The sequence below is a fragment of the Loxodonta africana genome, chromosome 24 (assembly GCF_030014295.1).
Source record: "Loxodonta africana isolate mLoxAfr1 chromosome 24, mLoxAfr1.hap2, whole genome shotgun sequence".
Classification (NCBI taxonomy): Eukaryota; Metazoa; Chordata; class Mammalia; order Proboscidea; family Elephantidae; genus Loxodonta; species Loxodonta africana.
In genome coordinates, this window is record NC_087365.1 from 15,142,376 (window position 1) to 15,265,240 (window position 122,865).

Here is a 122,865-nt window from a genome sequence, read left to right on the forward strand (position 1 = left end):
CAGCAGATATGTCTAGGGGAATGATGTCACTGAATGTGGTAAGAAAGAGATCATTATTGACCTTCGAGAGAGCAGTTTTGTAGGCGGAAAGTTTCAAAGCTGGATTTCAAGGTGTTAAAATAGAAAAAAAGTGATTAAGAAGCAGAGGGAGCATGGTACACCACATGTTTAGAAAGTGATCGTTGAAATAAAGGAAAGAAATAGAATGGAAGCTTGAGGAGTAATAAAGCCACAGCAATCTACTGAGTAAACAATTGTGTACTAAGCACCACTAGATAAGCCAGGCAGTGTTCCAGGGAGAGCAGAGGAGAGTAACCCACACACAATCCTTGCCCTCATGGAGCTACAGTCTAGTGACAGAGAGTGGACATTAATAAAATTTAATCTCACGAATACATGCAAAACTTTCTCGGAGATACAGGCTGTAAGGAAGTGGGGACATTCTATGGGAGCCTTAACATGGGGTTCAACCTAGTCAGAGGTTCAGTAACAATTCAGCTGAGATGTAAAGAATGGAAAGCCAATGAAGAGAGGGAGTGATGTGGTGGTACCTGCCCAAAATGAACGGTGTCTTACGTCTCTGAGTTTGTATTTAGATTACTTTTTACACCAAGAAATACAAGTTGTCAATGGTTTCCATAATTCATTTATTCCTGAAAATGTTAAATGCATAGATAAATACTTAGTTTACATATACTGCTGTCTGAATTTCATAAGCTTGTCCAAGTGGTTCTGGAATCCCAAGCTTCATTAGATGAACAAGGTGGGGTGAAGGCTACAAAGCCTAGCCTTGCCTCTACAGGAAATTTTGAGCCATCTGTTCCAGGAACTAGAGGGAATTTTCAGGGTGTTTTTCCCCCCTAATAATCCTCTCTAAACTGAGTGGGCAGAGGTTGTAGATTGAGATTAAAATGTATCCACAGCCTCCCTTGAGATTAATTTCATATTTTGCAAGGGCAAAATTCCTTGCCCTAGCTAATCTTTAAAAAAGAGTCAGACCTCTTCCTTAACATATCAGGAAGAGGTTAGTGAGCCAGCAGTCACCCTGGAAAAAAAAAAAGGAGGATTTGCTTATGTTATTCATCCTTCCTCAGTACAAACAAGACAGCCAGAACTGACATTTGGCATACCTTGCTTAGGAATGATGAACACAAGTTTATTATTATTCTGTACATGGAAATTATAGAAGATTCAGGATTTTATAAGGAATTTTATGAAATTTCCTAGAATGAAGGAGAAAAGCAGATGGAACAGCAGGTACTAGTAAAAGAGACTGACAGAAGCCCAGTGTGGCTGAACAAAAAGAGAGAGGGGAGTAGGATGGGAAGCTAGAGAAGTGGTAGGAGCCAGACTATGATGACATAAGAGATGGAGAGGGATGGTACATGATCAGATTTGTATTTTGAAAAGATCACTCTTCGTATTTTGAAAAAAAAACTCTCTGAGTACAGTGTAGAGAATGAATAGAAAATGAAGTAGATGTGGGTGGACTAATTAAAAGGCTATTTCAGAAGCACAAATGAAAGATGGTGAAAGCTTGGAGTAAGGTAATCAGTACCCAGGCAAGAAGGCCCCAGCTTCTACTTTAGAGGGCCCTTGTCTGGCCCCCTTGCGGCCTCACCCCTTCCCATGGAGCAAAGAGTCTGCAGAAACAAGGAGACATGCTACTCAGCCATATTGGTTCTGTACCATGTTTCCCAGCCCAAATGGCCCTGAACTCACTTCTAGGATCTCCATGGACTTCTTCTCCAGGTTAAAGTCCACCCTCCAGAAGGTTAGCTGAGCCACTGGTACACACACCCTTAAACCTGAAGCGTGGCCAAAGGGGTGGCTGTTTGTAAGGGAGCATGCTTGGGCTTGGACATGTGAGCTGGATTGTTCCCATAAATATGTGAAGCCAGTTACCGTGCATGACAGAGCTCGGGATGAGAAGAGAAAGAGGGCAGATTACAGGCTGGAAACCTGGGGCTGGCCCTTCTCGTGCTTCACGTTCTTACAAAAAGCAAGAATTCCAAAGACTGTAAATTTAACCCCGGCCTTCAGGGTTTTTATACAGATATATTCGACAAGATAAGAGGATAGAACACATTTTATTTGTGTTAGCTTGATTGATGACTTTAAAAAATTTAGACATATAGAACATGGACCTCCATTTGCTCGCTCACCCCTGGGCCTTGCAAATGTGAGGGCCAGACCTGGTGTATATAATAGGGGTGAAGGCAGAAGGAAATGGCTTTTTGACTTTTTATTGTTGTTCTTGTTCTGGATTGTTTGTTTAGATTGAGGAGACCTGCAAGTGTTTAAAGCAAAAGGAAGAATGAGAAAGTAAAGATACTGGCTAGGGAGGGGTGATGAATGGAAATAACAGTCCTTGGATATGAAGTAAGGGTAGAGATTTAGGGCAAACATGAATAGGTTAGATTTAGACAATACCAGGGCACTTCTTACCCTCTAATTGAAAGAAAATGTAAGAAGATTGACATCAAGCTACGCTAAATTAAGTATGAGAGTAATAGAAGCTGCCTTCTTCTATTACTGTAAAGAGAATTGACAGGTAATATTTTGTATACCTTAATTGCATCTCATGGTCAAAGCAAATGCATCAGTTGAAGCCTGAAATGATGCATGGAACCCCATTTTAGAGAACTGGGACAAGAGAATTGATACTTCTGTTCTAGTTACATTTGTAGAATATCGTGTGATCGTAGAGACAGAAATGGGTTTTCTTGTTTGCCTATAATCCCCTAGGTAGATTTCCCCATGAAACACAGAGGTGTTTTTTCAGAACCACAGTCAGTAAAGGAACAGTCACACTAATCAATGTCCCAGTGTCCATTCAAAGGAAGATGAACCATGTCCCAGGATAGAGAAGGTGAGGCCACATTGAGGAAATGAATGGGGAAGCCGGGAGCTAAGGTACATAAAACCTTTCATGAGAAAGTGGATCTAAATAGGGCTGCGATCAAGGCAATGTTTTGAGACAGTATTTTCTTATAATACTTTTCTCAATGCTACGAATATATTATATATGTTATATTTTAGCACAGCTTATTGGTCTAATGTAGCTTCTGAGAATTGAGAATCCTATCCAAGGAATCCTAGTAAGTTTAAGAAACAGATTTGCTTCAGTTATGAATTGCTGCATAACACAAAACTCACAACGTAGTGGTTTAAAACAACAACAATTTATTACATCTTGTAATTCTGTGAGTTGACCGGGCAGATTTCTGCTGGTCAGACCTGGGTTCATTCATGGAGCTTTACTTAGCTGGGACAGCTGGGATGGCTGCTACTCTCTCTCAACATGGTCTATTATCCCTGGATTCTTCTGGCCATGGTGGTCTCAGGATATTGTTCCAGGAGGGTAAAAGCAGAGGGTGCCAAGGCCTAAGGACTAGCCTTGGACGTTGAATGATGCCATCTGCCACATTTCTGTTGGTCAAAGCAAGTCACAGGGATAGCCCAGAAGTAAGGGGTGAGAAAAATAGTTTCCTCCTGTCGATGGGAGTAGTGAGCAGTCAGAATGCAAAGGGATATGGACATAGGTAGTTGTGATTCGTCGGGTGCCATTCTAACAGTGTACGACAGTCTACCCTTGGACTTTAATGATTCATATCTTTCCCGCATGATTCTCCCCCACCCGATATCATAGCATCACATTCAGAGTCCATGATCTCATGATCTGCATCAGATCAAGATGTTGGTAAGGCTCCTTGAGTACAGTTCTTTTATTCAAACACTTGTGAACCAAAAAGACAAATTATTCCCCATTCTCCCACAGACCCAATGTAAACTGGAGAGACAGATAAACCACACTTGACACTGCTGTCCAAAAAGGGTGAGGGTCACATGAGGAGTCATATAACAGTAGCTAGTTCAAGGCAATTCAGAAATCCAGTCAGGAAGATCATGACAGATTCCATACTCCAGGGATAGGGAATTTTCCTTGATTAGGTCCCAGTTTTATCCTCTGGGAGTGGTTCCATAAACCATTGTTCTCTTCAGCTCTTGTAAACGTTCTCTAGGCTCCTGGCTCTGCCCTCTGAGTTGTCCTTCCTTATCCCATGTTTGCAATTGAGTAGCTTGCTTACCCTGCTTCTTACTCATAGAAAGAGAGGCCCAAGCAGTTCTTTTCATTTTGAACTGTCTCAATCTCTGTTGGTCCAGCTCGGTAATACTGAATAAGTTTCAGCAGAGCTTCCAGACTAAGACAGACTAGGAGAAAAAGCCTAGTGATCTACTTCAAAAAATCAGCCAGTGAAAACCTTATGGATCAAAATGGCATGGGGTCACCATGAGTAAAGGGCCAACCCAATGGCACTAACAACAACATCAACAAAGTGGTGTTTTTCAGCACAAAACTTCTTAAAAATCTTGTAGGTTTTCTGTGAATCTGATGGGATTCACTCCATGTCCCAAAAGCCACACAGACAATTCTTTTGTAGGCTGTAATGCTAACTTCTTCCTTGTTGTTGTGTTGTTTGGTGCCTTCAACTTGATTCTGACTCATAGTGACCCTATGTACAACAGAACAAAACAGTGCCCAGTCCTGTGCTGTCCCCATAATCATTGTTATGCATGAGCCCATTGTCATAGTCACTGTGTCAAGCCATCTCATTGAGGGTCTTCCTCTTTTTTGCTGACCCTCTACTTTACCAAGCATGATGTCCTTCTCCAGGCACTGATCCCTCCTTGTAACATATCCAAAGTATGCGAGATGTAGTCTCACCATCTTTGCTTCTAAGGAGCATTCTGGTTGTACCTCTTCCAAGACAGATTTGTCTGTTCTTTTGGCAATCCCTGGTATATTCAATATTCTTTGCAAACATTATTCAAAGGTGTCAATTCTTCTTTAGTCTTCCTTATTCATTGTCCAGCTTTTGCATGCATATGAGCTGATTGAAAATACCATGGCTTGGGTAAGGCGCACCTTTGTCCTCAAGGTGACATCTTTGCTTTTTGACACTTTAAAGAGATCTGTTGCAGCATATTTGTCCAATGTAATACGTCCTTTGGTTTTTTGACTGCTGCTTCTATAAGTGTTGATTATCAATCCAAGTAAAATGAAATCTTTGACAGCTTCAATCTTCAATCCATTCATCGTGATGTTGCTTATTGGTCCAGTTGTGAGGATTTTTGTTTTCTTTATGTTGAGGTGTAATCCTTAATGAAGGCTACAGTCTTTGATCTTCATCAGTAAGTGCTTCAAGTTCTCTTCACTTTCAGCAACTTCTTCCTTTCTAACTCAAAATTCTCCTCTCTCAATACGGGGTCGTAAATTAAAACTCTATTGTACTTAAAATGATGTTTTTCACATTATGCAAATAGACATGCCTCATAAAATTTTGTGCATAATCCAAATTTTTCTAAAAGGAGCTTGCCATTTAAATTCAAAATATTATGAACCTTGGTAGAGTTTGGAGAGAATGCAATAGAAAGAGCAAGAACTCTGGAGTCAGACCTGAATCCTACTCTCCTACCTTGGACAAGTTAATCATTCTTACTTGGTGTCAGTTTCCTCATGAATAAAACGGGAATACAAATATTCCATGCTTGCTATCTTGCTGGTTTGTTGTGGAAATTGGAGATAAAGTATGTAAAGCATCTGACATATAATAAATTGGAGCAAAATGTACAATTCTAGAGCTGAATAAAACTTTAGTCCCCTTCCAAGTCTAGCCTCACATCAAACATTTTTGAGGGTACACTCCATTGTACGTATATTTATTTATTCATCATGATGATGTACTACTGATGTATTCTAATGTACATTATAAAGCATATCCCAAAAATGGAAAAAAATATTTTTTAAACCCCAGCCCTGGTGGCACAGTGGTTAAAACAGTGTCTTGTTATCAGCCATTCAAAACCACCAGTGACTCCTCAGGAGAAAGATGTGGCAGTCTGCTTCCGTACAGCCTTGGAAACCCTATGGACTTTTTTTTTTTTTGGTTTGGTTTGGTTGTTTGTTTTGTTATATAAGTGGAATGTCTAATATTTTGTTCCTGCACCGAGTGAAATGTGTTTTTCCTAGGGAGTGCTGGAATTTGCGGCAATTTCACAATTCATATATAGGGAAGTAATGAAACTGTAGGACAGTGCTCAAGCAAGCATTGAAGTTCCTCAATTGGTATAAAACAACCTGCTAGAAAGCACTGTGCAATGTACTATTTTCAGCAGAATGCTTTCCCCAGTAGTCATTCAGTATTTTTCCTTAGGTGAAAACCTAAAAGCCTGAAATTTACAAAAGAAACATGTTTTTAAAAAATAAGTTTCAAGAGTTGTTTCTGGATTGTGCAGCCTCTGTTGGCAGTAGTGACTGAGTGCCTTTATCTCCTTTAATATTTTAAGCTATTCCTTTTAATAGTTTATTCCCTCAGGTATAATCTTACATCTCCTCCCATTTCACTAATTCTTTTGTCTACGGTTACTCTGCTTTTGATAACTGCTTTCAACCCTGCAATTTTCGTGTTAGCATTTGACCACCTACAGTTTGATTTTCTGGTCCAGTGTGTATAATGGAAACTTTATTCCATTTAATATTCATAATTTTCTCCTCATTCAAATACACATGACACTTCGTAGTTCTTATTCTATGTATATTCTGTGGACACTAACTATAATTTTATTCTGTGTATTTTGAGGAATATATTAACGGGAATCTACCAAATCACACTTCTTTTTCCAGTTTACTTTTTTCTAGTAATGATGAAGTTTAAAAATTACTAGATATTTACTTTGCATATAAGATCAGTCACAGTGCCTGATTTCTAAAAACATGAATATAATGAGGCTAAGTAATTCATTTGAAAGAAAAATCTGTAATTGAAAGGAAAGTCATGTTATAGGCAAAGTGTTAATAAATTCTTATAACATTTGAAGTCTCTAGTAACACTTTGTCACTGTTCTTTTTTAAATTAAAAAAATTGTGGTTATATATATTTATATATATAATCCCACAATAAATGTTGCCATTTTAATTATTTTAAGTGTACGATTCAGTGGTATTAATTACATTCAACATGTTGTGCAACCATCATCACTACCTGTTTCCAAAGGTTTTTTTAATCACCCCAACAGAAACTCAGTGTCCCTTAAGCAAGAACTGCCATTCCCCTCCCCCCAAAAGTCCCTTTAAACTATTAATTTAAATGTATTATTATCTCAAAGGCATTTTAAATCCTTTAAAAAAGTAGGCCTAGTGCAATATATATATATATAAAACAAAACCAGTGCTGTCATATACGCACATATATATGTGTATATATATATACATGTACGGAATCCCTGGTGGCGTAGTGGTTAAAAGCTATGGCTGCTAACCAAAAGGTTTACAGTTTGAATCCACCAGATGCTTCTTGGAAACCCTATGGGCTAGCTCTACTCTGTCCTTTAGGGTCACTATAAGTCGGAATCGACTCGATGGCAATGAGTTTGGTTTTTATATATATATATATATATGTATATATACACACACATATTTATTCAGCACTGAATATGTATTAAGCACCACGCTACATAGTTTGCATAGATTATTTCATCTAATTGTCATAACAAATTAATGAATTAGGTACAAAATCAGGACTAGAACACAGGCTTGTATGATTCAAAGGCCACATAGTTATCCACAATGTTATGTTGCCTCTGATAACGAGTACCCATGGCTCAAAAATGATCACTTGGCACACTTAGGAAAGAGGAAGTTTCATTTGTAATAACATCTTATTCTTGCATAATTTATTTCACATCCTGAGCCTAAGGACCAATCCTAATTTATTAAATTGTATCATATATTTATACTCTTTTAAAAGAATTTAATATGCCTTATATTAATGCATTTGTCACCATGCAATTATCGCATTTTTTTTTTTTTTTTTTTTTAGAATTCACCATTTTTTTCTTTAATTTGATGGAGAACTAAATAGCAAACAATGTGGGACCAATTTCTACAAGGTCTTGCTTATAAAGTAAACAGAACTGACAAAGAATTATGAGGCTGCTGCCAATGTCAGGGATAACATTAGAAAAATTCATAACCTGCATTTAAAATACAAGCTTATGACTTTTTGGAAAATAGAAAATTTTAACTACCCCATATTTATCCTGAATCCAATTCTTCTGACTGTAAAATGCTAATCTATCACATAAAAGCATGTAGACTCATTTTGAGCATGCATCAAATCAGTTTATAGTAATCGAAAACTATCAATCCCAACAATATAGTAAAATTAATATGACCTGACCGACATGACATGACATGATGTGTCACCCCACCATATAAATTTGTCAAAGACTTTATTTTATTTTAATTTTTGGTGAAAATGTACACTGCAAAAGATACACCATTTCAACAATTTCTACACGTTCAATTCAGTGATAATGATTTCATTCTTCAAGTTGCGCAATCATTCTCACTATCCTTTTCCAAATTATTCCACCTCCATTAACATGAAATTATTGCCACTCTAAGTTTCTTATCTAACCTTTCGAGCTGCTGTTGTCAGTTTGATCCCACATATATAATTCTTTAAAATAGCACAAGGCTGAAGGCAAACACACTTTACAAATTAAGCTAAACTATTTTTTGGTTCAAAGAAGACTTTAGAGAATAGTTCTGGCGTGAGGTTTAAGGTTTATAGATTACCTCAGAGACATAGCTTTTGGGATTCATCCATCCTCACTGGTTCCAGAAAATCTGGATTCCACTGAGATTTTGAAAATCTGTTCCACATTTTTGCCCCTTTCTGTCATGACTCTTCAAAGGCTTTTCTTCTATATATGTAAGTTGAGAAATTTCAAGCACCATGCAAGAATTAAATTTTACCAGTTACTGTATTTGTATTTTATATAGTATATATGGTCTATGCTTACTTCATAATAGATAGAGATAAATAGATTACTAGATAGCCATTGAGTCAAGTCTGACTTATGGCTACCTTATATACAACAGAACAAAACGTTGCCCAGTTCTTTATCATCCTCACGATTGCTGGCATGTTCAAGTCTATCACTGCAGCTATTGTCCTAGTCCATCACACCAAGGATCTTCCTCACCCTCGCTGGCCCTCTACTTCACCAAACATGATGTCTTCTTCCAGCAATTGATTCCTCCTGAGGACATGTCTAAAGCAAACGAGTCAGACAGTGTTCTGTTGTGATCCATAAGGTTTTCGTTGGCTAATTTTTGAACATAGATTGCCTAACCCTTCTTCCTAGTCTGTCTTAGACTGGAAGCTCTGCTGAAACCTGTCCATCCTGGGTGACCCCGCTGGTGTTTGAAATACAAGTGGCATAACTTTTAGCATCAGGCAATAAGTGCATCACAGTATGACAAACTGAGACTGGTGGTGGTACTTCATAATAAGATTAATTAAATATTGCTTGTGAAAATTCGTTTCTCAAAGTTCAAAGCCTGATGCAGTCATAACTAATCACTCATATATATTTCAATTATATTAATGTTTGATATCTGTGACTAGTCTATAAAAATGTAAAAGATTGTATTCCTTCTTTTATGTTTTAATATTGTCTGTCAATAGATACCATTTATTTACACAGAAACCATTTAATTAAATTCTAACCCAGGAAGTTTTAATTAGCTCTATTTTAGAATTCTTTCTTGCAATTTTAAAACGCTTAATCAAAGTATTAATCAAAGTATTTGGCTCTGGTGCCAAGGTACATCTTTAAAACTGTCAGTGAGGAATTATTTTGTAACACATTATTGAAAAAATCAAACCAAACCCATTGCCGTCGAGTCAACTTCGACTTATAGCAACCATATAGGACAGGGTAGAACTGCCCCATAGGAGAGGCCTGTGGATTTGAACTGCGAACCTTTTGGTTAGCACCCTGAGCTCTTAACCACTACACTACCAGGGTTCTGACACATTATTAGTAACTCTAAATTATAATTTATTTTCATCTATTATTCTTAGAGTTTAAAAAGTTATCTAGAAAGTTTTTAAACTGTATTTAGTAAAATTTTAAAAAGAAAGTGTTTTCAAATTTTATGAAAATGTTCTGCTTATTGCAGATACCGAAGCAGAAAAACATCATAAAAAGCAAAAAGAAAGAAATGTCACCACACAGGTAAATATTTTGCTAAATCATTTTATTTTTTTGTTAGCAATTTAGGCTATGGGCACTATTAGTAGCATTTATTTAGCATATTCAGAATTTCTTAAACAAACAAATATTTACTGTTGTTTTTGCTCTTTAAAAAAATATATATCAATATCATTCATTCACCAGACATTTACTGAGTCCACGATGACAGTCCAGTCACACTTGTGAGCCATGGCCTGCCTGAGGTCCAAAATTAAGACAGAAAAGACAATCTGGCTTTTAGAGTCACAGGTGCTTACTAAACTTTATTGATCTCATAATATTCTGGCATCATACTAGGTGATTGAAGATTTTCGGCCTATTCTCAACTCAACACCCAGCACAATCCTATAAGCATAAGTCATTCAAGTCACTCCTGTACTGAAAACCTTCAATGGCTTCCCATCTCACTGACAGTAAAACCAAAGTGGCTACAATGGTCTGACTATTCCACTCTGTGGCCTGGACCCATTCCTTTTTTTTCTGTGACATCATTCTCCTACTCTGTCTTCCTTACTCACACCATTCTAGACACAGGGGGCTCCTTGCTGTTCCGCAGACACCCCAGGCAGGTTCCCATCTTTCTGTTCTCTCTGATTGGAATGTCCTTTCCTCAGATATCCCCATTGCTCCCGCCCTCACCTCCTTCAGATCTGTGTTCAAATGGCATCTTTTCAGAGGGTCCTTTCCTAGCACTCTCTCAGTTTGCAATCACTCTATCTAAAATTGCAAACCCTACCCCAACACTTTCAATCTCCCTGTCCTGCCGTATTTTTCCTCTTAGAATGATCAACCTCATAGAGTACAGGAGTGAAAAGACTGAAGGCTACAAATGGCTATAATGTAAAGTTCCCTTACATCTGCACTATATTATAGTCAGAATACAATAACCTCAGTTCACAGAACTTGCCATATTGTTTCATAACTCCTTTGCAATGAATAAGATACTACCTGGCCAAAAAATACCCTTCCGTACCTCTCCTCACACTGTTTACCTGACGAATTCTGTTTCTGTTCATAATTACCATTTTCATTATAGTTTTTTTAAAACACCAACTTCAGTAGAGCTGCTCTTGTCCTAATTTGTCTTTCTGGCTTTAAAACTCTACAGTTCACAAAAGAACACCTTGTCCTCCACTCCCCCAACACACACTTTTACAAAATACATATACACACTTAAAAGAACAAACAACGATGGCAAAAAAAAAACAAAACTGTGCAATAACACTTTGTCCTGTGTCAAGGATCTAATTTTTTCCGGAGTTCAGTGTAGTATTTCTTTCAGTATTAGAGAATGATGGTGATCACAGAGGTAGCAAATCCCTCAGGTATCTAACATACTTCCAGGGAGTAACCGAGGCTCCCTAAGGAGTACGTATGATGCTGGAAGCTATGCCATGGGTATTTCAAATACCAGCAGAGTCACCCATAGGTGAATGGGTTTCAGCAGAGCTTCCAGACTAAGACAGAATGGGAAGAAAAGCCTGGCAATCTAATTCCAAAATTAGCTGTGAAAACCCAATGGATCACAAAAGAAAGTTGTGTGATAAAGTGCTGGAACATGAGCCCCAGGTTGGAAGGCACTCAAAATACACAGTGGCTGCAACAACGGATTCGAACATACCAAAGATCCTGAAGATAATGTAGGGCCTGGCACCATTTCGTTTTGTTGTCCATGGGATTGCCATGAATTGGAGCCAACTGGATGACAAACAACAACAACAAGGGAGATACAGGTGTATGTCTGAGGGACATCATGACAACCATACCACTGAGAGCAACAATTGAAACTTTGAGGAAAAAGAACCCTAGCTCTCAGCACTGAGCAGTTTTACTGAGTGCTTAGTTCCGCACTCTACTTCATCTAAACAGATGCATTATTGTTGTATTCAGACTAATATCTTGTTCCAATATTCCAATAGATAGATTTTTTTAATACATTTTGCTACCTTAACTTATATTCAGAATTTATATTCAGAGTCATGTCCTCACAGTTAAGTAAAACTTTAAATTTTATAAAACCGTTTCACATATACTATTGTCTTCCTAACAACTATGCAAAGAATGTTAATTGACCATTTAAATGGTTAATTATTATCTCCATTTTGCAGATTAGAGTATGTAATCAATCAGGCCCATTCATTCAACGTAGTGCCTACTATGTGCCAAACACAGTTATTGGAATTTCCAAAAGTTCTAATTTTTTTTGAACTTTATAAAACCTCTATTTGATTTTGCCTGAACTTGATTGTAAGCTCCTGAAAAGCATGAGTGTCTTTTCATCTATTTTACTGTAGTATTTGGTACGTGGTAGATACTGGTGGTACAGTAGTTAAGAGCTTGGCTGCTAACAAAAGGTCAGCAGTTTGAATTCACCAGCTGCTCCTTGGAGACCCTTTGGGGCAGCTCTACTCTGTCCTACAGGTTTGCTATGAGTTGGAATTGACTCAACGGGAACGGGTTTTTGTTTTGTTTTGTTTAAATACAATAAAGATTTACAGATTTAATTCAATATGTTAGTACTACTTATGCAACACTTACTTACAAGTGTGTGTATTCTCCATCTCCTGGGCATTTATTTTCTTTACAAGCACTTATCTTGGGACCATACTTCTCCAAATGGTACCTTTACCTTCATTTTAACTGACCTAGTTGTCTTCTGACGGCACTGGGGTTTTTAGTTCCCTGCAGCCCTCCCAAGCACTTTCTACCACACCCCACTTACATTGGTCCTGGATGGGTTGGAAAGTATCTGTTATGGGTTGAATCATGTCCCCCCAAAATATGTTTTTTAAATCATAAGATCTATGCCTATGAATATGGGCTGAAAGCAGAGAATACCAGAAAGATGTTTACCTGTGTTTTACCGACTATACAAAAGCATTCAACTGTGAGGATCATAACAAATTATGAATAACATCAAGAAGAAGAGGAATTCCAGAACGCTTAATTGTGCTCACGAGAAACCTGTACACAGACCAAGAGGCACAGAACAAGAACGAGGCATACGTAGAAGAAGGGGTTACTGTGTGGTTTAAAATCAGGAAAGGTGTGAGTCAGTGTTGTATCCTTTCACCATACTTATTTAATATGCATGCTGTGCAAATAATCTGAGAAGCTAAACTATATGAAGAAGAATTGGTGAAAGACTCCAACAACCTGTGTTGCTGAGATGAGAGAGGATGAGATGACACAACCTTACTTGCTAAAGGAAAGAGGACTTGAAGCACTTACTCATGAAGATTGAAGATTACAGCCTTCAGTATGGATTACACCTCAACCTAAAGAAAACAAAAATCCTCACAACTTAATGATAAGCAACATTATGATAAATGGAGAAAATATTGACGTTGTCAAGGATTTCATTTTGCTTGGATCTGTAATCAATGCCCAAGGAAATAAAAAAAAAGGAAATAGCACTCAAAAAATCAAATGACATATCACATTGGGAAAATCTGCTGCAGAATACGTCTTTAAAGTGTTGAAAAGCAAAAATGTCAGTTTGAGGACTAAGGTGCACCTGACCCAGGACATGGTATTTTCAATCACTTCATATGCATGGGAAAGCTGGACAATGAATAAGGAAGACTGAAAAAGATTTGATGCATTTGAATTATGGTGTAGGTGAAAAATGTTGAATAAATAATGGACTGCCAGAAGAACGAACAAATCTGTCTTGAAGAAGTACAGTCAGAATGTTCCTTGGAATCTAGGATGGCAAGACCTTGTCTCACATATTTTGGACATGTTAACAAGAGGCACCAGTCCCTGGAGAAGGACATCATGCTTGATAAGGTAGAAGGTCAGCAAAAAAGAGGAAGACACTGAACAAGATGGAATGACATGGTGGCTGCAACAATGGGATCACACATTCAATGATTGTGAGGATGGCACAGACTAGGCAGTGTTTCATTCTGTCGTACATAGCATTGCTGTGAGTTGGAACCACCTGGATGGCATCTAACAACAACAACATGCCTGCGATTATAATCTCATTTGGAATGGGTTGTCTTTGTTATGTTAATGAGGCAGGATTAGTGCAGGGTGTATCTTAAGTCAATTGCTTTTAAGATATAAAAGAGATTAAACAAGCAAGCTAGGAAGCAGGGATTGGGTAAGATAGATGACAAGACACACGGAGAAATCCAAGGAACCAGGAATCAGAACCTGAAGAGCCACCCCGTAGTGCTGGCATTCTGAATTTGGACATTTAGCCTCTTAAACTGTGAGAAAATTAATTTTTTTTTTGATTAACGCCATCCACTCTCCATCTCTATTCCTGTATCATTTTTAGAGATTCCATACCCAGGTATTTTAGCCTCTGGGTTCTATTATTTAGATTTTCTTGGCTCCAATAATCTGAACTGTCCTGTCTAGTCCCATGGTCATAGTCTAGACACAATCTAATTACATCATAATCTAGTTCTTTCCAAATTAAAATTTCAGTCATTGAAGTCACCTGGTCATGCCATCAGTGCTTCAATCCCACCTGGACCTCAAATCCATTTTTCCCTTTTACAATTCATTTTTCCCCTCACAAACCCTGGTGGCGTAGTGGTTAAGTGCTACAGCTGTTAAGCAAAAGGTTGGCAGTTTGAACCCGCCAGACGCTCCTTGGAAACTCTACAGGGCAGTTCTTCTCCGTCCTATCGGGTCGCTATGAGTCGGAATCGACTTGACGGCAATGGGTTTGGTTTGGGTTTGGATCCTCACCTACGTTCTTATTTGTCTTAGATTCAGTGGTACTTCACTAAGGACCACCTTCCCTTTTCCAAAACCCTTTGAAACAGATGTATTTCAGAATTTAGGTTTGTTTATTTGTTTTGTTTTTTAATTTTGAATTCCTAGTGAATGCCCACCATAAATGCGTAGAATGAATCAATCAGTGCTTTTCATGTACCTTAAAGAACAAGGTTTGATTCATTACTTGATTATTTCACATCTTTGGCCTCTCAAAAATGAGTCAAGGAGGTGATTAAAGTCCTATTAATATTAGTCACGCTGTTTTAATTAAAATTCTATTAAAGAATAAGCATGGGATTTAAGGGCTAACTCGATGTATTCATTCAGCATTGAATGTATCACAGGCCGCAGTAGGGGCTTAAACCAAAAACTAACCAAACTTGTTGCTGTTGAGTCAACCAGGACTTGTAACAACCATGCAGAACAGCGTATAACTGCCCCATAGGGTTTCCAAGAATGCAATCTTTAGGGAAGCAGACCGCCACACATCTTTCTCCCCACAGAGTGCCTGGTGGGTTCAAACCCCTGACCTTTCAGTTAACAGCCGAGCATTTAACCACTGCACCACTAGAACTCCTTAATAGGGGCTCAGGATATGCTAAAATTACTGCTCAGTGTCTTTGATTGAAATTAGTCCATAAATATAAATATGTTCTACTAATAAAAAGGTTAAATATTCCGTTTAGGAGATAAAAAACTGTATTTCAAAAAACCAAGTACAGTAATGTTTACTAATTTCCCAGGCTCAGGATGCCTTAGTTTTCTGAAAAACAGAGCAGATTAATTAGCCAGAGTACCTGGGTCTTGGTAGTTTAGAATCGAAACAGAAAGACAGAAACATTTATCTGCACAGATAAACATGTAGTCAATTGTACATATTAATATTAATCACTAATATTTATTGAATCTTTACTATATTCAAGCTCCTTCAAATATATTAACTTATTTGACCCTCACAACAACCTAATGTGAGAGGCAATATTATTATTCCCATTTTACAGAGGAGTAAACTGAGTCAGAGGAGCCCTGGTGGCAGTGGTTAAGAGTTTGGCTGCTAACCAAAAGGTCAGTAGTCTAAATCCACCAGCTGCTCCTTGGAAACGCTATGGGGCAGTTCTACTCTGTCCTATAGGATCGCTATGAGTCAGAATTGACTCCATAGCAATGGGGTTTTTTTGGGGGTGTTTGAAACTGAGTCAGAGAAAGGCTAATTTGCCCACACTTACACACGCCTAGTAAGTGGCAAACAGAAAACGCTGTAAATGGAATGTAAACAAAATTTTAAAATTCTATAATACATTCGTTTTGGAATAAAAGCAATTAACATGGATGATTATGAGTAAGTTATCTGTTCATGTGTTAACAAGCAATCAGTTATTTTTTTTAAAGTAAAACTTCGTGTAGTTTCCAGAATAAAACTAGCTAATTATCATCCAAACAAAACATTACCCAAAACCTGAAGTCAAATTTCTTCTGTAGCAGGCTGACTTACTCTTTTAAACAGAAGTTATTAAAAAAATTTAAAAAAAAAAATTTTTTTTTTTGCATTCCAGCACTGTTTTGTTTGTTTATTTTTATCTTCAGACAAAGTACGGGGAACTGGGTCCTACCTTGGAAATATCTCTAGACATGAAATGCATGATTCAGCCACAAATAAATTAGGATTAAACGTACAAAGAGATAAATCTAAACCGTCCTTCCTCAAAGGCCATTGATCACTTAGTTTCTTTTGTAAGAGGTTGCTTCTATATTTCCTGTGCATTAAGGGAATAACGGTTTTCCCTTAAAGAAATTCACACATCCATTAAGCTCACCTCTTCTCAAGGCACTTAGTATAAATGAGAAATACACTAAAAAAAATTTACAAAGAGTTTATAATTAATTGAGTAGACACACGAAATATATGATGTAAAATTTCAGCTCTAGAGAGAGAATCTAGAGCAGTGAGCCACTGCTGACCAAAAAGAAAAGAGACCACAAATTCAGAGACAAGGAAGATCATTGAGGGTCATAGTGGCGAGGAAGGGCCTTGGAGAGAAGGAGCTTGAGTTGAGCATAGGAACAGAAGTAATATTTGGGATAATAGAAAAGAGGAGATAATGAAATCTGCATAAGCAAGGGCAAGGAAGTAGGAAAGAACCTATTATATTTGGTGACCACGAACAGGAGAGTTTGGCTGTTGCAGATGTACATGTCGGTGCAGGAGTTGGAAGAAGAAAGGTCACCACGACATATTTAGGCCAGACTGTGAAGAATCTTAAATCCTGTGTAAGGAGTTTGATTTTACCCTGTTGGCACTGAGGACTCTGAGGACTGAGGGCTTCTGAGCAGAACAGGCTATGTTCAAAGGGATGCTTGAGAAAATTTCATCCGGTATGAGTCTTCAGGACACAGGGAAGTGAAGTGGCAGGAGGGCCAGGTAAGAAATGATTGAAGTATAGTGTCTGTCTCTGATTAAGAGATATTACTAGTCTTAGGAATGGGTCTTGTAAGTTTAAAAACACACTTCCAAAGCATTGAGTTTGCCTTTTGAAATCTAATACACACATTGTAAGTCCTTCAACTGAAAATCCTGTCAGCGTTACCTCTGAAGTACATCCAGAAACCAACCACTCTCACCACTTCCACCTATGACATCTCCTTAGTTCACTGCCACCATCAGCTTTCACTGGTTTATTTCAATTCGCCTTTTTTTCCCACTCTTGCTCCAACATGTAATCTTCTCCACACAGCAGCCAGAGTGGCCCTTTTGAAATATAAGTCAGTTGATATCACTCCCCTGCTCAGAGCCCTTCAAGGGTCTCCCTTTCATACAGAACACGATTCACAAACCTGACCTTGGCCTTCACGCTGCCTCTATGCCTCCCTGTTTACCACTCTCCCCCTCACTCATTCTGCTGTAGCGGCACCCTCTTCCTTGCACCGTGGCGTGCTCTTGCTTTTGGGCCTTTATACTTATTGTTCCCTCTGCCAGAACTCTTTTTCCTGAGGTATCCTTATGGCTATCCCTCCCTTCATGCAGAGGCCAACTCAGATGTTATCAGAGAACTCATCCCTAACCATCTGATATCAAATAACATAAACGTTTATCATTTCTACCTCCTTATAATTTGTTTAAACCTCATTTTACCAGTTGACTGTTATCTCTACCTTCCAGAACATCAGCTTCATGAAGGCTGAGACTATTTATTCACTACTGTATCTTGGAATAGGGACTGCTCTAGAGAAGACATTCAATAAGTATTTGTTGCTGAATTGTACAATTGTTTTATGCTGTTGAGTCAGAGAAAGCTTCTCTGGCTGCCTAGGCTTCCTAACACTTGCTCTGCTCACTCTCACTAGCTAAGAGAGGAATCCAGAATCAGGAAACACTGCCTCTGAAGGAAGAGAAGATAGAAGCACCAGACAATCAAATGCACTTGCCCAAGTTGTTTTGCTAGCTATTTTTTAACTGAAAACTCAGTTTTTCTTTATGGCAATAATATGTGATAATCCCATTGAGCAGATAATGCTGGTGGTTTATCAAAGTTCATGTTCTCCACTTTTCCTGGTACCTGATAGATAATGTTTCCCAGCCGCCCCCAAGTGACTGAGTTCCAGCCAATGGAATATAGCTAAAACAATGAGTCCTACTGCTAGGCCTGTCCGACTAAAGAAAACAAAGTAAATCAAACAAAACAAAACCCTTTTCTGCACATGATTCTCCATGTACTTTCTCCTTCTGTTTGATAGATATTGATGCTCAGGAAGACCTTGGAATCCAATTTTGAAACTGGCACAGCCTCTATCTTCCTGGGTCCCTGAATGACAGCATGGAACAGAATTGCTACTACCTTAACCACCTGCCTATTGATTTGGAGCCATTATACATTGTGGGCCTTGTCCCTTCATGCTCTGGTACCTAGGCCACTACTGATGTCTTTGCTACCACTGCTCACCTTGTTCACTCCATACCATCCATATCAGCCTTCTTGCCTTTTCTGGAAAGAATCCAAGAACATACCCATTGCAGATGACATATATAAAACCCTGAAAAAAAAAAAAAAAGAATTGCCAACCAAGAATCTTATATCCAGCAAAATCTTCTCTCAAATACAAAGGTGAACCTAGGACATTCCCAGATAAACAGATATTAAGGGAACTTGTAAAAAACCAGACCAAGCTTACAAGAAAATATTGAAGGGAGTCCTTCAGACAAAGAACCAACAATGTCAGACAACAACCGGAGATTAAGACACACAACAGTGTCACTCAAATACCAATCCAGATTTTAAAAAATCTCAAAAGTAAAATAAAACTACAAAACTGAAAACAGGGAAACAGAGATGTCAATTTGTAAATGATGACAACTTCTAAACAAAAGGGGCAACAAATGGTACAGTTACAGAACTTCCATATGGAGAAGAAATCAAGATGATATCAATAAATACCAGACTGTTTTAAACTTAGGAAGATAAAGGTAAATTTCAGAGTAACAACAAAGAAAACTAATAAAACTACTTACCAAGATAAAAAAGAAGAAACTCATACTCACTAAACACAGAATCAACAATGAAGGAAACAAAAAGAAAATCCACAAACAAAAAGAACTCAGCACAGAAATTTAAGCAGAACAAAGAAACCATCAACACCACAAAAAAATAAAATAACTAAATGGCAACAGTAAGTTCATAGCTATCGATAATCACACTGAATGTAACTGGTTTAAATGCACCAGTCAAGAGACAAAGAGTATCAGAATGGATAAAAAAATAAGACCCATCAATATGCTGCTTAAAAGAGACACACCTTAGACACAAAGACATAAATAGGTTAAAAACCAAAGGATGGAAAAACTATATCAAGCAAACAGTAACCAAGAAAAAGCAGGAGGGGCAATACTAATCTCTGATAAAATAGACTTTAAGTCAAAATCCATCATCAGAGACAAACAGGGGAATTACATAATGATTAAAGTGTCAATCCACCAGGAGGACAAACCATAATAAATATTTATGCACCCAATAGCAGAGCTCCAAAATACATAAAATAAACTAACAATATTGAAAAAAGAAATAGTTCCACAATAATTGTAGGAGACTTTACCACACCACTTTCGATGAAGGACAGAACAACTAGAAAGAAACTCAGTGAAGATACAGAAGATCTAAATAACGCAATCAACCAACTTGATCTCATTGACATATACAGAAAACTCCACCCAGCAGCAGCATAGGACACACTCTTCAATGCACACGGATCATTCTCCAGATTAAACCATATTATAGTCCACAAAGGAAGGCTCAATAAATTCCAAAAAATCAAAATAATACAAAACATATTCTCTGATCACAGTGCTATAAGACTAGAAATTAATAAAGGAAAAACATGAAAACTGAATAACACCTTACATAAAAACCACTGGGTAATACAAGAAATAAAAAATTAAAAAGAATTCCTAGAATCAAATGAGAATGAAAACAAAACATACCAAAACTTGGGGACACAGCAAAAGCAGTGCTCAGAGGAAAATTTATAAGAATAAATATACATATCAAAAAAGAAGAAAGGGCAAAAATCAGTAGCTTAGAGAAAAGAGAACTTGAACCACTTACTAATGAAGATCAAAGACCACAGCTTTCAGTATGGGTTATACCTCAACATAAAGAAAACAAAGATCCTCACAACTGGACCAATGAGCAACATCATGATCAATGGAGAAAAGACTGAAGTTGTCAAGGATTTCATTTTACTTGGATCCACAATCAACAGCCATGGAAGCAGCAGTCAAGAAATCAAAAGACGCATTGCACTGGGTAAATCTGCTGCAAAGGACCTCTTCAAAGTGTTGAAGAGCAAAGATGTCACCCTGAAGACTAAGGTACACCTGACCCAAGCCATGGTATTTTCAATCACATCATATGCATGTAAAATCTGGACAATGAATAAGGAAGACCGAAGAATTGATGCCTTTGAATTGTGGTATTGGCGAAGAATATTGAATATACCATGGACTGCTAAAAGAACGAACAAATCTGTCTTAGAAGTACAGCCAGAATGCTCCTTAGAGGCAAGGATGGAGAGACTGCGTCTTACATACTTTGGACATGTTTTCAGGAAGTATCAGTCCCTGGAGAAGGACGTCACGCTTGTCAGAGTAAAGCGTCAGTGGAAAAGAGGAAGACCCTGAACGAGGAGGATTGACAAAGTGGCTGCAACAATGAGTTCAAGCATAACAACGATTTTAAGGATGGCTCAGGACCCGGCAATGTTTCGTTCTGTTGTGCATAGGGTCGCTATGAATCAGAACCAACTCGACGGCACCTAACAGCAACAACCCCTATAACTCAAACAGATAGAAAGAGAGCAGCAAAAAAAAAAAAAAAAGCCTACAGTCACCACAAAAAGAGGAAACAATAAAGAAGAGAGCAGAAATAAATGAAACAGAAAAACAACAGAATTAACAAAACTAGAAATTGATTCTTTGAGAGGATTGATAAGATTGAAAAACCACTGGCAAATTAACAAAGGAAAAGTGTAAGAAGTTGCAAATAACTAAAATAAGAAATGAGATGAGTGACATTACAACAGAACCAACTGAGATTAAAAAAAGATCATAACAATATTATGAAAAATTGTACTCTAAAAATTTGAAAACCTAGGAGAAATGGAGAAATTTCTAGAAACACACTACCCACCTAAAGTAACACAAACTGAACCACAAAATTTGAAAAGACCCATAACAAAAGAAGAAATTGAGGAGTTCATAAAAACACTTCAACAACAAAAAAGCTCCAGCCCAAATGGCTTCACTGGAGACTTTTACCAAACATTCAGGGAAGAGTTCACACCAATTCTGCTCAAACTATCCAAGAATATAGCAAAGGAAGGAATAGTCCCTAATTCATTCTATGAAGCCAGTATAACCCTGATACCAAAGCCAGGGAAACCAAAACAAAAAAAGAAAAATTACAGGCCAATATCCCTCATGAATATAGATGCAAAAATTCTCTACAAAATTCTAGACAACAGAATTCAACAGCATATAAAAAATAATACATCATGACCAAGTGGAATTCATACCAGGGATGCAACGATGGCTCAGCATTAGAAAATCAATCAATGCACTAAGGAAAAGAATCACAGTATCATCTCAATCAATGCAGAAAAGGCATTTGATAAAGTCCAACACCCTTTCCTGATAAAAACTCAACAAAATCGTAGTAGAAGGAAAAATTCGTCAGCATGATTAAGGGCATATTTACAAAACCAACAGGCAAAATTATTCTCAATGGAGAGAGACAAAGCATTCCCTTTGAGAAAGGGAACCACAGAAGGATGTCTTTTATCACGACTCTTGTTCAGTATTTTGCTGGAAGTCCTAGCCAGAGCAATATAGCAAGAAGGGGAAATAAAGAGCATATGAATTCTCAAGGAAGAAATAAAACTGTCCCTATTGACAGATGATGTGATCCTATACACAGAATATCCCAGAGAGTCCATAAGAAAGTTACTGGAACTAATAGAAGGGCTCAGCAAAGTGCCACGATACAAGATCAACGTACGAAAATCAGTTGGATAACTCTGCTTTAACAAAGAGAACAGTGAAAAGAAAATGAGGAAAACAATATCACTTACAAAAGCCCCCCAAAGAATAAAATACTTAGGAATAAATTTAACTAGGGATGTAAAAGATTTACATGGCAAAAATACAAAACATTACTGCAAGAAATCAAAAGTTATTACTGTTGCTAGGTGTCATCAAGTCGATTTTGACCCATAGCAGTCCTATGCACACTGCCGGATGCTGCCCATCCTCATGATGGCTGCTATGTTTGAGCCCACCATTGCAGCCATTGTGTTAATCTATCTCGTCAAGGGACTTCCTCTTTTTCACTGACCCTCTACCTTACCAAGCATGATGTTCTTCTGCAGAGACTAGTCTCTAAAGATAACATGTCCAAAGTACAGGAGGTGAAGTCTCACCATCCTCCCTTCGAAGGAGCACCCTGACTGTACTTCTTCCAAGACAGACTTGTTTGTTCTTCTGGCAGCCCATGATATATTCAGCATTCTTCCCTAATACCATAATCCAAAGCCATCAATTCTTCCTCTGTCCTCCTTATTCATCGTCCAGCTTTCAAATGCATATGAGGCAATTGAAAATATCATGGTTTCGGCCAACCACACCTCAGTCCTCAAAGTGGCACCTTTGCTTTTCAACACTTTAAAGAGGTCTTTTGCAGAAGATTTGCCAATGCAATATGTCATTTATTTCTTGACTGCTTCTTCCATGGGCATTGATTATGGATCCAAGTAAAATGAAATCCTTCCCAACTTCAGTATTTTCTTCATTTATCATGATGTTGCTTATTGCTCCAGTTGCGAGGATTTTTGTTTTCTTTATGTTGAGGCGCAATCTATACTGAAGGCTGTAGTCTTTGATCTTCATCAGTAAGTGCTTCAAGTCCTCTTCACTTTCAGCAAGTAAGGTTGTGTCACCTGCACATTGCAGATTGTTAATGAGTCTTCCAACCATCCTGATGCCACGTTCTTCTTCATATAGTCCAGCTGCTTGGATTTTCTGCTCGGCATACAGATTGAATAAGTATGGTGAAAGGATACAACAGTGATGCACACCTTTCCTGATTTTAAACCATGCAGTATCCCCTTGTTCTGCTTGAACAGCCACTTCTTGGTCTACGTACAGGTTCTGCATGAGCACAATTAAGTGTTCTGGAATTACAATTCTTCACAATGTTAACACATAATTTATGATCCATACAGTTGGATGCATTTGCATAGCCAATAAAACACACATAAACATCTTTCTGGTATTCTCTGCTTTCATCCAAGATCCATCTGACATCAGCAATGAAATCCCTCATTCCACATCATCTTCTCAATCCAGCTTGAATTTCTGGCAGCTCTCTGTCAATGTACTGCTGCAACCATTTTTTAATTATCTTCAGCAAAATGTTACTTGCATGTGATATTAATGACATTGTTCCACAATTTCTGCTTTCTGTTGGATTACTTGTTTTTGAAATGGGCACAAATATGGATTTCTTCCAGTCAGTTGCCCAGGTAGCTGTCTTCCAAATTTCTTGCCATAGCCAAATGAGCACCTCCAGCTCTGTATCCGTTTGTTGAAACATCTCAATTGGTATTCTATCAATTCACCAGTGCCTTCAGTGCAGCTTGAACTTCTTCCTTGAACTTCGGTTTTTGATTATATACTAACTCCTGAGATGGTTGAACATCCACTAATTCTTTTTGCCTGTATATTCCTTCCATCTTCTTTTGATATTTCCTGTGTTGTTCAATATTTTGCCTATAGAATCTTTCAGTATTACAACTCGAGGCTTGCATTTTTCTTCAGTTCTTTCAGCTTGAAAAATGCTGAGCGTGTTCTTCTCTTTTGTTTTTCTAACTCTAGGTCTTTGCATATTTCATTATCATACTTTACTTTGTCTTCTCGAGGTACACTTTGAAGTCTTCTCTTCAGTTTTTTCACTTTCTTCTGTCTTCCATTTGCTTTAGCTACTCTACATTCAAGACATCCATTTTGGCCTTTTCTTTCTTTTCTATCTTTTTAATGACTTCTTGCTTTCTTCATGTATGATGTCCTTGATGTCATCCCACAACTCATCTGGTTTTCAGTCATTAATGTTCAATGCGTCCAATCTATTCTTGAGATGGTCTTCTCCAAATTCAGGTTGGATATAGTCAAGGTGGTATTTTGGTTCTTGAGGTTTGTTTCAATTTTCTTCAGCTTCAACTTAAACTTGCATATGAGCAATTGATGTTCTGTTCCACAGTCAGCCCTTGGCCTTGTTCTGATTGATGATATTGAGCTTTTCCATTGTCTCTTTCCACAGATGTGGTCAATTTGACTCCAGTGTATTCCATCTGGTGAGGTCCACGTGTATACTTACTGCTTATGTTGTTTAAAAAAGATATTTGCAATGAAAAAGTCATTGGTCTTGCAAAATTCAATCATGGGATCTCCAGCATCAATTCTATCATCAAGGCCATATTTTCCTACTACAGATCCTTCTTCTTTGTTTCCAACTTTCGCATTCCAATCACCAGTAATTGTCAACGTATCTTGATTGCATGTTTGCTCAATTTCATTTCATGTCTGGGAAATCAAAAAGGACACACAAGAGTGGAAAACTGTACCGTGCTCATGAATAGGAAGGCTTAGCATTATGAAAATATTAATACTGTGTAAAGTGATCTATAGATATAACGCATTCCTGATCCAAATTCTAACAACATTCTTTAAAAAAAAAAAATGGAAAAACTAATCCTCAACTCTATATGGGAAGGAAAGGGGCCCTGGATAGCTAAAGCATTATTGAAGAAGTAGAAGAAAGTAGGAGGCTTCACACTTCTCTATCTCAGAAAGTACTATACAGCCACAGTCAAAACAGGCTGGTACTGGTACAACGACAGACACACAGACCAATGGAACAGAATTAAGAATCCAGAAATAAATCCATCTAGCTATGGACAGCTGATCTTAGACAAAGGATCAGAGTCCATTAAATGGGGAAGAGATAGTCTCTTTAACAAATAGTGTGGCAAAACTGGATGTCCATTTGCAGAAAAATGAAACTGGATCCATACGTCACAACATACACAAATACTGACTCAAAATAGATTGAAGACCTATATGTTAATCCTAAAACTTAAAGTTCATGGAAGAAAATGTAGGACAAAGCTAGGGGCTCTAATTTAGGGCATAAGTAGGCTGTCAAACGTAACAAAGAATGAATAAACAACAGAAGATAAACTAGATAACTGGGGACTTGTAAAAATTAAATGCTTATGCTCATCGAAGACGTCACCAAAAGAGTAAAATTGAACCTACAGACTGGGAAAAAATTTTGGCAGCAACATATCCAAGAAGGATCTAATCTCTAAAATACATAGAAAACTTCAACACTTCAACGACAAAAAGATAAACAATGCAAACAAAATATGAGCAATGAATATGAACAGAAATTTCACCAAAGAAGACATTCGGGCAGCTAGCAAACACAGGAGGAGATGCTCACGATCATTAGCAACTGCAGTGAAATACCATCTCAGTCCAGCAATAATGGCACTGATCAAAAAAACAGAAAAAAATGCTGGCACAGATGTACGGAGATTAGAACTATTATACGCTGCTGGTGGGGATGTAAAATAGTACAACCACTATGGAAAAAATTATGGCACATCCTTAAAAAGCTAGACATAGAAATACCATATGATCCAGCAATCACAACACTTGTAGGTATATATCCCAGAGAAATAAGAGCTGTGACATGAATAGACATATGCACGCCCATTTTCACTGCAGTATTATGCACACTAGCAAAAAGATGGAAACATCCTAAATGTCATCATCGGATGAATGGATAAACAAATTGTGGTACATGCATCAGTGAAATACTGTGCAACAATAAAGAATAATGATGAATTCACAAAACATCTCACAACATGGATGAATCTGGAGGACATTATGCTGAATGAAATAAGCCAATCACAAAAGGACAAATATTGTATGAGACCACTATTATAAAAACTCAAGAATAGGTTTACACACAGAAAGAAACATTCTTTGACGTTTACCAAGGATGGGAGGGGAAGGGAGGGAGAATCACTAAATAGACGGTAGACACATGTCAATTCTGGTGAAGGGGAAGATAACACACAGTATGGGGGAAGTCAGCACAAAGTGACCAATGCAAAGGAAGGCACAGAAAGGGAACCAAGAATAAACAGCAATTACTGTAAATACTGTAACATGTACAATCCTGTTATAAACAATAATTTGCAAATGCATACATAGGTAGATATGTATGCTGAATAGGTGTGGGAAGTGGTATAGGAGTACACCCGTGTGTGTATATAGGTATTGTTGTGGATATTTGTACATACATATTTGTATGTGCTTCAAATATATTCATATATACGTAACAGAGAACATAAGGGGGCACAGTTATGGAAACTTCTTAGATATAAACAGACACCTCGTGGCACTGAGCTACTGGGCTTAAATGCTAAAGACCATAGTCTTGGTGGACAAATAGATCAATTTGCATAACCTGGTTCATAAAGATAATGTTCTGCATGCTAAGCTGGGGTCTTAAAAGCTTGAGAGTGGCCATCTAAGATACAACTATTGGCCTCTTCCCATCTGGAGCAAAGAAGAGCGGAGAAAAGCAAAGATTCAAGGAAGCAATTAGTTCAAAGGACTAATGGCCCACATGAACTGCAGCCTTCTCTAGCCCAAGACCAGAAGAACTAGATGGTGCCCAAATACCACTACCTACCGCTCTGACCAGGAACACAATAGAAGTCCCAGTTAGAATGAGTGAAAAATGTAGAATAAAATTCAAATTCATAAAAAAAAGACCAGACTTATTGGCCTGATAGAGACTGAAGGTACACCTGAGACTGTTAACCTAAGACACTCTTCAAACTTGGAAGTGAAGCCACTCCCAGAGGCCACCTTTCAGCCAAATGATAGACTGGCTAATAAAATAATTATACCCATGAGAAATGTGCTCCATAAAACAATCAACTATAGGAGACCAAAAGGGTAACATTCGCCCAAAAGCAAAGATGAGAAGGCAGGGAGGGGCAGAGAAACAGGACGAAGGGAAATGGGGGACCCAGGGTGGAAATGGGGACAAATTTACATATTGTCAGGATTGCAGCCAATGTCACAGAATAATTTGTGTATGAGTTATTGGATGGAAAATTAATTTGCTGTGTAAACATTCACCTGAAGCACAATAAAAAAAAAAAGAAGAAGAAAAAGGACATACCCATTACTCTGCTTTTGCACTTCCTGTTCCACCTGCTTGGAAAATTCCTTCTATACAGCAGGTCTCAGCAAACTTTTTTTGTAATGGACCAGATAGTAAACATTTTTGGCTTTGTGGCCGTAGGGTCTCTGACTCGAATACTGAACTCTGCCATTGTAGCACAAAAGCAGGCATCAACAATATTTAAACAAATGGGTGTAGCTGTGTCCAACAAAATTTTGTCCACCAAAACAGGCCACAGGCTGGATTTAACTGTGGACCATAGTTGCCCATCCCTCACCTAGATCTTTGCCTGTCTCTTTCCCTTACTTCATTCAAGCATCTGCTTAAACATTACCTCCCTAGAAAATCCTTCTCCAGCCTCCTCTCTAAAATTGTATTCTTCTCACTCTGTACCCTTAATTTACTCTCTTTTTATAGCACTGACCCAACATTGTATCATTTATTTGTTTGTAAGCTCCATGAGAGCAGGGGCTTTGTCTATTTTGTTTATAACTGTATCCCTCGTAGTAAGCATTCAATAAATGAATCAAATGATAGATGAATGGATATTTTTGGTGTCTCAAACCTACCCAGAGGCACCTTGGAAGAAAGGCCTGGCAATCTACTTCCCAAAAGTCACTGCCTTGAAAGCCCTATGAAGCAGTTCTACTCTGGAACACATGGGGTTGCCAGGAGCTGGAACTGATTCTACAGCAAGTGTTTTTTTTTTTTTTTTTTTAATTCTAGGAAGGCTATATGCGTTCTGGAAAGTGACCTTGGAAAGAAGGAGTTTAAGTTGAGATACTGAAAAAAACAAGCAAACAGCAAAAACCCCTGACTTGCCTTGGAAGTAATAATTGACAAAAGAAATTCCTGATCCTCCAATATAATTTTACCCTGAAAAGCTATATATGTATGTAAATCATGAATATTTATGTTTCTAAAGCTTTTAATTATCTTTTTTAAAATCTGTATTATATATTCAAAAAAAAAATCCCTAAACCCCTCACCCTAATTAAAATAGATTAATTATATGACTTCTGAAACATACTTTGGGAAAAGATTTTTCTACATTTTCTTTTTAGCCAGTCACAAAATTTTCTATACTTTTCACTCATTATAAATTTGTTGTAACGTGTAAAGCAATACCAACATCTTCATTTTTTTTCTTTTAGCTGACACAATTGATATTACCATGACAATTACCAGTGGGACAGTAAACTTGTTAAATTCCCCTACTATTTCATCTATAACATTTAGATTTTAATGCTTGGCTCTGCAGTTAAGATGACAATGTAATATGTGCAAATGGTTTCTATTCATAAAGAAATATGGGTTCTTAAAAATAAATCTTCTGTCATTTTGATTTGAAAAAAATAGTACGTAGTTAATTGCATTAAATTAGTGTTTTTGCCATGAATAGAGTTTACTTTCCTGTTGTTTATTTTTAAAAGTTACATATGAGCAAAATGAGAAAAATATTTTTCTTTGTAGATATCAGCGAATGAAATCCAACAGCTTTTGTCACATATACTGGAACAAAGAAAATTGAGTAAGATAATCAATGAAAGAGAAAAGCTCTCAGAAAAAAAGAAAAGTCAAAGTAAAATAAGAATAAGAGGAATCCAAAATAAAAATCTGTTGAAGAGGCATAAAAATCATTGTAAGTAGAATTCTCTCTCAAATGCAAATTTACAATGACTTCATATAATCTAAAATCAAATTTTACAGCTGCTTTCTGAATAGTTTTAGGATATAATCATAAATATTTGTAACCAAGCAAACCCGCTGCCGTTGAATTGATTCCGGCTCACAGAGACCCTATAGGACAGAGTAGAACTGCCCCATTGGGTTTCCAAGGCTGTAAGTCTCCTTTTTTTTTTTTTTTAAAGTCTTTACAGGAGCCGACTTTCTCCTGCAGAGCTGCTTGTGGGTTCAAACCATCAGCCTTTCAGTTAGCAGCTGAGCACTTTAAACTACTGTGCCACCAGCATTCCGAAATATTTGTCAGATGCCTTAGATTTTCTCAAGTCCTGCCTTGGTCTTAGATTCCTAATTTGTACTGATTATAATAAGCAATGTTGATAATTGGAACTCATTGGGGAGAAAAATCTTCAACATTATGTGGATAAAACATTTATCCTGCTAACACTCTATTCTGCTAATAGAAACTCTTATACTTTAAAGGAAATCAAAATTAATACACTGTCTTTTTTTCCTAGTCTACCAATCTAAAACCCTTCCAAGTGAAAGCATACCTGATAAATTGAGAGATTTTTCTAGATGCAAGAAGTTTCTAGAAAATATAAAAAATATCTCCATGTATCCTATATGCAGGAGTCAGCTGGTGCTCAATTATAACATTTAAGAATCATTTTCATACTGGGGAAACCAGCACAGCTTGTCCAAGGCAAGGTCATGGAAGCTCCACAGACACATTCAAACTCCCTGAGGAACTGAATTGCTGGGCTGAGGGCTTGGGGACCATGGTCTTGGGGAACATCTAGCTCAACTGGCATAACATAGTTTATAAAGAAAATGTTCTATATTCTACTTTAGTGAGTAGCATCTGGGGTCTTAAAAGCTTGTAAGCAGCCATCTAAGATATTCTACTGGTCTTACCCCATTGGGAGCAAGGAAGAATGAAGAAAACCAAAGACACAAGGGAAAGATTGGTCCAAATGACTAATGAATGGACCACAACTACCACAGACTCCACCAGACTGAGTCCAGCACAACTAGATGGTGCCCAGCTACCACCACCAACTGCCCTGACAGGAATCACAAAAGAGTGTCCTGGAAGAGCTAGAGAAAAATGTAGAACAAAATTCTAACTCACAAAAAAATACCAGGCTTACTGGCCTAACAAAGACTGGAGAAACCCCAAGAGTATGGCCCCCAGACGCCCTTTCAGCTCAGTAATGAAGTCACCCCTGAGGTTTACCCTTCAGCCAAAGATTAGACAGTCCCATAAAACAAAGCAAGACTAAAGGGGCACACCAGCCCAGGGGCAAGGACTAGAAGGCAGGAGGAGACAAGGAAGCTGGTGATTGGGAACGCAAGGTCAAGAAGGGAGAGTGTTGACATGGCAGCCAATATCACAAAACAATATGTATACTAATTGTTTAACGAGAAGCTAATTTGTTCTGTAAACCTTCATCTAAAGTACAATAACAAAAAAACAAAGAGAAAAAATCATTTTCAACATTTGATTGAAGTCTGATGCATGAAAAGTTTCTCTTTTCTAACAGCATGTGTGGCTTTCCATTTTATTAACTTCTCATTTGCGATGAAGAAGTCATTGGTCTTGCAAAATTCTATCATTCAGTCTCCAGCTTTGTTTCTATCACCAAAACCATATTTTCCAACTACCTATCCTTCTTCTTTGTTTACAACTTGCGCATTCCAATCACCAGTAATTATCAATGAATCCTGATTGCATGTTCGAATTTTACAAGACTGGCTTCTTCATTGGAAATACCTTTTTTCACCAACATAAACAGTGACTATACACATGGACCTCACCAGATGGAATACACAGGAATCAAATTGACTACATCTGTGGAAAAAGATGATGGAAAAGCTCAATACTATTAGTCAGAACAAGGCCAGTGGCCAACTGTGGAACAGACCATCAATTGCTCATATGCAAACTCAAGTTGAAACTGAAGAAAATCAGAGCAAGTCCAGGAGAGCCAAAACACGACCTTGAGCCTATCCCACCTGAATTCAGAGACCATCTCAAGAACAGATTTGATGCGTTGCACACTAGTGACCAAAGACCAGACGAGTTGTGGAACGACATCAAGGACATCATACATGAAGAAAGCAAGAGTTCATTGAAAAGACAGGAAAGAAAGAAAAGACCAAGATGGATATGAGAGGAGACTCTGAAACTTGCAGCTTAAGCAAAAGGAAGAAATGCTGGTGTAAAAGAACTGAACAGAAGATTTCAAAGGGTGGCTCGAGAAGACAAAGTAAAGTATTATAATGACATGTGTAAAGAGCTGGAAATAGAAAACCAAAAGGGAAGAACATGCTTGGCGTTCCTCAAGCTGAAAGAACTAAAGAAAAAATTCAAGCCTCGAGTTGTAATAGTGAAGGATTCTATGGCAAAAATACTAAACGATGAAGGAAGCATCAAAAGAAGGTGGAAGGAATACACAGAGTCATTATACCAAAAGGAATTAGTCACCATTCAACCATTTCAAGAGGTAGCATATGACCAGGAGCTGATGGTACTGAAGGAAGAAGTCCAAGCTGCACAGAAAGCATTGGCAAAAAACAAGGCTCCAGGAATTGACAGAATATCAATTGAGATGTGTCAACAAATGGATACAACACTGGAAGTGCTCGCTCATCTATGCAAGAAATTTGGAAGACAGCTACCTGGCCAATCGACTGGAAGAGAGCCGTATTTATCCCTGTTCCCAAGAAAGGTGATACAACCAATGTGGAAATTATCAAACAATATCATTAATATCACACACAAGCAAAATTGTGCTGAAGATCATTCAAAAGCATCTGCAGCAGTATATCAACAGGGACCTGCCAGAAACTCAGGCCGGTTTCAGAAGAGGATGTGGAACCAGGGATATCACTGCTGATGTCAGGTGGGTCCTGGCTGAAAGCAGAGAATACCAGAAGGAGGTTTACCTGTGTTTTATTGACTATGCAAAGGCATTCGACTGTGTGGATCATAACAAACTACGGATAACACTGCGAAGAATGGGAATTCCAGAACACTTAATTGTGCTCATGAGGAACCTGTACATAGATCAAGAGACAGTTGTTCAAACAGAACAAGGGGATACTGATTGGTTTAAAGCCAGGAAAGATGTGTGTCAGGGTTGTATCCTTTCACCATACCTATTCAATCTATATGCTGAGCAAATAATCCGAGAAACTGGACTATATGAAGAAGAGCGAGGTATCAGGATTGGAGGAAGACTCATTAACAACCTGCATTATGCAGATGATACAACCTTGCTTGTTGAAAGTGAAGAGGACTTGAAGCACCTACTGGTGAAGATCAAAGACCACAGACTTCAGTATGGGTTACACCTCAACATAAAAAAAAAAAGAAAACAAAAATCCTCACAACCGGACTGTTAAGCAACATCATGATAAACAGAGAAAAGATTGAAGTTGTCAAGGATTTCACTTTACTTGGATCCGAAATCAACAGCCATGGAAGCACCAGTCAAGAAATCAAAAGACGCATTGCATTGCGCAAATTTGCTGCAAAGGACCTCTTTAAAGTGTTGAAAAGCAAAGATGTCACCTTAAAGACTAAGGTGCACCTGACCCGAGCCATGGCATTTTCAATCGCATCATATGCATATGAAAGCTACACAATGAATAAGGAAGATCGAAGAAGAGCTGACACCTTTGAATTGTGGCATTGGTGAAGAATATTGACTATACAATGAACTGTCAAAAGAACGAACAAATCTGTCTTAGAAGTACAACCGGAATGCTCCTTAGAAGCAAGGATGGTGAGACTGCCTCTTACATACTTCGGACATGTCAGGAAGAATCAGTCCCTGGAGAAGGACATCATGCTTGGAAAAGGACAGGGTCAGTGGAAAAGAGGAAGACCCTCAAAGAGATGGATTGACACAGTGGCTGCAACCATGGGCTCAAGCATAACAATGATTGTGAGCATGGTGCAGGACCGGGCAGTGTTTCATTCTATAGTATATAGGGTCGCTATGAGTCAGAACCAACTCAATGGTACCTAACAACAACAACTTCTCACTTAAGAGTGGAAATTTTTTGGAAAATTTGAGAATGTCAGTCAATTTTTAATGGCAACGTAAAAAATGTTATATACATATCTTAAATTTATTTTTGATCTAGATGATATACACTGAAACATTTATTTGATTTTTTTTAATATAGAGATATGGCCTGCCTTTTATTAAGCATAAATCTACCGATAGGAAATTCTAGTATAAACCACACCCACACGGCCTCATTTATGATTTACTATGTAGGTGTTTAATGGAATGAGACGCTAAGAATGTTTATGGAACAATCTGCATGCAGAGGTCCTCCAGATATTGCAGCCTTTCCCCCTAGTCCTTAATAGATACCTCACAGACAATTAAATTGGATGATAACTTTTAGTGGCTCTCCTTCATTTAGTTTTTCCGAAGTATTTCAGTTACTTTACATAGTAATGTTCACATCTTTTTTGCACTTGTATTTAATCAGTTTACATATTGTTTAATAAAATTCTGTAATTATAATAACAGTATAGCTGGTTTGGGTACAAGCACCACTGACTTTTGGTAAATGTACAAGGAGTGGGACCAGAAGCACTCAGGTGTACTAAGGAATATCCCGCTAGCTGCAAGCATTTAGTGTGCTGTGGACATTAGTAAGTAGGTTGGCTAGAGGGAATAAAAAGCATTGATTAGTTGGCAAGTGGGGCCAGTGGAGGTTGTTTAAGAGAGATTCTGCTGTTTCAAAGAGTAATGAATGTCACCCTCCAAATGAGATTTTTTTCCCTTAGCTGGAAGTGGTTATATTATACCTAATAATAATGATGATAATAGTAATAAATAATACATTAACTTTAATTGAGCATTTTCTATATTGTTTTGAGTGCTTTACACAATTTGATAGGCTACTATCTTTGAGTGACCACAGCTTATAGATGTGAAAACTGAAGCACAGAGAAATAATTTGCATAAAAAATTTTTTTTTTTTTTTGCATAGGATCATAAAACTAACATTACGTAGGGAAACCAAGATTTGAACTTAGATGGTCTGGTGTTAAAGTCCTAGCTCTTAGTGACCTTGACATATGCCTCTTATGAAAGTATGTAGACTAAACCAAACAAAAAAACCAAACCCAGTGCCGTCAAGTCGATTCCAACTCATAGCGACCCTACAGGACAGAGTAGAACCGCCCCATAGAGTTGCCAAAGAGCGCCTGGCGGATTCAAACTGCGGACCCTTTGGTTAGCAGCCATAGCAAAGCAGGCTGAGAGTATCAAGAAATTTTAATCCCATGCTTCTCAAAACAGGTTTGGGGAAATATTTAACCATATGATAGAATAAACATCCTGCAACAGCCTGGGCACCAAATTTACTCAAAGGTAATAAGGGAAAATAAGTAACAGCAAATAATTGACAATATTTTCATTTTAGAATTAACAGCTAAAACAGATTCGAAAATTCACATTTTGAATTATCAAACCTAAGACTTTCAAGAAATGGCTTGCAGTCCTCCAGACCTCACAGGGAGTGTACATGCATTCATCACTGCCTATTAAAAGTACTTCCAAGGACCTTCAAGAAGTCCTGTCTTATAATAACCATAACATTCACTCATCAAGATTTGCATAAATTAGCAAATGTGTCCTTCTGACAAGAAGTAAATATAGAAAAGTGATCACTGCTAATAAAAGCAGTAGATAGAATTTGAGAACAAAGGGATTCCAGAGGAAGGAGAAATTAGTTTTGAGGCTATACGGGCTCTTATGGATCCTGGTCTCTAATTGTTTTTTTGTTTGTTTGTTTTCTAATGGGAATCTTGCTTTGACAATTTGATTTTTTTTTAAACTAGTACTTCAAGGGTATTTTTTCACCCTTACTCCCCACCTCCCCAAAGACTAGTTCACTGCCCAGTTAAAGAGTTGACTCTAGATATGACATAGAAATGCTGACATGCTTAGTTACTTGAGTATGAGTTAGGGTCCTGGCAGAAAACACATGGTGCATATAAATTGGGCCATTTGAGAAAATTTAATAAAGGTACTATTTCTGAAGGTGTGGACAGGATGTAATGAAATTACAAAGCACCTTCCAGACTGGTAAGAGCAATCGCATTACCACCCCTAGGCCTGAAGGATCACAATGGCTACTGGAATGCAGAGAAAGAAAATGAGAGATACATGGAGAGCGCCGTCCAACAGGGGCTGTGACCTTAGGTCGAGGAAAAAAGCTAGCGTGCAGCAACTCAGTAGCAAGTGAAGGGATAAATACCCATACCTCACTCTCTTCCTACCGTTCATACCTCCTGCTGGTGCCTCTCAAACAAACCTTACCGGAAGCTGGACGGGAAGGTAGTCCATTGATGTAGTTCATATGGGTTAGTGTCCAAGGCATGGAACAGGATGGAAAAGGATGGCAAGTGGATCTGGAGGGGTAACCAGAACACATCCAGCACAGCTGGATTTTAGACAAAGGAGAATGAATGCCATAAACTAAAAAGATGAAGGACTCTATCTGGCACACATAGTGATAGTAGGGTAAGTGATAGTGAATATCAGGAGGAAGAAAAAGAAAAACTAAAAAGCCAGAACCAAAGCATAGTTATTAAAAGTAAAATCATAGAATCTTAGAGTAAAATGGGAACTTAAGAGGTCATCTAGTCTAATACATTTCACCAGGTATTCCTGGCAGATGATAACAGCTTCTACTCAAATACCTGTGATTAAGCTCACTACATCATACAAGACAGCTCCTGACATTATTTAATACTTCTCTTTCTTATAAAGGTCTTACCTTATGTTAAACCAAAATCTCCTCCCAGCAGTGATCCTAGTGTCAGTGTTAAATTATGGCAGTTGGAGCTGGACATAGCAATCGTGGTATGGATTGTCCCACGTGGAGTACAGTGAAACCGTTGCTCTGCCTCACTGAATGTTGTGACTCCTGCATATTGTGTCTAAGATTATGGTAGTTGTTTTTTGGCACCAGCTCTCAGTGGTGACACATAATGGGCTTACAGCCGATTGAAACCATTTCTCACCTAAAAGTACTCTTAGTCATTTAGTGCTGCTATAACAGAAATACCACAAGTGGATGGCTTTAACAAAGAGAAACGTATTTCCTCACGGTAAAGTAGGCTAAACGTCCAAATTCAGGACGTCAGCTCCAGGAGAAGGCGTTCTCTCTCTGTTGGCCTTCTTGGCAGTATTTCCCCGGACTAGGAGCTTCTCTGTGCAGGGACTACGGGTCCAAAGGATGTGCTCTTCTGGCACTGCTTTCTTGGTGCTTTGAGGTCCGCAACTTCTACTTGCTTCCCTTTCCTTTTATCTCTTGTAGGATAAAGGGTGGTGCAGGCCACACCCCAGGGAAACTCCCTTTACATTGGATCAGGGATGTGACCTTAGTAAGGGTGTTGAAATCCCACCTGAATCCTCTTTAACATAAAATTATAATCACAAAATGAAGGACAACTACACAATACATACATTTTTGGAGGGCATAATTCAATCCACGACAAGTTCTAAACCAGTTGTTATGAGTTTAATTGTGTCCTGATTCCAATCACCAGTAATTATCAGTGCATCTTGATTGCATGTTTGATCATGTCAATCAGCTGCTTCCATCAGCCTCTCCCACCCCTCTAGGACCATGAGTATAGTATGTCACAACCTTTCCCTCACCCCTCTGCTCCCACTCATTACTGCAAGGCTCCCAATTGTTTAAGACCTCTCATAGGCACTGTCTCGTATCACTGTGTCCAAAACAACTGGACAGGTATCCTCAGGTGTGCATAATGATGCTCTTAATCAGCAAGACAAGGTTAAACTGTGCTTATTATCTTCTGTAGGGGAAGGTAAAGGAATATATCAGAGGCTTTTTAAACATAGTTCAATCAGAAAATGGTCAAAATAAAGAGATAAGATTCATTTAATGGGAGAAATGACTTACATGAAACATTTCTCAAAAAAGGGGAATAAATGAGGCATTTATAAAAATAACCCATTGTTTAAAATACTTATAATAAATTACAATAAATTTATTTTTAAAAACCTATTTATGAACCTGTTTTTCAAAATTTCTATCAATTGATATTTAACTTTGTGTTTATCATGTGGTTGTGCATGTTGTGTATCTCTAAAAGGCAGAATCTCATCGTGGTATGAGCACAGACTCTGGACTTCCTAGTACCAACTGTATGACCTTCTGCAGGTTATTTCACCTCCTCTCTCTTACTGCATCACTGCATCTGTAAAATAGGAATGATAATAGTCCCTTCTTAGAGTCAGTGGTGTGTTGAGGAACAGCCCCAACAAGGGAAAGACCCTCGCTGTGCGTCCTGGCAGATAATCCGAAGAAGTGACACATAGCCCTTTCCAGATTCATACCTTCAGGGAAACTTACTGACACAGGCAAGCAGCTGCTTCCTCCAGTGGCGGCCGGCTGGAGTATTTTCCACAACCACCTAGCAGGGGACCCAAGCTTATATACCATTCCAGCTGGGACCAAGGCTCTTCATTTTCTCCCACGTCCTTGGGCAGCCAGTGTTCCCAGGAACTTCAGGTCCAGGCCCAGATGTTTTTCTTCTTGTTGCTAAGGCATTCCTCGGCCTTGGCCACTGGCCCAGTCACGCCACTCCTGGCCTTGTACCTTAGCCCGAGTCCATCCTGAATTCATCCCCAGCATGCTTCAGGGAAGAGCAAAGCTGACTCCATTAGGGAGGGGACGCATATAGCTGAAAGTATTACCCTACAGGTATTAATGATTAAAGCACTCAACTGCTAACCAGAAGTTTGGTGACTCAAACACACCAGCAGCTCTGGAGGAGAAAAGACCTGATGCTCTGCTCCCAAGAAGCTGAGCTATATGAAGAAGAACTCAGCATCAGGATGGAGGAAGACTCATTAACAACCTGTGACATGCAGATGACACAGTCCTGCTTGCTGGAAGTGAAGAGGACTTGAAGCACTTACTGATGAAGATCAAAGACTACAAACTTCAGCATGGATTACACCTTACCTTAAAACCAATTGCCACTGAGTGGATTCTGATTCATAGCCACCCTATACGACAAAGTAGAACTGCCCCATAGAATTTCCACAGAGTGACTTTTTGGTTAGCAGCCGAGCTCTTAACCACTGCACCACCAGGGCCCCGCTCAACATAAAGAAAACAAAAATCATCACAACTGGAGCAATAAGTAACGTAATGATAAATGGAGAAAATATTGGAGTTGTCAAGGATTTCATTTTACTTGGATCCACAATCAACATACATGGAAGCAGCAGTCAGGAAATCAAATGACATATTGCATTGGGCAAATCTGCTGCCAAAGACCTCTTTAAAGTATTAAAAAGCGAAGATGTCATTTTAAGAACTAAGGTGAGCCTGACCCAAGGCATGATATTTTCAATCACCTCATGTGCATGAGACAGCTTGACAATGATTAAGGAAGACCAGAGATGAATTGATGCCTTTAAATTACGGTGTTGGTGAAGGATATTGAATATGCGATGGACTTCTAGAAGAATGAACAAATCTGTCTTGGAAGAAGTACAGTCAGTATGTTCCTTAGATGTGAGGATAGCAAGACTTTGTCTCACTTACTTTGGACATATTATCTTTATCGTTGTTTTTAACACCTTCAAATTAGTTCTGACTCATAGTGACCCTATGTACAACAGAATGAAACTCTGCCCAGTCCTGTGTGATCCCTGTGTTATCAGAAGGGACCAATCCCTGGGGAAGGGCATCATGTTTGGTAAAATAGAGGGTCAGTGAAAAAGAGAAAAACACTCAATAAGATGGATTGACACAGTGGCTGCAACAATGAGCTCAGGCATAGCAACAATTGTGTGGATGGCACAGGACTAGGCAACATTTTGTTCTGTCATACATAGGGTTGCTATGAGTCAGGACTGACTTGATGGCACTTAACAATAATATACACACACATATAAAACGACCAAAAACCAAACCCGTTGTCATCGAGTCGATTTCAACTCATAGTGACCTTGTAGGATGGAGTAAAACCGCCCCATAGGGTTTCCAAGGAGCAGCTGATGGATTCAAACTGCCAAGGTTTCGGTTAGCAGCTGAGCTCTTAACCACTGTGCCACCAGAGCTCCAATATATATGTTATATATGTAATACTGTTTTTATTTTTCACTTGTTTTAGAAACCATAATTCTTTCTGCTAAATTGAGAGTTTAGACAGTTAATTATATCTTTGTAAATCAGATGCCTGCTATTTAATTTATTTAGTATATACTTGAAGAGGAAATATGTTTTCTACTTATAATACAATTTGTCTCTCATTTCCTAGCAATACCGCTAGAGGTATTTATGTCTGATAGCAATGATCTGGAGACAGTGAATAATCTTGATTATTTAAATATCTGTGTTTTTATTCAAGTGCATTCGAGTTGATTGAATCTTTATCCCTCTAAGCCCTTTGCTGAGTCATTCTTTCTTGGATGGAATGTTATTTTTAGTAATGGGTCGTTATTCTCCTCCCTTGTTGTCTGGAATTGTATCTTCCTGGCACACATTAAGGGCAGATGTGATGAGCTCTTCTAATGCATTATTCAGAAAAGTGGAAGCTGAAGTTGGTTTATACGAAGTACAATAGAAATTAGATATGAAAGGATGCAGCGTCTGGGTAGGCAAGATTTTCTGCAGAGGAAAGACTTTCCCATTTTTATCTCTCACATTTATAAGATAGCCACTAATCTATCGAGAAGCTGAGTTTGGGTGCATCCCCTTCACAGGGGGAAGGCGCAGCTTGTCATCGCAGTTCTGATTGAGCGTCCCAGTTACATATGGAGTAATGATGACCAGAATGAGGAAGTCACAAAATGTCATACATAAACTCTATATGAATTATGAATAAAACCCTGACAAACACTGAAATATAAATTCATTTGAACGGAGCCCTTGTGCCATTTTAAATAATAATCTGACGCGTTTACTCTGCCTTTTTTAATTCCTGAGGCTCGCGTCAGCACTTTTCTCACTTATGATAGGTCACCTATGAGGCCAGAAAAACAGGTGTCCACTGGCTGCGCATTCAGAGGACTCTGGACTCATGAAGGTCCTCTACCTTAAGTCCATGACAGCCTCTTCAAACTGTTTCCTAACTGTCCTTTCCCCTGATTTGCCAAGTGTGAAATCATAAGAACGAAATTAAAGCGTCGTCAGGATACCTTTGTCTGATGATTGAGCCCTCTTTCTAGCCCCTGGATGATGCGAACTGTTAATGCACTCGATTATTAACCCAAAGATTGGAGGTTCGAGTCCACACAGAGATAGATGCCTTGGAAAAAAGGCCTGGTGATCTACTTCCAAAATTCAGTCGTTGAAAACTCTGTGAAGCACAGTGCTACTGTAATACACATGGGGTAGCTATGAATTGGAGTTGGCAACAACTGGTTTATAGTAAAGGACATTTGTATTTCAATACTTAGGAAAGCCAAAAAAGAATTTCAAAAAAAAAAAAAGTCAGCAATAGAAATATGTGGCGATAAATCATTTCTCATATGTATATGCATGCAGAGTTAACATTTCAAAATTTATTCTCATTCTTTGAAAGCATATTAATAGAAGCAATTACTATTCCAGGCACAAGCTAGTAGGTTTTTCCTGCTATTTTTTCCTCTTTAGTCATTAGGATAGATAACATATAACTAAAAGCAGAAATTAGTGCTAAATATATAAAATTGCTTGGATAACTTGAAGCCTTCAAGATAATTGTAAATTGGCTTTTAAGTTAAATTAAAATTCTTAATTTGAAAAAGAAAATGGAAAACTCTCATAGCTTGTCAGAAAGAAGAAAAACAGGGGCCACTTAAAGTTCTTTGTGGCCTTATTAATGAGGCATCAGATCCCTTAAAGCGTCTCCTTGGAAATGGCTTCAGGTTGTTGCCTAATCAGAGGTTTCACTGAGTGCTGTCATGAACTTGGAGAGGCACTGTGATGTTGTTGTGGGGGCAGGTGTTTCTAAGGCTGACTCTCCAACCTGTAACCTACAAACTTTTGAAGACTGTAAAGTATTGTATAGATGTTTGAAAAACATAATTATTATAGCAGGTGAAATTTCATTTCTTTATTTTCTTTAAATCCTGTAAAATCTGAGCCTGCCTCCCCCAACAAGGTAAATCATTATTGGTGCTCTCTCTGTGTGTCTTCTCAAAGGTCTTTGAAAGTTTCTCAGGGAGAGAGAAGGAGCCTTGGGCAGAGCAAATTCGAGTAGATTCCCGCCTTCAACCCTAGATGCACTGTGGTCATCTCTGAGACGTCTATTGCCCATGTCCTCACGTTCTCTTGGAATCTGATGACTCTGAGGTTTATGGATCACACTTAGACTAAAGAGTCAGGGCTGAGAGCCTGGGGCCTAAGATCCTGCCTCTAGGGTGCTCTACACTTTTCTTCCTCTTCCTTCCTGTCTTTCGCTTACGGAACCTGCAAGAACCTTCCAGAACCAGCTAAATTATATCCCTTTCCCAGGCTGGGAACATCTGTCTCCCTCCTACTCTCAGGAACTCTTTTTACAGAAGATAGGAAGAGGCAACCTCTGCTTTCTGACCTAAAGAAGCCCCTAAAGCTTGGGAATAATATAAAGGTTGAGGTGCTCTTCTTGAAATACAGAGGTAAAAAAAAAAAAAAAAATAGCTTGAGCAAAATTCAAAGTATTGTATAGCTGTTGTGTAGGATTTTATCTTAGAAAATTAATAGAGAGATACTCAGGTTTGTAATACATAAGCTCTTTTAGTTTATCACAAGGTAGTCATGGTAGGGCACCCAAGTAAGACCTCATAGCATTCATTTAGAACCAGAGATCAGAATCAACAATTACAATGTTAGTTCAATGGTTAGAATTCCCATCTTTAGACTTTGGGCTTTCAACTTTAATGAGAGGTCTCAGGAGGAAGGTTTAACCACATCTCAAACTCCGTGGAGGTCCTTTGTAGCTAGGTCAGCAGTGGTGGACAGAATCTCACTTTCATCTCTGCCTTCTCTCAGTGAATGAGCAGAAATTTAGGGTTTATACATGAATTTATCACCTTGGCTCCACACAACAAGGGCCAGTGTGACGTCAAAGACTAGTATATTATGTCTTTTCTTCAGAGTTAGAGAGTAGCTGAATGACACACTTATTTCTTCAAGGTTAGAAATTAAGGAGGTTGTTTAAATTTATGTTACATTTTCTTGTATCACAGCATGCCAGGTCAAAGTGAACTTAGTTATTTATGTCCTTTACATATGCTTCTAGGTTTTTATGTCTAAGTTCAGAAGTTTTCTAAATAACTTTTTTGTGACTTACAGGTTACTAATGACTTACAGGTTACTAATGACTTACAGGTTACTAATGACTTACAGGTTACTAATGACTTACAGGTTAATGTTAGAGAGCCTCACAAAGGTAGACATATTTGTAAGTTCATATTATGAGTACACATTCATATGAATATTTTGAAAGCATAAGAGCGTCTTAAAACTTATGGGATTTGAGATCATTATAGAAATATACAGAACAATAGCTCTTTATACCAATACATCGTTTTTACATATGTTAAAACAAAAATCATATTAAGCCAATAATAGAAACTGAAGTTTATTTAATATAGTGCTATCGAGTCATTTCCGACTCATAGCGACCCTATGTTATTTAATATACGATTTGCAAATTGGGGTGACATTCTGATTAGGGAGTCAAAAATGTTCCAAAGATGAGAGAACTTCCAAAGATTCTTATACTTGATCTTATCAACATTGCCCTGTGAACAGGGCCAGAACAGTGTTTATATAATAGCAATTTACCCTAAAACACACCTTCTAGTCTAACCCTGGAATTTCTGTTTTTCTAAACTGACTGCACACAGATAATTCTTTAAATGAATACAATGCCTAAGGCAAAATAGCCTTTACTAATTTATTTAAATCATTGTTCAACTCCAGGGTTACTTTTAGAAACCAATTTCTTCAAGGCTCAGGATTCAAAAGAACATCTCATGGCATTGGCCTGGGTGGGTCACCCCACCTCTATGGACTCCAGAAATCTGGCTTCCATGAGAATAAATACCCTGTTTCTCAAGTATAAAACATAAGAATAATGTTGCTCTGTTTATTTTCCCTTGTTTATCCACTTGCAGTAAAAAGCCAAGCAAAGAAAAATTTCACAGATGAAGGAGACCACCTATTTAAGATGGGCATCAAGATTCTCCAGCAGTCTAAAAGCCAAAAACAAAAAGCAAAGTACGTCCTCATCCAGTTACCTTACCCAAGCTACATTTCCAAGATGAGTAAAAAGGATAACCCAAAATTTAGTTTGTCATTAAAAGCTCATTGCAATAACATTTTCCCATAAGCTTTTGTTTTTCAAAGGCTTGAATGGTGTTTGAAAAGAATTCTACAAATTAGCTAGCTTAAACAAGCAGAAAAACTGCATATGAAATTGTGGTTCCTATACATTAAGTGAAGAATTAAGGCACTGATCTGAGAATTCAAGCAAAAACATTCTATTTTAGCTTTATTTATGAGATATTTCAAATGAAATAAAATGTGTTTTATTTGAATTAGAGTAGTTGCTGTTTTACAATGCATTTTTCTGCCTAACTGAGCATTTGTACAGCTCTGCATAGCTTTCAAAGCACTTTCATGTATGTGATTCCATTTTACTCTACAACAGTCTTGTGAGGTAAGTAGAGCTTCATTTTTTGCCTTTAAAAGTTGGGAACAGATATTCAAAGATGTTAAAGTGAGATGACCTTAGGTATACAGCTGGTAGGTCACTGAGCTGTGGCCACATATTCTCATTCCACATCCAATGTTTCTCTTTCCACATCCAATGTTTCTCTTTCCACTTGTCTGCCTTGCCCCAAGAGGCAGAAATATCTTCTCGCCCTCATTGAGAGGCACAACTTGAGGTCACCCCTCAAGGCTCTAATTAAAACCTTGGGACCAAATCCTAGCTCTACTATTTACTAGCTGTATGATCCTGGGCAAGTTACTTAACCTCTCTGCGCCCTGAATAATACAAATCAAGTTCTTAGAACAATGCCTAACATAGTAACCAAGGTATGTTATTTTTACCTCTAGTCCTCCAATTAGTAAGTAAAAAGTGTGGGGGAGAAGAAAGCAATGGTGCCTTGCACCAATGGTAGAAACAATAGGCCTGAACCCCCAACACAATTCCTTGTGTTAGCACAGACTGGGCATGCCAGCCCTCAGAGAAGCATCCCAGGGCTGTGATAGCCAGCCCTAGACAGAGCAACAGCATAGTCTATGAAGCCTTCAAGAAGAAGGTAAGAGCACAGAGGATGAAGCGGCATTCAACTATGACCCTGGGTACAACAACATCAACAATTTCCATTTATCAAGCATCTACTTTGCGCTAGGTATGGTTCTAGGCACTTTATGTGTGTAATGTTATTCATTGCTCACATGATAGCCTGAGGCATTGCTGGTTATTGTTGTTAGGTGCCATCAAGTTGGTTCCAACTCATAGTGATACTATATACAACAGAATGAAACACTGCTTGGTTCTGCGCCATCCTCACAATCGTTGCTGTATTCGAGCCCATTGTTACAGCCACTGTATCAATGCATCTCGTTGAGGGTCTTCCTCTGTTTCTCTGACCTTCTACTTTACCAAGCATGACGTCCTTCTCCAGGGGACTGGTCTCTCTCAGGGCCAGATTTAGACATGTGAGGGCCCCAAGCATGATAATCTGTGGTGCCCCTTCCTCTGCTTACTCATGCATTCAAACAGGATATGTGAGTCATATATACATATGTGTGTGTATGTGTGTGTGTGTGTCTTAGCTATCCATGATGTAACTTCTTTTTAAATGTAACTATAATATTAGAGACTGAACACAAAAGTGGCATATTGATTTTAGTAGAATGAGATGAAATGGATTATAAAATTTTTATTGAATGCAAGGTACTGAGATTTTTACTGTGTACCACATTTTCTACAGAAAGAATATTCCACATATTCTACAACAAAGAAAATGAGTTAGTGAACTTAGTTGTTTCAACAATCAATGTAAAATTCTGTTGATCTCCCACAATGAAAATTTGACTTTTACCAGTTTTGCTTTAAACAGCCCATACTTCAATTTTGATGTTTATTTCATAATAAATACTATAATTATAAATGACCAAATGAAGTCATGAAAGAAAACTTAATGATCAGGAAACAAATAATACATCAAATTATTATATTTAATGTTAGATCTTTCATCTTTAATATAACTAAAAACATTTCTTTCTATTCTTTGCTCTTACAAATTCTTCAAGGATTTCATCAAAATTAAGCTGCCAAACAATATCTACTTCCATACAAAGTTAGAATAATGCACCGGGTCTTTCTTGAATCATTGTACCCTGAGGGTTTTTGAGTCTCCTTAGGGGTGAAAATGAGCATTCGGTTGTGCAGTTTGTGATCATTAAAGTCAGAAATATGTGTAAATGCTATACAGTTAAAAAGTAACTTCATTGAATTCATTGCAATGGACGATTTACTGAATTCTCTACCTTTTGCATGTCATCTGGGACTGGAGTTTCCATTGCTTGTTTACCAGGATGTGTGCAAGAGCATACCCTTGTGTTTGTATCATGGAAAAGAGCATTGCTGGCCCTCCTGGCTGGAGCTGCTACATCAGCAGACATGGTGGTACAAGATGGTTCTCTCAAAATGGATCAGATGCCTGTTATCTATTAATATAATCTGTCCTTGCCTAGTAACCACTTATGTTGGATCCAATTGCATATAGGGTTAATGTAGCAAGAGTTAGACTTGACTGCCCACTTCCACCTCTTGTTTATTAGACAGAAATAGTATACTCCCAAGAACCTGCCGAGATAAGAAGTTTGAGTTACACGGGAGGGGACCGTAGGAGACAGAAGTCAATGAAGGTGTTAAAGTTGTAGGGCCCTCATAGCTTAAACAACCTTGTGTGTGGGCACCTCTTGACCCTGTGTGAACTTTGTTTCTGGCCAGCACATTCTGATGGACTGTAGTTGATACCAGTTTCATTTACTGCCCTGACAGTTACCTTCCACTGCAGTGCTTACATTTCCTTGTGTCCTATCTGCGTAGCATCTATTGGTCATTGCTTTCCTGCCGCTGTTTTGTTGTTGTCCTAAGCATGTGCTTACCTTGTTTATTGGGTAATCTGTCCCTGGCCCCTCCTAATAACATGTCCAAACTACCTGAGACTAAGTCTTGACATCCCTACTGCTAAGGAGCTTTCTGGCTGTACTTCTGAGACAAATTTTTTCTTACTTCTGGCAGTCCATAGTATATTCAGTATTCTTCACCAACATCATAATTCAAAGGCATCAATTCTTCTTCAGACTTCCTCGTTCATTGTCCAGCTGTTGCATGCATATGAGGCAAATGAAAATATCATGGCTTGGGTCAGGTGCACCTCAGTATTTAAAGTGATCCCTTTGCTTTTTAACACTTTAAAGAGGTCTTTTGCAGCAGATTTTCTAAATGCAATATGTTGTTTGATTTCTTGACTGCTGCTTCCATGGGCGTTGATTGTGGATCCAAGCAAAATGAAATCTTTGACAACTTGAATATCTTCTCTGTTTATGACAGTGTTGCTTAGGATTTTTTTTTTTTTTTTTTATGTTGAGGTATAAATCCATACAGAAAGCTATAGTCTTTGGTCTTCATGAGTAAGTGCTTCAAGTCCTCTTCACTTAAAGCAAGCAAGGTTGTGTTCATCTGCACATCTCAGAATGTTGAGTCTTCCTCCAATCATGATGCCGCATTCTTCTTCATATAGTCCAGCTTCTCATATCATTTGCTCAGCATACAGATTGAATAAGTATGGTGAAAGATACAACCCTGACATACACCTTTCCTGATTTTAAAACATGCAGTATCCTCCTATCGTGCTTGAAAGATTGCCTCTTGGTCTATGTACAGGTTCCTCATGAGCACAATTGAGTGTTCTGAAATTCCTATTCTTCACAATGTTATCAATATTTTCTTATGATCCACACAGTTGAATGCCTTTGCATAGTCAATAAAACACACGTAAACATCTTTCTGGTATTCTCTGCTATCAGCCAACATCCATCTGACACCAGCAATGATATCCCTTGTTCCACGTCCTCTTCTGAATCAGGCTTGAATTCCTGGAGGTTCCCTGTCAATGTACTGCTGCAACCATTTTTTAATTATCTTTTTCAGCATAATTTTACCTGCATGTGATATTAATGATATTGTTAGACAATTGTATATTCTGTTGGACCACCTTTCTTTGGAATGGGCACAAATATGTATCTCTTCCAGTCGTTGCCCAGGCAGCTATGTTCCAAATTTCTTGGCATAGAAGAGTGAGCATTTCCAGTATTGCATCTGTTTGCTGAAAGATCTCAGTTGGTATTCTGTCAATTCCTGGAGCCTTGGTTTTTGCCAATGCCTTCACCACAGCTTAGACTTCTTCCTTCAGTACCATCAGTTCTTGATCATATGCTGCCTGCTGAAATGGTTGAACTTTGACCAATTCTTCTTGTTACAGTGACACCGTGTACTCCTTCCATCTCCTTTTGATGCTTCCTGTGTTGTTCAATATTTTGTCCATAGGATCCTTCAACATTGCAACTCGAGCCTTGAATTTCTTCCTCAGTTCTTTCAGCTTGAGAAATGTCAGGTGAGTTCTTCTCTTTTGGTTTTCTAATTCCAGGTCTTTCCATATTTCATTATAATACTTTACTTAGTCTTCTTGAGCCACCCTTTGAAATCTTCCATTCAGCTCTTTTATGTGATCATTTCTTCCATTGGCTTTAGCTACTGTACATTCAAGAGTCTCTTCTGACATCCATTTTGGTCTTTTCTTTCTTTTTAATATTTTGGTTTCTTTATGTATGATGTCCTTGATGTCATTGCCACAACTCATCTGGTCTTCGGTGTTCAGTGTTCAGTGAGTCAAATCTGTTCTTGAGCTGTCTCTAAATGCAGGTGAGATATACTCAAGGTTGCACTTTGGCTCTTGTGGACTTGTTTTAATTTTCTTTACCTTCAACTTGAACTTGCATATGAGCAATTGATGGCCTATTTCACAGTCAGCCCCTGGCCTTGTTCTCCATCATCTCTTTCCACAGATATAGTCAATTTGATTTGTGTGTATTCCATTTGGCAAAGTCTATGTGTAGTAGCTGTTTTTGTTGTAGACAAAAGATATTTCCAATGAATAGTTTGTTGGTTTTGCAAAAGTATATCGTGCAATCTCTGTTGTGGTTTCTATCACCAAGGTGTTATTGTCCAGCTATTGATCCTTCTTCTTTGTTTCCAGCTTTAACATTCCAACAACCAGTAATTATCAATGCATCTTGATTGCATGTTTGATCAATTTCAGACTTCAGAAATTGGTAAAAATCTTCAATTTTCTCACATTTGCCATTAGTGGTTGGTGTTTAAATTTGAATAACAGTTGCATTAACTGGTCTTCCTTGTAGGCATATGGATATTATCCTATTTCAAGATCTACCCTGAAAGTACAGCATTGTACTTCAGGACAGATCTTGAAATGTTCTCTTTGACAATAAATATGATGCTGCTCTTCCTTAGTTTGTTATTCTCAGCATAATAGACCATGTGATTGTCCAATTCAAAATGGCCAATACCAGTCTATTTCAGCTCACTAATGCCTAGGATCTCTATATTCAAGCATTCCATTTCATTTTTGACAACTTCCAATTTTCCTAGATTCATACATAGTACATTCCATGTTCCAATTATTAATGGATGTTTGTAGCTGTTTCTTCTCATTTTGAGTTGTGCCACTTCAGCAAATGAAGGTCTTGAGAGCTTTCCTGCATCTGTATAGTTAAGATCGACTCTAATTTGAGGAGGCAGCCCTTTCTCAGTCATATTTTGAGGGACTTCCAACATGAGAGGCTCATCTTCCAGCACTATATCAGACAATGTTCCACTGCTTTTCGTAAGGACTTCACTGGCCAATTGTTTTAGACGTCCTTCTTCCTAGCCTATCCTATTCTGAAAGCTCTGCTGAAACCTGACCACCATGGGTGACCCTGCTGGTATTTGAAATAATAGCCTCCAGTGTCATAATAACATGCAAACCCACCACAGTAAAACAAACTGATAGATGAGTGGTGGGAGACATGAATTATTATCCCCAAATTGCAGAGGAGGAAATGAAGGGTCAAACGATTCTTTACTTTTTCCGAGAAGAAAGAAGTGAGGGAGCTAGTATTCAAATCCAGAACATTCTTATTCCATAAACTAGACTATTTCCACTAAACTGTGAGGAAAAGTGGGTTGGGGGATGAGTACCCAGAGAAATTCAAACCAACTTCCTCTCTCTTGGGGAAGTGGAATTAGAAGCTCTTTATAAGAGCCAAGGAAACCAAAACAACAAAACCTGGGTCTTCTGCTGTGCATCCCTGGGGATCATCATGATGAGGCTGGGGTTAAATCAGACCTGAAAAATACAATTCAGTCTGATAGGGAGGTTGGCTCACTAAGGCACTCACTGTGTGGATGAGTACGAATAGGCATTCTCAACCAGCCTCTCTAGATTAGAGAACAATGGAGAAAAGGGGCTGGCCCCTGAGATTTCAGACTAGCTCTACCTACAACAGGGAAACTCAAGGAGATGAAGAGCCTACTGGGTGTGCCCCATCAAGTCCAGGGAATTCTGGATTCGGTCTGATGGATTGAGATCGTTCTTAAGAAGGTTCCAAGTAACTCTGCTTAAGCTGTAAAGAAAGCCTTCCTCTTTGATTCAAAAAACAGGAAGAAAACTCAGCCCGGGCAGCAGACCACTCAGCAGTACAGGTGCCCTTATGCCTACTTAGGTGTCATTCAATCCCAGGCTATTCTTGTCTAGCCTATCCTGCTGCAGTCCTTGAGGATGACAGAAGAGCACTCCTTTTTGCAGCAGCATGGATACATCAGAGGGTCCGTACAGCTGAATCTTCTGATCCTTCTGAGTTTGTAGCAACAAATCTGCTCATATCAGGAGATGCCAGGAGTTTGTGGGCAAGCTGGGCAAAGCCCCTTGTGTTATGAGGCTGGCCCATTCTACCCTTAAGCCAGGCATACCTGTAGAGCCATAGCCAAGATTCTGGTCAGGAAGAGAAAAATGAATGCACGACTTACTGACCAAAGGGAAATCATTTCATTCCCATTCATTCCTCTGTTCTACCCCTCCTTGCTCGCCACTTCCCAAGGTTGGGGTGGCATTGATAGAGGTATACTAGTCCTTTTGGCTCATCCATGCCCAGGTCCAGACCCAATTCATTCATTCATTCAGCCTCTTCTTACACATGAGTGAGAAAAATTTTTGAACAAATCAATGCTGTTAAAAGATCAGATGGAAAAAAAATAAATAAAAAGACCAGATGGTATGTAAGCGTATGTCTGGGAGATGCAAACTTGTCTGAGGGAGCCAGGAAGCCTCAGTGAAAGTCAGAACTGGTCCTCCATTAAGAATCACTTCCCTTCAGCAAAGAGGCTTTGGAGATAAGCTACTGCCCTACACCAAGTTACTGATGTGCCCAGTAGAAGCATTTAGCCCCCTTCCCACATAGCACTCACCTTAGCATCTAACGCCAGATCCTTTAGAGATGATCAAAATACCTAACTGAACTTTCTTTTTGGGATCTGTCCTTGTTGACCAGTTTCTCCAATGTTTTTCCCTCATGGGGACTGCAGCCCAGACCTTAACCCAACCTAATCTACCAGCCCCTATCTCCAGTCGCAGAACCTGTTTATAATATCCTTTATATCAGCTTAGACTTTTCTGACAGAGGATGCAGGTGCCCACCCCACATTTGAAATCAAAGACACTTAGAAGGATTTGTCTTACAGCCTGTTGCTGCCCCATGGGACCAGTGACTGGATATACTGCTTGCTCCCGCAGCCCAGCTCAAGCTTCTGTGCCTTGGTTCTTGTTGGTTCCTTTCTTGGCCCAGCAAGCTATGTAGCTGCACCAGCAGTCATGTGACAGAAGGGCTCAATGGAGCCTGTATCCTAAGGTCAGGCTCATTTCTAGATGCCTATCCCATTGAGCTTTGAGACCTTCTTTTTGTTTGCCTGTGGCCCCAACTCTGAGCTTGCTTGCTTTGACCATGGTTAATTTCTTGCTTGACCTCCTCATTTCCAGCCCTTCAATTTTTTTATTCCACCGGAGCACAGACCCTTTGTTTTGCCATCTAAGACTCTAATGCGTAATTGGATGTCTCTCAGACTGGGGCCCTTTCTTGCTCATCCTTTGTCCAAGAGCATCTTATTTTAGCTTCAGCATGCAGAGGAGGTACATAAAGCTGAGTCTCCTGACCCTTCTCAGTTGGTAGCAGTGGTAGACTTGTGTATTCTTCTCTGTATTTAAGTCAAGGTCACAGGTGGAGGTTAATGTTTTCTGGTCTTGTTGGTTCCAAAAAGGAAGTTATAAGAGTAAAAATAAATTTTTACAAAAATAATTTTTACAAAAGCACTCTCTGTCTCTGACACATGTTTTGACCTTGCGAGGCTCTCCATCACTGCTTATTATACAGATCAGGTCCAGGTGACTTCTGACTGGAAATCGGAACATGCAGTGTAAGTTACACCTACCGCATCTATTTTTGTACTCACTTAGCTTTCACACTGTTTACCACCTAACTCTATGAGAACAATTACCACACTATAAAACTTTAGAATCTATGCAACAGTCTTAAGATAATAATAATAACAGTTAATTTTATTATTTATGAAATAATAGCAGCTTATTTTATACCAGGCACTATGCCATGCACTTCAAACATGAATTATCTCATTCAGTCTTCAAAGCAATCTTGTGAAGTAGGTGCTATTATTATCCTCATTTTACACACGAGAAAGACACAGAGAAGTTAAGTAACTTGCCTGACATTTCCAAACCCGTAAGTGATGTAGTCAAGATTTGAACCCAGGCAGTCAGACTCTAGAGCCCTAACCATTATGGTTTTGTTTGGTTATCGTTTTCTCAAACAGACTTGCTTTTTGTGCTGAAGAATGTGTTCTGTTTTAGAAAACTACTTTGGATTATGAAGAGACTTTCATTTTTATGATAGTAACTTCCTGGATATGACATTACAATTGTAATTATTTCAGAATTCACTTATAAAGTGTTCGAATAAACAAATATTCATAAATAATGGGGATGCCTATGGGAGAGATCGCTATTTCAGGACAAGTACCTGAATTTTTCACTTCACTTGGTGTCTAAGCTTGAAGTGTGATGTATCCCGTATCTTTCTCCTTTTTTAATAATTTACCATGTATCAGATATATTTGAAATGATAATTTTAGACTGATCTAGGAACCAACAAAACCTACTGGTTAGAGATGTGATGAGAACTTCAGCTGACCTGTTTTGTTAGCAGCAATGACAACTGGGTTCTACTCGTCAGAGAGAGGTAGTGTGAGGGAGGGAACAGAAATGTTCATTTTTGAAAATAAAACTTCTACCTTCATGTTCTTGAAACAGAGCCTACTTATTCTTTGCCAAAGCAGCTGACATGGGAAACTTGAAAGCTATGGAGAAAATGGCTGATGCTTTGCTATTTGGAAATTTTGGCACGCAAAACATAACAGCAGCTATCCAATTATATGAGTCCTTGGCTAAAGAAGGATCATATAAAGCCCAAAACGTGAGTCTTGAAAGGAAAATGAAACCTTAAATAGTTACATCCTAAAATAACTACAGACAAATAACATGTGAAAGGAGTTAAACAATAGTATTCCCACTCTAACGTGTGACCCCAGGCCCACATAATTTCTTTCTAAACTAGTGAACATGTGCCTTATTTTTCAGTGTGTGTATCAATTTATTCATTAAGTCCACAACTGTTTCTTGGATAACTACTATGGGTTAAAAACATAATCTAGGTTGATAGGGAGAAAAATATTAATAGGTCAAAGTCCTTACAGGTAATCTGAAATGTAAACAAATCATTGCAGCACAGATTTTAGGCACAGAAGAGGGCCTAACTGGCTTTGCCTGGGGCAAGTAGGGAAGGCTTCAAGGAAGAAGTGGCATTTCCACTCAGTCTAAAATATCGGATAAAGGCAACATCAAAGATTTTATTTGTCTGTATTTAAATAAAACCCTGTGGGTCAGTTCCACTCTGTCCTATAGGGTTATTATGAATTGGAATCGACTCAACAGCAATGGGTTTTAACAGGTATTTAAATAAATCATTTGCTACAAGGTAAAAATATTACTCCCAGAAAAGAAATTCTAACATGACTGGTACATGAAACCCATGGATTTTAGAACTAAAGTAGGAGTTTTACTCCACATATTCCCATTCATGTGGTTTTATTTGCATGGCCACAGACCACCCTCTAATCCTAGTTAATGGATCATAAATTGCTAGCCACTGGTTTTAAGGAGAATCAGGTGGAGAATGTAATCCCAGTGCCGAGAGGAACAACTCTGAATGCATAACTAACCTGGTGCCATCAAGGCAATTCTGACTCATGGCAACCACGTGTGTTACAGCGTAGACCTGCTCCATAGGGTTTTCTTGGCTGTAATCTTTATGGAATCAGATCACCAGGCCTTTCTTCCATGGAGCGGCTGCATGGGTTTGAACCACCAACCCTTAGGTTAGTAGTTGAGTACAAAATGTTTGCAACATGATTACTGGTCATGTATTGGCACAGCTGTCTTGGTACAGAAAGGCAGGCATTGTTGGGACAGTTTTGATATTAAAAAATATGTATTTAACTTGGATACATGTACTTATTTGGTTACAGAGTTCAAAAATAGTTTTACTATGAATTATAAGAAAATCCTTTCTTTACGTATGTTGTTCCATCAAATCAGCTCCTACTCACGGCGACCCCATGTATAACAGAAGAAAATGTTGCCCAGTCCTACACCACCTCCATGATCGTTGGTATGTTTGAGTTCATTGTTGTGGCCATTATGTCAGTTCCCCTCATCAAGGGTTTCCCTTGCCTTTACTGGCCTTCCGCTTTACCAAACATAATGTTCTTCTCCAGCGATAGATCCCTTCTGATAATATGTCCAAAATAAGCTAGTTGAAGTCTCAGACAATATTCTGTGATCCATAGGGTTTTGATTGGCTAATTTTCAGAAATAGATGGCCAGGCTTTTTTCCTACTCTGTTTTAGTCTGAAAGCTCCACTGAAACCTGTCCACCATGGGTGACCCTGCTGATATTTGAAATACTAGTGACATAGCTTCCAGCATCATAGCAACACACAAACCATCACAGTACAACAAACTGACAAATGGGTGGTGCCTATTATATATAACTATGATCATATATAAAGGAGAAAGGATATGAGTGAGTAAATGTTTTACCATAGTTTGTGATTATAGAATAATTCTATCTCAAAACCAAAGATTCCACATAATTCTTTATTTATTTCAGATTTGAATTATAGACGCATTTCTCAGAGGGACTATAGTTATTAGCACCGAGCTACTACTGAAAAAATCATTTTTAGTAAGAACCTAGTGATCATTTTCCTAATTCTAGGGTTACCTGTGTAGAGCATTTTCTCTTGATGTGAATGTTCTTTGTATTAAGAGTACAGACGGTATCTGAGTTGTTCATTAGGGTTGATTCACACTTTGATATGCAATCTGAGCTAAAAGTAATGATCACAGATGCTTTCAAGCCTTGTACGATAATTAAAGGAGAATTGCTTAATCTTTTTTCTCCTTTAATAATAATTCCTTATATAAAAGCAAAAGGAGACTATTTAATTTTTAAATTGTTATTATGAAACCTCAGTAATTTGCTTTAAAATATAATAAAACATTGTTTACACGTAACTCTTTACATTCAAATCCTAGCTACTATTAAAAAAAAAAAAAGTTGCCATGAAGTCAATTCCAACTCATACGGATTCTGACTCATAGCAACCTTATAAGGAACTCTGGTGGCACAGTGGTTAAGCATTCAGCTACTAACCCAAAGGTCAGCAGTTCGAACCCACCAGGTGCTCCTTGGAAACTTTATGGGGCAGTTCTACTCTGTCCTATAGGGTCATCATGAGTCAGACTATATGTCAGAAAACTACTATAACACTTCCTTAAAAGCCATAGCACAATGGTTAAGTACAGAATTAAGTCTTATTAAAAAATCTAACATGCAGGGCTTGACCTTTAAAAACTACAGGCAGTATCATTGATCCCATCACTATTATGTAGTTTCTCTTTCAACTCACAGCATTTCTTTTCTGGATTAAGATTTAGTCACTCTATAATCCAACTCATTTCATCTCACCTTTATATCTGGAAGAGACCAAATACTAAAAATTGATTATTGTAAAGTTATTAGGTAGCAATGCCCAAGTGAAAAGGAATAGGACAACACTGACTAGAATCAATATATTTATTACATGACAGCCCATAATGTCTTTTGACTTCTCTAGTTCCCTGCTATGCTTTAAGCAGAGTAAACAACAAAATGGAAGTTGAGACCTCCAGAGAATTAATTCAAAATCACTCATAGTTATTTTTCTGCTAAACAGAAAGGAAGCATGCCCAAATCATGATTTTCCATTCTTACTTCCTAGAATGAGCTTTATACAGAGGAAACTTCCCCACCCCAGTCACAGAATGGAAGTTTAACAACAAATTCATGGCCTTACAAATTTCTCCAGAAGTATCGGGTCAAAAAGTGTGCTAGGCTATGCACAAAATGATACATGGTTGGTGAAAGCATCTTAAAATACAAGCCCAACTGAATAGAAGAGTATCTTCATTTTCTTATATAAATGTCAATATATTTGTTTACGGACAAAGTTTGTACATAACCAAACCAGATTCTAAATTGAGGAGAATCCAAACTTGCCAAGAGTTGCAAGACTAACAGTCTAATATTGGCTGACTTAAGCAAAACTGAATTTTTTCGGTTTATGTGGCTGTGAAGTTCAAGTTGTAGCTGCCTTTCAGGTAAGCTGGATCCAGAGGCCAAAATGTTGACATCAGCACACAATTTCCTGGTCTTTTACTTTCCTTTTTTCCTGTGATTCTTCATTTTGAGCAAACTAGCCTCATGTGAGGCAAAGATGGCCACCAAAAGCAACCCTAAATCGACTTAGCCTTACATCAGGAAGTGTCTGCAAAGAAAGCAGTTTCCTTTCCCAAGGATTTCACTAGAAGCCCTGGGTTAGATCACAAGCCCACTGTGAATCAATCACTGCATCTAAGAGAATAGTAATCTGTCTGGTTGAGTCTGGGCCATGTGACCACCTTCCCCCATTCATAAAGGAATGAGGAGTCTTACTGAACCAAATGGACTAAGAACGGATGGAGCATAGTTTTGCAAAAATATTCCAGGCAGACAAAAAAGCATACATTGTCTATATCTGCATATAAAATAAAAAATTTATATGGAAAGGCACCATAAACAAAATTAAAAAGCAAGTAAAAGACTGTAAAAAAAATTGCAAAAATTTTCAGTTATTCCATTTAGAAAAGTCTCTATTTTAAAAAATCCTACATTCTCTGAGTACTAGCAATCAACTAGATATTAATAACAAGAACATAACATCAAACTCCTTATAAAATTTCAAGAGTTTCCTAATTAAATAGCAAAGATAAACCAGAAACTGAAATGACATATTAGCAACTCAATGACAGCAATAACATTACAAACCAGAAGTTATGAAATATGGGCTAAAGCCATTTTTTTTTTAAAAAAAAAAGCCATAAGCAGAGAAAATTTAGAGTTTTAAATGCTGTTTTAATAAAACAGAAACTTGAGTGTACATAACAAAAAACTTGTAAAAAAGAACAGCAAAATATAATATAGGACATAAAATATAAAAACAGAAATTAAAGAATTAGAGAACAAAAATAATTAATTTGGTAAATAAGATCAACAGGTAGTTCTTTAAAAAACCAGATAAAAAGGAAAAAAACTTTTTTTTTTTTTTTTAGTTCTTGAAAAAACCAGATGATGATGACAAAACTCTGGCTAGTCTGACCAAGAAAAAAAGAAATAGCAAGTGCACAAAATTAGAATAAAAACTATGACCAGAGAAAGTTAAACAATTATGAGACAATACCATAATCAACATTGTATGAATACATTATAATCTAGGTGAAATAAAGAATTTTCCAAGAAAATATAAATCAGTTGATTCTCCAGGGTATTTTCAGTCACACTTATATACCAATGAGATAAAAACCAGGAATGGACCTGTAACTACTAAACAAATTGAAACTGTCAAAGATTAATCTCTGCAATCATTCAATTGGAATGCAGAAGTTGGAAACAAAGAAGAAGGATCAGTAGTTGGAAATTATGGCTTTGGCGATAGGAAAGGTGCTGGAGATCGCATGACTGAATTTTTCAAAACTAACGATTTATTCATTGGAAATACCATTTTTCAACAACGTGAATACCTACTGTATACCTCACTGGATAGAATACACAAGAACCAAATCAACTACATCTATGGAAAGGGACGATGGAGAAGCTCAATATCATCAGTCAGAACCAGGCCAGGGGCCGACTGTGGAAAAGACCATCAATCGCTCCTATGCAAGTTCAAGTTGAGGCTGAAGAAAATTAAAACAAGTCCATGAGAGCCAAAGTATGAACTTGAGTATATCCCACCTGAATTTAGAGATCATCTCAAGAATAGATTTGATGCACTGAACAGAAATGACTGAAGACCAGATGAGTTGTGGGATAACATCAAGCACATCATACATGAAGAAAGCAAAAGGTCATTAAAAAGAAAAAAAAAAGAAAAGACCAAAACGGATGATCTCAAATGTACAATAGCCAAGGTGAACAGAAGAAATGATCACGTAGAAGAGCTGATCAGATTTCAAAGGGTGGCTGGAGAAAATAAGGTAAAGTATTATAATGAAATATGCAAAGGCCTAGAATTAGAAAACCAAAAGAGAAAAACATACTCAGCATTTCTCAAGCTGAAATAAATGAAGAAAAAAATAAAACCTCTAGTTGCAATATTGAAGGATTATATAGGCAGGAAGCATCAAAAGAAGATGCAAGGAATACACAGATTCACTGTACCAAAAAGAATTGGTTGACTTTCAGCCATTTCAGGAGATAGTATATGATCAAGAACTGATGATACTGAAGGAAGACGTCCAAGCTGCACTGGAGGAATTGGCCAAAAAAACAAGGCTCCAGGAATTGACAGACTACCAATTGAGATGTTTCCACAAATGAATGCAATGCTGGAAATGCCCACTCATCTATGCCAAGAAATTCTGAAGACAGCTACTTGACCAACCGACTGGAAGAGGTCCATATTCATGGCCATTCCAAAGAAAGGTGATTGAATGGAATGCAGAAATTATCAAAAAAATATCATTAATATAACATGTAAGTAAAATTTTGCTGAAGACAATTAAAAAATGGCTATGGCCATACATCAAAAGGGAACTGACAGAATTTCAAGCTGGGTTCAGAAGGGAGTGTGAAATGAGGAATATCATTGCTGATGTCAGATGGATGTTTGCTAATAGCAGAGAGTACCAGAAAGATGTTTAATGTTTAGCTATGTTTTATTGACTGTGCAAGGACATTTGACAGTGTGGATCATAATAAATTATGGATAACATTGCAAATAATGGGAATTCCAGAACACTTAATTGTGCTCGTGCAGAACCTGTACATTGACCAAGAGGCAGTCATTAGAACAGAACAAGAGAATATTGCGCGGTTTTAAATCAGAAAAGGCGTATATCAGAGTTGTATCCTTTCACCACACTTATTCAGTCAATGCTGAGAAAATAATCCTAGAAGCTGGGCTGTATGAAGAAGAACAAGACACCAGGATTGCAGGAAGACTCATTAACAACCTGTGATATGTAGATGACACAACCTTGCTTGCTGAAAGTGAAGAGAGCTTAAAGCACTTACTGATGAAGATCAAAGACTATAGCCTTCAGTTCGGATTACACCTCAACATAAAGAAAACAAAAATCCTCACAAGTGATCCAATAAGCAGCATCATTGTAAATGGAGAAAATATTGAACTTGTGAAGAATTTCACTTTACATGGATCCATAATTAACACTCATGGAAGCAACAGTCAAGAAATGAAACGACATATTGTATTGGGCAAATCTCTGCAAAAGATCTCTTTAAAGTGTTAAAAAGCAAAGATGTCACTTTGATAACTAAGGTGCGCCTGATCCAAGACATGGCACTTTCAATGGCCTCATATGCATGCAAAAGTTGGGCAATGAATAAAGAAGACCAAAGAATTGATGCATTTGGATTATGGTGTTAGTGAAGAATATTGAATATACCATGGACTGTCACAAAAACGAACAAATCTGTCTTGGAAGAAGTACAACCAGACTGTTCCTTAGAAGCAAGGATGGTGAGACTTCATATTGCTTACTTTGGACATGTTATCAGGAGGGACCAATCCTTGGAGAAGGACAGCATGCTTGGTAAAATAGAGAGTCAGCGAAAAGAGGAAGACCCTTAACAAGATGAATTGACACAATGGCTGCAACAATGAGCTCAAACTTAGTTAAGGATTGTGAGGATGGTGCAGGACCTGGCAACATTTAGTCCTGTTATACATCAGGTCACTATCAGTCGGAACTGACTTGACGGCACTAAATACAGCAACAAAGTCTCCCCAAAGACACTAAACTCAGGTGGTTTTTACTGGCAAACTCTACCGAATCATCAGGAATATTCTTTTATTATTTAATCATCTGAAAAAAAAATTTAAGAATCATTCTACAATACCTCAATAAAAACACTGATTTTACTTATGAATATCGATGTAAGATTTTAAATAAAATTTTGGAAAATCAAGAGGCATTAAATAAAATCAAGTAGGTTTTTTTAATCAAAAATATATATTTCAACATCAAGAATACATTTCTGTAACTTGATCTCGATAAACACCCATTGCCATTGAGTCGATTCCAACTCAGTGACCCCATAGAACGGAGTAGAACTGCTCCATAGAGTTTCCAAGGAGCACCTGGTGGATCCAAACTGCCAACCTTTTGGCTAACAGCCGTAGCACTTAACCACTATGCCAGTAGCACCTACAACTTTCCATCTCCTTACCCTGCATCATTTTTCTTCATGGTACTTATAGCTACCATATATTGATTTTGTTTTGTTGTCCTTTCCCCTACCAGAATGTAAACTCCTTGAGGGAAAGATTTTGACTGTCTTACAGATTTCTGTATCTTCAATGTATAGACTAGTCCATTGCATGACCTGCTCAGTAAATGATGGTTAAATGAATTATATTAATATGCTGAGAGAAGAAATTATAAGTAATTTTAATGCATACTGGAAAGGAATGTGATAAGATTCAATTTTATTTCTGATTTAAAAAATTACTAAGCCAAGACAATTTAACTGAAATGAACAGTAAAATGTACATATTAACAGCAAAACACAAGAATGCCCCTATTAAAATCCAGAAGTTCTACCTGATTAAAGGAAATAAGTGTCGCAAATAGAAACTGACAAAATTACCATTATTTAAAGATGATATGAGTGTTGACCTAGTATACCCAAGAGAATATTTAAGACCAATGGGAAGCCACTGAAATGTTTGAAATAGGGCAAGGGTGACATAATCAGATGTGGCTCTGACCACAGATATAGACTGGACAGGAGGGGAGCAAGCAGTGACTCTTGTAGTAGCCCGGATGAGAACGGAGAATAGCTCACAATAGGGAGGTACTGGAAGGAATAAATGTGAGAAATATTTTAACAGTAAAATTCATTGGAAGTTGATGGTAGATTGGCTATTTGGGGTTAGAGAGTAGAAAGTATCACAGATAACTCAAGCACGGGGTTATAAATGTTAGCGGTCTGGGCAAGGGACTTGAAAACTCACCATATAAAATATAGGCTTTTCTTTAATACCTATGTTTTCAGTCTGGTGCTTTACCTCCATTCTTCTATGTGCTTGTGTTACCAAGTCAAAAGTCTCCTTGATTCAGTTTCTCCAGGGAAGCACTATATGCCTGGCTGCACAGGGCAGGGTTTAGGAGTTGGCAGTCTAACTGCTATTTTTATGTACTTCCAGTAAATACCAATGTATTATCCCCACCTTACTTCTGCTTCTTCTAGCATCTGGGCCTCCACCAAGTGGGCCTTCCAGAGCTCTGCCCTGTCAGCATTCCTTCTGCATTAGCTCTTTCATATTCCCTAGGCCTGAGATGATGCATAGCACACAGCCTCATCTGGGGTGGGACTTCACATGTCAAGTTCCTACCAGACAATACTTTTGCTAACATATATCCATAATATGGGATCATCATATCCAGGTCTTTGTATTAGTTAAAACAGAAGTTCTCAAAATTTTTTGGTCTCAAACTTCTTTACTGTCTTAAAAATTATTGACGGCCTCAAACAGCTTTAGATCAATATTTGCCATGTTAGAAATTAAAACAGAGAAATTTTTCAAACGTATTTATTATTTCATTAAAAATAATAAGCCCATTAAATGTTCACATAAACCCATTGCCATCAAGTCAATTCCGACTCATAACAACCCTATAGAACAGAGTAGAACTGGCCCATAGGGTTTCCAAGGAGCAGCTGGTAGATTTGAACTGCTGGCCTTTTGGTTAGCAGCCAAGCTCTTAACCACTGCACCACTAGGACCCATATGTTCACATAAATACATATTTTTATTAAAAAATCTATATCTTCAAAAAGTTTAATGAGAAGAGTAGCATTTATGTTTTTGCAAATCTCTGTAATATCTGGTTTTATAGAAGGATTCTCATTCCTACTTCTGCATTCAATGTGTGTTGTGATATGTTGTTTTGGTTGAGGTATATAAGAAAATCTGTCCACATGCAAATATGTAGTTAAGAAAAGGAAGAGTATTTTAATAGCCTGCTCCTAGATAATTGTGGATATTATTCTTTGGTACTATTCCAGAATTCAGCAGTTTGGTGCACTTACCAGATGCATGCTAAAATGCCAGCAGTTTTACCTAACATTGCTTTTGTACCATCAGTGCAAATGTCAACGTGAGGAAAAAGGCAAATAATGTCTTTGTATTATTATGAAAATATCTTTGACCTCACAGACCTGCTGAAAGGGTCCTGCAGTTCTGAGGGATCCACAGACTATATTTGAGAACCACTGATTTAGGGTATAGACTTAGCTGAGTATGACTGAGACTCAATATAACTTAAGACAGAATTATAGTTTTTCCTAATGTTAAATTCAAGCAGGGACAGTGGCTGTGCTCTATGAAGTCATCAGGGACTAAGATTCCCTCTGTTTTGTGTCTCTGCCAGCTTCAAGATGTTGTCCTTGTCTGCATTGTGCAAGATGGCTCGCCATCATGTCAGAATCCCAACCAATGGGAAGAAGAAAGGTGGAAAGAGAAGGCATGCCTTTAAGAGCATGACCTGAAAATAGCTCACATCACTATCACTCACATCCATTGGTCAAAATGTAGTCACATGGCCATACCTGACAGCTAAAGAGGCTGGGAAATGTAATAAGTTAAACCATGAAATTGTTGATTGGCTTTTTTGACCTACCACATCATCAACTTCTTATAGTCTTTATTGCTCATATACAAATCACTTTTCTCTAGAAGAAGGGAAGACCAGGGGGACAGCCAGCAATCTCTCCCACAATCTTTTCCAATAAACCAGAACAAACAAATCCATTGCCATTGAGTCAATTCTGACTCATAGCAATCCTATAGGACAGAGTAGAACTGCCCCATAGAGTTTCCAAGAAGCAGCTGGTGGATTAGAGCTGCCGACCTTTTGGTTAGCAGCTGAAAGCTTAACCACTGCGCCATTTATTTCACCTCATGTTGAATATATTATGGTATTTTCTTCACTTCTCCCTCTATTGCCTTCCTCCAATTATTAGTCAAGTTTGCAGTGCTGATCTTGGCCTCTACTGTGCAAATGAGTGTTCTTTTCATCCCAACAAACAGCAGCTTCCGCTCCTTGCTGTCCAGTTGGTTCTAACTCACAGCTATCCTATAAGACAGAGTAGAATTGTCCCATAGGGCTTCTAAGGCTATAATCTTTACAGAAGCAGACTGCCTTATCTTTCCCCCAAGGTGTGGCTGGTAGTTTCCAACAACTAACCTTTTGGTTAGCAGCCTAATGTTGTGCCACCAGGGCTACTCAACTGAAGCTTAATAAACACATAATCTGAGAAGGCACTATGAATACGTATAATATGCAGCTTCACCCATGTCAAACATAAAACAGATGGCTCAGGTATATTCCAGAGAAGTAACTCTGAGGATTTATTATTGATATTTGTTTTATTCTATAAGTAAATTTTGACAATTTTTACTATAAAAACTTTCAATTTTTTGTATAATGAAACACTGTATCATCAGTGATAAGCAGCAAGACTGAGAGAAAATATTTACCAAATATATAACAAATGACAATATTTAAAGTATAGAAAAAGCTATAAATCAATAAGAAAATATAAATAAATCCAGTAATAATGGGCAAAGGAGATGACAGGCCAATGACAGAAGAAATTAAATGGCCAATAAATAAGAAAAAGTGTTCAAACTCACTGGTAATCTGCAGAATCCTATTAAAGCAACAAGATATTTTTTATTCATCAGCTGATAAAACTAAAAAATTAACGATTGATGCTGCCTGTTGTTGAGGGTGGCGGGATGGGTACTTCACATACTTATAGTAGGGGCATAAATTTTTGTAACCTTTTAAGAGGATAGTTTGGCAGAACCTATCAAAAATGTTCACTGAATGTCCAATTTTACTCAGCAATTCCAGTTCCACTTATTTATCCTAGAAAAATACACCTGTGCATGTATAAGAACTGCAGTGTTTTCAGTAACAGCTGAAAATTACTAATGCCTTAAATGCCTAATAAAGGGAAATGACTATGCTATTAAATTACAGTATGTCCACACAGCATGTACGGTCAGGGAAAATACTGTCACATAAAGTGATATTTTCACATAAAGTAAAAAAATCACTTTATGTCATTTTAATGATATTTGGAAAACATACTAAAATTTATCTAGAATGGTTGAGGTGTAAGAATAGCATATAAATGTTTTAGGGGGAAAAATAATAATAATGAGGGAAGAGTTGCTTCATCAAGCATCAGTTATATCTTATCCTACAATGACTAACACAATTCAGTTTTGTCCCAGAAAATTTCAAATCGACTGGACCTTTGCCATTTACGAGGAGCCCTGGTGGAGCTGTGGTTAAGCTCTTGTCTGCTAACTGAAAGGTCGGTGGTTGAACTCCACCAGCCACTCTGCAGGAGAAACATGTGGCAGTCTGCTTCCATAAAGATTACAGTAGTAGAAACTCTTTGGGGCAATTCTACTCTTTCCTAAAGGGTCTCTGTGAGTCAGAATCAACTAAACAGAAGTGAATTATGGGTTACAGTGTGGTTCGTAGACCAGAGGTCTGCACATCCCCTAGGTGCTACTTAGAAATGCAGAACCATGAGTCTAACTCCAAACCTACTGAATCTAAATCTACATTTTTGCAAAATTCCGGGGTGACTCCTGTGCACATTAGAGTTTGGGATGCGCTGGACTAGACCTGCAGGCTCATTAGAATCACTGTGGAGCTTTCTGAAAACCTAGAGGCTCTGGCCTCACTCTGAGACTCAATGCATCAGAATCACCCAAAATAGGATCACAGTCAGTTTCCTAAAAGCTCTAAAGAGATTCCATTGAGCAGCCATGATTGAGAACTAATGAAATAGGAAGTCCAGAAATAAACCCATGAATATAAGAAAATTTAGTAGATTATAGTAGTGGAATTCCAGATCGGTGTGTGGGCGGGGGAGGTGGGGAGAAGCCTAAAAAAATCAAAAATAAATAAAAACTATATACATAGATATTTGTGAATGTTTAGGAGTCCCTGGGTGGTGCAAATGGTTAAAAATTTGACTACTAAGCAAAAGGTTGGTGATTCCAAGCCACTCAAAGGCACCTGGAAAAAAAGACCTGGCTGCCTGCTTCCCAAAAGTCACAGTCTTAAAAGTCCTATTTAGCACAGTCCTACTGTGTTCACATGGGATCTCCATGAGTCAGAAGAGACCTCAAAGAAACAAGGTTTGTTTGTTTTTTAGCCTATGTAAATGCTTAGAAAATGGTTTGAAAAGACCAAAATATTATTGGTGTAGGGTTGGGATAATGAATTTTTACATTGGCCATATCTTATTTTAAAAATATGAAGAAAAAATATTCAAGTTCAAAAAATGCAAAAATATTGAAGGAAAAATTTTCATTGCCAAGAAAGGAAAGCACTTAAGGACCATTTGGCTTATAATGTTTTATTATCATGATTTATACTAAAGTGCAGTAAACATTGGTCTATTTTCACATATCTGTATAAAATTCCCACTATTGTAACCTTCCCCAAATGCTTGTAGTATTAAAAAAAAAAAAAATGTAAAAAAGACACTTTGTTTTTTGTTTTTTTTGGTTATAGTATAGGATATAAATTAAGAATGCAAATTACTATGGAGCAAATACTTAAAATATCCCTTATCCATATAAGGAAAGCCTGGTGGCATAGGGGTTAAGTGCTACAGCTGCTAACCAAAAGGTCTGCAGTTCGAATCTACCAGGTGCTCCTTGGAATCTCTATGGGGCAGTTCTACTTTGTCCTATAGGGTCGCTATGAGTCGGAATCGACTGGACAGCAACAGGTTTTTTCAGTTTTTATCAATATAGATATGAATAAGTGTGAAATAAATGGATTTGTTGAGTTTTGCTTTCTCTTTTGGGGTTTAGGCCTTAGGATTTTTATCTTCTTATGGAATAGGAGTGGAATATGATCAAGCCAAGGTAAGGCCATTTTGTTTTTTCAAGAACATTGAAAAGACATTTTTTAAATACATTGGTGGAACTCTTATGCACTGCTGGTGGAAAGGCAAAATGGTATAACCATTTTGGAAAATGATATGGCACTTCCTTAAAAAGCTAGAAATAGAAATACCACACAATCCAGCAATCTCACTTCTAGGAATATATCCTGGAGAAATAAGAGCCATCATACAAATAGACATGTACGCACCCATGTTCATTACAGCATTATTCACAATAGCAAAAAAATAGAAACAACCTAAGTGTCCATCAATAGATGAATGGATAAACAAACTATGGTACATACATACAGTGGAATACTACCTAATGATAAAGAACAATGATGAATCTGCGAAACATCTCACAACATGGATGAATTTGAAGGGCATTATGCTGAGTGACATAAGTCAATCACAAAAGGACAAATCTTGTATGAGACTACCATTGTAAAAAAACTAATGAAAGGTTTTGCACACAGAAAGAAACAATCTTTGATGGTTACGAGGGAGGGGAGAAGTTGGGAGGGAAAACACTAGACAATAGATAAGTGGCAGCTTTGGTGAAGGGTAAGACAGTACACAATACTGTGGAAGTCAGCACAACTTGAACAAGGCAAAGTCATAGAAGCTTTATAGACACATCCAAATTCCCTGAAGGACCAAGTTACTGGGCTGAGGGCTGGAGACCATAGTCTCAAGGAACATCAAGCTCAACTGGCATAACATAGTTTATAAAGAAAATGTCCTACATCCTACTTTGGTGAGTAGCATCTGGGGTCTTAAAAGCTTTTACGCGGCCATCTAAGATACATCTACTATCTACTGGTCCCATCCTGTCTGGAGCAAAGGAGAATGAAGAAGACCAAAGAAATAAGGGAAAGATTAGTCCAAAGGACGAATGGACCGAAACTACCACAGTCTCTCCCAGACTGAGTCCTCAAAACTAGATGGTGCCCAGCTATCACCACTGGCTGCTTTGACAGGGATCATAACAAAGGGTCCTGAAGGAAGTGGGAGAAAAATGTAGAACAAAATCCTAACTCACGAAAGAAGACCAGGCTTACTGGTCTGACAGAGACTGGAGAAACCCCGAGAGTATAGCTCCCAGACACCCTTTTAACTCAGTACTGAAGTCACTCCTGAAGTTCACCTTTCAACCAAAGATTAGACAGGCCTGTAAAATAAAAAATAACACATGTAGTTAAACCACATATTTGAGACGAAATGGGCACATCAGCCCAAAAGCAAAGACAAAAGGGCAGAAAGGGGCAGGAAAACTGAACAAATGGAAATGGGGAAACTGAGATTGAGAAGGGGAGAGTGTTGACACATTGGCTTGCAACCAATGTCACAAAACAAGATGTGTATTAATTGTTTAATGAGAAACTAATTTGCTCTGTAAATGCTCACCTAAAGCACACACACAAAAAAAAGAATTAAAAATATATATATTTAAAAAAAGACATTGAATAAAGAATCCATTCTAAGTAAAGTGGATCATTCTTTACGGTGGTTGAAAGCACCAGTTCAATAGTCAGAGAAAAATCAGGGTTCTAATACCACAAGTTTCTTGTTGTTGTTGTTGTTGTTAGATGTCATTGAGCCAGTTCCAACACATACCAACCCAACATACAACAGAATGAAAAACAGTCCAATCCTGCATCATCCTCACAGTCATTTGTTTGAGTCCATTGTTGAAGCCACTATGACAATCCATCTCATTGAGGGTATTCCTCATTTTTGCTGGCCCACTACTTTAGCAAGCATGATGTCCTTCTCCAGGATTAGGTTCGTCCTGATAACATGTCCAAAGTATGTGAGACATAGTCTTGCCGTTCTCGCTTCTTAGGAACGTTCTGTCTATACGTCTTCCAAGACAAATTTGTTCATTTTTCTGGCCATCTATGGTATATTCAATATTCCTCACCAACACCTTAATTCAAGATGTTGTGGATCAGGTGCACCTTAGTACTCAAAGTGCCATCTTTGCTTTTCAACACTTTAAAGAGGTCTTTTGCAGAAGATTTGCCCAACGCAATTCACTGTTTGATTTCTTTAATGCTGTTTCCATGGGTGTTGATTGTGGACCCAAGTAAGATGAAATTCTTGACAAGTTCAATCTTTTCTCCATTTATCATGATGTTGCTTATTGGTCCAGTTGTGAGAATTTTTGTTTTCTTTATGTTGAGGTGTAATTCATACTGAAGGCTGTGGTCTTTGATCTTCATCAGAAAGGGGTTCAAGTCCTCTTCACTTTCAGCAAGCAAGGTTGTGTCATCTGAATATCGCAAGTTGTTAATAAGTCTTCCTCCAATCCTGATGCTGCATTCTTCTTCATATAGTCTAGCTTCTTGTATTATTTGCTCAGCATACAGATTGAATAAGTGTAGTGAAAGAAACAACCCTGATGCATACCTTTCCTAATTTTAAACCACACAGTATCCCATTGTTCTGTTCAAACAACTGCCTCTTGGTCTATGTACAGGTTCCTGATGAGCACAATTAAGTGTTCTGGAATTCCCATTCTTCACTATGTTATCCATAGTTTGTTATGATCCACACATTTGAATGGTTTTTTATAGTCAATAAAACACAGGTAAACATTTTCAGGTACTCTCTGCTTTCAGCCAAGACCCATCTGACATCAGTAATATCCCTCATTCTACATACTCTTCTGAATCTGGCTTGAACTTCTGGTAGTTTCCTATCAATGTACTGCTGCAACCATTTTTGAATTATCTTCAGCAAGATTTTACTTGCGTGTGATTATAGTGTTCAACAATTTCCATATTCTGGTGGATCACCTTTCTTTGGAATGCGCATAAATATGGATCCCTTCCAGTAGGTTGGTCAGGTAGCTGTCTTCCAAATTTCTTGGCATAGACGGAGTAAGAACCTCCAGTGCTGCATCCATTTGTTGAAACATCTCAATTGGTATTCCGCCAATTCCTGGAGCCCTGTTTTTTGACATTCACTTCAGTACAGCTTGGAGTTTTTCCTTCAGTATCATCAGTTCTTGATCATATGCTACCTCCTGAAATGGTTGAACATCAACCAATTCTATTTGGTACTGTGACTCTGTATTCCTTCCATCTTTTTTTGATGCTTCCTGAGTTGTTCGATATTTTACCCATACCCATAGAATCCACAGCTCGAGACTTGAATATGTCCTCAGTTCTTTTGACTTGGTAAATGTTGTGTTCTTCCCTTTTGGTTTTCTGACTCCAGGTCTTTGCACAATTCGTCATAATACTTTGTCTTCTCGAGTTGCCCGTTGGAATCTTGTGTTTAGCTGTTTTACTTCATCATTTCTTCTGTTTGCTTTAGCCACTGTATTTTCAAGATCAAATTTCAGAGTCTCTTCTGACATCCATTTTTGTCTTTTCTTTCTTTTCTGTCTTTTTAATGACCTTTTGCTTCCTTCAGAAACCCTGGTGGTGTAGTGGTTAAGAACTATGGCTGCTAACCAAAAGGTCAGCATTTTGAATCCACCAAGTGCTCTTTGGAAACCCTATGGGGCAGTTCTGCTCTGTTCTATAGGGTGGTTATGAGTCAGAAATGACTCCACAGCAGCGCATTTTGCTTTTGTTTTTTTGCTTTCTCCATGTATGATATCCTTGATGTCATTCCACAACTCGTCTGGTTTTCAGTGTATCAAATCTATTGTTCTTGAGATGGTCTCTAAACCCAGGTGGAGTATATTCAAGGTCCTACCTTGGCTCTCATGGACTTGTTTTAGTTTTCTTCAGCTTCAGCTTAAACTTGCATATGAGCAATTGATGGTCTGTTCCACATTCGGCCCTTGGCTTTGTTTTTGACTGATGACATAGAGCTTCTGCATCATCTCTTTCCACAGATGTAGTCAATATGATTCCTATGTATTCCATCCGGTGAGGTCCATGTGTATAGTCAGTCACCATTTATGTTGTTGAAAAAAAGGTACTTGCAATTAATAAACTGTTGGTCTTGCAAAATTCTATCATCCTATTTCCAGTGGCATTTCTATCACCAAGGCCATATTTTCCAATTATCAATCCTTTTTCTTTGTTTCCAATTTTGGTATTCTAATCACCAGTAATTATCAATGCATCTTGATTGCATGTTTGATCAATTTCAGACTGCAGAATTTGGGAAAAATCTTCCATGTCTTCATCTTTGCCATTAGTGATTGTTGAGTAAATTTGAATAATAGCAGTATTAACTGGTTTTACTGGTAGGCATATGTATATTATCTCATTGCCATGGAGTTGTTTCTGACTCAAAGCAAAGCTACAGGACAGAGTAGAACTGCCCCATACAGTTTCCAAGGATCATCTGGTGGATTTGAACTACTGACCTTTTGGTTAGCAGCCATAGCTCTTAACCACTATGCCACCAGAGATTCCAGAATAGATCTTGGATTTTTTTTTTTTTTTTTTGATGAGGAATATGACGCTGTTGCTCTTCAATTTGTCATTCCCAGCACAGTAGACCATATGATTGCCTGATTCAAAATGGCCAATACTGGTCAATTTCAACTCACTAATGCCCGGGATGTCAGTCTTTATGTGTTCTTTTTTATTTTTGATGACTTCCAATTTTCTTAGTTTCATACTTCATACATTCCATGTTCCGATTATTAATGGATGTCTGCAGCTGTTTCTTCTCATTTTGAGTTGTGCCACATCAGCAAATTAAGGTCCCAAAAGCTTTACTCCATCCACCTAATTAAGGTCAACTCTAGGGCAGCTCTTCCCCAGTCGTACTTTGAGTGCCTTCCAATCTGAGGGACTCACCTTCTGGCACTGTATCAGACAATGTGCTGCTGCTATTCATAAAGTTTTCACTTGCTAATTTTTTTCAGAATTAGATTGTCACATCTTTCTTCCTAATCTTCCTCAGTCTGGAAGCTCTGCTAAAATGTATCCACCATGAGTGACCCTGCTAGTATCTGTAATACCAGTGGCATAGCTTCCAGCATCACAGCAACATGCAAGCCACCACAGTAAGACAAACTAATGGACAAGCAGTGGACAAGATTCTTAATGTCCTCATATTCCAAATTTTTCATCGAAGGTAGATAGTATCTACTTCATAGGGCTTTTGTGATGATTAAAGGAAATATCATATACAACGTCCTATCACAGACTCTAGAGCTTGTTAAGCCCCCAATACATTGCAGCCATCTTTATAGAGGAAGAGAGTGAAAATTGAAATTTATTTTAGAGTGTCTCAAGGTTCATTGCTGGGCTAGGAACAAAAATATTTAAATTTTGACCTACGTGTGTGTGTGTGTATATATATATTTTTTTTTTTTTTTTTAGGCACTGATATATTACACCTTTGGAAGTGCCGGAGGAAGCATGATGTCCCAGATGATTTTGGTTTGTAAATTAAGTATTTTGGGGCCTGAATAAGTGTGTTACAAATGCAGCATTGTCATAATATTAAGAATTTATATGCCTGTGTTTTAGGGGTACAGGTATTTGTCAGGAATCAATGTTCTACAGAATTGCGAAGTTGCCCTAAATCATTACAAGAAGGTGGCAGGCTACAGTGAGTAATCCACATAATTTATTTTAAGATAAACAGATTTGGCAAGCAATTAAAAAATAAATAGGTAAATCCAGTTGACATAAATTTATGAAAATATTTTTAAAAACTATGCTTTTAACTTGGGTTATAAGGCAATTCTTTTAATACAGTGTAGAGTTTCTTGTTCCTCTTTAGTTACTTTTCAAAGGTTTTAAATGATTGTACTCATCTTTTTTTTTTAGTATATATCCACAAACAATTCTCTTTTACTTATTCTTGTGATGTTCATTCCTTAAACTGACAATTTGAATGTAACGACAATAATATTAAGCAGTTTTCCAAATTCTAAAATTTAGAATATAAATGACTTGTTAAAAATCCCTAAAGAAATAAATATAAGGCACAAACTTTGGAGATCTCTATCACTACACTTGAGAACAATTCAACCCCTATTCTTTGTCTATTCAAAGTAGAGCATGGGGTTAATATATGCTCCTAAGCACCATTTTCAAAGCTGTATGACATTTCATCTTGCAACATCTCTGAACTTAGAATTTTTAAAAGTCTTCCAAGAAATTAATAAGATCAAGTCCATTTGATTAATTTCTGTAATCAGAATGACATCTAATCACACATCTTTGGTACTATTAGGATCTGAGAAAAGGAGGGAAGAAACTACTTTTGAATTTAAGATGTTCTATGTAACAAGATCATTTCATATGCTTAATGAAACTAGCATCATCCTGTATATATTTCAGACTGTACACTTTGATAGGTATATTCAAGCTGATTTATTTTTACATTTTCAGACTATCCACAGAAACCAATTAAGGAGCAGTTATTACTCTCCTTTTCTAGTTTCATTTCCAGGGAAGGTCAGTGGTAGAGGGTGTCACCTGATCCTAAACCTCTCCTCTTTTCCTTAAGCCTTCTGGACCAAGATCTTCAGTACAGTCTGATGTATGTTGGTAAAATATTTCTATGGGTTGCAAAGAATAACTAGGTTTCATGCCCTGTTCTCAGGGCCAAATAAACAAAAATCGACAAATTTTAATTTTCCAGGGATCTTCCCTATTAGTGGACCAGATTTCTGCACAATTTAAGAAGAGCAGGCCTAACAGGGTTTTCTCTAAGTTGACTTTTATCTCTTGCAACGTTGTGTATTCTGGCTATTCTCTGGCTTGTATCTATTCACAGTTGCTGGCAAATTGGAAAAAACTGAAGGTATCCCAGTGGAAAAAGTGAGACTCACCGAAAGACCTGAAAATCTGAGCTCTAACAGTGAGATTTTGGATTGGGACATATATCAATACTATAAATTTTTGGCAGAAAGAGGAGATGTTCAGATACAAGTAATGTATACTGAAGATCTTGAATTTTTAGAACATGAAAATTACAAGGGGGCTTGGTTCTCTCTGGGTCCTGGAGGGGTTAACAATGGTCCAAGATGGGTGGGAAGGGGAAGAGACACCTCTTCCTCTCTGGCCTACTCCTCCTGTTTTGTTCCCTGCCACTTGCAGTTCCTGAGGTCTATGGGAGAGTCAGTTGCCATAGTAATGGCTTTTTTTTTTTTTTTACATTTAATTACTCCTAACAATTTCTTTTGAAAAAAAAAAAGCCTAGATTTTAATTTAGAAAAAAGCAACATCCAATGCTTGTTTTAATATGAACGAACCCCTCAAGGATCTAGAGATGTTCTGCTTTTGGAAATGGGGCTGCATATGTGTGAACTTTCAGAGTTAAGACTTATAGGATTATGTGCACAGGCATTACTGTACAAGTTGGTATCCTACCACCAAAGAAGCCATATGCTCATCAACAACCTAGTAACCAATAACAGATGTAGTCTTTTTTCCTGTTTCTTTTAAGACGTGCCAACTGTATCAAACTGAGTCAACTTACTATTGTCAAAAACAAACAGTAAATATGTTTTCCTTTGTTTATATTAATACTACTGCTAAAATCATTTTCAAAAAATTATTGTTCCTAGGTATCTCTTGGACAGTTACATCTAATTGGGAGGAAAGGTCTAGATCAGGATTACTACGTAAGTCAACTTCAAGCTTCAGCCACAGAGGGTGGCTGAGGGAACTTCGTGAGGGAGACTGGCAGGGGAAGTGAAAGGGAGAGAGGAAGCAGGAAGAGTTGCTGGGGAAAGCACATCGTTGTAACCTCTGTTAAATCTGCTTCCCAGCTTTTGAGGATGAACAAAACTAACCAGAGAGAGCATTTTTCCTACCTGCCTCCAGGTGCAAAGGGGTAGGGGCTTTGGATGGAGCAGTTTGGACAGAGAAGTATCCTTGTTCCAATTGAACCTAACCCCTTCCTACACAAACACACTGTTGGGGTATTGTGAGCTGAGAGGAATGCCCCCACTTGCTGGCTTCAGACACTCTCCCTCCCCAAAGACCAGGTGCAAAAAGTTCACCTGGGACATTCCTGCTAAGGAGTCTGAGGACCAGCCTCATCCCTGTTTGGCTAGTACAGAGGACAGTCTGCTTTTGATAGAATTAGAAAGCTTATTAGCCATCTTTATAAATTTGCAAAGCTCCTTTCTATCATTTTGCTTAACCTTACCTTATCCCAGTGAGGTTAGAAGATTGATTAACAATTCAAATTCACAATGGAGAAAAAAGCAAATAAACTTGGCCTACAAAGGATCTCCTAAGTAAGATGCCAGAGTCATGGGATGAAGTCTTGTCTAGATTCTAATTGTGGTTTCAAGGCCCTAGATGATCATAAATCCAGGGAAGTAACTGGGGTTCTTTTTAAAAGATGAAATTGAAGCCCTTGTCATTTTCTAGACGCTACATGCTTATTGTCTCAAAGTGACACGTACCCTATTCATAGTCCCAATGGCTAAGCAATAGAAATAACTATAAGCCTTTTGCATAAAAGATTCATTTGTTATTTCTTTCTATTTCACTTTATATTTGTTATTTTATGAATATTTGCTTTGGTACACTAGTTTGTATTATATGAGATACAGTAAACATTAGGTAAATGTCAAAGTTAATTTTATAAAATGTGGTAAAATAAGCAGCAATTTAATTAAGTATATACATCCTGAGACATCTCAATTGGAGGGCTTGAGCTTTTTTATATATTTTTTTATTCCAGTAAATATATACGTAACAAATTGTTTGCCTTTTAAGATTTTTTTCCTATCCTAATCATAACCAACATTTTAACTCTTAGGTGAGAAATTCTGGGTAAACAATATTACTCCAGTGTTAGGTTTCAACTTGCAATGAGTTTCATTTTTTAACAATGAGGTTCACAACTGGGAAGAATTCACCATTTTCCATGAATACAAAATTGGTCAGGATATGAAGGCATCCAAACCTCAGCTGTTGTTGGGTGCCATCGAGTCCATTTGACTCATATTGACCCTACGTACAACAGAACGAAACACTGCCCGGTCCTGCACCGTCCTCACAGTCCTTGCAGCTATAGAGAGAACACACCAATCTTTGTACAGTCCAATAAGACCCTTTAAAGTTAAGTACTTTTGGTCAGCTCCAGCTACTATGAAGACCAGATGGGAGCGGTTAGCTGCCTTCAGATGAGAATGAGGGGTAATCCCAGGATAAAGGATCATCCCAGGCATTCTCTTCTGTGGGTTTCCTGTTGCCTTGAATGAGGGAGTTGATCCACTATCTTTCCTGCACCACCATTTCCTCATCTTCGTTGAAAGGTAGGAATGAAAAGAGGGAGCAGACACTACGTTCCAGGCATTGTTCTAGCGCCTTCGACACTATAACTCATTTACTGAGGTTTTATTATCTCTACTTTACAGACGAGGCACTGGAACTGGAGAAATGAAGTAAATTGCTTCAGGTCTCACAGCTGGGAAGTAAGGTTGTTAAGAATCAGAATTTGAACTCAGGCCTTCAGCCTTCAAAACCTGTGCTCTCTCCATTAAACCTTAGTTCCTTGGACTGAGCAACAAAAAACCTCTACTCTAAAATTTCAGCTTCCTAGTTTATAAAGCAGAAGAAGGAGTGAAATAATGTCTCAGAATTCTTGCAACTCTAACTTTCTAATAATGGATTGGACCTCATGCTTCCTATCTAGAGATCCCAACAAGTAAAGCTGAATTTGCATGGAGGGCTCCAGCCGAAATCTCAAACCACAAGACTGTTGGGTTGGTGTATCAGTTAGCTTAGGCTGCACAAACCACCCCCAAATTTAGGTGGCTTAAAATAATAGCTATTTATGTAATTCTTAATTTTTACAGGTTAGAAATTTTGGCCAGACTTGGCAGAGCAATTCTTCTGGAATGGGCCTGGTCAGCTAATCTTGGCTGGGCTTGCTGGGCTTGTTCATACATCTGGGGTTAGCTGGAGTGTTTGCCAGGGTTGACTGGCTTATGGTTGCCTCATCTGTGACCACTAAGATCACCACATGGTTTCATCTGCCAGCAGACTAGCCCAAGCTTTTCAATGGCAGTCAAAGCGTTCCAAGAACAAGAGCAGATGTCTCTTGGGGCCTAAGCTTGGAACTCACAAATCACTTCTGCCACATTCTTTTGGCCCAAGTAAGTCCACAAGTACAGCCAGGATTAAAGGGATAGGAAAATACACCTTTCCTCTTAAGAAGTGGAGCTGCAAAATATTGTGGTCATTTTTGCAACTTACCACAGCGTAGTTGCACCAGAACCAAGTTGGAGTGTCAGGGAATGTACAAAGGAAAAGGAAAGGTAAAAGGATAAAACTAATTTCTGAAAGGCTGTTACCACAGCTTTCCCTTGGCTGGCTTCTCATCCTCCAAGGACTTTCTTTTTTTTTTTTTTTTTAATAACTTTTATTGTGCTTTAAAGTTTACAAATCAAATCAGTCTCTCACATAAAAACTTACATACACCTTGCTACATACTCCCAATTACTCTCCCCCTATTTTTTTTTTTTTTTAATGAGACAGCCTGCTCTCTCCCTCCACTCTCTCTTTTTGTGTCTATTTTGCCAGCTTCTAACCCCCTCCACCCGCTCATCTCCCCTCCAGGCAGGAGATGCCAACATAGTCTCAAGTGTCCACCTGATCCAAAAAGCTCACTCCTCACCAGCATCCCTCTCCAACCCATTGTCCAGTCCAAACCATATCTGAAGAGTTGGCTTCGGGAATGGTTCCTGGGCTAACAGAAGGTCTGGGGGCCATGACCACTGGGGTCTTTAGTCTCAGTCAGACCATTAAGTCTGGTCTTATGAGAACTTGGAGTCTGCATCCCACTGCTCTCCTGCTCCCTCAGGGGTTCTCTGCTGTGCTCCCTGTCAGGGCAGTCATCGGTTGTAGCCGGGCACCATCTAGTTCTTCTGGTCTCAGGATGATGTAGTCACTGGTTCATGTGGCCCTTTCTGTCTCTTGGGCTCATAATCACCTTGTGTCCTTGGTATTCTTCATTCTCCTTTGATCCAGGTGGGTTGAGACCAATTAATTGATGCATCTTAGATGGCTCCTTGCTAGCGTTTAAGACCGCAGACGCCACTCTTCAAAATGGGATGCAGAATGTTTTCTTAATAGATTTTATTATGCCAATTGACTTAGATGTCCCCTGAAACCATGGTCCCCAGACCTCTGCCCCTGTTACGCTGGCCTTCGAAGCATTGTTTATTCAGGAAACTTCTTTGCTTTTGATTTAGTCCAATTGTGCTGACCTCCCCTGTATTGTGTGCTGTCTTTCCCTTCACCTAAAGTAGTTCTTATCTACCAACTAATTAGTGAATACCTCTCTCCCACCCACCCTCCCTCCCCCCTCTCATAACCACAAAAGAGTGTTTTCTTCTCAGTTTAAACTATTTCTCAAGTTCTTGTAATAGTGGTCTTATACAATATTTGTCCTTTTGCAACTGACTGATTTCACTCAGCATAATGCCTTCCAGGTTTCTCCATGTTATGAAATGTTTCGCAGATTCCTCACTGTTCTTTATCGATGCATAGTATTCCATTGTGTGAATGTACCATAATTTATTTATCCATTCATCCGTTGATGGACACCTTGGTTGCTTCCATGTTTTTGCTATTGTAAACAGTGCTGCAATAAACATGGGTGTGCATATATCTGTTCGTATAAAGGCTCTTATTTCTCTAGGATATATTCCAAGGAGTGGGATTGCTGGATCGTATGGTAGTTCTATTTCTAGCTTTTTAGGGAAGCGCCAAATCGGTTTCCAAAGTGGTTGTACCATTTGACATTCCCACCAGCAGTGTAGAAGTGTTCCAATCTTTCCACAGCCTCTCCAACATTTATTATTTTGTGTTTTTGGGATTAATGCCAGCCTTATTGGAGTGAGATGGAATCTCATCGTAATTTTGATCTGCATTTCTCTAATGGCTAATGATCGTGAACATTTCCTCATATATCTGTTAGCTACCTGAATGTCTTTTTTAGTGAAGTGTCTATGCATATCTTCCACCCGTTTTTTAATTGGGTTATTTTTCTTTTTGCAGTTGAGTTTTTGGCTTTTGGATTTTGGCAAGATTTTCTCTATGCTGCTTTTGAAATGTGGTAGATGAAAAGATTTTTCAAGAGAAGCTTAGTCCAGTTGTGCTGACCTCCCCTGTATTGTGTGCTGTCTTTCACTTCACCTAAAGTAGTTCTTACCTACCAACTAATTAGTGAATACCCCTCTCCCACCTTCCCACCCTCCCTCCTCTCGAAACCACAAAAGAATGTTTTCTTCTCAGTTTAAACTATTTCTCAAGTTCCAAGGATTTTCTTAATCAGCTCTACTCTTCCATCACGTATCCTATACCACTGTGATTATTTTCCTTATAGCACCTATCACTCTCTGAATTCTATTACTCTTTACTTGTTTACTATCTCCCCATGATGCAATGTAATTGTTTGTCTGTCTTGCTTACTACTATGTATCCTGTGCTCAGGATAGTACCTGGCATATGTTAGGTGCTCAATAAATATTTACTGAATGAATGAATGATGGAAACTTAAATATTACATGTTGTCCCTCAACCTAAATACTACCATTTGATCCAGGATGCTAATGCTTCAGCCCACCAAAGAAAATGCCCATAACAATTGTTAAGTTCTTTTTAAATATAAGTGATACCCCAGTTTTCTGCCCAAGAAATTTAATATTAAAATATCCAGAAACAACTAGCTTACCTTTTTTTCCTCCTCGCTGTTTTGGTTGAATTAATCTCTCTTGCAAATTGTCACCACAGGCAACATTTTCACTCTCTCCTTGCCAAATTCTTAATTATTGAAAAGCATTGTATATGCAATTCTTGATTACATTATCTTGAATTTTCTACACATAAATTTTAATATGGTTTGCATTTCTAAATATATGCAGACTCAGAATGAATTAGATTAGGAAAGCGGGGTGTTTGGGTGCATATTACTAAAGTGGATAAGGCATAATTAAATTAAACCTGACAGAGGAATAATATCAAATATGTTAAGGGCAACTGCCCTGTCTACCCTGCCACCCATTAAGAATTAAAGCTGATATCTTCCTTTTTCAGAGCTCCATTTATTCCTTTTCAGAGCCTAGAATAAACAAGGTGCTCATAAAAGTTTTCCAAATAATACATTTTCTTGGCATTTCATCCTGGGGAAAATGTTACAAATACAAAATAAAATAAGGGATTTTCTTAGAACCAACGAAAAACTCTGCTCATTATTTGAAAAAGGAGAAGTGAGCTCAAGCAATCAAAATTCACTTCACATGATAATTGAGACATACTATATTTCATCCTATTCAAGACATCAATTGTAAGACACACCATTACTTTATGTTATACTAAGAAATTTTAAAAAACTATACAGTATAAAATTTATACAAAACTAATAATCATTTATAAAAGCAGTATAAATTATAGGATGCCTTTGATCGTAAAAAGGGTCCTGAATAAAATGGGGGGAAAATGTGCCTCTTAAAATCAATTTGCTGGCATGGTAGGTGCTCAGTAAATGTTGGACCAATGGATGAATGAGTTGCTATATGGATGAGTGGATGTATGGATGGAAGGATGGATGAATGGATCGGTGGGTGAATGGATGGGTGAGTGAATGGATGGGTGTGTGCATGGATGGGTGGGTGAATGGGTGGATGGGTGGATGAATGGACAGGTGGGTAGATGAATGGATGGATGGATGCATGGATGGATATTTGATCTTAAGTTTTTGAGAGTAAAAACTCAGATTGGCTTATATGTATATCCATCAAAGCAACTTGCATAGTACTTCCACACAGTGTGGAAATTTTTGTACAATCGAACTAACGACATTAAGAGCAGATAAATTTAAAGAAAAGAGAACTGAAATGCCAAGTAAGCCATGGAGTGAAATGGAATGTTAGGGGAAATTAGAGAGAGCTTCAAGCCCTTTGGTCTTTATAGAATCATTACATTGAAGGTGGGGAGTCTTTATTTGCTTCCATAGAATTATTTGTTTTCTCTGAAAAGTTTAAATCTATTTTCTCAGAGGTAACATTTTCCCAGAATTTTCTATCACAGGATATCTGAGAGGCAAATTCTAAAATTTGAAAATAAGTTGATAGAATTATAATAATAGAATGATAGAGCTTGAAGGGACCACAAAGATTAAAATCCAGTCCGCTTAAGAATTTATAAACCTATCTTTTCGTTCCTTTATACATTCATTCTTTCCAGAAATATTTACTGACTGCTTAATAAATGGCAAAGACTGCAAAATATAGGGGATTTAACATTGGGGCCAACAGAAAAATAAGCAAATAACTAGATGCATGCCAAGACAGGGATAGAACAGGGTTCCCTGAGAGCACAGAGGAAGAGAAACTAAGTGAGGAAACTGAGGCCTAGAGATATTGTAACTTGCACACATCACACAGTTACCTAGGGGCATATTTGGGACTTGACTCATAAGAGACATTCATAAGAAGTATCTTTATTTTTTATATTAATGTTCTCTACTTTGAGAAATCATGCATTGCTACAACTTTCTATCCAATTTACACTTAGATTATTCTAGACATTTTAGATAGCATTTGCTTCACAATCCCTCATGTTCATAAATCTCTGGTGGCTTCCATTTTCTACCAAATAATAAAAGTCCTTAGCCTGGTATTCAAGACTTTATTATATGGCACCATCGTATTTTGACAGTCTGAGCTTTCATGTACTCTACTTCAGTCATACTGAAATAATTACTATTGCCTGGGTATACCTTGGAAATTCCCATCTCCAATCCCTTGCTTATTCCCCCAGCCTATGATGCCATGTGCACTGGCAAATCCTCTCCATCTGTCATGAGACCTTTATCACCTCAGCCCTCCCTTCTTTATGCCATGGAGGCAGAGTGCTTAAGTACATGGCCATTGGATTAGGCTGTTTGGGGGACTCTGCTATGAACATGATTCAGTGTCAATAAATAAGTTCGATATTAATAATAGCTTCCTTACATTGCTGTTGTGAAGATTAGGTGAGAAAAAGCTTATAAAACACTTTACAGAACTGGATAAAATTTTTGGTGTTCCTTTTGACTTATCCATCACCTACTATCTTACTGCTATCTTACTGCTATTTACATATATTCCTTTCTTCTCAGCAACATTGTTAGGAAGGAAATGTGGGGATTGTGTTTTTGTTCATCTATGAATCATCTATAATACCTAACATAATAAGACACATAAAACCAAAAAACCAAACCCACTGCCGTCGAGTTGATTCCGACTTATAGCAACCCTATAGGACAGAGCCCCATAGAGTTTCCCAGGAGCGCCTGGTGGATATGAACTGCCGACCTCTTGGTTAGCAGCTGTAGCACTTAACCACTACGCCACCAGGGTTTCCATAAAGAGAAGGTTAAATACAGTTTTTGAAAGGATTACTGAAGAAAGGAAGAGATGGATGGGTGCATACATGCTGTGCTGAGATTTGGCACTGCTGATATTTGTATTATGTCCACAAGGCAGACTGACTTTAGTAACAAGGCTGTAGTTCTGAAATAGGTTAGTGACCCTTCTGGGGCAAATTTCCATATTGAAGAACCACCTGCATTTCTCCCTTACACGTTCTCTCCTCTTTGGGAACAAGCACATCAACTTTTTTAAGCCTTGCACATCAAGGCTTTTTAAAAGAGCAGAAGAGTTATGTCCTCATAAGACACTTTGGAAAGTGTCTTCATGTCTCATTCCTGGGGCTGATTCTTTTTATTACTACCTGTGGTCTCAGAGGAAACCTTCTGGAAGGTCAGGATGAGGCCTGGGAAATGGAGCAGCAAGGGACAGGGTCAGCCTTTGTGCATTCTAGACTGAGCACTTCATTTAATGTTATGGCCTAGGGGGAATCAGGTGCTTTGCTAGCCTCCTTCAATTTGATTTAGAAGCAATTGGCCTGAAGTTCACCTCTGCTGAAAGACCCAATCTCAGTAGGCAGCCAGGTATGTCTGTTCTTACTTTGCCAATAGACATATAGGATGCTGCATAATCAATCCTGACTACTGAGTAAATCACCTTATAAAATAAGTGCATAACCACATGACCATCTTGCCCACCAAAATGTGAGAAACAAGCCCTCACATTCTAAATTTATATATATATAAGCTATATGGTCACTATGAGTCAGAATGGACTCGACGGCAACGGGTTTGGTTTTTTGGGGGGATATAGCTATAAAACTCCCGCTATTCATGTTTGTAAGCTCCCTTGTGGCACAGTGGTTAAGCCCTCAGCTACCAACTGGAAGATTGGTGGTTTGAACCCACCAGTCGCAATGTTGGAGGAAGATGTGGCAGTCTGCTTCCATAAAGATTCCAAAACCCACTGCCATTGAGTTGATTCCTACCCATAGTGCCCATATAGGACAGGGTAGAACTGCCTCAAAGAGTTTCCAAGGCTATAAATTTTTACAGGAGCAGACTGCACCATTTTTCTCCCATGGAGGGGCTGGTGGGTTCGAACAGCCAATCTTTTGGTTAGCAGCCGAGAGCTTTAACCACTGTACCACCAGGGCTTCTTCCATAAAGATTGCAGCCTTGGAAACCCTATGGGGCAATTCTACTCTGTCCTATAGGGTCACTGTGAGCCAGAATCAACTCAATGGCACATAACGGCAGCAACATTCAGGTTTATAGTTGAGATAGCACTTGGACTAGCGCCTTAGAGAAGTGGGCATTTCATAAATATTTGCTGAATGTATGTTGAGTGAAATAACATTTGGTTCAAAAAGTCATTTTGTTGCATATATTCATGACTGTCAATAATGCTGTTCCTTTCCTCCCCAGAAAGCATTATACTATTTCTTAAAGGCAGCAAAGGCAGGGAGTGCAAATGCCATGGCGTTTATAGGAAAGGTACATGCTTTATCTTGATCAATATTTTCATTTTATCATGACCTTAAAAACTGAAAAATAATTGGTACCAACTAATTGAACCCCGTGTAGGGTGACTGGGTTGCAAGCCTCCTTCAGGGAGGGCATTCAGCTGCAAACATAGGATGGTATTCTTTTTTTTATTGTGGTAAATATATATATATGTATGTATATACATATAACAAAACGTTTTTCATGTCAACATTTTTTACATGTACAATGTAGTGACATTAATTATATTTATCAGGTTTTGCAGCCATCACCACTATCTATTTCCAAATTTTTCTGTCACCTTTAACAGAAGCTCACTGCCTCCCAAGCAATAACTCCCTGAGGGTGGTGGTCTTAGGTTACAGGTTGGGAAGAAGGCCCATACAACAGCAGCCTTTATCTGGGGCACCAAAAGTAGGCTTGAAGTAATATCTACCCCATGACTCCTTGGCTGAGTTTAGCCCAAAGCCCTCTCCCATTGGCAGGTACCAGGAGATCCTGATTAGTCGGTCCAATCAGATGTCTCCTTCCTTTCACCCCTGGGATGAGAACCAGCTCCAGGCCAACCAAAGTCCATCCTTCTGCCACCTCTGATGGAAGGTCCCTGGGCATTGAGGAGTTCCTCTAGAGAAGCATCTTCTTCTCTGTCCTTCAAAGACTGTCTATGCCCTGAGTGCTGCTCTTGGCTCCCTGTAGCCAACTTGCATTACCACCAGGACACGTGACCTACTTCCAGAAGTGCTACATACAATAAACTTAGATGTAAGGAACCATATGAGAAAACACAAGTATAGTCCACCTCTTTGCCCTTGTACAAGGTCACGGTGAAATTCACGTAACATAACATTAATCATTTTAAAGTGCACAATTCAGTGGCATCTACTTTCAAATTTTTTTCATCACCTTCAAATTCCTTAGTTTTTTACACTCTTTTTTTTTCCCCAGATGTATTTAGAGGGGAATGCTGCAGCACCCCAAAATAATGCTACTGCCTTCAAATACTTTTCCATGGCAGCCAATAAGGTATGTACTCAGCCCATTGCAGTAAACACATAGAAACTCTTGGCTTTTATTATATGAAGACTGGTTCCATAGGGATGACTCCAAACCCCCACGCTCAACTGGGTCTGAGAGGGGTTTTGTGTTCTGGAGAAGCGGAGTGCCATTGATAATAAACTACGGGGCTGGTGTCGGGGAAGACCCAAGTTCTTGGCTAAATGGGAAATGGCAGTGACTTTTGCTGCCCTAGTAGGACCAGCAGGAAAACAGACAGAAGCTTAACCTTCCCCTTACCTGTGCAGTTAAAAAAAAAAAAGAAAGAAACAGGAAATAAGAGATGAGAACAAAGAAGATCAATAAATAATTGCAGTAAGTGCAGGTCTAATGCAAAGACAAACCAAAAATGCCCAATTTTCTCCAGTCAGATCTTACCCAAAGCCTAGAACTCCCCCTGGCTCAGGTGGAACGTTGCCAGGAGGGTGCCCAGAAAAAGTGGTCAAGGGCATGACTGTGGAGACAGAACTGCGGTTTGAATGCCAGCCCTGCAACCAACCATCTGTGTGACCATAGGCAAGTTGTTATTGTTGGTTGCTCTCATGTCAGCTCCAACTCTTGGCAACCGTGTGTATGACAGAATGACATGTTGCCCTGTCCTGTACAATCTTCGTGATTGTTGGTGCATTGAGTTTGTTGTTGCAGCTATTTTGTCAATCTATCTTATTGAGGGTTTCCCTCCTTTTTGTTGGCCCTCAACTTTATCAGATATGATGTCCTTTTCTAGCAGTTGGTCTTTCCTGACGATGGATCCAAAGTCAGTGAGTTGAAGTCTCATCATTCTTGCTTCTAAGGAACATTCTGATTGTATTTCTTCTAAGACTGAATTGTTTGTTCTTTTGGCAGTCTGAAGTATATTCAATATTTTTTGCCTACACCACAGTTCAAACACATCAATTCTTCTGTCTTCCTTTTTCATTATCCCACTTTCACATGCCTATGAAGTGATTGAAAAGACTAAGACTTGGGTCAGGATCACCTTAGTCATCAAAGTGACATCTTTGCTTTTTAAAAGTTTAAGTTTTTTTCAGAAGATTTTCGTTTCTTGACTGCTGTTTCCATGGATGTTGATTATTGATCCAAATAGAATGAAATTGTTGACAACTTCAATTTTTTCTCCATTTTTCATAATGTTGTTTATTGGTTCAATTGTGAGGATTTTTGTTTTTTTCTCATTCAGGTGTAATCCATACTGAAGGTCTATAGTCTTTGACCTAAATCAGTAAGTTCTTCAACGTGTCTTCATTTTTGGAAAGTAAGGTTGTGTAATTTACTTAACTTCAATTTTCTCATGTGTAAAATAAGACTATAACAAGACTTGCCTCATATTGTTGTTGTCAGAATTATATGTATTAAGATATCTGTGCCTCATATTTAATGCACTTGAAACAATGCCTGGCACAGAATAAGGGTTATGTAAGTGTCAGCTCTCGTCTTTTGCAGCCTGGGGCAAAAGGCAGGTTGAGTAAACTTTAAAGCATATCAAGGCAGAATGGATTGGATCTGCAAGGCAGTATAGAAATGGTGTGACATGGTTCCCAACACTGAAGACTTTCCCTTGGTTTCTGGGCTCAGTGAGGCTGGTATCTCTCAGATAAAACTTAGAAGACTACTCTAAATCCCATTAATGTATAAAACACAGTAACCTCACAGCAACACCCATCTGCCTAATGTTGGTGGATGGCCTTGATAAACTTTTTATCCCTGCACAGTAGGAAGCATTTTGTTGACTTATAATTTCATATTGCAACACTGGCAGTAAAGATATTCTCAAATCGGGAACATTTTCAACTGTCCTCAGTTTTTAAAAGCACACATGCTGTGTTAGGAGCCTATTTATAAATAACTAGCTCCTCCTGAGGAGCCCTGGTAGCTCAGTGGTTAAAGCAGTTTGAACCCACCAATGGCTCTATGGGAGAAAGATATGGCAGTCTGCTTTTGTAAAGATCACAGCCTTGACAGGGGACCATGGTCTTGGGGGACATCTAGCTCAACTGGTGTAACAGTTTATAAAGAAAACATTCTACATCCTACTTTGGTGAGTAGCATCTGGGGTCTTAAAAGCTTCTGAGTGGTCATCTAAGATACTCCACTAGTCCCACTCCATTTGGAGCAGAGGAGAATGAAGAAAATCTAAGACATGAGGGAAAGATTAGTCCAAAGGGCTAATGGAACACAACGACCATAGCCTTCACCAGATGGAGTCCAGCACAATTAGATGGTGCCCGGCTACCTCCACTGACTACTTTGAGAGGGTCCCAAACAGAGGTGGAGAAAAATGTAGAACAAATTTCTAACTCACAAAAAAAGACCAGACTTACTGGTCTGACAGAGACTGGAGAAACTTCAGAGTATGGCTCCCAGACACCCTTTTTAACTCAGTACTGAAGTCACTTCTGAGGTTCACCCTTCAGCCAAAGATTAGACAGGCCCATAAAACAAACAATAATACATGTAGTTCAACCATGTATACGAGACTAAATGGGCACACCAGCCCAGGGACAAGGAGAAGAAGGCAGGAGGGAATAGGAAAGCTGGAGGAATGGAAATGGGGAACCCAAGATCAAGAAGGGAAGAGGGTTGACATGTCACAGGATTGACAACCAATGTCACAAAACAGTAAGTTTAATGAGAACCTAATTTTCTCTGTAACCTTCATCTAAAGCACAATAAAAAAAAAAAAAAAGATCACAGCCTTGGAAACCTTATGGGGAAGTTCTACTCTGTCCTATAGGGTCACTTTGAGTTGGAATCAACTAGACAGTAGTGAGTTTTTAGCACCTCCTAGCTGTTGCTAGTTGGAACCCTGATGGCACAGTGGTTGAGAGATCGGCTGCTAACCAAAAGGTTGGCAGTTTGAATCCACCAGGCACTCCTTGGAAATCCTATGGGGCAGTTGTACTCTGTCCTATAAGGTCACTATGAGTCAGAATCCACAACAAGGGTTTTTGTTGTTGTTGTTTTGGCTTAGCTGCTGCTATTGTGGTATAAATTACTGAGAAAGCTAATACTGGCTGCTCTCCCATGTAATTTACATGAAATCACTGCTCAGCAGGGTGGTTATCTGGAGCACCATTAGATTAGGATGACAAGAGAGAAAAAACTGAAAAAGAGGTGGTAATGTAACCAAGGAATATCTCTTATAATCTGGCCAATAACACCGTTTTGTCAGCCAAAAGAGCAATGCCAGGACGTTGGGTGTGAAATTAACCCACATCCCATGCTATTCAGGGCTTTGTAACCAGCAGTGTTCCAGGCTACTCATGTTCTAAACCCAAGCTGCCTTCCTTTGCAAGTGAAATCTGAAATTGTATTTTGCATAATTATGATGGATGGCGTTAAGTGGACCTGAGGCGTAGCAAGGGGGCTGCAGAAGTGGGCACTTGTCCCTGGGCTCAAGTCCGAGGGGGTGCCAGATGAGGTGCAGAATGATATTCCAAGACCCCACAAATATGAAAGGCACCTGACTGACTGAGGCAGCCAGACAAGACGGGGACTGGTGTTTCTGCTGACACATCACCCTATCAAAGTCTGTTCATCTTGAAACTGGGGAGGGAGGGGAGCAACTTATGGATTGCCCTGGTTACTCGAATTGGGGAGTGGGGGGCGCAATTTAGAGATTGCCTCTGAGTGCTTGTTACTCTTCCTATGCCCCTGAGGTGGACATGGCCACATATTCCTTTATCATCACCTTTACAATTTTTTAGTAAACTACAAAAGTAAAGTTTCTGTCTACTACCCCTCTTTACACCCAGTCTTCTTCCACTAATGCCTTTTTTTTTTTTTTAGTGTTATTGTTGTGCACCCTCAAGTCGATTCTGACTCTTACTGACTCTATATATAGGACCCAGTAGAACTGCCCCCATAGGGTTTTCTAGGCTGTACTCTTTACAGGAGCAGATCGCCAGGTCTTTTCTCCTGCAGAGTCACTATGTGGATTCCAACTGCCGACATTTTGTTTAGCAGCCAAGTACTTAACCATTTCATTAACAGGGCTCCTACTACTACTGCTTTTTAAATGTGCTCTTAAGTCATTATCAGTACCAGGACACAAAGATACAGATTTTACAACCTCTTTTGTCTCCCTTACTTAGAAACAGAACAGCTATGCTGTGGCCCTGGGTGGCACAAACAGTTAAGCACTCAGCTACTAGCTGAAGGTTTGGCGATCAAACCCACCCAGAGGCTCCTCAGGAGAGAGACCTGGAGATCAGCGTCTGAAAGGTCACAGTCTTGAAAACTCTATGGAGCAGCTCTACTCTGCACACATGGGGTCACCATGAGTCAGAACTTACTCCACGGCACCTAACATCAACATATTGTATGAGGGACATTGAGCCCATATCGCGCCATAGTCTTCTGATCTTCTCTCTTACAGTTCTGAACATGTCAGGCCCATCCTCATCTCCACACATTTGTCCTACCTCTTCCCTCCCAGAAACCCCCACTCTAAATCCTACCCTTCCTCAGAGCAGAGCTCAATCCTCACTCTCTCCACAAAACTGTCCCTAATCCCCTCGATCACAGGGATCTTTTCTCTCTCCTGAACTTGACCCACACTTACACTCTGTACTGCTGTGGCTTTATTGAGTCCTACATTGTGGCTTCTCTCCTACTGTCTAAAGGCCATATCTCCTTAGCTAGAGGAGGGCAAGCGCCCTAGTATGTAGTGAAGCCAAAGCAGTTCCCGTCAAGTCAATTCCAACTCACGGCAACCCCATAAGTGCAGAATAGAATTGCACTCGTAGAGTTTTCAAGGCCTTTCTTCTGAGATGCCTCTGGATGGATTCAAACTGCCAAACTTTTGGTTAGTAGTCAAGTGCTTATAGTAGGAGTTCATTAAATATTTGTCAAATAAATGAGCATCTGCTCCCTAGGTTCAAGACAGTTAGCCTAAGCAAGAACATCAAGCCCTATTTCAGGGTCAGCTATACACGTATTTTGTTTGGTCTAGGGAGTGTTTTAGAAATCACTTTCATAGAAACTTGATTCTTTTAAATTGAATTTTTGTACTTCACATAAAAATTGACATCTAGTTTTTCTTGGAAAATGGGAAGATCTGACCATATGTGGCTGCCATTCCACATAGCAACAGCTGGTTACTGCCTGTAGACACGGCAGATACTCTTTGGTTCGCCACAGTCTGTACTGCTTTGTGGTATTGCCTGGCTTAATGTACTTGTTTACATGATCTGCAAAGCTCTTGGAGGCATCTGTGTTGGCCACTCCTGACCTGAAAGTTTTAAACAGGCACTCTAGGCCTTACACAGTTAGGTTACCTGGTTACCTAGGGACTCTCTTAGAGAAGGGAAATACAATTGATCCTCATTATTTGCAGATTTTGTATTTGTGAATTTGCTTACTCACTAAAATTTATTTATAACCTCAACATTAATACTTACGGCACTTTCACAGTCACTCACAGACATGCACAGAGTGGCTACAAATCTGAGCTGCCCAGTGCACACGTTCCCAGCTGAGGTCGAATGAGCTGATGTTCTGCCTTCTTATTTCAGGTCTTATAGAGTGAATAAGTGTCCTCTTTGCAGTCTCTTTAGTGCCACGTTCTTTTGTGTTTTTGTGCTTTTTGGTGGTGATTTCACTGTCTAAATGGCCCCCAAGGATAGTGCTGAAGTGTTGTCTTTTGTGCCTATGAACAAGAAGGCAGTGATGTGCCTTACAGAAAGAATACATGTGTTAGATGAGCTTTCTTCAGGCTTGAGCTATAGCGCTGTTGACCATGAGTTCAATACTAATGAATCAACACTACGTATTAAATAAGGTGTCTTTAAGCAGAAAAAAGCACACATAAAACAAGGTTATGTATTGATCAGTTGATGACCAGAGGCTCACAGAAGCCTAATCCTGTATTTTCCCTGGAAGGAATGACTCAGTATTTGCTAATTCAGTGTTTGCAGTGACTTTATATAACTACTTCAAATGATGAGAATTGACTGTAGTTTGTCTTCATTATTCTAACCTTTCCCCTCCCTCTCTTCCTTCTTCCCTTATTTTATTGTCCTTCCCTTACATTCCCTTCTTTGCTCTTTTCTCCACTTTCTTCTCCTTCGCTGCCCTCCCTTCCTTTCCCTTCCACTTTTCTCAATACCTAAATGAGGATAGTTAGAAGAAGACAAACTCAGCAGGCCTATGGTGCTATTAACTTTATCCCATCTGTTATATTGGGTCTTATCGCTCCCAGAGCAGAGTGTCTCAAAACTCCTAGGATCACAGCTAGATGTAGTCAGGAGAGAATAGGGAAGAAGAGACCAGAGTTATACCACCTGTTTTAAATACAGGTGGACCATCCTTAAGAACTCTTACAGTAGATGGTCCTTTAATATGCATAGACTCAAAATTTGGAGTCTTGAAACATTTTAAAATATGTCCTCTCTAGTTATATGCTATTCCTATGTTACTGAGAGGTATTCTGGTTGTATTCACAGTAACTAAGTTTCGGTGGTGAAAAATTTGGGGAGTGTTTATCAGAACTTATGTTCCTGAGGAAACAGCTATATACCTGTAGAACACACACAATTCTGTTGTATGAAAGCCAAGTGGCCAAGTGTGACACCTCACTCAGTCTCTAGAAGGTGAAATGTATGATGAGAAGTTGGGGAAAAAGTGAGTTTGCTGGTTGGGGTAGTCATTTTCAAGGCTCATTCTTCATAAATCCTGGATTAGTATGCTAACTATCAATGTATTTGGACATGTGTTGAAGTACTGTACCTGGAGTGTTCAGAATATTAATCAGAAAAAGGAATGGTAACTAATTTAGCATCAAGTGGAAAACAAAACGTTGGTGATGTTATAAGCATATAAATTTGAATAAAGAAACATATACCAACAATGGTTTACCATTCACAATGGCTAGATTGTAATTCACAGATAGTCTCTAAATGTTATTTGGCAATTTATGTCAACATCCTTTTATCAAAGCAGGTAAGAAGTGTCCAAATATGCTCCCCCTTCTGGAAAAGGTCTACACATCCTTCAATACACAACTTAAATGTCACCACTTCTGTGACACCTTCTCTGACAACTCAGTTCCTTCACCCTCTGTCCTCAACCAGCAGTTGGGTGTTCTTCTTCTGGGTTCCCACAACACTCTCAATCTATTTATAATATAGGCTTTATCACATTTTATATGACTTTAAAAGGTCTGAACTACTCCTTTGATATGACTCACAGCCCATTGGCCTATGAACTCTCCAAGGCAGGGATCATGGTTTATTCATCTTCAGCTCTCACCTCCTGTCTCTGTCCAGTGCCTATCATAGAATCACACATGAAGCAAGTGTTAAATAAATATAGAATGAAAGAACTGAGGAAAGATTTGCCTTTTACTTTCTCTTCTCTTTTCTAGTCATAGGTATGAAAAGCAAAACTAGAAAGTCAGAACAACCTGCCAACTGTCTGATTAATTGTCTTGATTAATCTCTTATTGGGTCCATTTAAATTATTTGTAATGGTTTTGCAAAAACTTTTCTTATAATGAATTCTTCTGGTACTTCACTTGGATTTTTTAACTTGTTATAGGGCAGTGCAATTGGTCTTCATGGGCTTGGTCTTCTTTACTTTTATGGAAAAGGAGTTCCTGTGGTAAGCTAAATAATTTTATTATCTTTTCAACATGTTTCTGGTAATGTCATTCATTAAGTTAAAGAAATTAGTCTCTATTACCAGGTTTGCCAGACTATCTCATCATAGAGAATAAAATAATCGAGTGAAATATTTGGCAAATATATGAAAAAACTTCTGACAAGAATAATAAACCTAAGAATATCTTTAGAATCATAGATTCTGAGTAACCTTAGAGATCATCTATGCCCTGGGGGGTTTTACTTATAGAGGAATTTGTCTTCTTAGTTTCACCTCTGTCTTTTGGCCAATATCTAACAAAATCTACTGTCCATGTGGGGAAAGACATAATTTACAGTGAAAATGAGATAGTTGCTTCCTCAGGGAATCTGATGTAAGGATGAAATAAAATGTATAATATTCCTGATACCATTTTTATTAGCCTAAATCACAAAGGACACTGTCTGTACTCTTCAAAAAATGTATGGAAGGCAATTTTTACCACGGAATTATACATATGCTTTTAAGTAATAATGTGTAATTATCTTACAGAATTATGCTGAAGCTCTGAAATATTTTCAGAAAGCTGCAGAAAAAGGATGGCCCAACGCACAGTTTCAGTTGGGCTTCATGTACTACTGTAAGTGCCACAAATATGGCTGCTTTATTTAGAACGACAAATGCATTGTTAAGTCTGCTACTTTTATAACAAAAATGAAAAGGCTGGTGTGAGTGGTTTAGATAGAACATTCAGGCAGCAATTTGGAGGATGAATTTGAAGACTGAAGGAGACAAATTGGGGGAGGGGGCAGGGAGGCACAGAGTCAGAAAGCTCACTTTTGAAAAGACTAAGTTTGAGATATCTTTGTGATATCCAAATGCACATACATACCCAGAAACAAGTATTACACTCAGAAGAAGTCCAATTTGGAAAGATTTGGAAGGCATCAACATGCAGTTGCTATTTAAAGATATAAAGGTAGCTGAGCTTGCAAAAGGAGAAGAGTGTGAGAGGAAGGAGTAGTGGCTAAGTTAGAAATCTGGTGAACTTCAGTGCTGTATTGAAAGGATGGGCAGAACAGAAATAGTCACCAAGAAGACTGAAAAGGCATGGTCAGAGGAATAGAGAAAAAAGTGATCTTAAGGAAACCAAGAGGGTAGAACTTTCAAGAATAAATGAATGAGCACCCATGTGCAATGCAGTGAGAAGCTTGAGGGAGACCAAGAAACAAGATAGAACTGTTTTTAAGATGGTGGGAGAGCTGAATATAATTTTTGGCAGAAAAAAGAAAGCCAACCAATGGAGGTGGTTAATGGATCATGGGTGAGATGGCATAATTGATGAAAAGAAGTTCTAGAAAAAGTTGGGTGGCAATAGGATCTGATTGAGCCCAGATAGGTGGGGGCTTCATTAGCTTTGATAGAGAGGAGGGATTTCTCACCCTCTAAGACTGGAAGGATAGAGGAAAAGATGGTGCAGATGTAGATATGGGGGGAGGGGAGACAAGTAAGGAAAGACAATGCAGGGTTTCTTCAAAGTGCTAGGAGACACAAAGTTTTTTTCTGAAACCCAGGGTACAGTGATAGGGGCAGGAAGTCTCAGAAAGCCAGGAGGGTTTGGAATCATCTCAGAGGGGACTGAGAGAGGGGGTGACCAAGACAAATACCAGGAGATCTGAGCATACCTAAGTATCTCACCAAGTGCTCCCTGTCAGAGATGGAGCCAAGGCAGCATCAGATTGCATCATCCAGAAGGCCAAGTCTGGCCAAGAGGTCAGTGGGCATTTTCCACAGTGGCCCAGGAAGGGGGCTTGTTTTGTACTGTCCTGGGGAATTAGAACCTGCCTAAAATGGCCTTGTTCTTCTAATTCGTTCCAAATCCCAGGTCTAGCATTGATCAGATTCCTCAAGCTTCTAGAATGAGAGTAATAGTAATAGCTAACTTGTATTAGTTAACTAGTAACATATTAATTATGGTTTTGGCAAAGAATATTGAATATACATGGACTACCAGAAGAAAGAACAAGTCTCTTTTGCAAGAAGTATCACAGTATACCACTTAGAAGCAAGGATGGTGAGATTTCATCTCGCATACTTTGGATACGTTATCAGCAGGGACCAGTCCCTGAAGAAGGGCATCATGCTTGGTAAAGTAGAGGGTCAGTGAAAGACAGGGTGTCCCTCAATGAGATGGATCGACACTGTGGCTGCAATGATGAGCTCAAGCATAGCGACAACTGTGAGGATGGTGCAGGACTGGGCAGTATTTTGTTCTGTTGTATGTAGGGTCGCTGTGAGTCAGAATTGACTTGAGGGCACCTAACAATTAAGCCTTTGTGTATTAGGAGTCTCTCCATGGTGAAAACGGTTAATGTGCTTGGCTGCTAACTGAAAGTTTGGCAGTTCAGGTTCACCTAGAGTCACCTTGGAAGAAAGGCTTGGCAATCCATTTCCAAAAAATCAGCCATTGAAAACTTTATGGAGCCCAATTCTGCTCTGACATGGAGTTACTATGATTCAGAATTGGCCCTATAGCAACTGGTTACTGGTTACATGTATTAACCAATTTAGTCCTCACAACACATCTGTCTTTATTACCTAGTGCTGCTGTAACAGAAATACCATAAGTGGATGCCTTTAACAAAGAAAAATTTATTCTCTCATAGTCTAGGAGTCTAGAAGTTTGAATTCAGGGCACCAGCTCTAGGGGAAGGCTTTCTCTCTCTGGCCCTTCTAGGGGAAGGTCCTTGTCATCAGTCCTTCCCTGGTTCAGGAGCTTCTCAGTGCAAGCACCCTGGGTCCAACGGATGCACTCCACTCCCAGCGCTTCTTTCTTGGTGGCATGAGGTCCCCCTTCTCTCTGCCTGCTTCTCTCTTTTATATCTCAAAAGAGATTGACTCAAGATACAGCCTAATCTTGTAGATTGAGTCCTGTCTCCTTAGCATAACTGCCTCTAATCCTGCCTCATTAACATCATACCCAGAAAACCCAGTGCTGTCGAGTCAATTCTAACTCAGAGCGACCCTAGATTTACAACACATAGGATAATTATAGCAGTTCACAAACCAGTAGACAACCACACAATACTGGGAATTATGGCCTAGCCAAGTTGACCTACATTTTGGGAGGACACAATTCAGTCCATAACAACATCTACTGGGTAGTTATATTAATCCCACAGTTTATAGTTGAGCAAATTGAGCCATATCCACATATCCAGGTCAAACATCTTGCCCAAGATCACACAGTTTGTGGAGCAGAAATTCAAACCCAAGATGTCTGCCTCCAGAGCCTTTGCTCTTAACTGCTACATGGCACTGCCTCAAAAGGCCATGAAATGTTAGAACTGGAAGGGAATTTAATGACCTTCTGGTGAAATCCCCCTCCTTTTCCAAATGAAATGTCTAGATATGCCTAACTCACAAAAGGAGAAATGGGAGAGCCAGAGCAAGAATCCCAGATTCTGGGAAGCTGTTGATTCTCGAGCCAGTGTCTCTCTGCCCTAGTCCCCCCAAATGCCTCCCTTGGCTCCAAGCATGAATTAGACCTGAGCTGGGCCTGGAGCTGGGCTTTACCTGCTCCAAACTCCATAGTTACCACTGGGAAGAGGTATCTTGTCCCCTGGCATGGAAAGATGACTAGGATAACAAAACACTTCATGGTGGGGCTTCTGATCTTCAGAGATTACCACTTGGGCTTCTTTTCTATACCTTTAGTTAAGTCATATTGAGGGAATATTTTCATGAGACTGAACAGTTCTTCTTCCTCAATTTTCCCAATTGGTCAAGACCATAAAATTCCATTTTCTCCCTGATAACTGAACACAACTTTTTTTCCCACATACAGCAGTCCTAGAACAGCTTGACTTTTGGTTGGCTTTTCTTGTCCTATTTAAAATAGCAGGCATCACTATGACTATTATATCCATAGATTGTGACATAAAAATAAACTGAATAAGGTGTGGCTCAAAATAATTTTTTTTTTTTTCAGCTGGCTCTGGAGTATGGAAGGATTATAAACTTGCCTTCAAATATTTTTACTTGGCATCTCAGAGTGGGCAGCCCCTTGCCATTTATTATCTGGCCGAGATGTATGCAACAGGAAAAGGAGTGTTAAGATCCTGCAGAACTGCTGTTGAGGTAAATAACAGGTTGTTTTGAAGTACTTTTCATTCATCACACAGAGGAGGTGATAGTATTCTGAACTTGTTGGTGCCTTTGATTTTATAAATACTACCTCCTTTCCTCCAGTTGACAAATGTGAACACTGACATTTGCCAGAGAAGAAAAGCAGTGATATAACTCAGATTGGGTAAGGGAGGCAAAGAAATGACCCCTCCTCTCTTGTGTTTGCTTTTCCATCAAGTTCAGAGCTTGCCTCAAAATTCAGTGAAGGAGCTCTGTTTCAGCCTTCAGTCAAACTACCAGGGCAATCTGGCACTTCTAGTGGAGATGGGCGCTGCTACTTGGGAAATGAAAGGCTTGATGTAGCCTAGAAAATGTAGCCCACTTCTGCCCAGAAGGCAGGGTCCCTAAGTTTTTGATGATTTGGAAGACAATTGAGAAGGTGGATTCTTTCAGCTTGAGCAAGTGATAGACTTTTCCAAAGATGTCCTTTTAGGGCCTTAATGCCTTTCATTGATTTGTTAAACACTTCCGCTGCACCAATATAAACACCTCCATGTTGCAACCTGGCCCCTCTGAAACTCATTTCAAAAGCTGTCAGCTAATAATCTATTTTTAGGTTGGCTTCTGTGCCAACTACCTAATGAATTATGTATCGCTAACCTCTTTTGGTTACATAAGGGCCATTCAGTTCAGTTGACGTTTGTCCTCACAGAGCTTTGCACACCTCTCTTGCGGTTATGTCACCTGCACCCTCAGGCACTGTCTTCCCTTCAGTCTCTCCTTCCCACATCAGCTGTGCCCTTGTAACTAACCCTTGCAGAGCAACAGTGCCCAAAAAGCCCTTTGTTTTAAATAGAAGTCAATACATTCTTGTCCTGCCAAATTGCCTCCAAGTCAGGAAAGTTAAAATAAGCCCAAGGAAGTTCCAGCTCAAGACAAAACATATACACCTGTAGTCTTTGTGCCTATGAAAGGTATTAACTTTCCATCCTAAATAATCTGCAAAAGCCATGCTTTAGACCTGAAATACTTGCTGGACCAGGCAATAGGAGCTGAAGACAGATTTCATTTATCATTTGCCTAGGATGAAGCATATTGTCTAACTATTCTGCTTGATTTCTCTTCCCATATACAGCTTTATAAAGGTGTCTGTGAACTAGGCCACTGGGCTGAGAAATTCCTGACAGCATACTTTGCGTATAAGGACGGTGATATAGACTCTTCTCTTGTTCAGTATGCACTACTCGCAGAAATGGGATATGAGGTAGCTCAAAGCAATTCAGCATTCATTTTGGAATCTAGTAAGATAAGTTAAAATTCTCTGCAACTCTCCATTCATACATACACATATATGACTTTATTATGAATTTTAAGCCTTACTAATGGAATGATTCCTTTTTAGAAAAGGCTAAAATCCTTGAGAAAGAGAAGATGTATCCAATGGCACTTCTCCTATGGAATCGAGCTGCCATTCAAGGTATAGAACCTACATAAGAATAAGTGCACACCCGATTCCTGTCCACTATTCTTCTGATTGGCTTCAGCTGCATTCTTGGGCACAAAGGCAGAAGGGTGCAGAATATGAAGTAAATGGTATTTTAAATTTTACTGAGGGTCAGTGGTGGGTTAGCCTAGAGGTCGTGTCTAGAATACGTTTTCTTCATTATTCTGAAGGTTTCTGATTTAGCAAACCATAGGAATTTTTCTGTGGCTCAGTCTCCATGACACCAGAATAGCTGTTTAAAACATGACAAATTTATTTATGCCACCAGTTTTCTTGGTCTGGCTTCAGCCACTCATTTGCTGAGTTCTTTACTGAACTAATCAGAGATGTGACTTACGTTGCAATGAGTTTATATGCCACATTACTTGGGTATCTAAAGCTCATTTGATTTCTCTTTTAAAATACTGTGTTGATGATTACCACAAATTTCAGATCTTTACTATAACTGTTTATAATAATTGACGAGATCCTCTCCCCTTTCCTGGAGTCTCCATTTCCCACTTATTGTAATCCCACGAGATAGGCTGTGTAAGATGGCGTTGGTGGGAAAAGCACTGGCAGGTGGCATTTGCATCACCCTGCCTCTCCCCATTCCTTTCCTAAGATTATATTATTAAAAGCTGAGAGATACAGCAAAGCTGTCACTATTGGCATTTGGATCTGTGAGGAACTTGCTTGCAGTAAGAGAGTACTTTTATTTCCAATTAGGTCTCTTAAAATTATCTCATGCTAAAGCTAAATCATCCCTTCTCACAGGAAGTGAATAGGATAAAAAATGATCCTCACAGACTCTAATATGAGGCAAAGGAAAAAGTCACACTGGTGCCTTCTCAGATCCAGCTGAGCTGGTAATGCAGCAGCAAGTCATCAATGCAATTTAAGTGAGAAATTCCCCTAAAAAAGAAAAGTCTATGTTTTCCAAAATGCAATAAAGACCTTACTTGAACTGGAGAAAGAGCACAACCAATCCCTCAGCCATGGAAAATCAGCTCAATTGCAACAAATATAGGTTTATTCCAAGCCTGGAAATTGCACCAGAGAAAAGAGACATTGAAAGTGAGGTGACATTAATATTAAACAGGATTCCCCAATACAAAGTCAGGCCACTAAAAATAATTGTGTGTCACAAGGAAGGCCAGGCATGAATATCCCTGAAGACATGGCTGCTGAGTGCCTCACTTGGGGTTAGGAAATCTGATAGTGAAATGTTTTAATTAGTCACTGGTTGTGCTTTTTTTAGCAGTTGCTGCATGTGAGGAGGGTGCTGAACCATCAGGACACAGTCAGCACCCTGTGACTGTGAGATTTGAGTGGAAATGCCTCCCACTATCAAGTGATCCCCCTGGGAGCCTGTCAGGATTGCCACATGCCCCCAGCCAGCCCCCTCATTAGGGTGGAGCTGAATCCTCTGCAAAATGAGCTTGTTCACTGACTCCCATTCTCCGAGACTTCAGGGCTCCTAGTTGCTGCTTGCAAAGTTCAAAAATGCACAACAGTGTCCTATCCCTACATGTGGTTACGGCCCAGAAGGAAGTTTGAGGTCAAGAGAGAGCAGCTTTGGTGTGGGGACCATGGTCTCAGGGAACATCTAGTTCAATCGACATAACATAGTTTATAAAGAAAATGTTATACCTTCCACTTTGGTGAGTAGCACCTGGGGTCTTAACAGCCTGTGAGTGGCCATCTAAGATACTCCACCGGTCTCACCATTTTGAGAGCAAGGGAGAATGAAGAAAACTAAAGACAGAAGGGAAAGATTAGTCCAAAGGACTAATGGACCACAACTACCACGGCCTCCACCAGACAGAGCCCAGTACAACTAGATGGTGCCTGGCTACCACCACTGACTGCTCTGACAGGGATCACAATAGAGGGTCCTGGACAGAGCCGGAGGAAAATGTAGAACAAAATTCTAACTTACAAAAAAGGACCAGACTTACTTGAGACCGGAGAAACCCCGAGAGTATGGTCCCCAGGACACCCTTTTAGCTTAGTAATGAATTCACTCCTGAGGTTCACCCATTAGCCAAAGATTAGACAGGCCCATAAAACAAAACGAGACTAAAGGGGAACACCAGCCCAGGGACAAGGACTAGAAGGCAGGAGGGGACAGGAAAGCTGGTAATAGGGAACCCAGGGTGGAGAAAGGAGGGTGTTGACATGTCATGGTGTTGTTAACTAATGTAAAACAATATATATACTAACTGTTTAATGAGAAGCTAGTTTGTTCTGTAAACCTTCACCTAAAGTACAATAAAAAAGAAAGAAACTGTAGTCTGCTAAAAAGAAAAAGGAAGAGCAGCTTTGGGCAAAATTAGAGATGGAGTGAGTTTCTCTTTAGGGTTTTGTGGGCCTCCTACCCCTCTAAGCCCCTCTCTGGGTACCATTCCTATAAGGCCTTGTCCCCAACTACCTCAACATTTCAAAACACATGGTAAACAAAGCCTGATAACTAAAGTTTTTGGCATCCTAAGAATTTTATGATTTTAGCTCTATTCAGAGTGAGCTAAAGATGGCTCACGGTATTACATCTCTTAGAGGTCTCTACATTTTAATAGGGGATTCTAGATAATTAAAAGAATTTCAGTATCAAAAGGAATAAACTCCAAAGGAATTTCAGATACTACACTAGGCCAAATGGAGAAAAAAAAAAAAAATTGGAAGGCGCTTTATAGCCCTTAATGGTACACCTCCAATCTTATCACATGGGTGCTTCTTCTTTTTCCAAGTAAGCCTACATCACACTACAGGGATAGGCTACAGCTAAGATAGATGTTCTAGATGAGTGTTCCCTGATTTTTTCAGTCAACATTCTCTTAGTGAAGTGGAAACATGGACCCAAAGGAGATCCTTAGGAGTCACACCTAAATGGCCTTCAAAAGATTGAAATTTCATCTTAAAAAGTCACACGACTCTTTTCTACTCCTTAATATATCCATGTTTATTTAAAAGTAATATGTGCTATTACTTAACATCTGGGAAAAAGTATTTATCATTCCATAAATACTTATCAAGTACAGTTGTAGGTTCTGGGACTATATCAGTAATTAAGACTTTTGAAGTTCTTGCTTGCCCTTATGGGGAAGAGAGAAAATAAAACAGTAAACAAATAAATAAGATAATAGTGATATGTTCTGGGAAAGAAATAAAACATGGAGATGAGATGGATAATTACTAGGGTGGGGGATGCGGGATGCTTTAGAAAAGGTAGTCAGAGAAGGCCTATGTGATGGAAAACCATTCACGTGAAGAGTCAGAGGAATTCCTACACTTCAGGGAGAGGGACATGAGGCATCTTAATGCAGAGGTGCTAAAGCAGGAATGAGCTTGGTGTGTTGAGGAAATAGTAAAATGGCTAGCGCACAGTGAGGTTAGTGTGATGAAGTGAGTCAGAGAAGAAGAAGGCAGGTTAGGCATGACTAGTAAATCAGGTTAAACCAAACCCGTTGCTGTCAAATCGATTCCAACTCATGGCAAACCTATAGGACAGAGTAGAACTGTCCCATACGGTTTCCAAGGAGCCCCTGGTGGATTCAAACTGCCAACTTTTATGGTTAGCAGCAGTAGCTCTTACCTACTATGCCACCAGGGTTTCCGATTCAGGGTAAGAGCCTGGACATTATTCCAAGTACAATATGCAGCCATTGGAGAATTTTACACAGAATTACATGATTTTATTTTACATTTAAAAAATATCACCTTGGTTGTTGTGTGAAGAACAGTTTGACAAATGGAGACAAAAGAACAGTTTGGAGGCTATTGGAGCATTCTGGCTTAGAATAGGATGGTGATAGAGATGACAAGAAACTAGTGTGTTTTAGAGGTATAACCAACAGGATTTTGGATGAGGGAGGTGACGGAAAAAGAATTAGCAATGAGTACCCTAGCTTTACAGCCTGAACAATACTAGTACTGAAGTGGGGAAGAAACTGATGATTTTGTTTTGTTTGGTTTTTGTTCAGGAGGTGGTAGGGTGTTAAGAGATCTCTCTTGGACATTTTAAGTGTGAGATCCAAGTAAAAAAGTCACTAAGGTAATTATAAGGGTCTGGGGCTCAAGAAGAGACAGCAGATTAGATATAAATTCAGGAATTGTTAACATAAAGGTAGCCATGGGAGTAGATGGGACCACCCAGAAAAATGGTTGAGATAGAGAAGCGTGGTGTAGAGAAGGAGTGGGAGGGGAGAGAAAAGAAGGCCAAGAAGAGAGGAAAAAAAGGAGTCTAGGGACAAGCTCTTGGTATTTCAATATAAAGAAGTTGGATAGAGAAGAAATTAAGCAAGAAGCTTGAAAAGGAAAGGCCTATGAGGTAGGAGGCAAATCAAAAGAATGCAGTTCCATCCATGCCAAGAAAGAAAGTGCCCAGGCAGGAGAGGGAGGTCCAGTGACTACAGTGCTGCTATGAGATCCAGTAAGATGAGGAAAGAGAAGCGGCCAATGGATTTGGCATCATAAGGCCATTGACCACCTTGAAAATCACAGGTTCATGGGGAAGGGGGTGGAAGCAAGATTGGAGTGGGTTGAAGAGTATGTGGGAGTGAACCTATGGAGACAGAGAGTGTGGAACACTCTTTTGAAAAATATGAGTGTGAAAGATACCAGAGAAATTGGGCAATTGCTAGACAGAGACACATCAGGGTAAAGAGAGAGTTAATTTTTGTTCATGGAAGATATCAGAGCATGTTTGAATGATTGATGAGATTGGTCCAGGAAAGAGGGAGAAACTGATAATGCAGGAAAGTAGAGTAGCAGGAATGAAGTCTGAGAACAGGTGGGGTGGTGTCTAGTTTTCCAAGAGTTAATCCATCTTCAAAAATCTAATTTATAATTTATTATTTTTTGAGACTAGTTGTACTGTATCATGGGTGTCATCCTACAATGAAGACAGTAGGCATTGAGTGTTATGTGTATATGTTTCATAAAATATATCAAATCCTGATTCTGAGAGTCTGAGTGTTGATAGATAAATAGAGAGATAGACAGATAGATATAAAACTATAATTTAAGAGACTAAAACAAGATCATTAGATTGAAATACTGGGGACTATACAAGAATCATTTGAGTTATGATTCTTCTTTCTAATATTTCTATCAGGCAATGCATTCGCTAGAGTAAAAATTGGAGATTACCATTATTATGGCTACGGGACCAAGAAAGACTATCAGACAGCAGCCACGCATTACAACATTGCAGCTGACAAATATCACAGTGCACAAGCCATGTTCAATCTGGCCTATATGTATGAACATGGTCTAGGTATTGAAAAGGTAATTGAATTGGTAATAATCCAAACCTAGTAATGATAGCCGTGTGGGAAGGGAAAGTCTGTAGGCGTTTTGTGTCTCACTGATGTCCATAATACAAAAGAAGAAAAAGACTTAACATTTGCTGAATCCCTCCCATGTGCCAACACATATTGTTTAACCTAACACTTATTATTTACCCTATCAACCCTATGAGGTAGATATTATGATCCCGATTTATATCCAAGAACATTAATAAGTAGAAGTCTAGCCTAGGGCACTTTCATAAGTTCACTCTTTCCACCAATATTAGTAGGGCCTGCCCCACTCCCTCCACCTCAAGGCTTTTTCCGTTAAAATTTCCCCTGGCTCTGTTCTTAAGCTTTCAGTAACAAGGGGAAAGTGGAATGAGGCCAGACCTGGATATGGAGGTGGCATTAATCCAGAAACATCTTAGGAAGCACTGTGTACATGACACAATGCTGGGCATTCTAGAAGTTCCCATGAAATCGATCTACATCCCCCAAAGACTACATTGGTCTAAGGAGATGAGGTGTATCCATTAAGAAGGAGAGCTAAGAAAAAAGGTAGTGTTGGGTAAATCTCTTAGACAGTGAATGTAATTAAAGCAGAAGATAGCACTAGGGTCTGACATGGTGAGCAAGGTGTGTTAAACCAAAACCCAAACCAAATCCAGTGTCGTCGAGTCGATTCTGACTCATAGCGACCCCATAGGACAGAGTAGAACTGCCCCATAGAGTTTCCAAGGAGCGTCTGGCAGATTCTAACTGCCGACCCTTTGGTTAGCAGCCATAGCGCTTAACCACTACACCACCAGGGTTTCCACAAATGTGTTAAATATCAGTAATAATAATAGCTGGCATTGGGTTAGCTGTAGTATGTGTACTATGTCTTTTAAATCACACAACCACCCAATGAGGTAAGTCCTATAATTGTCCTCATGTATTTATCAGGAAACTGCATTGTACAGAGGTTTTCACTTGGCCAAGGTTGGAGAGCTTATCATTGGTGGAGCCAGAAGTTGAACCCATGTCTCATCCCATGGTTGTGTGGCAAAGAGTGTGCCCTGCATTGAGTCATTCTCTCAGTCTTTATATTCCTGGCTGCATTTGGGGAGCCAAATAATGTGGGGATTATCGGCTTTTTATGCTCTCATCTTTTTTCCAGTTCTGCTAGTAATTGAGAATTATTGGTAGGGTATTTTCTACATGAGAACTGCTAATGGTGAGCTCTGCAGCCAAAGGCTTCTTAAAAAAAAAAAGAAAGGCTTCTTACTCAGGTACATATCAGGTGATAGAGATTCATGCCGTCTTTCCTCTTCTGCTGCCTTCGGACTAGGCTGCCTTTCCATCAGCTCCAGCACCTTGAGTGGTAGAAAGAATGTCAACCCAAATCCTGCCTGTTTTCCCCATTCTTAGCTGGTATGAACTTTCTGTTTGGAAAGTTTTGTGGGGAATGAACTGGAGCGAACAGCTAAATTGATTGGTTTTTTGGATGTCATCTAACCATACCCTCCCCAACCATCATCCATATCTGTAAAACAGAACTGGTGGTATCTGCCCTGCCCCAACTTTGAGGATAAAACAAATCTGTGCTGGTAAAAGGGCTCTGCTGTCAAACAGTGTGTGGTATGACTGTTACTTAGACCAGAAGGAAATGTGAGCAGCTGCTAAGTAAGCCTTCAATAAGATTAAAGCTTTTAATCATCATTTCCCATGCAAAACATGAGAGAAATATTGCATAAAGGATGAAAGACACCCCATTCCTTGTGTTAAATTCAAGTTAACTCTTTCGTGTGATTCAAGAAGGACTTGGTCCCTACACAGCTGGATCTTCTCCACCATAAGGCCATTTTGCCTAGAGAGTCTCTGAGGGGGCGAGGGGTAGGGGCTATTTTTGCATCCTTTCAGGATAAATTGCTATCAGTGCAGGAGAGGACACGCACAGCTCCCAGCTGGCCAACTTCGTCAGAGGGCTAGTTTTTCCTCCTTGGCATCTCTGGTGATCACTCTCTTAGGCACTTTCCTCACAATGTCAAGTAGCTGCCATTGGTAGACATACACTTCTGACATTTAGAAAAAAACCTTGAAGTTTCATTCTGGTCACTTTTCTGTTCTTTTCTGCCAGGGTTCCTGCTGAATCATGGGTAGTTCACTTTGATCAACCTATTTCAGTCACAGGTATATTTTTCCCTATAGAAGGTCCCTACATTTAAAAAAAAAAATACAGGGCAGCTAGTAACCTCAGACCTAGATATAGGAATTTTTGATTTAGCTAATGAGAGGCCACTGCTCTTTGTCCTTACTAATCCCTTTTGTTTAGCAATTAGAAAAATAATAGCCAAGTACCCAGGGGCAAAGTTTATTAATCTTGTTATCAAATTAACAAAGAGATACCACATTTTCTAATGCTTAAAATGAACATGCTGGTAATTAAAAGCCCAAAGCATGTCCCAATGATGGTTAATGAAAGCAAAGGAATTAGGAGTTTTCCCCACACTAAATCATCTAGCAATTAAGAATTTTTCTTTTTTTTCAATTGTTCTTTAGGTGAAAGTTTACAGAACAAATTAGTTTCTCACTAAGCAATTAATCCACAAATTGTTTTGTGACATTAGTTGCTAACATCTCGATGTGTCTACACTCTCCCCTTCTTCTCTACCCCAGGCTCCCTATTTCCATTCATCCAATTTTCCTGTGCCTTCCTGCCTTCTTGTCTTTGCTTTTGGGCTGGTGTCTCATATACATGATTGAATTTTGAAACACAACCCTCATGTGTGTTATTGTTGGCCCTATAAAAACCAAAAAAACCCACTGACATTGAGTCCAACTCATAGCAACCCTAAAGGACAGAGTAGAACTGTCCCGTAGGGTTTACAAGGAGCACCTGGTAGATTTGAACTGCTGACCTTTTGGTTAGCAGCCATAGCTCTTAACCACTACACCACCAGGATTTCCAGCAGGCCTGTCTAATCTTTGGTGAAGGGTGAACCTCAGGAGTGACTTCTGTACTGAGTTAGAAGGGTGTCCAGGGCCCATATTCTCATGATTTCTCCAGTCTCTGTGAGACCAGCAAGCCTGTTTTTTTGTTTGTTCGTTTTGTTTTTGGCGAATTTGAATTTTGTTCTACATTTTTCTCCTTCCCTGTATAGGATCCTCTGTTATGATCCCTGCCAGAGCAGTCTGTGCTGTTAACCGGGTACCATCTCGTTGTTCCAGGCTCAGTCTGGTAGAGATCGTGGTGCTTGCGGTTCATTAGTCCTTTGGATTAATCTTTCCCCTGTGCCTTTGGTTTTCTTCATTATCCCTTGCTCCAACTGAAATGGGACCAGTAAATGTATTTTAGACGGCCACTCTCAGGCTTTTAAGACCCCAGACACTACTCATCACAGTCAGATACAGAACATTTTCTTTATAGGCTATGTTCTGCCATTTGAGCTAGGTGTCCCCCGAGACCATGTACCCAGCCCTCATTCTAGTAGCTTGATGCCTCAGAGCATTTGGATGTTTTGTCTGTGAAGTTTCTGTGTATTGCCCTTGGTAAAGTTGTGTTGACTTTCCCAGTATTATGTACTGTCTTAGCCTTTACCTAAGCTACCACCTATCCGCTATCTAGTTAGTGTTTTTCCCTCCCTGCCCCTCCCTCTTCCTTGTAACCGTCAAAGATTGTTTCTTTTTGTGTGGAAACGTTTTCATGTGTTTTTATGATAGTGGTCTCATACAGTATTTGCCCTTTTGTGATTGATTTATTTCACTCAGCGTAATTATCTTAGTCATCTAGCGCTGCTGTAACAGAAGTACCACAAGTGGAAGGATTTAACAAAGAGAAATTTATTTTCTCACAGTAAAGTAGGCTAGAAATCCAAATTCAGGGCGTCAACTCCAGGGGAAGCCTTTCTCTCTCTGTTGGCTCTGGAGGAAAGTCCTTCTCAATCTTCCCCTGGACTAGGAACTTCTCTGCACAGGAACCCCAAGCCCAAAGGCCGTGCTCTGCTCCCGGTACTGCTTTCTTGGTGGTATGAGGTCCCCAACTCTCTGCTTGCTTCTTTTTCCTTTTATCTCTTGTAAGATAAAAGGTGGTACAGGACACACTGCAGGGAAACTCCCTTTACATTGGATCAGGGATGTGACCTTAGTAACGGTGTTTACAATCCCACCCTAATCCTCTTTAACATAATCTAATCTTGCCTCATTAACCACAGGCAGAGATTAAGACTTACAACACATAGGAAAATTACAATCACAAAATGGAGGACAACCACACAACACTGGGAATTATGGCCTAACCAAGTTGACACATATTTTGGGGGAGACACAATTCAATCCATGACAATAATGCCCTCCAGATTCATCCATGTTGTGAGGTGTTTCCCAGATTCATCATTATTCTTTATCTTTGCATAGTATTCTATTGTGTGTTATGTACCATAGTTTGTTTTATCCATTCATATGTTGATGGACACTTAGGTTGTTTCCATCTTTTTGCTGTTGTGAATAATGCTTCAGTGAACATGGGTGTGCTATGTTTATTCCTGTGACAGCTCTTGTTTCTCTAGGATACGTTACTAGGGTTGGGATTGCTGGATCAAATGGCATTTCTACTTCTAGCTTTTTAAGGAAACACCATATTGTTTTCTAAAATGATTGTACCATTTTGCATTCCCACCTGCAGTGCATCAGAGTTTCAATCTCCCTGCAGTGTCTCCAACATTTGTTATTTTCTGTTGTTTTTTTTTGTGCTGGTAATGTTGGGGTGAGATGGTATCTCATTGTAGTTTTGATTTACATTTCTCTAGTGGCTAAGTGATCACAAGCATTTCCTCAAGTGTCTGTTAACCACCTGAAGGTCACCTTTGGTGAAGTGTCTGTTCATATCCTTTGCCCATTTTTTAATTGGGTTATTTGTCTTTTTATTGTAGTGGTGTTAGATTTTCCTGTAGATTTTAGAGATTAACCTTTGTCAGATATGTCATAGCCAAATTTTTTTTTTCCCCATCTGTAGGTTCTCCTTTTACTCTTTTAGGGAAGTTTTTCGATGAGTGTAGATATTTAATTTTTAGAAGATTCAATTTATCTAGGTTATCTTCTGGTGCTTTTGCATTGTTAACTATGGTTTATATCCTGTTTAGCAATTAAGAATTTCTTCAGCAAGGCATTTCACAGTTCTCTTTATCAGTTAATCCTTGTGCAAACAGTGGGAAAGATGGATAGAGTTTTCTTTGAGAATCAAGCAAGGTGGTATGGAACCATGTTTTATAAACTCTGGACATAAGCCCTCTGGAGAGGTAAGTGAAGTCTAAACCAACTCTTGGTAAATCAGTATAAAAATATGAGTCATTGTTATCTTTCACCTTTATGAAAAGAAGTTGGGACTAGGGTGATACAGGTGAGTTATTCTAATAGCTTCTCTGTGAGGTATCTCATCCCTCAATTTCTGATTTCAAATTAAGCCCAATGAGCTCCTTGATGTAAACTGTGGACCAGGACTGACTGTATCATCATTCTGTCGTTTTGTTGTTGGGTGCTGTTGGAATTGATTCTGACTCCTAGTGATCACAAAGTTATCCCTGGAGAGGAACTAGAAGAGGACCTGAACTCTTTTAAAAACATAAACACTCATCCCACCTGTTCTTATGAAACTTCTTCTCAATGTGTACTGGATTCTGAAGTACCTAAGAAATTTAACCATAAATAATGTCTCATGCTTTTCCCTCCCTGGTCATGGCTGTCAGGGAGCTAAACTGAGCTGTCAGGTGTCAGAGTAGGCTGATTAAGACACTAACCCAAAATGAAAGGTCAAGCTTTTAATCACATACTGTGTTAGTGTAAGCAAGAGAAATCTGGAGAAGGTGCCAACTTCCCCCCACTGTCCATATTTCCCCAGGAATGGTGCCCAGGTGAGGATCAGGTAGATCAGTGCAGACCAGACTGGAAAACCATCTCATTGCTAAGGAAACCCAAAACAAAAGGCTCCTACCGTTTTAGGGTCCCAGCAGTAGGGGGATGGAATATAGGAGAGGGTGGGGGTTAGAAGTAGAAAAGCACTGAGTACTGAGTCAGAGTGGGGGAAAGTGTCTTCAAAGTGTCCCCCTTACTTCTGATAAGAAGGCTTCAGCAGAGGCGACCAAGGAATGTTTCTGTTGAAACCCCCCAGTAACCAGGCCTCTAAATGGAGCTGCCTGGAACAGGAATGCAGATGCACAAAGGAGCATGGCTGGTGGGAGGCATGAGGGGAGGCTGAATCCTTGACCACCTCTGCCTACAGAGGCTGCAATGATCTGGCTGTGCACAAAGTGTAGCGTGGGGAAAGCAGCTTTCCCCCTAGGCCTGTGAGGTAAAACCCTTGTAATTATCTATGGTCAGTGGCCTGAAAAATCACATATAGGTCTTTAGCCAGGAGCCAGACTCCTTGTCTCCTTTTGTCTGCACCCTAGTTCAGGCCTGAATTTCTACTCACCTAGGCTTGTTGTAAAACCCTTCCAGGGGTCTCTGATTCTAGTGTTTTCCCAAAGAATCTGCGGCAAAGATGGCTATCCACCAAAGATTTGTAGTCCTCAATCTGTAGTGAGGATCTGTTGCTGGGATATGCCTGCCTAGTCAGAGACTGTATTTCCCAGCTCCTTTTGCATCCATGTGACTAGTCCTCACCAATGGAATGGAAGTAAAAGCTAAGGGTGTCATTTCTAGGCTAAGGTATCTAAGAAGTGGGTGGAGCTTCTCCCTAGTATCTTTCTTCTACCATTGGCTGAATGAAGACGACACAGAGACTCTAGGGAATAGGAGAATCACATGACGGAAGGAGCTTGAGTCCCTCTATTACATGTGAAGGAAATTTATGGCCAACCACAAACACAACATTAGAATGTTGAATGAGGGAGGCATCAATTTGTATCACATTAAGCCAATGAAATTTGGGGATTTATTTGTTACAGCTGTTGTTAGCATTGCCTTAATGAATACATAATCCATCTAATAAAGCACTATCAGGCTATTCTTGATAAAGGAAAACTCTAGTAGTGTTATTCCATCACATACACACCCCCCAAAAAACATAAAAAAATACGAACAAAAGAATCTTTCCATTGCCTAATAAAGTTCAGACTTTTTACCCCAGCATTCAAGACTCGCCTTGACCTGACCTAATGTGCCTTAACAATAATGGCTTGATATGCCACTATTCCCTTATCTGTATTCTAGTCTACTTATCCCTACCCCCACTTTGAAGTTGGTCCCCTTCTGACCTTTCGTCATAGCCACCCTTTTGCTGGAATGATCTTTCCCCATATTTTTATCTCTCTCCAATATTATCTCCTCTAGGAACAATTCAATGAACTCTGAGATTTAAAGATACGATCTGCTTCTAAACTACCATGATATATTGCCCTGCTTTCCATCCATTCATTTATTCATTGAGATATTTAGTTATTGCTTGTTTTATATCAGAAAGCATTGTGATTTGTCTCAGGATACAAGGACAAGGCAACCTTCAAAGAGCTCGCAATCTAGTATGAAAGAGATATATTCATAGTTATAGTGAAACCCTGAAAAGGCACACATGCATGCCGGTGTACACATACACACCTGAAGAAAGTTAAAAGCAAAGTACTATGACTATATACTGTGTACTAAGTACTATGACTAAGTACTGTGACTATTGCATTGGGCAAATCTGCAAAAGACCTCTTTAAAGCATTAAAAAGCAAAGATGTCACTTTGAGGACTAAGGTGAGCCTGACCCAAGCCACAGTATTTTTAATTGTCTCATATGCATGCAAAAGCTGGACAACGAATAAGGAAAACTGAAGAGGAATTAATGCATTTGAATTGTGGCACCGGCAAAGAATACTGAATACCATGGGCTGCCAGAAGAACCAACAAATCTGTTCTGGAAGAAGTACAGCCAGAATGCTCCTTAGAATCAAGAATGGTGAGACTTTGTCTCATGTACTTTGGACATATTATCAGGAAGGACCAGTCCCTGGAGAAGAACATCACACTTCGTAAAAGGTTAGTGAAAAAAAGGAAGACCCTCAACAAGATGGATTAACAAAAAGGCTGCAATGATGCAAAACAATTACCAAGCATGTCCAAAATACAGGAGACAGTCTTGCCTTCCTCAATTCTATGGGACAGGTCTACTGTGTCCTCTAGGGTTGCTATGAGTTGGAATCGACTCGTGGGTTGTTTTTTTTTTTTTTTTAATGGCTTAGATCACGCACACCTTAATCCTCAAAGTCATATCCTGCTTTTCAACATCTTAAAGAAGTCTTTTGCCGCAGATTTGCCCAATGGAATATGTTTGATTTCTTGTCTGCTGCTTCTGTGGACACTGATTATAGATCCAAGTAAAATGAAATTCTTGAAAATGTCAGTATTTTCTCCATTTATCATAATGTTGCTTATTGATCCAGTTGTGAGGATTTTTATTTTCTTTATATGTTGAGGTGCAATCCATGCTGAAGGCTGTAGTCTTTGATCTTCATCACTAAGTGCATCAAGTCCTCTTCACTTTCAGCAAGCAAAGTTTTGTCGTCCGCATATCGAAGATTGTCAATGAATCTTTCTCCAATCCTGATGCCACATTCTTCTTCATATAGTCCAGCTTCTCAAATTATTTGTTCAGCATAGAGACTGAATAAGTATGGTGAAAGGTTATGACCCTGGTGCATACCTTTCCTGATTTTAAGCCCCTCAGTATCCCCTTGTTCTGCCTCTTGGTCTACGTACAGGTTCCACGTGAGCACAATTAAGTGTTCTGGAATTTTCATTATTTGCAATGTTATCCATAATTTGTTATGACCCACACAGTCAAACAGACTGACTAGAAAACACATTTTTGGAAACTGCAGAGAAAAAAAAAAAAACACATCCACCAAATAAATTATAAATAAATCTACCAAAAATAAAATTAATTACAGCACAAAGCATTTTTATTTCTCTTTTGTCTGGCCTGTCCACCTATGGAGTGTTAGAACTGGAGCTTTAACACAAGAAAAGAAATATTTTGTAGAAAATGCAAGTTAGATATTTTAAATAGCCTCCTCAGAGAAATGACAGAACATACTGCTCTTAGAAACAGTCAGAACTTTTGATGAAATATTTATTACCTAATGAAATAATCAAAAATGTGGAAAAAATATTTTGTGTGTTTATAGCTTTATTTAGGAGCCCAGGTGGTACAGTGGTTAAAGAGCTTGGCTACTATCAGAAAGGTTGGTGGTTCGAACCTACCAGCTGCTCCATGGGAGAAAGATGTGGCAGTCTGCTTCTGTAAAGATTACAGCCTTGGAAACTCTATGAAGCAGTTCTACTCTGTCCTCTGTCCTTTAGGGTCACTATGAGTCAGAATCAACTCCACGATAGTGGGTATAGATTTATTTATAATAGGGAGGAAAATTCTACAAACCATCAAAATGCTCCAAAATAGAAGACATGCTATATAAACTGTGTGGTGGTATACTATTTCATTATGTATTTTATTGCCCAGTGGTTAAGCAAGTGGGCTAGAAGCAGACTATATAGATTTGAATCCCAGTTGTGCCACTCAGATGTCATATGAATTTGGAGAGATGATCGCACCTCTCTGTACCTCGGTGTCATCTTTAAAATGTCAGATGTTCTTATAGAATTGTCATGAGGATTAAATGACAATGGTGACTGGCACTTAATAAGTATTTAATAAGTATTAGTTATTATTATGGAATCCTCTACAACCATTAAAAATAAAAATATTTTAGACTAGAAGAATATCTTAGGACATGGTATGTTTGAAATATATTGTTAGGTTAAGAAAGCAAAAGACAAAATACTATGCACAGTGAAAACTTTCTGAATTAAAAGTCTGTATATATGCAACATCAAATGGACAACAGCAACTCAAATGGTTAGGAAGTTTAGGGGGCAGTGAGTTTACGTTAATGGAGGGAGAACAATTCAGAAAAGGAGGGTAAGAATGGTTGTACAACTTGAAGAATGTAATCAATGTTGCTGAATTGTACATGTAGAAATTGCTGAATTGATGTATGTTCTATTGTCTATATTTTCAACAAAAACAAATCAATTTTCGAAAAGTATGTACATATGAATTTATACATATATTAGTGTATATCTATATACATACATGCACACGTATTTATAATGCTAGAAGGACATATATCAAAATGTTATCAGTAGTTATCTCTGTGTAGTGGAACTGTGGATTTTTTTCTTTATTTGTTCAGTTCTATATTTTCAGAGTTTCCTCTCATAGACATATGGTATATTTAAAATAAAGAAGCAGAATGATTTATTCAAAAAGCTGCCTTTCCTTTTCATATGCTGTGTCTCAGTATAAGAAATTTTGATGACTTCCAAAGATTTGGGGCTGGAATACTCCTGTATCATATAATTGAACAATTTTCATAAACCGGCTTCTTCATTGCTGGAGAATCACTGTATCTTTGCATTATAAGAAATTATTTTTTACATCTGAACATTGCGCAGTGCTTTGCCATAACCTGACATTTTAGTTAGAACATATTAAGAAGAATCTGCAGATGAGTTTACATAACCTCCTAAATCGCTGAATTCAAAGCAAAATAAACTCCAATGTACTACAGAGAAATTAAATGTAAGTGGATCAGGTATGCAGTGGACTTCTCATTCAGTGAACCCTGGTCATCGGCAAAATGCTATTTATCTATAGGAAATTGTTTACGTTTCAAAGATTTGGATTTTTTTTACTAATAGGGTCAAAGAAGGAGAAGTCTTTCTAAAGTCTAAAGTTCATTTATATTAGTCTCCCTAATTATCCAAAAGGATTCAGGGATTTATTTCTCTGAGAATTTTAAAGACAGACTCTCATACCTCACCCCAGCCCCACTAGGAACTATGAGGACCCCTGGGCAACAGGTGAGCCTATCCCATCTTAATGGTCTTCTATTTTTTGCTATAAACTTAAGCAACTGAATTGTGTTTATGTCTCAAGAAATAACAATTCCTGCCTCAAATAAAAATGAATGCCTGAGATATTAAAAAGACCTGCATTTCTCTGAACTTCCTATTCAAGTCCATATGGACTTCCCTGTGTAGGGGTGACACAGCCATTATAATCCGCAGGGTTCCTTCAAAGGAATACCCACTGAATTTGTTGGAATCAGAGACACAAATTAGAGTTTTTACGTCCTCTGTTTTCTCTGCTGCCAGAAAGATTTGTTCAGAACAATCTCCTGACTTTTGATTATTTTAAGCAAAAACATTCCTTTTTCTCCAACAAACCAATTTACTAGGCTGCATAGTTGCAAAAATTTAGAAAATGGCAAGCAGAGCATAGCTGAAACGGGACCATACCCAAAAACTGGGTTTAGCAGAGGCCTCAAGGATTCTTGACTATTGAAGCCTGGGGAACGAGCAGGAAAGATAAATAACCGGATGACCATAACTTGTAGAAAAACCTTTCCTTTTCTTCACCTTCTTTTGAAAATAATCCTTGGGCCCCAAGCCAAGTACAATTCTTTTGAAAATAATCCTTGGGCCCCAAGCCAAGTACAATTCTGAGACAGGCCCAGGGCACTTTGACCATTAAAGACAACTCAGTCTTTTCATTACTCCGTTTGGGCAAACAAAACAAAAATACAGCAAATAAATAAACTGTATGTAGGTGAAGGAAACCCTGGTGGTGTAGTGGTTAAGTGCTACGGCTGCTAACCAAAGGGTCGGCAGTTCAAATCCACCAGGTGCTCCTTGGAAACTCTATGGGGCAGTTCTACTCTGTGCTATAGGGTCCCTATGAGTCGGAATTGACTCGACGGCACTAGGGTTTTTTGGGGGGGGGGTGGGATGTAGGTGAAAATTTAAAAAACATTTTCCCCCAGGATGCAGTTTATTAATTTTTACCAAGAAATGCACTTTCAAAGTAGATTAGAGTGCTCAATGGATTCTCTTCCTTCTGGAAGGTGTTCTTGGCAAACTGAATTGGGTTCAGAAGGTTGTTTGATGAATATGGGATAAATGCAAAGGGAGCTGTGGGATGGCTTTGATTTGTTCATTCTTTTTTTTTCTCAGAATAATTTTTTATTGTGGTAAATAATAGATAACAAAGCATTTGCTATTTCAACTATCTTCATCTGTACAATTCAGTGACATTAATTATGTTCTTCATGTTGCTCAAATATTGCGATTAACAGCTCCCAAATTTTTCCACAACAAATTTGTAATCAGGCATGAATAATAAAAACAGAGTCCCTTCCTGAATAAACTGAATGCTTCGAAGGCCAGCGTAGCAGGGGCAGAGGGCTGGGGACCATGGTTTCAGGGGACACCCAAGTCAATTGGCCTAAGTAAATCTATTAACAAAACATTCTGCATCCCACTTTGAAGAGTGGCGTCTGGGGTCTTAAACGCTAGCAAGCAGCATCAATTGGTCTCAACCCACCTGGATCAAAGGAGCATGAAGAACACTGAGGACACAAGGTGATTACGAGCCCAAGAGACAGAAAGGGCCACATGAACCAGAGATTACATCATCCTGAGACCAGAAGAACTAGATGGTGCCCGGCTACAACTGATGACTGCCCTGACAGGGAACACAACGGAGAACCCCTGAGGGAGCAGGACAGCAGTGGGATGCAGACCCCAAATTCTCATAAGACCAGACTTAATGGTCTGACTGAGACTAGAAGGACCCCCATGGTCATGGCTCCCAGACCTTCTGTTAGCCCACAACAGGAACCATTCCTGAAGCCAACTCTTCAGACAGGGATTGGACTGGACAATGGATTGGAGAGGGATGCTGGTGAGGAGTGAGCTTCTTGGATCAGGTGGACATTTGAGACTATGTCGGCATCTCCTGCCTGGAGGGGAGATGAGAGGGTGGAGGGGGTTAGAAGCTGGTGAAATGGACAGGAAAAGAGAGAGTGGAGGGAGAGAATGGACTGTCTCATTAGGGGGAGAGTAATTGGGAGTGTGTAGCAAGGTGTATATGGGTTTTTGTGTGAGAGACTGACTTGATTTGTAAACCTTCACTTAAAGCACAATAAAAATTATTAAAAAAAAAATAAAACAAAGTCCCTAAAATGCAATATGTCATTTGAGGAATCAAATTCCAGCCTGAGAACCAAAATATTCATTCCAGAATTATTATTGAAGACTTTCTGTGTACTAGGCACTTTGTTAAGCAGTGGGAATTCATCAGTGAACAAGGTAGCCCAAGCCCTTGTCTTTGAGGACCTGGAGATAGAAAATAAACTAATAAGCAAATAAATTATATAACCTCAGCATGATAAGTGCTATAAGGAAAGTAAGAATTGTAAACTAGTATTACTGTCTATATTTTTGTTTGTTTTAGGGACGTGTACTATTAGTATCTCGAAACCCTAGTGGTGTAGTGGTTAAATGCTATGGCTGTTAACCAAAAGGTCGGCCGTTTGAATCTACGAGGTGCTCATTGGAAACCATATGGGGCAGTTCTACTCTGTTCTATAGGGTCGCTATGAGTCAGAATTGACTTGACGACAATAGGTTTGGTTTTGGTGTTTTACTATTAGTAGGAAACCTTGGTGGCATAATGGTTAAGTGCTACAGCTGCTAACCAAGATGTCGGCAGTTCGAATCCGCCAGGCGCTACTTGGAAACTGTCGGGCAGTTCTACTCTGTCCTATAGGGTCGCTATGAGTTGGAATTGGCTCGACGGCAGTGGGTTTGGTTTGGTTTGGGTTTGGATCTAGTCTTCTCCTGCCTTTTTAACTGGATCACAGCTAAGAGCTGATCCAGGGAACGCTTTTTGAAAATTGTACTGGTTTCCTCTTGCTGCCAATAACAAATCACCACAAATTTAGCAGCTTGAAACAACAGAAACCTATTATCTCACAGTTTCTGTAGGTCAGAAGTCCAGCTGGGCTTGACTCAGTCCTCTGCTTACAGTCTCACAAGGTGGAAAGCAAGGCTGCTCCTTACTGCACCTTCCTTACTTGGAATAACCTTCCAGGCTCCATCAGGCTGTTGCTCCAATTCGGTTTCTTGCAGTTGTAGGACTGAGGTCCCTGCTTCCTTGCTGGCTGTCCACGTTTCTTCTCATCATTCCAGCAATAAGTCTAGTCCTTCTCATGCTTTGAATCTCCTTGATGCCAGGAGAAAACTCTGTGTTTAAGGGTTCGTGTGACTATATTGGATCCATCTGGGTAATGCAGTATAATCTCATCGAAAGGTCCTTAACCTTAATTACACCTGCACATGCCATATAACATAACACACTCACAGGTTCTTGGAATTAGGGCCATTTTGCCTACCACAGATAAACTACGGTATTTCAAACAATGGTTTCTGTTTACTTACCCTGAAAGAAGCTGCACCTAATGAGTGTTGGACTATTCTTCCCCTTTTAGGACATTCACTTGGCCAGGAGATTATATGACATGGCTGCTCAAACAAGTCCAGATGCACACATACCCGTCTTCTTTGCCCTCCTGAAACTGGAAACTGTGCATTTCCTCCGAGATATCCTGTTTTTTAATGTAAGTTTGTCTCAAATCTCAAAGCTTCAATAGGTAGCTCTTAGGGAAAGAGTGAAAAGGCCCCCCAGGGGCAATCTTTTATGGCCAGAAGAACTAGATGGTGCCTGGCTACAACTGATGACTGCCCTGACAGTGAACACAACAGAGAACCCCTGAGGGAGCAGGAGACCAGTGGGATGCAGACCCCAAATTCTCATAAGACCAGACTTAATGGTCTGACTGAGACTGGAATGACCTCGGTGGTCATGGCCCCCAGACCTTCTGTATGCCTCTCCTTTAATAAGTAGAATTCAAAGCCCTACACTTACCATTCCAACCCCTAGGGCAGCCACGGGTCGGAACTGACTCCATAGCTACAGGTTTTGTTTTGGTATTCTTACCGTGCAGCAATTCTGCTTGTTATACTGAGTATATGTTGATACTTCATAGTACAACCAGTGAAGGCATTCAGCACATATTTTTTTGAGCACCTACTATGTTCAAAGCCCTAAGCAAAGTAATATGTGTCGTACATACTTGTTCAGGAAACACTGGTGGTATAGTGGCTTAAGTGCTACAGCTGCTCACCAAAAAATAGGCAGTTCAAATCCACCAGGTGCTCCTTGGAAATTCTATGGGGCAGTTCTACTCTGTCCTATAGGGTCGCTATGAGTCGGAATTGACTTGACAGCAATGGGTTTGGATTTGTTTTTTTTTTATATATATATATACTTGTTCAAAACATGGTTCTTGGCCTCAAAAACCCGAGACTGTAAGCAGATGGCAGGTAGCAAGCGGTACCACAAAAAATATAGTTTGAAAAAAGTAGAAATTAAATTTTATAAATCTTTGCAGTTATTCTAAAGGTGCCAGTTAAGCCCTCTGTGAGAACTGTAAGCAAGCAAAGGCTGTGTCTTCCAAGCTGAAGGAAACGGGTCAGGGGTGGGGTGGGGTATGGAGGGTGAGTGTTGTAAGGGGTGTGATGAGGGGAGATGATGATGATCATGAAAGGAGAGGGATGCTGGGACTTTCTTTTGACAGAGTGTCTCTTGTCTGCAGTTTACAATGAGATGGAAATGGATGAAGCTGGATAACACCCTTGGACCATACTGGGATTTATTTGTGATTGGCCTAATTGTTGCCTTGCTGATCATCTTGCTTAGAAATCGCCAAGCATAGGATCTGAATCATGAGAAAGCCTACTCTGGGGAACTGGTTCACCCCAAGGCATCCTTGCTAAATAAAGAATTTCCTCACTAAAATCAAGTTGGCTCCAGACTGCCTACACAGGCCCATGATGGTGGAAAGTGGACAAAATTTGAGACATCAGAGAAAGCACTTCACACTTCCTGCTTGGTTGAGTTGATCACTCAGGAGGAAGTGGGAACAGGCCATCCAAGAATTAATTACAAACTCTTGATCCTGGTGATTGAGGGAAAAACACTACCCATTATCACACTATTAGTTATAACAACCTTTTCCTTTCCAAGAGGACAAGCTGCATTTCTTGGCTTCTATAGACAAAATGGGGTGGGGAAAGGGGGAGTTTGGGAAAAGCAGGAGCACAGATCCTTCAGAAGCTGATAAAAGACAAAAATTACAAATGGATCCTTCATCTCGTGGGAATGATCCTGGGAGCCACATGTAGCCCTAATGAGCAACAGCTCCGCACTGCTTGCTGTGCCTGGGGGACAGACTTGGACTTGTCACAGAGGAGCCTTATATCGAAACTCCCTTAGTAATTGCGTAGTAAACAATGCCAATTGGAGTCACTCCAGCATTGTCCTCTTCCCCCCTGCCCCTCATTGGAACCCTGTTCTCCTTGGGGAATTCTTCATTGGTGTACTCCCAGAGGGAGGTGGTACCAACCTCCGGGGACAGAGTCTAACGGGTCCAGGCTCCCTCTCTTACCCAACAGTAAAGCTAGGGGGCAGGGACTGGCAGAGACAGTGCAGGAGATCTATGACTAGGCATGAATCTCATCTATTCCTTAGCTATTCTACCTCTCTGAACCTCAGTTTCCTGATCTGTAAAATGGAAAAATACCTATCTTTTTGTTAGCTTCCATGGAGTGGGCCTCCAACTCATGGTGGCCGCATGCACAATGGAATAAAATCTAGGCTGCACGTTGGACCGTTGTAATCAATAGGGTTTTCATTGACTGATTTTTGGAAGCAGATCTCCAGGCCTTTTTTTATAGCTCCCTTGAAACCTAAGCAGCATCATAGTAAAACATGATCCACCACTGACAGACACTGGATGCTCATGATTTTCATTGCCAGGAATCACTCCGGGGCCCCCCACATGGAAGGTGAGAATTCTACCACTGAACCACACTACCTCATAATACCTATTTTAGAGACCTAGTGTGAGGATTAAGTGGGATGATGTATGTATACAAAGGAACTAGCACAGGGCCTGGAGCCCTGGTGAACTAGTGGTTAAGAGCTTGGCTGCTCATTAAGAGGTCGGTAGTTTGAATCCACCAGTCACTCCTTGGAAGACCCATGGGGGCAGTTCTACCCTGTCCTATAGAGTCACTATGAGACCAAATTGCCTCGGGGCAAAGGGTTTGGGTTTTTGGTTTAGCACAAGGCCAGGCACCTAGAATGAGCTCCATAAATGGTAACTTTTTTTTTTTTTTTTAACACTCTTTAAAAACTTATAGTAGATAGGTTGGAATACGGGGACAGCTGAGCTGATAATGATCTGGGTAGCATAAATGCTCTGCAGTTAGTCCTCCAGTCAAAATGCTGGGGGTTTTAACAGGAAAAAAAATCCTGCTTGAATACTTAAAAAATCCAACCTAAGGACAGAAGGAGATTCAATTTCTAATGTCAACCATAATCAGAAAGTAGAATGGAATGGTGGGGAAGCTCTGGGTTTGGAACCAAATAACCTGGATTTGAGGCCTGGCTCTTCTCCCTTAGTTTTGTGACATGTGCAAGTCGCATACCTTCTCCAAACCTCAATTCTTCCTCCATAAAATGGGATTAATCCTACCTTGCTGGAGAACTGTGATGTTCAAACAAGCCTAATTTATAAAGTACTTTATAGCCAATAGCATGTACACATATTAGCCTCTGTCATTTATTTTGGGCAAGAACTAACGGACCAGGCCTGTCTGAGATCTAAGTGTTTAGAATTTCTTGGATGTGTTCCCTGTCTCAAAGGTGGTTCCAGTTCCAGAGGATCTAGCATAATCTATCCAAACACACAAGGAAGGAGCAGGGATCCAGACCCCTGGCCAGGGCCTACTGCACAGGCCAGCTCTGTAATTATATCTCACAGAGCTCTAGACCGTGAGCAAGTCAAAGGGGAGGATACGGAGAAAGGTGAGAATGGAAGGCAGAGCTCTGGCTCCAAGACTGAGTATGAGATTAGCTCCTTAGAGGTAAAAAAAAAAACAAAAAAACCTAAGGCTTATGAAAATAGCCACAGACTGAAGAAAGGGAGACTCGTTGTGGCTTGTTGTACAGAGTGGATACCGCCTGACGTATAGGAGAAGGGCAGCAGGGACTCATAAATGATCTATTTCAGCTAGTTGTTCCAAGTAACTATCAGAAATGGAGCAGGCTTTGAAAGCACAAGTGGTTTAGGATTTTGAATCATTAAAATGTTCATCCCGGGACCTCTTTTCTGGAGCAGCCACTGTAGCAGTACCCCGCATGTGGGGATGGATGAGCACCTACCAGGGCCTGACTGCGGGACAAAGACCCTCCACCTTGAAGGCATTTATTTTCTGATTAGGAGTATCCCGCCTAGTCCACAGGCTGTTCTTTTCATAATTCTGATAGCTTTTAAGTAAAAATTGACAGCCTGCGGACCATGATGCAGCTTTTTATCTAATTCTTTTTTGTAATCCCCTTTATCTCCTTCCCTGATGCTTTATTAAAGAGGAATAGCTATTCAAGTGGATGCATTTTTTAAAAGTCAGGTAAGGCACAAAAGGACAAAAATTGTATGATTCCACTTACACGCAATATCCAGAATAGGCAAATATATAGAACCAGGTGCAGGTGGGAGAGGGGCATGGGGAATGATGAGTAATTTCTATGAGTTGAAACAAAGTTACAACAATACTAGGGATTTTTAGTAGATCATATAATTTCCAAATTGGGTAACACAGTATGAGACTAGGTGTTGAACCTGAGATAAGGCAGTATGGGGTTTTTATGGTCCAAGGAACAAAGAAAGCCAGGGAAGTTCATTTTGGCTATTCATTAAAGTGTCCCTTGGAAATTCTTTCTTCCTCAGAATTGTGTTTGGCTAGGAAGACAAATGACACAGGTCTCGAGGGGTCACTACCTGCTGAGCAGGCTCCTAGATAGCCAGGCGTCTGTTTGTCTGAAATGTAGGAGTTAAAGAGCAGAAACTGTTAATCATACATACATCTACAGAAACAAGCTACTATTTCTAAACGTTAGACTACCTATTATCTTAAACTTGGGCCCTGTGAAGCCAGGTAGCAGCCATACTCTTCCAGGCTTGGCGTAAGTGACTCCATCTTGTTTTTAGCTTCCACAGCGCAGGAGGTATTAAGTGGTACAGAGTTTTTGGTAAGGGTAATTAAAAAAAAAACTGGAATTGATAGTGGTGATTGTTGTACTACATGGTAAGTGTAGTTGATATCACTGAATTGTACACATAAAAATGGTTGAAATGTTTTGTATATTTTACCACAATAAAATTTTTTTAAAAGTCAGGCAAATATATATATATATATATATATATATATATATATATATATGACCTTTTTAAAAATTTTATTGTGGTGAAATATACGCATATACATACATACATATACACACACACACACACACATATACATATTTTTTTTCCCCTAGAGCAAGGATCTGCAGTCATTTTATAATCCGCATGCCTTGTAATTCCATGCTTTTCCCTAAAGACTTAAATGTTAGGTTTTAACATGTATGGCAGTGAGTGACCAGGGAAGAGAGAGAGGATAATGAAGTCCCAAGGGAAGCAGGGGAAGGTGGTATTGCTTGTTCCATTTCCCTCTTGCTACATTCCAGAAAGCCATAGAGGGTGTGATTGGGACAGGGCTTCAAACCCGTTTGTTCTGGTTCAAATGCCTGCTGAGAATTTGCATTTCTAACAAATTTCCTGCTGATAATTTGGATTTCCAACAAGTTCTCAGAAAGTTATACATAAGAATCGCCTGGGGATCTTGTTAAAATGTAGATTCTGATTTAGTATATCTGAGGTCGAAAAGCAAATTCTCAGCAGGGGACTTGTTAGGAAGACAAATTCTCAGCATGGGTTTGAACCCAAATAAACCCACTGGAAGCCCTGGATTAGGAGAAGCCAATAGCAGTCATCATGAAACTGAGAAGAGGAGAAGGGAGCACTATGGAGCACTGGCTATGTGCCAGACTGTTTTCTGTTCTCTCAATTCATCTTCATGATAAGGCTGGGAGGTAGAATAACTACTGTATTTTACAAATGAGTAAAATGAGGCTAACAAAGCTAAGTAACTTGTTAAGATCACATGGCTGATACATAATGTAGCTAGAATTTAAGTTCAGATCTGACTCTAAAACAAGGTCTTTCCTCCATAGTACTGTTCCAGTTAGCTCTTGTTACTTAACAAACTACTCCAAAACTTAGTGGTTTCAAACAACAATCATTTTGTCTCATGATTTTGTGGGTCAAGAATTCAGGCAGTCCTTGGCTGGATGATTCTTTTTTTCCACATAGCATCAACAGAAGTCACTTGGTGGTGCTCATTTGGTAGATGGACTCTTCTAGAGAATCAACCACAGCTTCACTCACATCCTTGGCACCTTGGGTGGGAGGCTGGAAGGCTAGGCTAGGCTATAACTATTGAC

At 39.1% G+C, this 122,865-nt stretch overlaps 1 protein-coding gene across 1 annotated transcript; it reads left to right on the plus strand.

The window, feature by feature from the left end:
* Window positions 1-43,566: 43,566 nt before the first annotated feature.
* On the plus strand, window positions 43,567-118,456 carry SEL1L2 (SEL1L2 adaptor subunit of SYVN1 ubiquitin ligase). The gene is made up of 14 exons (XM_064275766.1): window positions 43,567-43,616; window positions 52,862-53,024; window positions 66,127-66,180; window positions 71,501-71,560; window positions 71,651-71,732; window positions 72,909-73,063; window positions 82,938-83,006; window positions 83,961-84,038; window positions 91,608-91,670; window positions 92,202-92,289; window positions 95,641-95,789; window positions 97,180-97,254; window positions 116,906-117,034; window positions 118,055-118,456. Exons 1-14 carry the CDS (start codon window positions 43,567-43,569, stop codon window positions 118,190-118,192), a joined length of 1,353 nt encoding a protein of 450 aa, XP_064131836.1. The 3' UTR covers window positions 118,193-118,456.
* The last annotated feature ends 4,409 nt before the right edge of the window (window positions 118,457-122,865 follow it).

Coding starts and splice junctions, on each gene's coding strand:
- SEL1L2 (XM_064275766.1), top strand. CDS start 43,567: ATGGGCATCAAGATTCTCCAGCAGTCTAAAAGCCAAAAACAAAAAGCA. Junction 91,671..92,201: donor ATGGAAAAGGAGTTCCTGTG/GTAAGCTAAATA, acceptor ATTATCTTACAG/AATTATGCTGAAGCTCTGAA. Junction 97,255..116,905: donor GAATCGAGCTGCCATTCAAG/GTATAGAACCTA, acceptor TTCCCCTTTTAG/GACATTCACTTGGCCAGGAG.